The 124,428-nt window shown below is 34.2% G+C and overlaps 10 protein-coding genes and 2 long non-coding RNA genes across 14 annotated transcripts; 6 read left to right on the top strand and 6 right to left on the bottom strand.

The window, feature by feature from the left end:
• The first annotated feature begins 17,253 nt into the window (after positions 1-17,253).
• LOC126699427 (uncharacterized) lies at positions 17,254-20,046 on the top strand. Its single transcript, XM_050397257.1, has 3 exons — positions 17,254-17,517; positions 18,607-18,829; positions 19,287-20,046. The coding sequence occupies exons 1-3, from the start codon at positions 17,350-17,352 to the stop codon at positions 19,691-19,693; spliced, it is 798 nt and encodes a 265-aa protein (XP_050253214.1). The 5' UTR covers positions 17,254-17,349; the 3' UTR covers positions 19,694-20,046.
• A 3,033-nt stretch (positions 20,047-23,079) lies between these two features.
• LOC126699786 (patatin-like protein 2) lies at positions 23,080-27,053 on the top strand. Its single transcript, XM_050397757.1, has 7 exons — positions 23,080-23,217; positions 24,058-24,242; positions 24,438-24,621; positions 24,749-24,910; positions 24,995-25,276; positions 25,448-25,636; positions 26,931-27,053. Exons 1-7 carry the CDS (start codon positions 23,080-23,082, stop codon positions 27,051-27,053), a joined length of 1,263 nt encoding a protein of 420 aa, XP_050253714.1.
• A 3,726-nt stretch (positions 27,054-30,779) lies between these two features.
• Positions 30,780-38,837, bottom strand: LOC126698947 (uncharacterized). Its single transcript, XM_050396466.1, has 13 exons — positions 38,504-38,837; positions 37,402-37,536; positions 37,199-37,225; positions 36,338-36,428; positions 36,065-36,108; positions 35,660-35,758; positions 35,129-35,186; positions 34,960-35,012; positions 34,546-34,647; positions 33,722-33,787; positions 32,868-32,989; positions 32,310-32,481; positions 30,780-31,242 (listed from the first exon to the last, which is right to left on the bottom strand). Exons 1-13 carry the CDS (start codon positions 38,630-38,632, stop codon positions 31,174-31,176), a joined length of 1,167 nt encoding a protein of 388 aa, XP_050252423.1. The 5' UTR covers positions 38,633-38,837; the 3' UTR covers positions 30,780-31,173.
• Positions 38,838-40,781: 1,944 nt separating this feature from the next.
• LOC126699579 (pentatricopeptide repeat-containing protein At1g71490) lies at positions 40,782-44,535 on the top strand. Its single transcript, XM_050397479.1, has one exon. The coding sequence runs from the start codon at positions 41,922-41,924 to the stop codon at positions 44,130-44,132; it is 2,211 nt and encodes a 736-aa protein (XP_050253436.1). The 5' UTR covers positions 40,782-41,921; the 3' UTR covers positions 44,133-44,535.
• A 2,361-nt stretch (positions 44,536-46,896) lies between these two features.
• LOC126699605 (uncharacterized) lies at positions 46,897-52,694 on the bottom strand. 2 transcript variants are annotated; one of them, XM_050397528.1, is made up of 5 exons: positions 52,216-52,693; positions 49,923-50,037; positions 49,729-49,810; positions 47,631-47,682; positions 46,897-47,134 (listed from the first exon to the last, which is right to left on the bottom strand). In XM_050397528.1, exons 1-5 carry the CDS (start codon positions 52,588-52,590, stop codon positions 47,072-47,074), a joined length of 687 nt encoding a protein of 228 aa, XP_050253485.1. In that variant the 5' UTR covers positions 52,591-52,693; the 3' UTR covers positions 46,897-47,071. The 2 variants fall into 2 exon arrangements, with proteins under 2 accessions (XP_050253485.1, XP_050253486.1); XM_050397529.1 differs by lacking the exon at positions 47,631-47,682 and having other exon boundaries at positions 52,216-52,694.
• Positions 52,695-53,516: 822 nt separating this feature from the next.
• On the top strand, positions 53,517-55,939 carry LOC126699373 (pentatricopeptide repeat-containing protein At1g71460, chloroplastic). Its single transcript, XM_050397131.1, has one exon. It carries the CDS (start codon positions 53,615-53,617, stop codon positions 55,706-55,708), a length of 2,094 nt encoding a protein of 697 aa, XP_050253088.1. The 5' UTR covers positions 53,517-53,614; the 3' UTR covers positions 55,709-55,939.
• A 12,456-nt stretch (positions 55,940-68,395) lies between these two features.
• On the top strand, positions 68,396-69,591 carry LOC126698141 (ethylene-responsive transcription factor ERF021-like). Its single transcript, XM_050395163.1, has one exon. The coding sequence runs from the start codon at positions 68,442-68,444 to the stop codon at positions 68,988-68,990; it is 549 nt and encodes a 182-aa protein (XP_050251120.1). The 5' UTR covers positions 68,396-68,441; the 3' UTR covers positions 68,991-69,591.
• Positions 69,592-74,830: 5,239 nt separating this feature from the next.
• Positions 74,831-76,029, bottom strand: LOC126698147 (uncharacterized). Its single transcript, XR_007646399.1, has 2 exons — positions 75,739-76,029; positions 74,831-75,062 (listed from the first exon to the last, which is right to left on the bottom strand). It is a non-coding gene; the product is annotated as an uncharacterized LOC126698147 (long non-coding RNA).
• Positions 76,030-76,326: 297 nt separating this feature from the next.
• LOC126698143 (uncharacterized) lies at positions 76,327-122,045 on the bottom strand. The gene is made up of 2 exons (XM_050395165.1): positions 121,948-122,045; positions 76,327-76,988 (listed from the first exon to the last, which is right to left on the bottom strand). The coding sequence occupies exon 2, from the start codon at positions 76,899-76,901 to the stop codon at positions 76,452-76,454; it is 450 nt and encodes a 149-aa protein (XP_050251122.1). The 5' UTR covers positions 76,902-76,988; positions 121,948-122,045; the 3' UTR covers positions 76,327-76,451.
• Positions 88,980-90,563, bottom strand: LOC126698140 (uncharacterized). 2 transcript variants are annotated; one of them, XM_050395162.1, is made up of 3 exons: positions 90,252-90,563; positions 89,781-90,178; positions 88,980-89,699 (listed from the first exon to the last, which is right to left on the bottom strand). In XM_050395162.1, exons 2-3 carry the CDS (start codon positions 90,174-90,176, stop codon positions 89,166-89,168), a joined length of 930 nt encoding a protein of 309 aa, XP_050251119.1. In that variant the 5' UTR covers positions 90,177-90,178; positions 90,252-90,563; the 3' UTR covers positions 88,980-89,165. The 2 variants fall into 2 exon arrangements, with proteins under 2 accessions (XP_050251119.1, XP_050251118.1); XM_050395161.1 differs by having other exon boundaries at positions 89,781-90,563.
• LOC126698144 (uncharacterized) lies at positions 93,123-94,112 on the bottom strand. Its single transcript, XR_007646396.1, has 3 exons — positions 93,997-94,112; positions 93,648-93,777; positions 93,123-93,471 (listed from the first exon to the last, which is right to left on the bottom strand). It is a non-coding gene; the product is annotated as an uncharacterized LOC126698144 (long non-coding RNA).
• Positions 113,221-114,431, top strand: LOC126698142 (ethylene-responsive transcription factor ERF021-like). The gene has a single exon (XM_050395164.1). The coding sequence runs from the start codon at positions 113,287-113,289 to the stop codon at positions 113,833-113,835; it is 549 nt and encodes a 182-aa protein (XP_050251121.1). The 5' UTR covers positions 113,221-113,286; the 3' UTR covers positions 113,836-114,431.
• Positions 122,046-124,428: the final 2,383 nt, after the last annotated feature.

Genomic DNA, 124,428 nt, shown 5'->3' with positions numbered 1-124,428 from the left:
TGTTTATATGTTTTAATAAATTTGCAAGCTTTGCTCGGCACAGTAGTATAGCATTTGAACCAATGACAACTAAGGCCAAAATACTCGTTAATAACAAAATGCCATAATAACTTTAACAAAATTATTATTCGACATAACAATCCGACCAGTGAGGAACGAGACTTACCTTAAAATTAGTCGAGATGGGGACTAAGTGTTCGATAAGGCGTAAGAAGTAGTTATCCGAGGACATATCATCCGTAAAACGAACAGTTTCCGTAGGCTATTGAATAGGGGTTCATTTTGCCATCTCAACATACTGGCCTTAACGTTTCACAATATTTGAGCCGAGAAACTTCTCCATCCGAGTAGTTGGTCTCCCAAGAGGCCTGAGTCCGAGGACTTCGCACAGCCTGGGCTTTGTTTAGGGCTTATACTTTTTATTTTAAGTGCTGGGTTTCCCCATAGGCTTGAGTCTGAGGACCATGCAAGTCCTAGGTTCTGTCCAAGACTTATGAGATATGTTTTTTTTTTATATTCCTGGTTTCCCTCTAGGCTTGAGTCCGAGGACCATGCAAGTCCTAGGTTCTGTCCAAGACTTATAAGATATCTTTTTTGTACTTGGTTTCTCCATAGGCTTGGGTCCGAGGACCATGCAAGTCCTAGGTTCTGTCCAAGACTCATAAGATATCTTTTTTGTACTTGGTTTCCCCACAGGCTTGGGTCCGAGGACGATGCGAGTCCTAGGTTCTGTCCAAGACTCTTTGAGTTCAGATTCTCCCTTTCATCAGGCATTTCCCAAGGCGCCGAGCAGGGGTTGTCCTCGGTAATCGGCCATTTCTCGGCGTGGGCCACAGCACCTGGGCCTTCACGCAAAGCAGGCCTGGGCCGCGAATTCAATTTCCCCACGAATTAAGAGATATTTCTGCATCCTCTGGCCATGCAGTACTCTCTGACGTCCCAATGATCGAGGTGCGCCTTTACGAGGCTTCTTTAATCTTGTGGTTGCAGTTGGCGTTGGAAGTTGAGCCAGAACCACTTTGTCTGTAGCGTTCCTTGGAACGCTGCGTGAGTTGACTGCCACCACCTTGTCTTTTCAACTAAATGGGAGGGAGAGAGAGTTGCTTTATATACGCACCAGTCCTTCAGTTTTCTCCTATATCACGAATCCCACATCTGGTGCTATCCTCCCTTAGCACAGCATGTTTAAGGCGTGGGTTGGGAAGAAAGAACCCTCTCCGCCGCAGAAGTACCGTGTCCTCATGAGACTCCAAATGGTAAGGTATGGGCACAGGAAGCATAAGTTCAGGAGAATACTCCATTTCGACCGAAGGGGAAGGGTGTCTCTCCCTCTTTTAGTCAAAATCCGAAGCAGGTTCTGTTCATGCCAGAATTTTGGTATGTTAGAAGAAAGATTTTCCGCCATCAGCGCCTCTGCTTTGCAGCAGGCGAATATTTAGAGAAAACCCCTCAACTTCCCACTCCCTGCACCTTTCCTTCAGCGGTGTCAGGCCCAAGTTGGGTCTCTTTTGCTGTTTGAGTTGTGGGCATGCGAAAGCATTGAGGAAGAACAAGATCTTGGAGCTGTAGCCAACCTCTCCTCTGATCTACTTCCTCAGCTTTATTTTATTCTCTTGTATCTTCCTTTCTTTTTGGTTATGTAGTGAGCTTTGGCACAAACTGATTCCAGTTTTTTCGTTGTACGCTGTACTATTTCTTTGTTTTAATAAAAATGGAACCTTCTTTACTTGTTTTGAATACTGTTCCTTTGACAACGCTACTTCGTGAATGGGTGTGCCCTATGTGTGTGTTTCTTCAAGAGTATTTAAGACAAAATAGCTTGAAACATAATCTAACTAACTCCAATTTACCAATACTACTAGGCATTATATCGATAACTCATAGTAAATCAAACTTAGGAAACTAACCGGGATAACATTTGAATACTCTGTGATAAGCGCGTGAATACTATCCGAGACTGGTAATCTCCAAATAATCCATCCGAGCAGTCGACTGGGAAGCAGGGAACTCCGATTGTGCTTCTGTGTACTTGGTTTCCCCATAGGCTTGGGTCCGAGGACCATGCAAGGCCTTGGTTCTGTCCAAAACTTGTAAGAGTTCTTGTTTGTACTTGGTTTCCCCATAGGCTTGGGTCCGAGGACCATGCAAGGCCTTGGTTCTGTCCAAAACTTGTAAGAGTTCTTTTTTGTACTTGGTTTCCCCACAGGCTTGGGTCCGAGGACCATGCAAGGCCTTGGTTCTGTCCAAAACTTGTAAGAGTTCTTTTTTGTACTTGGTTTCCCCACAGGCTTGGGTCCGAGGACCATGCAAGGCCTTGGTTCTGTCCAAAACTTGTAAGAGTTCTTTTTTTTGTACTTGGTTTCCCCATAGGCTTGGGTCCGAGGACCATGCAAGGCCTTGGTTCTGTCCAAAACTTGTAAGAGTTCTTTTTTGTACTTGGTTTCCCCACAGGCTTGGGTCCGAGGACCATGCAAGGCCTTGGTTCTGTCCAAAACTTGTAAGAGTTCTTTTTTGTACTTGGTTTCCCCATAGGCTTGGGTCCGAGGACCATGCAAGGCCTTGGTTCTGTCCAAAACTTGTAAGATTCCTTTTTTTATACTTATTTATTTTTCGAAGGTCAGCCCCTAGGCCAGGGAGGGGAGAGTTGGCTTGAGGCCGGAAGCCCCTAGAGCTGCCCGCGCCGTTAGCAGTGCAAGGCGTAGCCCCTAGCAGAAGCTTATGGCGGAGCAACAACTGCACGTCGCCGGAGATGGGAAAAACTCGTGAATCTCTGCTTTCTAGAGAGCTGACTCATGCGCCACCCGTGCCAACGCGTAAGCCTTTCCCACAGACGGCGCCAATTGTAGGGACACGATTCTCAAGCGGCCCAACGATGACGTTGGGCTCGCGCGTGATGGATCCCTCAAAATAAAATTTGTAGAGAGTGGGTGTGAAAGGCTGGCGTTGGGTCACGGGGCGTTAGTACAGGCCGGACCTTAGATAAACCTAGACTAGAAGAGGCTTTATCCCGGATATCCAAGCCCAATAGCTTTATAACTTGAGGGATTGGGCTCCTCGGATCATGTCCGAGGAGCACTAGTGTTTTTCTCCGGTTGCCCGTCGATGGGTTTTTCATGGTGGAGTGCATATATTATCCGGGCATTCTCATTCCTAGAGTTATTTTTCAGGAAGTGAGATAGGGATCCTTCACTTCGTTACCTAACGTTTTCTTTTATACTCGCCTACGTTTGTTGTCCCTCGTCCACGTGTAGGGTCGACCTTTCCAGGACAGATATCTGTCCCATCAATCTAATCCTGAAATTGTTGGAGATGATCAATAAAGCCTAAGAATCCGGCTCTGTTAGGTGCAGTGTCATATCAGTGGAGGGTATTAAGGACAACTTCCCCAAGATATTTTGTGATCTTTCCAGTTAGCTTGTATTCCACTCTGATCCATGAGACTTTGGGTCTGCCGAGGACTAAGCTGTCCTCGGCCGTATCTTCGGGCCACTTTGGGCTTCCTATTTTTGGACTTGGGCCCTGGCCTCCTTTAGTTTGGGGCTTGTGGACTCCCCATAAGCGAGCGAGTCGGGTTCCTAAACTACTGGGCCCCACAATAGCCAAAACAATGTCTCATTGCAAAATATGGGAATACTAAGCTACATGAAGGAGGTGTTGAGCACTTAAGCTGGTCCTCCACAAAACTTCCAACACAAATAAAAATCTATTTTAATTTTATAGGAGAACTAATGAAATTTGAGTAGATTGATGATAACACATACAAAAACTTAATATTAATTAGTTTTATGTCTTCAAAAAAATATATTATTTATCTATGTATATTTTCCTTTAAGAGCAATTTTATAGATGCTCCCATAAAAAAAAAAAAAAACACAGTACTATATGAACAAATTCTTTTAATATTCCCTCTGCTAATTAAGTGCATCCTCATTCTTTTTGGTGTGTCTCAAAATGATGCCCATACTCCACATTTCCCTTGCCTGCAAAATATATATTTAAGAGTACATAAAGATAAATTAGATAATTATGGAACAACTACTTTGGGATGAAGGGAGTACCTAATAAAATTGCAGAGTCAAACCCAACTTTTTCGCTACAAGAGAGTGAAGCCTGACTGCACTGAGCCTTTTAAACAATTTTTTTTTAAGCCACAAGACCCCTAAATTAATAAAAATGGTTTAAGTTAAGTTTGATGTTAGTTAGCAATAAATATTTGGAAATTAAGGATAAAAAAATATTGAGAGTAAAGGTGAACCATTTTTGGTAAATAATATATATTTTTTAAATTATTTATCAAAAGAGCAATGTTTGAAAGCAATTTGGCAAATAACCTTTGAAAATATGGTACTCGTCTTTGCAAAAATCGCTTTTGACTTAGACATAATTCCTGTCTCCACAATGGACAAGATACCAAAAAGACTATCCTACGAGAAAACCTTTAAACTTACTATTTTGACATGCAAGCCTCAATCTCATTTTACTGTTGTACTAATATCCAAGTAATACCTGTCTATTCATGACCACCATTGCAAAGTTGTAGCTTTCATTGTTATACGATCAAGATCATCGCATTGTTACTTTCATGGTGTGCCAATATAGTCTTTTAAGCATTCACACCCGAGTTTGTATAAAAATGTATATTTTACCTGTTGGGTCCCAAATAATATTATTACAAATATTAGCAATCCAAAATAGTAATCACATATATTTACGTAAAAAATCTTTTCTCTTTAAAGGAAAAAATTACAGGACAAATTCCGAATAATTTCACTATTATTAAATCAATTACAATAATTTTTTGTGAATGTCTCACGGCTAAAGAAAAATCTTTTTTGTTTTTTTTGTTTTTTTTTTTGCTCTCACACACACACTAATTATCTCTCTCAAAGGTAGCAATCATTTTTCTCTATTCAATATGCGGCTCCCTGTTTCTTTTTTCTTTTTTCCCTGTGTGGCACACCAAAAACAATCACATATAATCCTTACCTAAATAACCCTAGCCGCCACACCATACTTGTATTACACAAATACAAAATCCACTCGAACTAGGAATACTAGTTGGCCATGGAATAAAAATACAAACCCATATGTGGGTTTTTACTGTGTGGGCTGGACCATGTGCTTTATGCACCCAACATTACCATTTAAAAGTTTATTTTATTTATTATATCATTTTACTTTACAATACATCACATTTCAATCTTTATTTTTTCACCACTTTATTTAAATATTTTTTTTTATTTACTATTTACTTGAGAGAAACAGAGTATGAAGAGAGAGAAAAAAATGATAAAAAGGATAATAATTATTTATCAGAAGATAGAGACAATAAAATAAAATATATTAGTTTTACCATCTAATTACAGTAATTTGTATATATACACATTATTCATAGTTGTTAAATTTTTTTAATAATACATACTCAGGAAAAACACAATTTGAGCAAGTGTATTGCTAAAATATCAATTTGGGGCCAATCCTAATGCTTAACCAATTTTATCTTCAAATCTCACTTTTGGAGAGAATGTCATTGTTAGTGGGCCTTGGAGGAGAATTTTAAATCATGTTGTCCCTTTCCTTTTTTTTTATTTTCTCATTTACTAACCAAACAATTAAAAAGAAAAAGACAGGTAGATTTTTTTTCTCTTGCTTTTTCCCTCCGTGTGGTGGTAAACCAATGATACAAAAGAAACACTTTGGATATTCTATTTTGATTCTCAGGGCAGCTTAGGATATTCTCTCTGGTTATCAATGCAGTGATGACTATATTTATAAGGTACCACCACTACTCCCAAGGTTATCCAGAAAAGTGTTTCCTGGAGTTTAAAATGATTGCAACTTGTAAGAAAATAGCTCCAAAATGGGAGTGGGAGACTTTCTTTTTGGTCTCAATGGCGAAAAGAAGAATTAAAACGTGGAACATGCACAGATTAAATTTATAAAGTGGAAAGAAGCACATGCCAATTAGGTTTTTACAAGTGATCGAAAAGAAAGGAATTACTCCTTTTGAAGAAAGTGCTTAGTGATCGATGCATTTTTGTTTTCCATTAGTTTGCCATGTGATTAGTGATTACTCGATATTCCTCAAATATAACAAATAAGAGCTCTCTGAGAGTCTGAGTCACATGTATGATTCTAATTGAAGGAGATCCACCAGACTACCAGATTTATTATAAATTCCTCTTGCGTAAGAAACTTCTTGTTTTGGGCAAATAGATGATACCATTTGAGTATATACATTTGTGATTAAAAGTTTTAACTACAAAGATAAAGAAATTGAGTAATTAATTTAACATAGTTAGACCCAAAACTATATACTTATTGTGGGGTCAAAGAATTTGGCAACTCCGGCCCACTTTATACTAAACCCAAGAGCCACGCCGAGGAGGAAGAAATGCCCGAGGATGAACGAAGAAAGCCCAAACTGCCAAGAAATATCGCCGAGGACAATCCTGTTCTCAGCCAACCGAGATCATAGAAGGGAAGAGTGGCACGCCATCGAAGCCAACCTCCCAGAGTATCCTAGGAAAAAGGACAAGTACAATGGGTCAGCCATGGGAGCATAGTGGAGGAGCAATTCAAAGAGAAACTGTCACTTCCGTATTAAATGCCCACAACTAACGTTCTGGCCACATTAATGAGGAAATGACCCCTAAACAGTGCTGCCTTGGTTGCTGCAACACACAGAAGGTTTGGAAATGCGACTGATGAGACAAGCACTCAAGTAGTGACCTGCATGACCAATAGATGGAGGGCCAAGATTAACTGGGAGGGGATATATAACGTGAGAAATCCTCCAGGAAAAGGGGGATCGGGAATTAGAAATAGAGAATACGGGAGCAATTTGTATGATCTTTGAAACCTTTGTAACCAAGCATTGAAGAAATAATAAGAATAACAAGCTCCTCAGATGAGGGCTGAGGATAGAATTTCACACTTTAGTCCACATCCTTGTTATTCAACCCACTCATAACCATGTTTAGTTGTTACAACCCTTACTAAGGCCTAGTTCTTAAACCCATTCTCTATAAATTTATTGTATTGGGCTAGTTGGGCCTGAGTCCACTCATCTAATAGAAGAAATGCTCAAACCTAGTCCCTACACTTTTATTTTTTTTAACTAAATGGTGTTCCTATATATTATATTAAAACTTCAAAGTTGTTTCCAAGAAGTATATTCTAACTAACTTGGTAAATTCTACCCAAAATTTCGTTGCAAATGTATTTTCTAATATTTATGCATGGTAAAATATCCTATCCGATTGTATATTATATATATGTGTGTATGTGTGTGTGTTTTTTTTTACCATCTCAAAACATTTTGTCTTTTTATATCAATACTATTACTACCGCTCCTCTCCTTTCTCATTTATGAGTAGTTGGAACCACTGATCATTAGAAATTTAGAGATGACTAAATGCTTTCACAGTTTCACTCTATCCACTTTAACCTACCCTGCGATGGTTTTCTAACCTAAAAGTTCGTAGGTTTTCTAACCTAAAAGAAGGATCGAGACCATGATTTGATCTTAGTCTAGTGCATTGTCATTCCTACTTATCACATCAAGTTGATTAAGCACAAAAATAAAAAATTAAAAAGCTAAGTTCCTATTTGATTGCGATTAAGGTCTCCATATTTAGTTGTGAAAATAGAGTGGTTAAGAAAGTGTTTGGGAGGTTGCTTAAATTTATATAATTTTAGGATATAAAAGTATTTTATGCTTTAAATTATTATTTATAAATTTCAAAATCATTTAATCTATTTAAAAAATAAAATCTACTTTTTAGTTACAGTAAATATTATAACGTCTTATAGTGTTATACAGTTTTTTTAATAAAATATGAATAAAGAAAATCAAGTTTTAATATATTCAACAATATTGTAGGCAAACATAAATATTATACAACAAAATAAGTATAATATGTAGATCTTAATATACATAAAAATGATTTTAAATAAAATTATAAAGTAGACCACACATCATGCGGGACATCATCTAATTTAATCTAATTAGACCCAAAACCATAGACTTGTATTTTTTTTTTTTTTTTAATTAAGTGGAGTTCCTATATATTATATTAAAACTTCAAAGTCTTTTCAAGAAGTATATTCCAACTAACAAGGTAAATTCTACTCAAAATGTCATAGTAAATGTATTTTCTTATATTTATGTATGGTAAAATATCCCATACTGTTTGTATTTTTTATTATATATATATATATATATATATATATATATATATATATACTTTTACTATTTCAAAACATTTTATCTTTTACTATCAATACTATTACTACCGCTTCTCTCCTTTCTCATTTATGAGTGTTGGAACCACTGATCGTTAGAAATTTAGAGATGACTAAATGCTTTCACTCTACCTCACTTCAACCTACCCTACCAAGGTTTTCTAATCTAAAAGAAGGAGCGAGAGATATCGATGATTCAATCTTACTCCAGAGCATTTCTTTTTTTGATGGAATACTCCAGAGCATTTCATTCCTACTTATCACATCAAGTTGATTAAGCACAAATTAAAATAACAAATTAAAAAGCTAAGTTCCTATTAATAAAAGAAGGAGCGAGAGATACTGATGATTCAATCTTAAACCAAGGGCATTTCATTCCTACTTATCACATCAAGTTGATTAAGCACAAAAATAACAAATTAAAAAGCTAAGTTCCTATTAATAAATCTATTATTGTCAATTATATGAAAAATATCTGTTCCTAACCCTCACTTTCACTAGAGTTAGATAGTTTGGGGAAAAAAAAAAAACTATAAAGACAAAAAAAGAAGGGGGGGGGGGGGGGGGGGGGGGGAGAAGTGGGCCCGGGCCCCCGGCCCAAAGAAAAAAAAAAGAATTTTTTTTAATGATTATACATATATATATATATATATATACATATATATATATATATATATATATATATATATATATTCTAGAGTTGTGCCTTCCTCTTCCAAAAACTTAGACTCCTTTCTTTTAATTAGCTTAACTCAATTAGTAACTACCCAACTAAAAAAAAAAAAAAATAATAATAAATAAATAAATAACAAAAACAAAATTTTAAAATTAAAAAAAAAAAAATCCTAGTCAGCTCAGTATTAGAATACTAGCTTGGTCAAAAAAAGTATTAAAGTACTAGCATTAGGTGTTCTAAATGGTAAATATTTAGTATTTAGAACACCGAATACCAAAACATTATTGTACAAGACATTTCAAATGCTATATTAAAGTAGCAAAAGTAAGTTTTGGTTTATGATTTTTTTTTTTTTTTTGAGTAACAATTGATGCTCTTCAGAAACAATATTATTTTGTATTTGTTAGTAAATGATTGTATTTTAATGTATTAAGAAACAATAATTTTGTGTATTAATCTTAGCTGATAGTTTATTGGATACCTATTTGATTTTTTTTTTTCTTCTTATACTTCGACCTTCCTTAGCTAGCTTGAAATCCTAGGTACCCCTCTACCATGACTTGCCTGAAAATTGACATCTAATATTCAAATATTTTGTAAGGTAACAAGTGAAAAGAAAAGTCAGGCTCGTTTTTGGGAAATTATAGTGTGTTATTAAGTCATAATGAATATGATAGATTGAGACACACCACAGTAAAGGTTAGGCAGGGTTAGGCATGAAGCTGATTTATTTAAAAAATATTATACATTTTAGTATTGTATGTTATCCTTTTGTCTTACTTTATTAGCTGGTTTCCATCCGTTTGAATTATCTCTAAAATTAATGTACGTCCAGTAGGCAATCTTACCAACCTTCTAAAACCCTTTTTATAAGCTTTGATTTTTATGATTGAAAATGGCCGTACAAAAAATTTATACATTTTTACATGTTCGTCACTTTTTGATGCTAGCATTTTTGTAAGCTTCCATTTGTTGACATTGTATTTGAAATGTGCTTATCAGTATATAGATTGAAAAAAGATGCCATATGAATGAAATCAAAATTAGAAGATCAATAATCAATTATTGCAATCCAAGCCAATGGACCTAATTTATACCTAATTAATTTGATCATAAAAAGAAGTTAACTCGAATTAAGCACAAGTTAGACTCAAGTTGAAGTTAGAGCTAGAAAAGGCAATAGGAAGATAAAAGGTACTTAGGGACTTTGACAAATTAGGGGAGACAGATATGGAGGTTGTAATTAAGTCTAAACTATCTAGAATTTGGAGTGAAGACCAATTTTGTCATCCCTTATGTTTTTTGAACTTATTTCTTTTTTAAAATTACTTGGTTTTGTTCGCTCAGAATTGCTGAATAGGTTAAAGTTGGGTATTGAAAATTATATATATATATATATATATATATATATATAGAGCAAGGATAGGAGTTATTTATCTTACCTGCTTAAGGATAGAGATGGAGAATCAACCTGTCTGTCTCTGCGACATTTGCTAGTCCTACTCCTACACATAATATATATATATATATATATATATATATTTGAGAAGAAGACTGTAGTATTAAAAAAGAACATATATATATATATATATATTTGAGAAGAAGACTGTAGTATTAAAAAAGAACAGCCGCATTGGTTAAAACTACATTATGGAGGTATGGAGGAATATCTTTCATCCACGTTAAAGCCTTGCTAACATGTCTAGTAATATTATGAGCAACAGAATTATACCTGCCATCTAATATAGAGAAACTCAACAGCAACAAAAATTTTTTGCTAAGGACTTCGCCTCTTCTACCAAGTGGCTATAGGCAGCAAGAGAGGGACCTTTGCTGTTCAGCACGTTGATAATTACTCCTACACATAATATTGATTCTTACAGCTCATTTAAGAACAGTTTATTTAGCTTAAATTGAATTTTTTTTACTGAAAGTATTGTAAAAATAGTTAAAAAGTAGTTGAAATAGTAAAGTGAGACTCATGAATAGTATAAAAAATAACTTGAATGGTAGCAAAAATAAACTAAATAGTAAAAAAAAACTGGTTTTTAATCCAATGCCAAATGCAACCTTAGTTGACAAAATTCTTCATTTTAGATTATATATCCAAGTTACAATCATACCGTTATTCCCCTTAAAAATTATTTAGGTAATCAATTGCAAGGCTATCTTTTAAATCCTTCATTGTATCCCGACCACATCAATATAATTGGAATGTGATACAAGAATATTTTTTATTTTTTATTTGATGTTAATAGATTTTAGCTATTAAGCTAACTAAAATTCATAGATAAAAGAATTCATTTCGATTTTTTTAATATATTTTTTACATATGCATTTTAATTGAAACAATGAAGTAGAGTAAGTACAAACAGTAAAAGGTATTCTTCCCTCTTTTTAATTTCTGCCTTTTAATTAAACAAACCTAAAGTATCCAGTTAAAGAAGAAGAAAAAGAAATATAATATATATACCAAGAACTTTGCAGTTTTTTATCCATTTCGTCCATTTGACAGTTCAAATTTTATTTAATAAATTTAATAGTGTTTTTTTTAGAGAGTTTCAACTTATGACATTTACTTTTGATAATAGTTCTTTATTATCAGATCAAGACACCAAACTGTTTGGTGTAGGCGGAGATTGAACCCCAGATCTCTTATACAACCATCACAGACTTTATCAGTTGAGCTAACACTGGAACCCACAAATTTAATAGTGTATAGAATATTGACTATATCCAACAATCTAGTTTGGACTATGAAATAAATGAAACGGACAATATTTGCAATGAAGAGGATTCTTAAAGGAAGGCCAATTCTTTTAAGATATAATATTTGGCCAATAAGGTTGATGGTGATTGGTCAAATAATTAAAACCAAGGTTAATTAAATAATTAGTTCCAAGAGAATATGTAATCAAATATTAAAAAAAATAAATGAGTTTTAATTAGCTCAACTGATAAAATCTCTGATGATTGAATAAGAAATCTGAGATTTAATCTCTGTATACACCAAAAATCGATTGGTTTTTTATCTGATGATAAAGAGTTATGATAAAAAACGAACACTATAGGTTAATATCCTCACAAAAAAATATTATAAAAAATTAAAACAAAAAAGTTCTTTTTGAATAAATAAAAATAAATAAATTGGGCTCGTAAACAGCTCGACTGAATTAAAGACATCACCCTTTTTTTCTTTTTCTTCTTTTTTCAGTAAGGACATCCTTTTAGCTCCATTTACTGACTTAGTACTTTTTAATATTTATCTTCATGATTAAATAAAGGGAGCCTGCTTGTGTTGTCATTTTAATGATGGGGCCATGGAGGAGTATAATTCACAGCATACGTTTTAGGAAAGATTTGAGGTAGGTCTCACTTTCTTTTTCCTTTTCTTTTTTTGAGAAGAGTAGGTCTCACTTTCAAATTCACCACATTATAATAAACCCATATATGGGCAGATTTTTTTGTTAAGTAATTCTTTTTTTTTAAGACATCTTAAATTTCAAGAATAGAGACTAATTCTGTCGTTTTATTAAATTTAAAAAAGAATAGGCTACAATATGATCTTTACCTGGATAAGATTTCATAGTTTTTTCTTATTAAAAAAAAAAAGATTTCATAGTTTCATTTTATGTTACACAAATTATAGTATGTCATACATCTTTATTTTTTTAATAAAATAATTAAAATAGAAAAAATAAATAAAATCAAAACACCCCTCATATGTCGTGGAACATAAAGCATTATCTTTGCCTGCTTACCTTATTATCTTTCACTTCCAAGGGTTTTTTTTCCTTCTTGGTTTTGGATAATACACTTCTTATTATTAAGAGGGATAAGCTATATATGACAACAAGAATTTACTATATTAACATTTTTTCCCTTCTCTAGTCAAACTTGCAACCGAAGAAATACCTATTTCACTCATCCCTCAATTCCTTGAAAACAAATTTCTTCTTGTCATTGTTGGCTTTTTGCAAGAGGATTACAAGATAATGATAAATTTCTCATAACTAAAATGGAGATTTATCAATGAGACTATGAGAGCATATAATTCACAGCATAAATTTTAGGTAATTCAAAAGCAGGATATATTTGAGGTAGGTCTCACTTTCAAATTCACCGCATTATAATAGACATATATGGGCTGAATTGTTTTTTAAGTAATTATTTTATTTTTTAAGACAACTTTTTTTATTTGATACAACAACTTTTTTAATTTTTTGAAAACATTTGATACAACAACTTACAGCCGGCTTGGTAGGGCATTTCTAACCCACTTTTGAGCATTTTAAACACATTTACACACATTTTCACACACACTTATATCAAAAACACTCAAACAATATTACTCATACCCGAAAAATACCTGACCCGAACCCATTTTTTGACCCGAAACAAAAATGGGTTGACCCGTGACCCAATCCAATTTTTTTGCGGGTTAACCCGACCTAACCCATTAAAAAAATTTGCTAAAAAAATATTTAAACTACGTCATAATACTAAGTGCATAAAGCACAAAGTATCAAAACTAATAGTCAATATATTATAGATATAAAATTATAAAGACATGAAAGAATGACTATTTGAATTTTTTTTTATTTTAATTGTAGACTATTTCATCACAACCAATAAGAGCTCACAATCACGGACATGAGTGACATAAGAGACAAGACAACACAAGGCTCAAGGCTACCAAGACAACCATTAAAAAAAAAAAAAAATCTCATTCAATAGAATCAATACTAGTTGTAGTCGGTGATAAGTCTTGTCCAGGGTAAAAAAATGGTAATAAATTACAGGGATTAGCTCCTTCCTTTTTAGCAGATGCTTTAAATGTTCTGTTGACTTGGCTTAGGTGGGTGCATGGTATTCGTGCACCATGCCAAGCTTTTATAGTATAGACAATTAGTTAACTTTAGATTTTTTTTTTTCTAAAAAAAGAAAAAGAAAGCTAACTTTGGATTTACTTCGGTATAATAATTGCAAGGCATTATTGTCAAAATGTGAATCATGTTGTGAATCAATTTTTTATTTTTTTTGCATCGTATATAATAAGAATCACAAACTCTTAATAAAAAGTAGCATCATCATACAAGCTCCGCATGTACGATGAGATTTTTTTTTTGAGTTTAAAGTAATTATTCAATTCGAATTTATCTATTGTTAGTGAATTTACACATGAAGAAATTTTTAAGAAACTAAAATTTAGAATTTGAAATGGAGTAAACTACTGGTTTAGCGTTTGCTACTTATCAAACGTATGTGAGATATATTTATAGAGAGTGTGCTAATTTTTAGAAAAAAAAGTTTCTCTGGTAGTTTTTTTGGTTTTTGAATTTTGTTTAATTACAATTTTAACCCCATTTTTTATTTTTTAAGAATAAGGATTGTCTAATTAGATTAGAGGTATTTTTGACATTTTTTGAAGTCATAACTAACCTTTTGAATTGTCTTAATATATAGAGATTAAAATATATATATATATATACACACATATATAGGTATACATATTCAAAGGGTATATTCATTATAAATTTTGAATATATTCAACTAATGACTAATTTATTCATCACTTATATAATAATATTTAACTAGCTAACTAAATAAATTAAATTAGCATGTGTTTATGAGTTATAACATACACATTCAAATTGACTAAACTTAGTGGTTAGCTCAATTGGTAAAATTTATGATGATTGAATAAGTGATTTAGGTTTCTTAGAAGCCAATGAATAGTGGCCAATACGAATTATAAAGAATTTCTCCATTTGTCCATAAAAAAATCTGGCTTCACCTGCACACTAAGCTGCAAAAAACTTTGTTCCTTTTTTTTATTTTTTTTTAATTTGTGCTCCTCCTTTGCTCACAATCTATCACCCCCAAAAGATCCAAATCTTAATAATAAAATAAAAGAATTTCATGCTTCAAAAAACCATAAAAACATCCAAAAGAAAGAATATTAACAAGTTGTTACTTTCCTGGCTTACTTGTTTTGTTTGTTTTAAGATATATCTCTTTTTGAAGATGTAAACTTGTAAATATATGCATTTTGATAGTGAACTATTAACATTGAAGACTTTTTCCATTATGAGTTTATGACTATAAATAATTTTTGTCATGCTCAAAACTATCAAAATTGGAAGGATATTAACAAGTGGCATTAAGTGCAATTCATTTACTTAATTGATTTTATTCATTCTCTCTAAACAGGTTGTCATTGATTTATTTTTGTAATTAAAAAAAAATTTTGAAAAATACGGGTCAACCCGACTTGTAACCTGATTGACTCATTTAAAAATAATCTGTTTTGACTCGCGACCCGTTGGACTTACCGACTTGACCCGGCCCGCCCAGCCCGTTTAGCCACTTATACTCAAACTCGTGTATCAAACACCCCCAAAAATATCAAGAATAGACTACTTGTGCGATTTTGTCTCTGTTTCATTTTATGTGACACTAATTACTATCTATTGCATATTTTTATTTTCCTTATAAAATAATTAAAATTAAAAAAAAAAAAATCAAACACATGATGTGATGGGGTGGAACACGAAGACCAAGGGTAAAGGATTTGTATCTGTTTACCTGCTTACCTAATTATCTTTCACTTTCAAGTGTTTTTCCTTCTACGCTTTGGATAAATATAATACACATCTTCTTTTTAAGAGTCTATTTAGTATCCGTTTATTTTGTTAAAATTAAAAATTTTTTGTTGAAAATATTATAAATAAAGGTAAAAATTAGTTGTAATAGTATCGTGGGACTCATGAATAGTATCAAAAAGTGTAGTAGGACCCATAAATAATAACAAAAATAAACTGAATATTAAATAAGTTGACAAAAATAATTTTTTCCAAACAACACTAGAGAAATTGGATAAGCTTTGACACAAGAATTTACCATATTAAGATTTTTTTTCTTCTCTAGTCAAACTTGCAGCTGAAGAAAGATCAGGTTCACTCTCCCCTCAATTCCTTGAAAACACATTACTTCTTGTCATTATTGGCTTTTTGCAATTTAGAAAGCTCAATACTTCCCCCCCCCCCCCCCCCCCCCCCCCCAATTTCCTCAAAAGACATAGGATTACAAGATAGTGATAAAATTTCTCATAACTAATGGAGATTTTATCAATGCCAGCATATAATACTAATGGTGGTTTTATTATAAACTAAACGAGTGATCGTTGCAATAATTATAATTTATATTTTTATTGAAACACTATTTTATTATAAACTAAACAAGTGATATTATAATTGTGGGGGTGAAAGGCCAGGGAGCCCATATCTATGTATATGTTGGGTTAAGGGCTCAATCCGAGTAAGAACCCCTCCTCGACTAGGCACGGCCGATGGCAAAGGGAATGATTTGCCATTAAGAGCGACACTCCGGACCACTCCATGGAAGAGGATAATTATTAAGAAAAAAAAGGACAAATGAAGGCATGGAAATATCTAAAAAAAAGTTGCTACTATCGTATTAAATACTCTGCAACTAACTGAACTGTGCTTTTCAGCCTTTACAACCACTCCCAAAGACTTTAGGGAGGGGCTGATGGAACAAGTATCAGTACTATCAATCTAAATCTACACGTGAATGGTGGAAATGAAGGGAAGATAGTTTAAAATAGAGGAGAAGGGAAAAAAGGAGAGCCTGGAGCAACTTGGGTGCCAAACTTGTAACAAAGTCTTAAGAGCAATATTTAAGAATCAACCTCCTCGGATGTATTCAAGGACATCTTTCCCGAATAAAATTTTGTTATATTTCTTTCTTTATTATCAAAACTTATTGGTCAATCATCTAATTCACAAAAGTCCAGGTTTCCAACCTATTTTCTACAAATTTTTTGTTTAGAATTTTTTTGGGCCTAAGTCGGTATCTCTATTATGTTAGAAGCCCAAAACTATGACCTTACAACAATAATTACAACTTTTTATTTTATTGAAATCTTATAAACTGTACATATCATTATCAACTTTCAAAAAAAAATTCACAAATTTGTATATATTTTTGACGTGGCATCAACCATGTTTATCCATCAAGTTGTACGTAAACCTGGTAAAATTCACAATAATTATCTTTACAATTTTTCTAAATTAAACAATTAGTAACTTACTATAAAAGGCCATTTCATATGTATATGTAATTTTTTTTTTTTTTTTTTTGGCACAAAATTCTGCACTTCTCGACAATAGTCCAAACTCCAAAAGCCTCCAGGCTCCAATAATAGCATACTAACAATTCTAGAACTCACAATATTTTTCTCATTTCTGACGTGGCAAACCCTATATATACTCCCTCACCTCATTCTCAATTTTCTTTCAAGAGCACTTTCGTCACGCACCTACCATTTTTTTTCCCTCTCTCTCTCTCTCTCTCTCTCTCTCCTTCTTGAAGGGAAGGCTTTTGTAGAAAGTATTCAGGGCATGGACGGCCTCGAGGAGAAAGTTTCTGAGTTTTTTGGCGAAGATGGTAACGACTCAAACAAAACTTTGGAAGACCAACATGATGGATATGGATTCGATGGCAATGACTCCCATGATGACCCAGTTGAGAGAAACTTGTACTGGGAAACACAAGAGGTTTTGCTCCAGGTACATATCATTAATTAACATAATCTTTCATATTACATATATATTCTTCTCTTTCACAAAAGCATAAGAGAAAAGTTGGAGGTTCCTTTTGTTGTTTCGTTTTGGTGTTTCATAATATTTTGATATAAAGAAAAATAAATTTTTTTTTTTAAAAAAAAATTGGTGATTTTTTCTTCTTTCTGAAATTATGTTCTTGTGTTTGTGTAGCACAGCCTAACTAGAATGAAAAATAGGAAAAAAAAATGATATTTTCCTGCTTATTGTCCTCGATCGACCTTTTATATTTATGCACAAAAGCAAAGTTGAATTATTTCCATTTTAAAAAATGAAATTGAAACTTTAGATTGGTGCAAACAAAATAGGAAGTAATTGAAAGCTGATATGTTTATGCGGTAATTAAAACATGGGCTGCAGCTTGCTGATTCAAGGCTCTAGCACCGACATTAATTAATTGAAAGAAAACCAAAAAACAAAAAAAGTGTGTATGGTACTATATTTTTTTTTTTTTTTTTTGAGAAAGAATGATATTGATATTTCCTGTTTGATTAATTATAAGTGATATTTTGGTTTAATTTTTTTTTTTCTTTTTCCGGGAAAGTAACAGTTGGAATAATAGTTATTTTGTTATTTCAGAATTGTCAGGTTCAAGTGTCTGGACAACACTCATTTGTTTGTGGTTAATTTGGCACGACGTAGAGATATTATTGTTTGTGACAATAATTGGCTATGTTCATAACACTTGTCTTATTGCATTGCCACATCTTTTTTGTCTTTTTTAAATCACCATCATTATTGTCCCTCAAAAAAAAAAAATCACCATCATTTTTAAATCCAAATATATTTATGTTAAAATGTCTGGAAAATTTAGCTTTAGGGCATCAATTATTTTCAGCCACATAACTAGATTATTATTTTTATCAGTAAACAAATTGATTAAAAAGAAAAAAAAAAGAATCAATAAAAAAATTAATAGAAAAAAAAAAGGAGGTGATTATAATTTGTTTATTTTTTATGGAACAAATGGGTTGTCAAGTTTCTATCAAATTCCTTGGGCTAAAAATGATTGTGTTTTTATGTTATATTTTTCAGGAGATTTTGGAGAACTATAGTTTAACAGCATCTAGGTTGAGACAAGAGCTTAGCCGAATCATAGAGCTTGCCAAAGAGTCGGACTATTGCAAGTGCTCAAAGCCAAGCTCCGATGGTTGCATCCACTGCCTTAGACGTGGAGTTGTCACTTTGCTTTGTGAAAAAGGGTTCAGGGCCACTCTCTGTACCTCAAGATGGAGACACACCAAAAAGTTTCCAGGAGGTAAAACCTCTATTTTAATTTCTCTTAAAATATGAATCATCCATGGTTTAATTTATGCTCAATTTGCAGAATCTTACTTGATATTTTAGTAGAAACATCATGATAGACATTTATTTCCTTTGCCTCAATGTTTGTGCTTTAAAATTATGACAAAGCTTAGATACGGGCCTTTAAATATTATATTTTAGGTTATCAATCACATGGTTGTATTGATTAATGTAGTAAAAAATAGTGTTATTTTTTTTAAGAACAATTAAATTTAAGGATTTGATTTATTGCTCAATACAATCAAACTTAAAGTACACTACTTAGTGATAGTTACCTAAGTTTTATCTGTTTTATTACGAAAGTAATAAAGAATAGTTGAATACAATCCTAGCAATAATAACCTTTGACATGGTAACTATTGCAAATTTTCAAAATCTTATATTGATTGTTTTTTTTTCTTGGAATATAGGTTCACATGAGTATATAGAAGTGATAGCAAGCACAGCCTCTCGAAAGAAGCAAATAGCATTCCTGATTGAGTTGGAGTTCCGTGACCAATTCAAGATTGCAAAAGCATGTGATGAGTACCACAAACTTACAAGCCAGTTACCAGAATATTTCATAGGGAAACCTGACTACCTCAATGCCATTGTTCGAGTTCTGTGTGATGCAGCCAAGAAGTCGATGAAGGAAAAGAAAATCCATATGGGTCCTTGGAGAAAGAGAAGCTTCATGCAAATGAAATGGTCAGGTTCAAGTGAGAGGTCGTCTAGTCCTGATGATGAATTCATAAACAAACTTCCAACCTTGTCGTTTAGGCAAGCCAGTGAATCATGCTTACATGTTAATGCTTCTCCTGCTGTAGTAGTCACCTAAGGTTTTTGCTGGACCTCAACACGTTTTTGCCTTCCACAATTTTGATACTCTACTTAGGTTGGTACCATATATATGTTAGTAGTATTATTGTCTGTGCGTGCCATATATTGGTGAATGAGTTTTGTTACAAAATTTACTGCGGCTGATGAGGCTCAAGCTAGGAAGACCCCAGTGCGAAGCTGATTCTCTTTTGAAGCACTAATATTGTAACTTGTGTGTCATTTGAGTATCAATTCTAGTGTCATAGCTCATAATACAAGAGCTTGCAGTGTGTTAGTATATGTACAATCTGCCTATCGAAGGCAGTTAATTCCTATCTTTTATATATATACACATAATTCCAATCTTTCCCATATTATGTTATTATATATGTAGATTTGAGGTGACACTGTATCATTAATATATGTTTCAAATTGAGGTCTTGGTTTTGATACAAAAAGCGAACGTCTTGGTTTTGAAACGAAAAATGAACATCTTGGGCTATGGTTAAGAGATTTCTCTTTGTAATTAACTGGTGAGTGTGGACTAAAAATAACACACCTAAAAGAACGATCAATTGGTAGAAGAGCTCTAAACTGACTAAACACCCTCATTAGTAAAAGAATTTATTCCACAAATAATTGGTGGCAAGATCAGAGAAAGTAACTTGTCTATTTATTGTACTAAGTCATGCATTCATGTAATGGCGCAGTGAATAAATACCATATGATATAGTTTTATACTTTTTGCAAAAATTGGTCCTACCAACTTTTTATGCGGTATTCACTCATTAAGTTCTTACAAGAGAGACTTTCTTGCATGATTGAAGGTTTTTACCGACCCTTTAGAATGTATGCCAATATCAAAGGGAAAAAATGCCTTACACATTGGTTTCATCCACATATAAGAAGACTAGTCATCCATTGGAGTGACATGTTCAATAGAGTTGGTGTAATGTAAAAAAATGCAGTGGTCCCAACTTGAAGATGAAAGCTACCTACTAACCCCTTCTTCCATTAAAAAAAAAGCGCTACCTACTAATAACTAAAATTGAAAAAAAAAATGTTAAACATGATATCACAATCTATCACGTAATTTTTATATATATATATATATATATATATATATATAAAATGAAGTAACTAGTTGAATTGGTTTGTTTAGGTGCATGGAACTTTAATACTTTGCCTAAAAATGTTAGTCTCTTTTGTAACTAGGGTGACCTTGAGAGATCGGTCATCATCTTATATTGTGAATGACAAATTTGATTATAAATTAGAAATTCAGGCTCTTCAACACTCCCTCTCCTACATTGGAATTCCTCAACCCTTTTAAATTACAGTATGTAAATAGATATAGACTATAGTCAGTATTAAAAAAAATACCTAGCTATAAGGTTATTTGACATATAAGAATATTGAGTTTATTTAGTTAAAACTGAAAACTTTTTACCGAAAATGTAGAAAAAAAAAGTTAAAAACTAGCTAAATAGTATAATAGGATTCATAAATAATACCAAAAAGAAAAGTTAAAAACTCAAATAAACTAAAACTTGCATCACATCCCAAATGGGCTCTAACTTATTAAAGAAATAAATATATATTTTTATATATATACACACACAACTATGACAAAGATAGACATATATTTAAAATGTCAACACAAATATAAGTAGAAATAATTAATACGACAAAAATATAATGAAAAAAAAATATAAAAAAAAAAAACCTAATACTTTATATAAATTAAGAGATACATTTTAGAAATAATTATTGTAGTTGCACGATTTTCCTGGCCCAAACTCTTTTGATCAGGCCTTGGCCCAAAGCGCAACACACAATAAATGTTTGTAGAGGATGGGTGAAAGAACTTAACCTCAGTGAACCTGGTCGGCCTTAGGTATGGAGAATGTTGTTGCAGGGATAAAAACACCAGAATGGATACTCCCCAGAAGATTTTATTTCTTGAGTGATGAATACAGTTTTTTCCGTCCATTTCTTTGAGGGACTCTATTACATTATATAGCTCTATTATTCCTATCCGAACCTTACACTTGTTGATCATCTAAGCCCCCACTTGAGCACCTGTCCTATCAGACACCTTTATCATCCCCTTGTGAGTTGCAGTGGCCAAGGCAGTACTGTTCAGGGGTCTTTTCCTCATTAATGCGGCCAAGAGGGTGGTTGTGGCACATTTAATGTGGCGGTAGCAGCTTTCCATGAGATATTTTGGGTTTTATTCTTTTTATATGCTTGGAGGATGAGCTGCAGTGGTAGGGGCGAGCTCTTGGCCTGGATTTCGTAGCGTCCGAGGAGATGTTACTCTTCGGACAGGTTTCTTTTACCGTAGTTGGGCTTGAATAACGTTTTGGCTATGACTTCTCCTCGGACATGATGCTTTTCGGACGGGCCTGTGTTTAGGTAGCCCATTGTTTTGGGCCGGGCCCCACAATTATTATTAATAAATCATCAAAGATATTGCATTTGTTTATATTTTTCTTTAATATTGAAAATTTCTTTTTCCAAAAAACCAAAATGTCAAACTATTTATAAATTTTAAATTTAAAAATTATATAAATAAATTATTTGAATTACTTGAGAAAATCTGAACATTTTTGAGAATCCATCTAAAGGAGTTCTAAAGAATTCATTGGATTTGACTTGATAATATGCTTAAATGGTCCAGTTAAAAACCCGGACCAATTTAAGTACCAAATTATCAATTCATCAATCCAATCGTTTTGGTCGGTCTAGATTTAATAACTATAATCTTAATTAGCTCAATACTCCTCATGCTCAATGATATTAAATTTGAAAACGCATGAATGATTGTCTAACTAGATGGGTGATGCGAATTTGTCCAATTTGATTGCCATCCATATTTGCCTGATTGTCACGACCGAGAATTCACATTGGGCCATGGGTGAGTTGGGCTTCAGGATTGAAAGTGGGCCTGTTGGGATGCCACTGCCTTATGGGTCAGGCTTTCCAATTAAATATAGGAATCCTTTTAAAGCTAGAAAACACACAAAATTATAAACCAAGTTTTTCTTTTCTAGGTTAATTAACAAACAGTACGTTGTAATGCATATCTCTTTTCATCACTCTCTTTTTTCTACCTTAATATTCAATAGCTTTTTTTTTTTTTTCAGATAAGCATGACAACATTACAATATGTTGTAACATTGATATCCATGTGACAATATTACAAGAAGTTGTAATAATGTCATACGCATAGCTAAAAATTTATTACCGACGTACAATTATTACTAGTATATATAGGAGGACCTTCAAGCACACAGTTACATTATTAAGTATTCTTTACAGTCTATTCTCATACGTACACAGCCTTTGATACCTCTCATACACATAACGTTTAATACCCGATATTTTCATTGTATTGTTGCAATGGATCAAACACAACCCCTTTTTGAAATTAATCCTGAAGAATATGGAGATCTAATCACCATTCTTAGCATTGATGGAGGAGGAATAAGAGGGATAATTCCAAGCATTATGATTGAGTTCCTAGAATCCGAAATTCAGGTAATTTATATCTCTTTTAATTATATAATAGTTTAACTAATCAAACTTAAAATTTTGAGACTAAGTTAGACTTGGTTTAAAAAAAAAAATAGACCAATGACTTTCTTTGTAATGATTTCAGAGAATTAAATAGATTATTAAAGTGGTTTCGATTTGATACAAGCTTAATCAATCATGATACTTTAACTAAATAGTTGTGAAAAAGATTGTAAAAAATTATGTAACCTACAATTATTGTTTTAGAAAACTCAAATCTGTTCTACCCTATCAAATTTTAAACTGTTACCCCAAACTTTTTAAAAAAACTCAAAGTTGGTCTACTAGGATTTAGATGGGTTAGATAATTAACTCGTCAATATGTCAACTGTCTTCCCTCAGTTCCTAGTATTTATTTGGTACAATTTTTAGTGGTTATGGTAGACAATAGTATAGGGTGTTGTAAAAGTTCAATTGATTCATTTTTTTTTTCTTTGCTTTTTGGTGTGTGAATAAAGTTCAATTTACCCCTTACCGAATATACCTATAAGTCAAAATCATCTCTCTCTATATATATGTCACTTTTTTTTTTTAACTATCTCTTTTGTGTTTAACTTAACCTGTTTATATTCTCTCTCTCTCTCTCTCTCTCTCTCTCTCTCAAGAAAAAAAAAAAAAAAAAAAAAAAAAAAAAAAAAAAAAAAAAACTTAACCTGTTTTTAAATACCAAAGTTCAGTCCCTAAGAAATTGATCGGCATTATAGACTAAAGAAGGCTTCTTAAAGTAGGCTATTTTTAATGTTTTCTTCTTTTTGTTAAAAAAAAAAAAAAAAAAATTCAATTGCTTATGTAACTTATGTTCAGAAACTGGATGGGCCGGAAGCAAGAATTGCTGACTATTTTGATATAATTGCTGGGACTAGCACTGGTGGACTTGTGACTTGCATGCTAACTGCCCCAAATGAAAACAATCGCCCTTTGTTTGCTGCAAAAGATATCAAGAACTTCTATCTTGATCACTGCCCTAAAATCTTCCCTCAACATAACAGGTAAATCTTGATGATAAAATATCAACCATCAACACCTATGCCACTAATGTTATGGGGTTTGCTTGTTTTGTCTTTCTTTTTTTTTTTTTTATAGAAAATAATGTTAATTAAGTTATATTTTTTTTATTATTTTTTCTCTCACACACACATATAAAGTTATTAATCTAATCTTCTATATATTTCCTTGTGTAATAGGGTAATTACTGAAGCCATAGAGATGGTCAAAATTTTGACTGGTCCAGAATATGACGGTCAATATTTACATAAAATCCTCAAAGAAAAGTTAGGAGATACCCATTTACACCAGACATTAACAAATGTAGTGATTCCAACCTATGATATCAAGCTAAGACAAACTACTATCTTCTCTAGTTACAAAGTTAGTCTATATCATTAAAATTTTAATTTTTTTTATTACAATTATTATTGTTCTTTTCATGTTTAATTTGAATGTAATGTCTTTTAACAATGTCTATATTAACAATGTCTTTTTTCATGGTTATAAGGTGAAGAAGAATCCTAGCATGGATGCCTTGCTCTCAGATATATGCATAGGAACTTCAGCTGCTCCAACATTTCTTCCAGCTTACTATTTTGAAACCAATGATCCCAAAATGGGAGTGAGGGAATTTAATCTAATTGATGGTGGTGTTGGTGATGACAATCCGGTAATTTGAAAGATTTAATTTTAATTTTTGAGTTTTCAAAACTAGCAATAAAAATATTTATTCATTTGTATTTGTTCTTTGCAGACAAAGCTTGCTATTGGAGAAGCAAAAAAAGAAATCATTCCTAGCAAAGTAATCACCAATGTTCGTTTTCTAGTTGTTTCCTTAGGAACTGGTTCACAAAAAATAGAAAATACCTATGATGCCAATGAAGTGGCTAAGTGGGCTTTGCAGCAATGGTTGACCCATAAGGGTGAAAGTCCATTAGAGGATACACTTATGGAAGCTAAGAAAGACATAATGGACCTTGATATTTGGACTGACCTTCAAATCTTTCAGTCTCAACAATATTATCTTCGAATTCAGGTATTTACTAATCATTCATTTGTCATATAGCCACAAATTATGTCAAAAGAGGGAAAAAAAAAAAGATTTTAAAAGCTTGAGAAATTTAATTTTATCTATATATATATATATATATATTTATTTATTTATTTATTTATCTACATTCTAACCTACCACATAAAACAAGTGCAGGATGATACATTAAACAGAACAATTTCTTCTGTGGATATTGCCACCAAAGAAAACTTGGATAATCTTGTGAAAGTTGGAGAGGAATTATTAGATAAACCAGTTTCGAGGGTGAATTTGGATACTGGAATTCTTGAGCCTACTAATCAAGGTACAAATAGAGAGGCTCTCAGCAGGTATGTCACTATTCTCGTAGTATTTGAATCTTCAGAAACTTAGCATCATATCATATGTGCTGATTTTGCATGTTTCTACTTATCTATGCAGTGCAGCTAAAGTTTTATCCATGCATAAAAGGCTTGCTGAAGCAGGATCACAACACGGAAAATAAAGAATGGCTACCTCCAGATGACATAATTTTCAGAAAAAGAAGTTTCTATGACTATTAGTATCAATAAAGTTGAAATGCAAATTATTTATGTTGTTATTAGCATGCAAGTGTCTCACATTGGATTTAAAATTTACTTATATGGAAAAGAAAGTTATTGCTATCTCTATGATATTGATGCTTATGTCAATGGTATGAGCCAAATTGATTGAAGGATAAGTCCGATATGTGATCGATGTCATAATGACACAGCTATTCTGAGGCAATATTTAAAGGGCAACTAATGGTTTTGCTCAAATGGTCGTGGCCTTCAAAGTTTGATTTTAGAGAAGAGTGCTGGGTTTCACAGTATTCTTGTGATGCTCAGGCTTCAAATTGGTCCCAAGTTTGGTATAATCAAATTCTAGCCTATCACAAGCGCAAATTTGAGCATGTTTTCTAAACTTCCTCAGCTCTATGGAATATCTACCGCTAGTTTAAACTTCTAAAGCTACCAAGTGTCAATGTGGTTCTTTCTACTTTTACGTATGATATACTGACTTGGGCCATTTCTTTTGGAACATGTTAGTATGTTACATACTGAAACCAACTAGGAAATTCTGCTTGCTTTACCCCTAATTAGTAAGCTAAAGCCAAGTCTCACCTGGAATTGGATATAGATATCCATCAAGCATTTATAATTCGAGAAGGACAACAGCAAAATTGCTGTGCAGCCCCTCATACAATTGCTGGTAATTAAAGATCACTTGCAAAGACCAATAAGAGTGTAATATACGCTTCATCACTACAGATAAATTTGTTTCTCCATTCAATTTGATTGCTTGATTCTCATTCTCCCTCTTATAAAAAAAAAAAGAAAAAAAAAGGAGGTATTTCTCTCAAATTCTACTAAAACTGCTCTATTTGAGCTCAATACATAATTTTAGATTTGAAAAGGGAAACTAGCAAGGGCAAGAAAACTCTAACATAAATACTAGTTAAAACACAACAAATTCATAGAGAAAATACATGCACAATTCAAAATTATGAATTTATATGCAGCTAGTGATTATGAACCTTCGGGAGTAGTTACCATTGATGCCATGTCCAATTCTTCATCAGAATCATTCACATCTACATAGTCATAGTTGGAATTCACCTACATCCATTAAAAAATAGTCACCAAAAAGAAAAAGAAAAAAGAGTAGATCTGATATGGTCATAACTTGCATAAAACAAACTAACAAATATGAAAGTTATCTATTACATGATTGTTTTCACAACCCCTCTAATGAAATGTAACTACTAGTCTGATTCACATGCTTTATAAAATAAAAAAGTCAGTAACCAATGCACATAGTTCTCAATCTATGAAAGGTCATTGATAGGGAGGTGTGCGTGTGTGTGTGTCAGAGAGAGAGAGAGAGAACTAAGGCAAGGCATTATTTGGTGTATGAAATGATTTATAATATTTATTTTTACTAAATTGCTCTTTACATTGACTGGGTTTATCTTTTATTTCCTTGTCATGGCAATCACTTCAGTTGGGCTTATACCGCTTACCATGGTTAGCTTGCAGTTAGTATATGTACAATGTGACTAAAGAAGGCAGTTAATTCATAGATTATATATATACATAATTTCAAGCTTTCCCATATCATTAATATATGTTTATAATAGAGGTCCTAAATTTGAAACCAAAAAGAGCATATTTGAACCACCGTCAAAGATTTCAGCCTATAATTACTTGTTATGTATGAACCGAGAATAACACACACCGATGAAAATAGTCAGGTGTTCGAAGAGTTCTAGATACCCTCGTTAGTAATATATATATATATATATATATATATATATATATATATATATATATATATATATTCATAAAATAATTGTTGACACGATTAGAGAAAGTATCTTCAATTTAACTATTACAATAAGTCATGCATCCATATCATGATCCAATTTCGTCAACTTTTTAAGTAGTATTCACTCATTAAGTCTTACAAGAGTTGCCTTCTGACATGATTGGAGGTTGTGGGGTTGTCCATGAGTTGGGTTTGTGCCCAAGAATTGAACCCGTAGATAATCGGGGAGAGGAATCGGTTTGGGTGAGTCGGGTCTCCTCGAGTAGCGGTGGGTTATCAGTTGGAGTTGAGGAAGAGAGATTAAATAGAAAATAGATTGCAAATATCTCATCTACTCAATTGCAGTCCATTATTGTTAAGTCTACCAAGTTTTGGAGTCTTTATATTGCGACATTCATCAACATCTATGACAAAGATAGACACATATATTAAAAATGTCAACATAAATATAAGTAGAAATAATTAATACGACAAAAATATAATATAAAAAAAAGATAATAAAAAAATCCTAATACTTTATATAAATTAAGAGATACATTTTAGAAATAATTATTATTAATAAATCATCAAAGATATTGCATTTGTTTATATTTTTCTTTAATATATATATATATAGATTTTTTTTTTCCAAAAAATCAAAATGTCAAACTATATATAAATTTTAAATTTAAAAATGATATAAATAAATTATTTGAAGTACTTGAGAAAATCTAAACATTTCAAAAAATACCTTTCTTCAGAAAATTTCAGCTTCTTCACAAAGATTAGACTTGAAGAGAGTGCAAACCAAAAAGGAGGAAAGAAAGAGAGAGCAAGATTAGAGACACAGAGAGGGTGCGGAAGTGAAAGGAGAGACCAAAAAAGCCCTAAATTGGTGCTGTGAGTGAGAAGGTGAGACTAAGCTGAGAGTGAACGAGGGAGGGAGAGACAAAATAAGAGGACTGGACCGGACTTCTGTTTTAATTATTATTATTATCAGCCATTAAGAATAATTACATTATTACAATCTCCAAAAAATAGGTTAGCTTTTATTTGGCATAAGGATTTATTTTTAAAATAAATGGTTTTATTTTTAATAAGTGGAAGGATTATTCAAAACACTCCCTTTTCGCTTATTTTATTAACAAAATTAATCAATTTAAGAGCAAGTTTTACTTAATTAATGGCCCATCATCATTTTTTTCAAAATCCTCCCTCTAACTTATTTTTAATAACAATTTTTTTTTTCTTTTTTGAATAAATATGATAGAATTTCAGCCTATAACGATAAGAAACTTCATCAATTAAGCTAACTATAACTCATAAAAGCTTTTTTTTTTTTAAGTTAATCTAAATTTTACTTAATGGACCCTTTATGTGCAAACACCTATTATTCAATTAAAAAAAAAAATGATTAGTGAGTGCTGAGGGTACAATTGCAACTATTGAATTTATTAAAAAGAAAATTACAACATAATTCTTACTATCCATATTCTTTGCTTTTATGTTTTATTATATTAAATAAACTAATCTCATTTTTAATCAAACTTTGATTTTCCATATATAAAGATTTTTCTATAACTTGGATGATTTTACTACGAAAATATTTATGTTGCAATCAAACATGAAAGGTCCGGTTTGTGTCCAGTGAAAGTTTTCATTGGACACATTGGATTGCTGACACGTGTTCACTCTTGGACACGTGTCTGAATCCTGCCATGTCCAGTGAAAATTTTCACTGGACACAAGCCTTTCCCAAACATGAATTCTTTAAGACACATATATACACACACACATAAACATGTAAATGAGCTGAATTATGTATTAAAAGTTCAAAATTATTCATTTAATATTTGTTTTAACACTGGCTAAACTTGAGCTTATCACTTAATAGTTTAGAAATATATATATATATATTTCTAAACTATTAAGTTTAACCGTCAATTGTCAAAGGCCTGTAATTGAATTGACACATTCCCATGTTGTAATTATCTCTTAAAAAAAAGGTTTAACCATCAACTTATTATTATTTAATAGATTATCTTCTTCTTCTTCTTCTTCTTCTTCTTCTTCTTATTTTTTTTTTTTTTTTTTTTTTTTCTTATAGTTCAACTAGTTAGCACCTTTTGTTATTTCTCATGGAGACATTCAAGTTTAAATCCCCTTCTTCTATTGTTACTATGGAATTATATATAAATTTGTTTAAATCCCCTTCTTCTATTGTTACTATGGAATTATATATAAATTTTTTTTAATAAGTGTTTCAATTATAGAGGGAAAAAAAAATACTTAAAACAAATCTTAAGGAGGGAGTTGCAAGACAAGTTAAACTCAAGATTTAAACCAATTTAAAGTATTAAAACTTAAAAGGGTTACAATTTCATGCATATATGTTTACTTCAAGATAAAGATTTAAAGTTAAGGGCCTTCATACATACAAATTTAAAAATGCTCACAATGTCATATAATTTTAGTTGGAGCTGAATTAACATTTCTCTATATACAAAGTGTTTGTAGGTCTAGGGAGAAAAAAGTTCGGGGTTAGGCATTTGAAAATACACAAACTGCACTCAACATTTTCATTTGATACAACGATTAGAGTGAAATAACTAAAATAAGTACCATGATGGGTTCTTCAAAGGTATTTATGTCGTAGCAGCAAACAAAGGGCTCCCCGATAGATGGGAACAAAAAAGATATCTAACATTAATACGCAAGTGATTTCTTCATAAATTATAAGTTACATGGCTCCCAGATACACTTCAAATGGAGCTTGAAAAAGCTCCATCTAAAGTTAATATCTTATGTGTGCAGCAAGGACAATTTTTCTTTTATGATGTCAAGGAACAATAGCCTACCCAACTTGGACATTACCATCATTTCGGAATCCAGTAGAGAACATAAAAGAAGAAATATTCACTTATAAGAATTTGTTGGTGCAAATTTAAAAGTTTCTGTACAAAATGAATTGAGAATGTTAAATATTATCACCTTTCAATTTGATAAATTTGTCCATGGACTATCACGGTCATGTTGGGCTATAAGCCATTAAAGCCGAACAGTGAATAGAAAACTTTAAAATGAACTTTTAATTTGAAAACATTGCCACCGTTTGTTGCAAGGTGTCCATAATTTAAGGAAAGTGCTATGAATATATATATATATAATGACCATAATCAAGGAATTATAAAAGCTCTTCTATTTCTTTCTTCTTTTCCTCTAAAAACATATAGCATTCTTCACAGGTCATCTGCTTTACCTTCTTTTGCAATCACTACTGTGTAGACTAACCACAGTGCCATATACAGAAAAGATAGATAGATAAATAGATCATTATAAATTGCTAATACAGTTGGAAAGATGATGAGAAAAACGGGTGGAGGACTAAAAGGCTAAGGAAAAAGAAAAGAAAAGGAAAAACAAAGAATGAAAAGAGATACACAAAATTGTTATAATACAGTAGATACATACGATCATCTGATAACCTCCTGCTGGAAAAGGAATATATGTGACAGATGCTTGTGTTTGAAGGACAACTAACTCTGAACTGAAAGTGAAAATAACCTTGAGATCCCTTAGGTTTTTATTCCCTTGAAAGAAGATGAAAGAATCCTAAAGAGCCCATCTGGGTTATCCGCTTGTACCTGTTAAAATAAGGCATTTGAAAATGTAATCCATACTTCAAAAAAGAAAAGGAAATGTAGTCCATTACTTAAGCCCGTACACAAACTGCACTCAACATTTCCATTTGATACAATGCTTAGAGTTGGTGATATTTTTCATGTATCTCACACTGACACAAGCCTGCAAAGTAGCAGGTTGAGTTCTTGTGTGCTAGTGTAAATATTAAACTAACCTCTAAGCTAAAATTACACATCTTTAACATTTGAGAAGAAGCTAAAATGACCACCACTTGTTGGTTACCACCCCATTCTTAAGGGGAGGAGGTGCTTGTAGTCTTGTCATCTATTTGTTTATGACATAGCAGCAAATAAATATATAATTGAACGGTGATTTGATTTTTATTTTCTGTTTGTTTTACATCACTGGGTGTAAAGTTGATGTGCACCAAAAACTGGCATATGACCACTGGAAAGAGATGGGAACAAAAAAGATACCTATCTAAAATTAATATGCAAGTGATTTTTTTCATAAATTTTAAGTTACATGGCTCCAAGAATACATGTCAAATGCCGCCTTTTCAAGCCCCATCTAAAGTTAATCTTATGCATGCAGCAAGGACAATTTTTCTTTATGCTGTCAAGGAACAATAGCCTGCCCAACTTGGACATTACCATCATATCAAAATCCAATGAAGAACATATAAAGAGAAATATTTGCTTAAGAGAATTTAAAAGTTTCTGTCCAAAATAAATTGAGAACATTAAATATTATCACTTTTTCACCCTAGTTGATAAGGTTGTTTATGGACTAACACTGTCATGTTGGCCTATGTCATTGAAGCCAACCTGCGACTAGGAAACATTAAAAGAACTTTCAATTTTAACACGTTGCCATCATTTGTTGTAAGGTGTGTCCTTAATTTTAAGGAAGCTGCAATGGAATATATAATGACCCCAATCATGGAATTTATAAAAAGAAATTCTAGTTCTTTCTTCTTTTCCTCCAAAACATTAATAATGGATATCAATTGTTCCCACCAGGGCATACTGTGCGTATCACCAGATAAAAGTACATGATAACAACATACCCAATGGCCAGCATCTTCAAGGACATGCATTTCAACTCCAGCTCCCTCTTCAGCAGCAATTTCCTCAGCAGCATGAATTCTCTGGAGATCTTCAAGAGCCCACCTGTGCAGGCTCCTTTCAGCTTTCAAAAAATTAACATGCACACCTTGAGGCACATCTTCAACGATTTTCCTAAAATTATTCAGAGAAGATGAGAAGGCTTATTTTAGGATCAACTATTTACATTTTTCCCAAAAAGTGAAACCATAAGTTTGTCTTCTGCCTTTACTATTTTAAACTAAATTGTTAAAGAAAAGGATTAAAAAAATTTTAGAGTTCAGTGTATCTAACAACTATATGTCCGTTGAGATTGACAACATATTTTTATATTCATGGCAAAGTTCCTGCACATCCCATACTCCCCCAAAGAAGTCAATGGCATGGATATAACTTAAACAAATGAGAAGGATAGGTGCATTTGTATCTAAGAGACTCATTGGGGAAAAAAATGTATCAAGAGGGCCAACTCAAAATTTGATATAATCCGTGCTACTAAGAAAGTAACAAGAGATTAATACCATAGATTTGTTTCTTCATAGGATTGATACATTTCAGCTATTCCCTTGAGGTCAAACACCCATGAGAAGCTTGATGATGATGAACCAGGAGAACCATTTGTTCGAAGGTTAGTTACCACCCACTGCACAAGAGAAAAGATGTAAGGAATTAATTTATCGAGGCATCAAAAGTAAATCTAAGGGCAAAAAAAAAAGCAGGAAGCAAATAAAGGAAAAAGATGCAACTGTTCTTTATTTTTAGTATTTTATATAGGTACTATTACAAAGCTTGTTATACACCAACTCCCTCATATTCATATTGTCACAATTAAATACAATTTCAAAATAAACTTGCATTATAGATGTTAGACTTATGGTTAAGTGATTAAATTCACCATTTCCTAACAGTTTAAGCTTTTGGGAGAATTGGTAATTTAGCATGGTATCAGAGCTGGAGATCTTGAGTTCGATTCTTGACTTTACTCTACCTCCCATTTAAAATGTTAAATTCCCACTTGTTGGGCCCCCACTTATTAAGGGGAAGTTTAGGCCCACAAGTGAGGGGGATGTTAGACTTATGGTTAAGTGATTAAATTCACCATTTCCTAACAACTTAAGCTTTTGGGATAATCGGTAATTTAACAATAGAGAAACTAAATGTGATTGGCCAGAAAAAAATCTCAACGTAAAAAGGCTGTATTGTTAGAAATGGACAGAATTGCAAGATCACAAGACTTTTAATTAAGCATTAACCAAAACTGTCAACCATTATACGGAAAGAGATTCTATCTATGAACAAGGCCCCATTTGTCCAGCTTCATATTAATTTACTTCAGATACGAGTTTTAAGGCCAGAATTGATGTTTCATAAATACCTGTGCCACATCTTTCGAAAATCCTTGTTGAATGAGAGCATTTACAACATCCCGCTTTGAGGAGACCTTCATTAAAGGAAAGATATAGCATAATTAATATCATTCTTACAAAAGGAAAGGAAAAGGAGGTACTCTCCTTAAAGTAATCCGTATAGTAAGCATAAAATGCCAGACTTTTGTTCTTGGCAACAACAGAATATGTTTGAGGATAATATGGCTGGCCATACTCTAAATCTTTTACTTTAGTAACTTCATTAGTAGTTAGTAGGGTAACTTTCCTCAATTTTTCCCCTCATCTGGTGACCTCTTTTACTTTTCTAATGAATACTTACTCTTTATCTCCTTGATCTCCTTCATTGAGAACTTCAACTTTCAGGTAACCGCATTATTGTCTATATATATATATATAACAAATGCAAGAAATATTATTTGCTTGGTGCCATGATGTGGTAAAATGGCTCAAGTTGCGTGTAGCAGGATATAAAGAGATGTTTGTGACAAGGTTAGAAACATTAGTGTGGTGAAAAACCTAGCTAAACCCCACCCCCCCACCCCCCCCCCCCCCCTCTTCTTCTCTCCCTCCTTACTTCATCTTTCTTGAAAAGTAAAAGTTTTAACTAAAGAAAGGAAGTGGAGGACTATAGCTTAGATTGATCCCTCAAGTTACTAACCTCTTTTACTTTTCCAATGAATACTTACCCTGTTGATTTACTTCTTCAAGTCAAACATAATATAAGCAATGATAAAATTGCATGGTCCCTGTCTCAAGGCAGGATACATGATGCATCCAAAAGAGAATTTTGAACAATTGACTAAATACTGACCTCCTTTGGCAATGTACTTAAAAATGCTATTAGTTCTTCTGGATGATCCTCTCCATCTCCACCAGATCGAAGCTTTCCAGGAGTAGCATCTAGAGACCAAACCTATATAAATAAATTGTAAACAGAAAAGGAAGATGATGTAAACTAGAAAACCAAAAAGAGAAATAAGCACAAGCATATCATTACTTTGGCAGTCAAGGTCCACTAAAGTTTAGCCAAGAGTCATGGTTCAAATGTCAATAATGATTTCAAGTTTCAAATAGCCCCAATTACCTTCAAAGAAAAAGTTCTAATAAATTCTCTGCATGATCCAAAACCTACCGAAAAACGTACTTGGAACTTTCTTAGTTCCAGTAATTTTTCTTGTCCAAATTATTAAAGTCCCTTAACAAATTCAGTGAACAGAGAGCTTACTTTGACTGGTCGTGCAAGAGGTTTTGCAGCTTGCTCTACCATGCTCAATGCAACTGCATAAAAAGTTAGAGAGCATACTAAGCACCATCATCTGAAATATTTGTAACTACACTACCACGTATATTTCTCTCAAATTAAGGTATATTCCATGTTAGTATAATTAAAGTACCTTTCCCTCCAAAACTATGGCCAACTAGAACTCGAGGTGTCATTCTTAGCTGTCCAACCTAGCCAAAAGATGAAGAATAAAAATCAAAAAGAAAAGTTTAAATACCTAACCTAATAAGTTGCTTGTCTACATTTTATAGAAGATCAAAAAAGAATACACGTCCTGGTAGAAAATATGGAAAGATGAGATGTATACAACTGTATACATAATCCAGAAAATCACGCATGTTCCCACACATATGTATTAGCAATTGAACTTGGCTTGTGGAACCTTAAAACAATTAAAATAGGGGGGGGGGGAGGGGGGGGGGGTGTTATTAAGCTATCGACTATGTTGAATGCAATTTTGATGCACCATAGCACCCAAAAGAAAAACTGATACACCCAACTGCCTGAACTGTAGTAATTAGTGCAACAGCAATGAATTGCAATGCCAATAGTGAGGACATATCAGACTCTGTTTTAGCTGATTTAAAATATGGAAGAAGGTGTCTTTCATAATAAACATAGCCAAAACTCAGAATATACTTACTAGCTTTAAGACATCAAGAGCAGTGGAAGCAACAGTATGGGGACCCCTCTTCTTTATCGATGCTGAATCACCGTGGCAACGCAAGTCTACTAAAAGAAACTGTCCAAAGAAATATGAGAAACAAATAAGATTGACTTGAAATCATTAAGTCCCAAGTTGTTCTAGCAGAACCATGGCAAAGGGGCCATAACAGGAAAAAAGGTGCTTAGATGGGTAAAAACTATGATACATTCACAACTTTAGAAATAAGTGGCATTGGAACAGAACACAACTGGCGTTCGACATTCTACAATGCACGAGTAGTAACTTCAACAAAAAGATTTTGTGGAAGGGAACCTATCCATATTTTGCAAAATGTAAAAGGGACTCTATTTATGTCAACCAAGCACAATTTCAGAAAAGCACCTGCCATGTTGGAAATTCCTTGGCCAATCTCCGTGCAAAGGTACCTGAAATATTAGCCATTATGCGACTCATTAATTTCTTTTTTTATGATAAGTACAACTCATTAATTTCTACAGGAACTTAACAAACAGTTGCCAAATATCATATCAAGTTGTTGGCCACCAATCAAGATGTCAAATGAAAAATCTTTCCTTTTGTTCCTCTCTGCTTGGGAACAAATTTAGGTGGACCAATGAAATTATCTATAGCAGATGTAAAGTACAAAGTACCCACCCCAGTTCTTCCTGCTACCTAGAATGCCATGCAGAAAAACAGCTGTTGGTGGGTCAGGAAATGACTTGTCCATTATAGAACTCCATCTTACCTGCAAACCAATAACATCATAATAAAAAATTACAATTTTTGAAAAATACCTAAGAAAATTTATCAAATACATGATATTTTCTGGAAGCATAAAAGATACACTTAAAAGCTTTTCTCACTTCTTATAAATGCAAAACTTGGATCTTTCTGATCAGGGACCATTTGAAAAGTCTCAGTTTCTAACTAACAAATTATTTACATGCTGATACTTGTCTGAACCTAATTATTGTCCATAATATTTCCAGTTAATCAACCATTCTATGAAAAGATTACCAAAAATAGCACAAAGAAAACACAACAACACCATAGATGATAGTGGTTGATTAATGCATTTTAATGAAACACATCAAATGCCCAATCAATGAAACGATAATGTTGTATGCGAACGCAAGATTGAAACAATGTAACCTATTGAGGAATAACATAATTACAGATCCATGTTAAAAATTCTCAAAGCAAGTATTTATTAGTTTAAGGTCCCTCACAATGATACATTAAGAAAAACATAACCTATGTATATAATAAATAAATAAAAGAAGATAAATTAAGAAAACTACCAGCCGACCATATTGAGGCAACCAAGTATGAAGGAAGTATCATAAGTTAGGAACTAATCAGAGCAATATGGTAATTGTAGGTGCTAATGTATAACAACTGAAAAAAAACATAATAGAATCAACAGCTTTTGTGCCACCCACCCTTTTTTTAATGAGTTGAAGCAACAGCTCAATAAAGGCAACTATTTATGAAAGTAATCATATGAAGACTTACAAGTGCTCCTTGAATAAGATCATAAGCCTGCAAAGAAAATCATTGAAATGCCAAATGAGTTGAAATGACACAAACAGTAATCTTAAAATTATTGACTGTATATTACACAACAACATCAGCAGTAAGCATCAAGCTTCTGGATGACTTGCACCTTATAAATCATTGTAAACTAATATTGCAAGTCCAAAAGTTAGTTCAGTTACCAAGATTTCAGAAGTCTTCCCCACATTTCCCCTACGAGCAAGCCTCTCATCTACTATTGCCATACGTACAGTTAAATCTTTAGTTGCCCTGCTGGATTGACGAAGAGCTAAACGAGAGACGAGGAACTTGTCATTCTACAATAAGGAAATGTTAAGTAATAAGTCAGTCAGTCATCCAAGAGTAAAAAAAAAAAACTACTATTAATGACATGGTTACATTACCAATGGCCACATTGGAACTAGTGTAGCATAATTGTATCATTCTTACATATTGCTAAAAATTGAAACTTTATATTTTAGTGTGTTTTTTTATGACGTAGGGAAACTTTACTTAGATTAGTTGCACGTCACAGAGCATATTATACAACAATCCTCATTGTTAATCAAACTCTTATAGGCAACAAACCCCACCCGCCATAACCAATTATTGGGTAATCCAGGGGCTTTTCACCCTTGACGGGCTAAGCATATCTTAGTGTTTGCAAGTTCTAAACATAATGAACAAGAATAAACAAACGTTTGCCTCATTCTCACAATACTCCGGAACTACTACACTTTCAAGTCATATATTACCTTCATTTCGAGTAAATTATTTAAGGATTCATAGTTTTTAATTTTAATTTTTTAAATAGCAAACTCAATGATGACGGTAGTAATAAAACGCTTCTTTCCTATTTCTCATAGGACTTCCAAGACTTAACCTTACATAATTTAGATCATAATTACAGTAGAACTAAAATAAGACAATTCAAAGCTGTAAATTCCATTGCAAGTTTATGGCACAAACTACATTCAAAAGAGGCCGTGCCCATTTGACGTAAAACCCCCACGACTCTGGAAAATTCATCAAGTTCGATGCTTTTTCGGTAACAGACAAAAAACCGAACAAATTAAAAATATTCAGAGTCTTAATCAATTTGACTTGAAACTATACTAGGTCACAATCACTAACAAAGTAAAAGATATATTGTTGATCCTTATGAACATAGTGTGAAAAAAAAAAATTACTGAATTATGAGCTATAACGCACATTTTCTCAACAAATCAATGGCTCACAAAGCATAAATTCACTGTGATTTTGCGTAATTCTAGAAATTAGTACCTCAAAAGGCCTCCGAATCAAAGCCATATTGGGCCGGAACTTCGACTCTGCCGCCGTCGCCGTCGCGGAAAAACTAACCGATCTCCCTCCGGCGTAACAGGACGGCGCGAAATTCGAAACCGCCGACATTTCCAGAGCAAAACGACGGCGCTTTCCTCTTTGTTTGGAGCCGTAACGATCTTTTCACTTTTTTCAGAGAAAGAAACGGATTTGAAAAAAAAAAAAATATATATATATATATATATATATAATAATGAAGTATTAATATACAAAAATAAAAAAGGAGGCGGAGACACCGAGGGAGTGAATCGGTGTATGTGCCTCCTTTTTTTGTTCAACTGTGCTTAAGTAACGAGCTCCGAAGATTTTTATTTTTGTGGTCGGTGGAGGTGTTACATGTGAGTTGAAATGTCGAGAATGCCCCCCTAATGCCAACGGTCCTTGTACTAGGTCCTAGATACGCGGCTCGGCCGTGTCGTGTGGTCTGTAATCGCGTGTTTGGGTTGTTAAAAGACTCTGGTGCACTACTATACTATACACCCACAACCTTCTCTTTTTCTTTTTCTTTTTTTTTCTTTTTTTTTTTTTTTTTTTTGACTATTATACACCCACAACTACTAATAAATGAGAGGTTGTGAATAGTTATAGTCAGCTTAACTGGCAAAGTTTTTGGTTTAGAGTTCGAATCAATTGGTGTTTTGACTTAGAGTAGGGATGTGCATGGGGTTGAGTTGGGGATTTTTTCAATTTGAACCCAACCAAACTCACGTGGATTAGATTAAACTTACGATTGATCAATTTTTAATTAAAAAAAGTTAAGCATTAGAACAAAGAATTTACAAGATTATCAAATATAAATAACAACAGATTTATAATCTCACCAAACCAATACGAACTATTTTGTTACTGCATCAAACCATATAATAATTAAATAATACAATTATATAATATATATATATATATATATATATATATATTTTAAGGGTAGTGTTAACAGGTTTTGACCAATTTTATAGAGTGTAGAGCCAATAAAGTCAACCTTTTGAATTTCACTTGTCACTTCAGTACTATTTTCATTCATTTTATCAATTTATACAAATTTTTTATTAGGTGGACCTCACAATATATCATCCTTAACAAACACCTTGCAGTACTCATTAACATGTCTCATATTTTAAATATATGTTAAATGTAAGTGTGATGGATTAGGCTAGGCAAATTTGTGAATCTGCTGACTTACACCGACTCAACAAGTTGTAAAAAAAAATTTGGTAACTTAACCCAACCTATCAACTCTTAAAAGTTCACATAACCCATTAGGTTCACTAGCGGCTCCACATTAGAGCCAAGGTGGTCACAGGACCACCATGACCTGGAAAAAAAATTATTATTATATATAAAATTTTAAAATATAATGATTTTTTTACCCTAAAAAAAAGTGTGACAACCCTAAATTTTTTTAAGCCTAATATAATTAAACTTTGGACAAAGTTTAGTAACAAATTAACTTGGTTGTAGACTAATGCAACAACTCTACTCAATAATTTTTTTTTTCTTATATCATCTATGCTTGCAAAACTTCAAGAAAATCAAAGATCAATAGCCTATGTTATCAATCAAATATTTAAATTTTGAGTTAATCTAAAATTATACGCAAAAAGTAAGTTTATAGATCAAATAGTAAATAACATCCGATTGATATGAAATTTGACATGTGTTTTAAGAACATAAAGAACATACAATTCAACGGTTAGATTTTCAAAATATGTAGCCATGATAACTTGTTTAGTGAAAGTTGTAGTCTTACGCTGCAACTAAGTTTGTAGTCAAATTTTGTTTCTCTTAACAATATATTGAGCCCTTACAAACAAAAAGAAAAATCCAAGAAAATTTTTATTTAACTAAAATTTTGAAAAAGATGTAACTTGCAACATTGATAATGAGATTATCATGCAACGAATTCAAAATTAAAAAATTCATAGAAGGAAATTGTAAGACTTTATGTATTTAGTTTTTTTTTTTTTTTTGATGAACGGATTAGGTTAATTTTATTGGATCGTTGGGTTGGCTGCTTAAATTTGAAATTATAAGGTGTCTATATATAAATTAATAATAATGAGACTGAGTTTCTCAAAAAAAAAAAATAATAATAATAATAATGAGACTGAGAGGTTTGCTGTTTGCTACAAGTCGTTTAACTTTCACAAAAAAAAAAAAAAAAAAATGAAGCTGAGGTCGTTTGAAACCCCTTGTTTTTGTTTTGGTTTTTTGAAACCCTTTTTGGCTAGCTGTAAAACCTCAGAAGTTCACAAAACCCTTTCTTGTCACTGATAAGCCGAGAAACCTCGCTGATACAAGGTTTCTGTCTGGTTCCCAAGAAACAGCAGGAAAACTAAGGAAGAAAGGATACAGGAAACTAAGGTTTCTGTCTGGTTGCTTTTGGTGTTTTCTCTTCTGGGTTTTGTTGCTTTTGGCTTACTTTGTAATGGGTTTGATTTGATTTTTGTTTTTTTTTTTTCATTGAGGTTTTGTTATGTGGGAAATGGGAATTTTTTTAGTTTTCGTTATGATGGGTTTTCACTGTTGGTGTACTTTTTGTAAGGTTAAGCTAGAGATTCCTATTTCATGTTTGTGTTATTGCCTCCTTTCTAATTCTGAAAGGGAAACTTTTTTTTTATCTTCCTAATATTCTATATTATCTGGGAAAGAAATTTAGTTTTTGTTGGATGCTAGGAATCTTATTCTATTTGATTTTCAGAAAAGGACTAAGCTATGAAATGGGGTCTTATTTCACAGTCATTGTTGGCTCCTTCTGAATTGCTTCCAACTATGTATATTTCTTTCCTAAGTTGATTTCATTTGTAACTCTTGCTCAGAAAACTTAGCATTGAAGTAAAATTAATTTAGGCATTTGTGTTTTCTGTCATTCTGGTCCCCGAGAAGAAGAAAAAGAGGTCAAAAGATTAGATTGACTAAGGCAAGTAGTTGTATTAGTGTAGTGTGAAGTAGTGAGTTTTGCATAACCAGTTCACAAAAAAATAAATTTGAGTTTTTTTTTTTTTTTTTAAAGGTTTTACCTCCCAAACCAACATCATTTTCTTATCTACCCAAATGGGTAACACTTTGTATAGAATAGGGGGTTGCTATGGTATGTTTTTGGGCATATGTGGGAATTAGTGTGAAGAGTGCTTTCTCTAACACTCTAATGATTAATTCATAGCTTACGTTATCTCTGATTTTGTAGGGGAAATATTGCCTTCAGTCCATGATTGAATGAAGTAGTCTTTGATGTTAATAAGCAAAAATTGGGTCAGCTGAGAGCGGATTTTTCCAAGCCACATGTTGCGAATGTGGGTGAAGCCATGCGGTCAGTTCTCACTGACCATGCTATCATCGCACACACATACATTTATAGTGTATGCCGCCTACTCCATCTCGGTTTATCCCAAGGGGTATCTCTATATCTCAAATCCAGAAATACATTCCTAGAAAATGGAGACAAGGTATAGAACAATACAATAAGCCGTCCACATCATGCAAATCAAATGATTCTGTCCCGGAAACAAACAGAAGCAGTGATGAATCTATGATTAATTCCCTTTTTACATCTCTCAAGGACTTTGCAAGCCGAGGCCACCTATCAAAAGCATTCAAATCCTTCTCTCTTATCCAGCTCCATGCCTCTTCTTCTTCTTCTTATGACCTTATCTTACATCCCATCTCTTTTCTTCTTCTATCTTGCACTAACCTTAAATCACTCCCACGAGGTCAACAGCTTCATGCTCAGATTATCTCCTTGGGTCTCGAAAAACACCCGATTTTGGTGCCCAAGCTTGTTACTTTTTACTCAAGTTTTGACCTCCTTGCTGAAGCCCGTACTATTACTGCGAATTCAAGTATTTTGCACCCTTTGCCTTGGAATTTGCTTATCTCTGCTTATGTTAGGAATAGGATTTTTGGGGAGGCTCTCTCTGCCTATAAAGAAATGGTGGATAAGGGGATTAGACCAGATAACTTTACTTACCCATCTGTTCTCAAGGCTTGTGGTGAAAAATTGGATTTGGGTTTTGGTAGGGAGGTTCATAATTCTATTAATGCTAGCTCTGCTGGGTGGAACTTGTTTGTACATAATGCCTTGGTCTCGATGTATGGGAGGATTGGGGAACTTGATGTTGCTCGAAGCTTGTTTGACAAAATGCCAGAAAAGGATGCTGTTTCTTGGAACACAATCATATCTGCTTATGCCTCCAGGGGAATGTGGGGGGAAGCATTTCAGCTTTTTGAAAGCATGAGAATTACAACTAATGAAGTGAATATCATAACTTGGAATACAATAGCTGGTGGGTGCTTGCGAACTGGAAACTTTAAGGGAGCACTTGACTTGCTTTCTCAGATGCGAACTTCTGGTGTTCTTTTGGATTCTGTGGCAATGCTTATTGGTTTGGGTGCATGTTCCCACATTGGGGCCATTAAACTGGGAAAAGAAATTCATGGTTCTGCAATTCGTAGCTGTTGTGATGAGTTTGATACTGTCAAGAATGCACTAATTACTATGTATTCTAGGTGCAAAGACCTAAGGCGTGCCTATATTTTGTTCCAATTGGTAGAAAATAAGAGCATAATTACTTGGAATTCCATGCTTTCTGGCTACAGCCACATGGATCAATCAGAGGAAGCATCATTCCTATTTAGAGAGATGTTGCTTTCTGGAATTGAACCAAGTTATGTGACAATTGCGAGTATTCTTCCCCTCTGCGCTCGAGTGGCAAATCTGCAACATGGGAAGGAGTTCCACTGCTACATTACAAAGCGTGAAGAGTTCAAGGACTATTTGCTTTTGTGGAATGCTCTTGTAGACATGTATGCAAGGTCAGGCAAAGTTTTAGAAGCCAAAAGAGTGTTTGATTCATTAAGCAAAAGGGATGAGGTGACTTATACTTCCTTGATTGCTGGATATGGAATACAGGGAGAGGGACAAGCTGCACTAAAAGTATTTGAAGAGATGGAAAGGTTCCAGATCAAACCAGACCATATAACCATGGTTGCGGTTCTATCAGCTTGTAGCCATTCTGGTCTTGTAATCCAAGGCCAGAGGCTGTTTGAAAAGATGCCTAGTGTTTATGGTTTAAGTCCTCAACTGGAGCATTACGCTTGCATGGTTGATCTATTTGGCAGGGCTGGTTTGTTGCACAAAGCAAAAGAAATTATCAAAACAATGCCTTACAGGCCAACTCCTGCCATGTGGGCTACTCTAATAGGAGCCTGTCGGATTTATGGAAATACAGAATTAGGGGAGTGGGCAGCTGAGAAACTGTTAGAAATGAGGCCTGAAAATTCAGGTTACTACGTCTTGATTGCTAATATGTATGCTGCTGATGGTCGTTGGAACATGCTAGCTGAGGTTAGGACTTCCATGAGGGATTTGGGTGTGAGGAAGGCTCCTGGCTGTGCTTGGATCGATGTGGGCTTGGGATTTTTGCCCTTTATGGTGGGCGACACATCAAACCCCCATGCAGAACAAATTTACACTCTATTGGATGGATTAAATGAGCTAATGAAAGATGTGGGATATGTAGCAAGTGCGGATTTTGGTTCAGAAGCAAATTTTGTGGAATATGATGAACAATAGAATTTATACTAAACAAAGGACTGCTAACATGTTTCAAATGGATTTAGATTGCCATTTAAAGAAGTACAGAAAGAACCACAATTGTTGAACTTATTTGAAGTGAAGATATTCTTTGTAGAAGGGGTTTACAAGGAGAATGTATGCTAAAGCAGCTAAACTCAGGAATCATAAACATTGGGGCTCAAAATTTGAGACCTTGGTTGCCCATGGCACTCTTTGAGAGTGACTTCTACCTTCTTTAGTTTGCTATATTAATTTTGCAGCAGATTTTGAGTTCATTGCTTCAGCGGCCTGTATTTTTATGGTTTCCAATTTTACCAAATTCCATTGCCCTTATTTGGGCAGAATTGATTAATGAAAACAGGTATGCATCTCTGAATTAATACAGCAGCATTTTTTGTTAGTGACCAAACTGATGGTACATTCATAATGTATCAGTATTGAATGGAGGATTCACATTTCTCATTGTAATTTTTTAAAACATACTTGAGTATAGACTTCACTTATCCAAAAAAATGTTTCTTCTTTGAGCTAAATTATAAATTTTTGTGATCAATACTGAAACGTCATCATTTAAATGTTGATGATACTTGTCCTTTTTTCCCCCACACTTAAATGCAAAGGAATCAGTTGACTAATTTGGACTAATTTATGCCTTTGGCATGTCTTCATGCAATCATTAGCATTTTAACACATAGAAGAGATTCTTGTCTGTGTGTGAAAAATCCTGTACAATTCTCCCTTAAATTCAAATAAGAGCATTTGAAGTAACTATCAAATGGCTCTAGTTGACTAAATCCTTGTACACATTTTCCCCCTTTTTTTCCACCATGCAAGTGTATTGTTCTGATAAACATCTTTCAAACAAAGAAATTGAAATAATTTTTCCATGTGTAAAGGTTGATGTAAACTTTGACTGTTTTTTTTTTTCTCTCCCATTATAATGAAAAATATTTTATTTTTGGCTTGACAGGATTTATGTCTTATAGGTCGCATTAAAGAATTTTCCAACAGAAAAACTAGGTTCTAAATTGGTTAGAAGGGTAATGATGAGAAGAGAAATGTAGTTTATAATAATACCTTCTCGTGTTTTGTAACAAAAGGAAGAATTTGCAAAATGAGTTTCAATTTAAAAGGATGTAGAAGAATGCCTCTGGATCAAAATCATCCACTTTGCCATTTCAAACATAATAGTAGTGAATTTCTAGTCATGAACTTTTGGTTTCAGACTTTCAGCCAAGGTTTTGGTTAGTCTCAATGAGAAAGTCGGGGGGAATTTGCAGACTAATAGTGTGAAGGGGTTGTATATAGTAAGTTAACTATTGTTTGAAAGGATTATGGAAAATAGCATCTCGAGTTTCTAAAACTTGAGATCGATGACGAAAATTGACGCTTTCAAACTCAAGTTTTACTGCTGCCGTGTGCCGATTTAGCCACATAGATCTCGAGTCTATAAGACTTGAGTTCTAAAAACCAAAACCGAGTCTTACAAACTCGATTTTTGTCGGACTTGAAGAAAAACAAAACCTGAAGAACGCAGCGCCGAAGAAGACGATCTGGTTGGAGAAGAAGGAAGAAGAACAGAGCGATCTGGGTGGGCGATCTGGTGCTGGTGGACAATTTGATCTTCAACGACTGGGTGGATGATCTGATCTTCGGCGACTGGGTGGACGAATAGACGAAGAACAGAGCAAGAACGCTGGAGCTCCGATTGGACGCAATCTGGTGCTGGTGTTCTTCTTCTTTGTGTTTTCTTCTTCTGTTTTTTCTTTTTCTCCGTGGATCTGTTCGTCTTAATGTACGAGTATCCACTGGAACTCAAGTCTCTGAGACTCGAGTTCCATGTGGAATTTTCGTCTACATCGTTAAGTCAGAAGTCTGGAACTCGAGTTTTAAAAAGTCGAGATGCTAGTTTTCCACTTTCTTTCTCGGCTGGTCAATTAACAAAATTCTTCTAATAATAAAGTTAAATGGAAAAAAAATTTGAGAAAGTCATTTTGTTATCATCAAAGTGGTGAAGTTTGGAATTGTCCAAAATCTTCTTTGTGACTTTGAGCATCGTGGTAATTTTAGCTTTCTCTTTGCCCATTCATGGCTATGGCGCTGATGACAACTCTGTGAGATAGCTCATGTGACGTTATAGAAAGAGTTATTACTGCGAGATTTTTTTGGTCATTTCGGCTTTCTCTTGCATGAGCAACCTGATCTGGCATAAATGAAGATTCATGTAAGGTGTATCCTATTCTTTTTGATATTTTGAACCTTTTAACTCTCAGTCAAAATGGATTTATGGCACAAATGAAGCAGCTGGTTTGGCCAAAATAGCTTCAAAAGCCAACATGAACATGAGCTGGTCGAACTGTCAATGGCTCTAAGGTCCTTCTGTAAACTGATGGATGAGTCTGTATCTTTTTAAAATTTTCTCTTGTTATCTACTATTAAAACTAAAATAAAATTTTGAAAAAATGAAGAAAAAAAAAAAAAAAACTATAAGTTTTCACTATGTTCTATTCTACAGGCATCTTCTACCATGGCATCCATGTTTATTTATTTTTGCTGAATGTAAGTAGGGGATTTGACCCCAAGTTTTTGAACCCACAGAAGAGGCCCAATGGCATTAATCAAGTTATTTAGCTATGATCTTATTCTTGGTGTTTAATGTGTTCTATGTAAGAAAAACATTGTGGCTTTAAAATACAGCATGTGACCACAAAGTGCATAGCTCACCAGAAATATTTTACTGTAATGATATAATTGAAGAAACTGATCACCAAATATGTTGTTGCATATTAAATTAACAGCGTAGTAAAGAATACAGTGTGGTTGGGGGCAGATTTAACTATACATTTGAACCTAAAATTTAAATCTTTTTATCAAATTTAAATAACCCTATAATCATTTCTATTAAAGATGAAAAAATAATTGCTTGATAGCTGCTATCATAGCCGGTCTGCCAGCTGAGGAAATTGCTGCAGAAGCCAAGTTACACCTCTGATAATCACCTGCACACATACAGTAATTTGATTAGAAGGACAAAATGTATGCATAAGCATAATAACTGAATCAATACAATTTTAAATTTTTATCCATCAATGCAAAATTTATTTTTTTTATCAATTGGTTCCTAGGAAGACCATCAGAAAATTGAAATATATGGGTTATCAGGGAAAAAAATTAGTGTATCAGAGGTGAGATACAATAAGTTTCTTTCCAAATTCATGCAATCTCAACACCAACTTAGTGGATTTAAGCAAGGGCTGAAACAGACCAATGCATACTCAAGTTCAACCAAAATAATTTTTAGATTTTAGGGGTAATATGAGGATATGAAGGAAAGCATTCACGCATGCGTGTGCACCAAGACAGAGTAGTATTCTGACATTTTATTTTTATCTCTCTTCTAATTTTTTTCCTTGTTTTCCAGTCTATCTCTGGACATGTGTATTATTTCCTGACATCTAAAGGGCAAAAAATGTGTGTGATGGCTAATTTACATACCAAAGCTGCTTCCCCAGGTTTGATTGCAGGTTCTACAACATCTCGTCCATAACTGTATTTTGAAAAAAGCAAGATTAGTCTCCCAACACAATCTATGCAATCTTTGCAGTGCATGGTGCAAATATGTTATAAGCATCTTATGAACTAAATAAACACGAATTCTTTTAGATGAGGTTTTATAGAGTACGTTAGCAGTTTCTGATTGAAACAAGTTTCCTAGTAGAGAATTGCTCCATATATAATAAGCAGTTTGTTGGAGAATTTTATATTACCAACAAAAAATCGGGATATAATCTTCGTAATTAACCATAAATCTACCTCTTATTGTCTATCCTTTACATTTTGCTTCCTCATGGTAAGCACTAAAAGTCTAAAGTAATGATTAATGAAGGAACAACAAGAGGGAATTGTCAGTGGGCTGGCAGAGCTAACCTGATCCTGTTTTCAATTTCTCATTCAAATGAAAGATTTGCACCCTTGAAATTAAAGTGGAAAATCACAGCAAGACCATATCGGGTAAGAAGTATGTAAAGCATGGCTTCAAATGGCCAAGAGAGACTATATGATTAAAATAACCAGTTGTACAATATGATTAAAGGACAAAGTTTAGCTATAAAATTAGTTGTAGCCTAAGGTTACAACCTTAATAAAATAAACATTACTACATATTTTGAAAATATAACCGTTGAATTGTATGTTTTTTACGCTTTTAATATACATGTCAAATTTTGTGTCAATTGGATATTATTTATTATATGATCTATAAGCTTATATTTTATGCATAATTTTAAATTACAAAAACTTGCAATTTAAATAATTTATTGAGATCTTTAATTTTTAAGAAATTTTGCAAGCATGGAGAATATAAGAAGAAGATATAATCCAATGGTGGACTTGTCAAAATTCACCCTCAATAAAAAGATATTGAGTAAAATTGTAGCCTAAAGTTACAACCAATTTTGTAACTAAACTTTGTCTATAATTAAAAAACATATCTTAAGGCATACACCGTTTAACTTTAAGCAGTTGTGGTTAATCAGTGATTTTTCCCAATAGAAAGTCCTATTTATTTATTACTGAATGGACCATAGACTAACTCCCTTTTATTTGGGAGTATTGAATCCCTCCATAAATATGTAAGTTATCATCTTAATTTACTATTTAAGTATTGAAGAAAAGGGCCTCATTGTATGATTGGCATCTTGGATGACAAGGTATTGCATTTCAAGGGTTTCTTCTCTTTAAAATCTTTGGCCTTTCAGGAAGGAACAGGAGCAGCAAGGCTTAACATAATGGAGATTCTTATCATTGATTTGGTGGCACCATGGAGTCCAACATACTAAAGTTATACCAAAAAGGACATGAGCAATGGACCCTATGTTGGCTAAGGGTGAGAAGGTGCTCCTTTTGCTAGGTTGGAGCTGGTGAGGTTAAAGCAGAACCTCTAGTCTGAGGTTGTCCAATCATTATTTCTCAGGTAGGTTAACTCAATGCCATATTCTGCAAATTTGTCCAAAACTAATAGTACAATCATCATGAATATAAAGAATCTATCATGTTGAAATGGTAGTTATAAAAATATGTTCAATTGGGTTTTCAAAAAGAATTAGCCAAGTAATCTAATGATTACCACATCCAAATAAAGAAATCAGGGTGGAATGGAATTTTTATCTAATTTAGATAAAAATAAATAAATTATAGGACAAGTATTACCTTTTGGACTGAGATTAAACATGCCAACTTGTAAGGTCAGGCACTAGGCTGCTAGCACATGATGCAAGTTCTTTTATTCTTAAATTGAAAATTTATTTGTATTTACATCAGGATTAAGCAAGTTTTGATGTTTTGATAGCTCCCATTTGCATCATCTCAAAGATATATACAAAGTGAAGAAACATTGGACTCTCACAATCAATTATGTTTCAACCCAGAATTCAAATTATTTTCTTTTTGTGGAACCAAAATTGTGATTGCAAACAATACCCTTATTTAAGGGTTAACGAAATTCTCTTAAGGCAGATTCTTTCAACTAGGGTTAGATAATCCATTGCAGATAGTATATAGTGTACTACATACTCAACATTAAAATATCACTTACATTATTTGTCTCTTTTTATTCACGACCTCCAATCGATAAAAGCTGCATCCTTTGCTAAAAGGAAAAGGCCTCTTCCTCCAATCTGAAGTTATTTCCCACATTAATCAGGTTGAAAATAAAAAAAAATCTAAAGAGGTAACTGATACTTACTGGGATGAAAGAAGGTAAAAAGCATAGGATATTTTTCAACATACCTAAATGCCATGTCACTCCAACTGCTGAGGAATCCTCAGTAGACAAATCATCAATAACAAATTGGAGGTCTATGGAGGTGGAATCAGTGAATTTTTTGAAGAACTGCAGGATTTCCTACATATTGAATCAAACTATGTTTAGAGAAGGGAAGAGATACATAAATGAAACAGAGGGATGTTTTTACCACTTTTTTTTTTTTTTTTTTTTTTTTTTTTCATATAGTCATATTCATGCTGTATCAAGTTGCTGAGGTTTTCAATGATTCAAATTGGTCTAAAGATTGTATCTTTAGGTTGATAAATCAGATTAGAAATTTTTATGAGTGATTCCTTTGAAAAATGTCCAATTTAAAATCCTGCAATAAGAAACCCAGGAGAGAGGAGGTGTTTCTCTTTTGCCCTATCTCATTAACTGTTACCACCAAACAAAATCTATTGAAGAAAACATCTTCCCTGCTGTTACTTTATTCCCCTCCACCATGTGAACAAACACTAGTAATTCTCAGAGACATCATTGACTTTTAATATGCTTCCTTATCAACAAACTCAAATCCACTTCATGAAATTCAAAGGGTGCTAAAGTCACATGAATCTATATTATAAAAAAAATAAAGGGAGTGATGAAACAATATGAGAATGTCAGTTTAATAAGCTCCTGAAAGACATTCTTATACTTCATTGAAAGTCATGAATTCTAAAATATTTAAATTATACATGAGGATATTATCATAGATCGTGGTTTTCTAGAATACCATGGACTACCATAATTTTGTATACCAAGGGCTACCATGTCTTTAGTGTTACCATACTAAAGTTAATGTACATTAGATCCATTGTAACACATATTCAGTATAGCTGCTTACATTCGGCTGTGGAGATGAACCATTAGGCCAAACCATGTTAATTATCTTACTTCTTTCTCTCTATACATCATTCACACAGTTGCCTGCAATGAGTTCTTCCACGGAGACCAAATCGTGGACATTGATTCCCTTGTAGAAGTTCCTCACAATATATGCAGCAGACTGTATGACATCCTCATCATCATCACCATGTGTTGTAGTTATTGTTCTTGGTGATGAGACCCTATTAAAAGTCAGTGACACCCTCCTTCTTCTACTTCTTGTGTTAGGAGAAGTACTACAAGGAGTAATGAAACTGGGAGTGGCTTTGTTATAGAAGATATACGAGATGAAGCAGGTTCATCTGCATGGTTGATAGATATGGCGAATTTAAGTACCTCAAATAGACACAGAAACTGCCTATTTAGGATATTGGAGAACAAAATGTAGGATTGGTATTTTGGATATATAGAAGCAAAAGTCAAAGAAAGCATTATCAGTATGATAGGAACTAGGAAGAATTCTTGAATTATATTGTTCATTCTTTCTTGGAAAAAATAGGCGCATTTTACCATAAAGGACTAGAAAAGGATATGTGACTCAATTATCATGGACCAGTTAGTGTTCAGTTTGCTTATCCTAATAGCTCCTAATCATATTAGAATTGGGATAGATCCATCTTTCACAATAGGACAATCAACATGACTCAAAAAAAAAAACAGAGAGTGGAGAATCAATACTCAAAACTAAAGTGATGACTTTAGACCTGGAAACATTCCGTCTAAATTATTATATTTTGGACACCAAGTTGAAGTCCAAGTTGGGGTGGACTAAGGTTTGGCCTGATTTTCCCCTGATCATAAAACACCATACCAATATACATTTTGTTCTAACATGATTTAATACTTAAAATCATTTTTCTTCATATATGTATGCTCGTTTGGTTACACTTGTCCTCAGTTTTTTTGACTTTTTTTGACTAGATACAACTTTTTTACGAGAATTACATACAGCCTTTTCAATTGTTTAAAGACAAGGTTTTGTTAACTGAGTATCCTAAAAATATGGATTAAGAAAAGATTAAATGTTCAAAATCATGAATTACAATTTAAGGGGAAGAGGGTGGATCCATTAACAAAAAGGGAGATTTCGGCAAATTTTAGATACAATTTCCTAGTAGCTTACCTTGAGTTTTTCAATTAAATTTAACCATTTGATTGTTTTGATCAATAAATCACATATTTACTATTTGTACTACTTTAAGCAATACAGCACCTAAAGAATTTTATTGTATCATTTTTGCTGAGAGTATAATAGTCATTGTATTGTATCTAAGTTTTGCCTATACGTGTACATATACTAACGTAAAATATCCATATACAATTATACATACGCATGTGTGGCAGTGTGTGTGACATTTGAAGAAAAATAGGTTGAGAAATGTGGTGTACCTTGCGACCAACAAAAGGAGTTGCAAAGATAAGGTCCTCGTACACGCAGTTACTGGCAATGAGGTCCTCCACGGAGGCCAAGTCGCGGCCATTGATTCCATCATAGAATTTTCTCACAACTTCCTCGGCAGATTCTACAACAACATCCTCGGCATCATCAACAACATTTACCTTCGTTGTTGTTGTTGTTGGGATTGATGCAATAGCAACCTTTGTTTCATCTGAGGATGAGACTCTTGTAACAGTTCGTGGTACCCATCTTCCTCTACTGCCTCTTGTGTTAGAAGAAGTACTTGGAATGATGAAATTTTGAAGAGTGGCTTTGTTAGTGGTGAAGTGAAGGAGAGGAGGTGAAGGAGAAATGAGAGAAAGCATTGTTTTGGTGGGGTTTGTTGTTTAAGGCTTTAAGTTTAAGCACTTCTGACACTTCTCAGCCAGACACATATACTACCTGCCTAGATTATTGGGGAACATAGTCTTGGATTTGATTTGGTATATTCGTGTGGAAGATTAAGTGAGTGAAACATTGTCCACTTACTTTTTAAAGCTTTTAATTTTCAAGGTTATAAACAACAAATCTCATAAATTTTTCATAATTTGTTGAGTTGAGCATATTATAAATTTATAATTAGTGTATCATCAATTTTTACATATCATTTTTATTGTAAATCAATCACAATTTATAAATCTTAAGTGTTTGTTTAATGGTTGACCTTTATTCTCCTCGTTACAAAGGCTTGAGTTTGAGTCACTAATAGCACTTGAGAACATAGGTCCATACGTGTGACAAGTTTATCTTACTAGGTAAGAAGGGACTAATCTCAGAATCCTATCTTATATACATAAGAATTTGTCGTTATCAAATTGTGAAATTTTTTATACAATTAAAATTTTGATAAGATTTAAAGTTATGATTTCATGGCAACAAGCAGAGCTAAATAAACCTTGAAAGTGATTAAAAAAAAAAAAAAAAACTGCCCAAATTCCATTCTCTCCCATAGTCAAGCCCCATTATCATCTTTAAAAAGCTTCTATAAAATTCATTCATTCTTCTAAATGATTGCATAGATGTTTTAGAATTCTTATCACCTTCTGTAAGCCACAAATTCGCACAATTTCAGTTTTTCAAATCAATTCTTCACCTTAGAGCTCTTGAATTTTACTCATGAGGTCTTTCACTTTGGAATCGACAAAATCCAAAGCTTTATTAATTTAGTTTAAAAACTAGGATTTTATTCGTTGAAAAGTAAAAACTATATCCAAATAAAATATTTGGCTTGAAGCACCTTTAGCCACTTAAGGCGAGTGCTGAACTAGATAAAGAAACAAGCAACCAAACCCAATTCTTTCTGTCTAGTCCAAGCCAAACAAACTGTGTGTTTTTGTGCACCCCAAACCCATGGAAGTTACACTTCCATGGACTCTACATCTCCACCCAAATCCCTTCACTAACTACACCCACAACAGAAACTCCCACTTCTTCAAAACCAAAGCCTCAACAAAATCCCCTGTACCAATCCAAACCCATAACCCAAAACCACCACCATCAAACACCCACCAACAACAACGCAAAAAAACATCAAAATTTCCATCCAAAAAGCCACCACCATTTTCACAAAAAGATGCATTCCCAGAATCTTTACCACTCCACACCAAAAACCCATATGCCATTTACAAAGACATCCAAAGATTTGCTAAGGAAAACAAGCTCAAACAAGCATTTGCCATATTGGACTACTTGGACCAACAAGGTATACCTGTTAACCCCACCACTTTTTCTTCTCTTATTACTGCTTGTGTTCGAACCAAATCCTTAACCGAAGGGAAACAAGTTCACACTCATATAAGGATTAACGGGCTTGAAAATAACGAGTTTTTACGTACAAAACTTGTGAATATGTACACTGCTTGTGGGTCGATTGAAGATGCACACCAATTGTTTGATGAATGTTCTAGTAGGAATGTGTATTCGTGGAATGCCTTGCTTAGAGGGAGTGTGATATCGGGTAGGCGGCGATATCGTGATGTGCTTTCGACTTATACTGAAATGAGGGAATTAGGGGTCGGATTGAATGTTTATTCTTTTTCTAATGTCATCAAGAGTTTCGCCGGTGCATCTGCGCTTTGGCAAGGTTTAAAGACTCATGCCCTTTTGATAAAGAATGGTTTTTTTGATAGTTCAATTCTTGGGACGAGTTTGGTTGATATGTACTTTAAATGTGGAAAGATTAAGCTTGCGCGTCGTGTTTTTGAAGAGATTGGTGAGAGGGATGTTGTGGTGTGGGGAGCGATGATTGCGGGTTTTGCACACAATAGGTTGCAAAAGGAAGCTTTGGAGTATGTGAGGAGAATGGTAGAAGAAGGGATAAGGCCAAACTCGGTTATACTGACTACAATACTTCCTGTTATTGGAGAAGTTTGGGCACATAAATTAGGCCGAGAAGTTCATGCTTATGTGTTGAAAACGAAGAGTTACTCGAGGCAGATTTTCATTCAGTCTGCCTTGATTGACATGTATTGTAAGTGTGGGGACATGGGATCAGGGAGGCAGGTGTTTTATGCATCAATGGAGAGGAATACTATTTGTTGGACTGCTTTGATGTCAGGTTATGCCTCAAATGGGAGGCTTGAGCAGGCTTTGAGATCAATAATTTGGATGCAGCAGGAAGGGTTTAGGCCTGATATTGTCACAGTTGCCACTGTTCTTCCAGTTTGTGCAGAGTTGAGGGCTCTGACTCAAGGGAAGGAGATTCATGCTTATGCTTTGAAGAATTGGTTCCTACCTAATGTATCTATTGTTTCCTCTTTGATAATAATGTACTCAAAGTGTGGCCTGTTGAAGTATTCTTTAAAATTGTTTGATGGTATGGAACAGAGGAATGTGATCTTGTGGACAGCCATGATTGATTCATATGTAGAACATGGGCATCTAAATGAAGCACTTGGTGTGTTTAGGTCAATGCAGTTGTCAAAACACAGGCCAGATTCAGTTACGATAGCTAGGATATTGAGTGTTTGTGGTGAACTAAAAAGTTTGAAGCTTGGGAAGGAGGTGCATGGACAAGTCTTGAAGAAGAATTTTGAGTGTACCCATTTTGTCTCTGCTGCAGTTGTGAAGTTGTATGGGAGTTGTGGAGCAATTGGTCATGCAAAGTCAGTTTTTGATGCAATCCCCATTAAGGGAGTAATGACATGGACCGCAATTATTGAGGCATATGGATATAATAACCAGTGTCAAGATGCAATTGCTCAGTTTGATCAGATGAGATCGGGTGGTTTTACTCCAAACCATTTCACTTTCAAAGTGGTTCTATCTATTTGTGATCATGCTGGATTTGTGGATGATGCTTGCAGGATATTTAATATAATGCGTCATAGATATAAAATAAAGGCATCTGAAGATCATTACTCTATAATCATTGGACTTCTCAACCGTTTTGGTCGCATTGAGGAAGCTCAAAGATTTGTACAGATGAGTTCTTCCTCATCATAACAAAGAGGCAATGAAATCTTTACTCTTCTTCTGTAGGTTCATTAAGTTCGTTGATGAAACATGCTCATGAATAGCCAATAACTCAGTAATGTGGAAATGTATAGACCTGTTATAACTTAATGCATCTCATTAAAACTATCTGTAAGGATTTGTATATTTTGATGGCAAATGAGAAAGGTTGACAGTGAAATTCCTGAACTTATATTTGAATATAAGAACTTTATTTGTTTCCTAGTCATGGTGACAGTGGCATGTATTAATAGTTTTATATGTTTGTATAGATCATAGGCTGTGGAGTGTGGATGCTTATTTAGGAGCCCAGTTTACAGATATGGGAACTCTTCTTGAACCAAATACTCTTGTGCTCACAGTAGTTGGAGTTTGGATTTGTTGATTAGCTTTTACTAATAAGCTACCAGAAACCTTTCTTTTTTGGATGAAAGAACTACCAGAAACCTTATTATGAACTGAAGCAAGATATCACACGATATGTTGTTGAAAATATATCATGGTTTTTTCTTTTCTTTTCCTACACACTGATTGTGCCAGGACTTGTTTTTTACTTCTTTACGTCTAAGGCTGAATGCAATTTTAAATTTTTTAGTGTGTCGGTTAATTCAGCTAGAAAAATCTGTGTTGTATCAGAGAGCTAAATGTCTCCCTAAAAACTAATTCTAAAAGACCTGAGAACATTTTTTTTTTTTTTGGGTTGCTTTAGTCATTGAAACAAACACATATTACAAAGGGAGATCCCAAGAAACCAGCGAAACCTCCCTGCTGCAGTTACCAAAATACAAAACTAACTATAAAACCAATGCAAGCCAAAACAAATGGGCAAAGCAAAACACACTAACAACTAAACAAAACATCCATAAGATATCCAAACTAGCACCTTCAGCACAGTAACACATAGACAATACAATAGCACTTTGGCAAAAGCACAGCATCACAGGATTTCTAGAATCAAATTAAAATACTACTTGTATCAACCCCCCAATTACAACAAATGGTAGCATTTAAAACTGACTTCTTGAACTTGGTTTCAAACTCCAACCTAGCTTTGACATCCTTTTTAAAAAAAAAAAAAAAAAAAAATATATATATATATATATATACATATATATAAAAGATAGAAATTCTATTTTAGTCTAATCTAAGTGTATATGTGTGTGAAACTCCATCATGGAGACTTGAACCCTATTTCTTACCCCCCATAAACACTTATACTTGTGGAGTGACTATCACGCCAAAGATATGTAGTGGTGCTTTGTGACATCCTTAATAATGCTTCTCTTTAGTCCAAATTCTTTCTTCATGAACTATGACATTCCTTGGAAGTCAAATGTGGTAGACAACCACAAATCATGAAAGATTTTAAATGTAATATCTGATTTTTTTTTAATGTGCCTCAGAACCAATCATTTTCCACATGTAGCTTGCCTTGACTCAATCCCAACAGAGTCACGCTGTCCTAGAAACAGTGATGAGAATGCGGCCCAAACCTGCCCCATGGTTCTGTTTTATGCATGGATTTTTCCATTACTTGCCCAATAGGGTGGGTTTGGGTTGATGTCAGTGGGCCAGTTACTTGTATATCTTGATCCACGAAGTACATGCACTAAATATGTGAGTGAGTGAGCAAATATGAACTTTGTTTTCAGCCCAAACCAAAAAAACACTTCAAACCATCATTATTTGGTGACTGAGTGAGCAAATATGAACTTTGTTATCAGCCCAAACCAAAAAAAAAAAACACTTCAAACCATCATTATTTGGTAGAAAAATATTAAGGAAAATTCCATTTTAAACACTGTCGTTTAAGGGCTAATAACAAATTAAACCCTAATATGAACTTTGTTATCAGCCCTAACAAAAAAAAAAGCACTTCAAACCATCAGTATTTGGTAGAAATATATTAAGGAAAATTCCATTTTAGACTTTATAATGTAAGGGCTAATAACAAATTAAACCCAGATATAATTTGGAAAGACTCGAGGAAAGTGATAGTCACATCTACACTTATACCCCAAAAGGGCTAGTTAAATTGCAATTGGGGCTCCTCACAATCATATATAAACCCAAGTTCCATTTACGCTCCATTTATTTCAAAAATAATGTTTTCTAGAAAATGAGTCATTTTCCAAAAAACATTTTCTATAAAACTATCTTATTTTCCAATGTTTGGTAGTAACTTTAAATGAGTTGAAAAACAACTCCCTAACTTTCATTATTTAGCTTATTGTGAGATAGAGTTGTTTTCCAAAAAAAATTAATGGAAAATAATTTCTAAAAATAAGCCATACTTTTTATATTGACCAAAGATAGTTTTGCTTTGACTAATCTTTTTTTATGCTACTAAACGCTGAAAAACAAAGAAAACTATCTTTACATAAGGGTTTCCATCGAAGCAAACGGAGTGTTAGTAAATATTTAATGTGAGACTCAACACATGCCTGCACAACATACATTCAAATAATCCAATCCAATTGGTTTTGCACAATTTGGTATATCATAGTTGGTCTAGTGGTTCTTAAGGCCTAATGAAATTCATGGAGTCTTGAGTTCAAAATTCCTAGTTATCATCTTGGGGTCACTTTAAGGAATTCCCCTCTCAATTATCTAGTGTGTGATGGATAGGGAGACAATATACACTTGGAATAATAGTCAAGCTCTTTAAAAGCTTTGGACATCTTATAAGGATGGCAATAAGGGAGGTAAGGTTGGACCAGGTGTCTTGCCATTGTGGTGAATGTATTTTGCCATTAGTAATGAAGTTTTTTTTTTACACTGATGAGCATGGTTGTTAAAATCCCAATCTGGATCCTACGATCTTACAATTCTACTTGCCCAAAATAATCCGGATCTTTCAAGGCTCTTAGCGATCGTTTAGGATAATACAATTTTGACGATTCCAAACAAACTTGATTTTTTGTAATCTTCTTTAACTTGACAGAAGGTTTAGTTGGATTCAAATAAAAAATAACATCCCAATAGACCAAATTTTGTTATTTTGATGTAAAGAGATAGAAAGTTAGTTAAACCAAATGAAAAATAATATCCCAATAGAGTGTCACATTTTGAGATTTTTTGCATTTTTAAATGATGCTTATAAATGGATGTCATGTAATGATGTATGGTAATTATATTAAATGAATGCAAATTTTTGGTTTTTATGAATGTATAATTTATGTAATTATTTAACATACCAATTTATTTTTTCTTAAATAATGTAGGGTTTTACGATTCACGATCTGATCTTACGATCTACGATCCCACCTACCTCCCATGATCTTACGTAAGATTCCGATTTTGACAACTTTACTGATGAGAGTAAGAGAGGGATAAAGAAATTGAATGGTTGGTAGGCTAGTGGAGAGGGAGGTGAATGTTTTGGATGTGAGTAATATATATATATATATATATTCGTGTCAGAACAAGATAGGATGAGAAGATAGGATGAGACGAGGCATGATGGTCTAAACAGAATTTAATCATGTCATATCAAAAAATTATGTGGGGACAAAATAGTGCTGATTGGACCGGAAATTTTGCAATCCCTCAAAACACTTACAAGGAAAATTTCACTTCTTTGTCCTAACATGGGTAGGTGAGAAAAAAGAACCTTATTATTAACCGACCTAGCTATATTGTCTTCCCCAAAGTTTGCGTATTAGGTCAATCTTTGTCGGACCGCGGTCAAAGAGTGAAACCTTAATGGCACCGGCATTCTAGCATCATTACCCCACAAAACCCAGGGAATTGCACTCATATATGGACACTTTTCAATTGGATCATTTGCCACTTAATTTTGGTCAAAAGCAAAATAATGTCTTTATTTGCAATATTAAAACTAAGCTAATTTACTACTTTGTTAGTCAATATGAAAATCTATGTGAAACCCCTTTTTGTATGTGTTGCAGCTGTTTCCCTCTCTCTTAAGCTAATGTTTATCGCTTTATTAGTACAATATTCTAATCAAATCAAGGTTTTAATGCAATAATTTGACACAACATTAGACCCCTTATCCCCTTTCCTATGAAGCTGGATGGATGGTTCTTTAATCCTAAGCCCCTTGATTCTAAAACCCAGTTTCTAGTTTTATCATTGGTATCTTTGATACTTATTAAAGAAAAGATTGTCGGTGAACACACAGGTTTTTTCTGTGTTCCGTGAATGATGACTGGATAAACTGACTTGTAAACCATGTGATTAAGAAAAACTAAAGTCTTGTAATAGTATTACTTGATAGGAGTGTTAGGTAGTTGTGTGTCGGCCCACATTAAGTGCACTTGAACAGAGTCGATGCTCTATTTCTTTGATAATCATAAGCATCAAGGCAACAATTAATGCTCAACCATGTCCTAGTTTTATTTATATATGTATTCTATTCAATTGATTTAGTGGATTAGTACTTTGTTAATAAAGATATTTGAGGCAAGAAATGCCTGATCAAGTAAGTGGAGTAGGTCAAATTATATGTCCCTCAAATATTTGGATAAATTTACTATATTGGGCTAAGGAAATATGTAAAATAATTTGTCATTGTTATAAACACAAGATGGTTAAGCAAATATTTGGTATTTTGAATCTTAGAAAGTGGAATAAAAGGTTTGGAAATTTGTATTCTGTTGTGTAAAACTTTTTATTTTTCCTCATTTTCTCCTACCTTTATTTTGGGAACATAGTGTGATAAGAATTAATAAAAAATTGACCTCTCTCTTTTTCTAATGGTGGTGATTGTGATTATTTTGTTTATTTTTCGAAGTACGTATAATTTCTTAAAGCTTTACATATTGTATTTTTGCACGATTTATTTTGGTAAAGTTACAATTTAAACCTTGTATAGTTTAGGAGTGTAATAGATTAAGTTCTATGGTTTCAAAAGTAATAAATTAATCCCAAATATTTCAAAATAACAACTTGAACGATATAATTTCAAAAGTAACTGGTTGAACCATATAATTAAACCCTAAAGTACTAAATATCGGATTCAAAGTGTAATCTACTCATTTGGTTTTTAAGCAAAACAAATTAATGGAAATAAGTTTATTCAATTTAACTAGTGACCAATTTGGTCCATTTATTTTACAAACTCACTTTATTTAGTAATTAGATTTTTATATTTTTGATAATTCAATATTTATAATGGGGGAGAGGAGGAGTTTTATACTTTGAATATCTCTCTTGAAAATATAAGAAGGTGTCAACCAGTCGAGTTATAAGATTTTTGGGTATTTAGTAATTATTTAATTGAAAGAAGCGGATAAAAAGTCTTATAATCATGACTCTCAAACTCACATAAAAAGGGGTACTTCAATTGGAAAAGTTGATAATAGTATATGGAATCTTGTATAGAAATTGTATGGACACAAAAAGAAGTATACGTTAGCAAGTTTTATTTCATCTGATACGCAATTTAATTATTGCACCAATTTTCTATCTGTATGAAAGCTTGAAAAGGCTGCAGAAATTGTGTTAAACATCACCCCCTCCAAAAAATAAAATAAAATAATAAAAAATAACAAATGAAAAACACATGTCTCATAATGAAAATTTCTCTCGACAAAACTTTTTTTTTTCTTGACCAAAGAAAACGATTTGAACTTTGAAGACACCATGGATGATGAATAGGTCAAACATTGTGCAACGCGGAGATAGAGTGTGTCTATGTATATAAGGTTTGGCATTTCAAATCAATACAAGTTTTGACAAAAAAGATTGATGGTGATGTTGATTGTAAGCACTAGTTGTTATATTACTTTTTTCTTGAATATGGTTGAACCTTAGCTTATAGACTAGTTTCATTTTTTTTATTTTATTATAGTGACATATAGTTGAAGCTTAGCATGATCCAGCTGTTTCCAAACTCACTTAGCAGCCAAAAAGTTCTTCTAGCTTGAAAGACCCACTCTAACCAAAAATATCATGCGTGGGTTTGTTGGAAATAAAAGTCTCAATAAAATTTGGGACACAATAATTTATAATTCACAACAATTTTATAATATTTTCTATCTTACGTATGGGCCTTCCTTGATAAGAAAGAGTCTGTAGACACTTTCTATGCCAAACTTTTTTCATAATCCAGACATATGCGGCTGTAAATGATAGATAAAAAATTATAGGTTTATAGAAAAGTGATAGATCACCAATTATAATCATATATATTATCAATTTATGGCGTAAGTTTTGGCAAAGTATTAGGACCCTAGAATAACTTTTTCAATATCAAGGTGATAAGTTATTGATAGGTAAAAAGTAACGTTAGTCTCAAGTTCAAATGAGAACTAGTAAAAATTAACCAACTCAATTGTTAAGAAAATTATTGTGTTTGTAGGATTGCTTGTAATTTTTTTCAATGGACATGTATGAGGCAATTAGCTAATTTAAGAATATTGTGAAATTATTAAGAATTTGTGTTGTGTCCCTAGATGGATTATCTCGTTTTGAACATTTTACTTTATATTTCATCCATCATAATTTGTAATATTTCAATTTTTTTTAAATAAAATAATCAAAGTTAAAATTAAAAAAAAAAAAAAAAAAAAAAAAAACCCTTACGCGTGATGCAGTGTAATTTGTGAAGCGCATCAAGTGGAATATTACGAATAAGACAGGATTTTTATTCGGTTGTTGGGTGATATATGCTCCTGAGTTGGTGCCCTCAAAAGTGTAGATATTGACGTGAAGGAAGGGTTTTATTTGTGTCCAAGCCAATAACAACAAAGAGTTGCTTAAACCTATTAGCCAATTATAACATCTTCAACCTTGGTGTATGCTTAATTGTTACCCACTCAAAAATGGAAGCTAGCTACATAATGGATTTTTGTGACTTCAGGTGTTTTATGAACCAATGCAATGAAGATCGAATTTTCTAGTATAGTTTATTCAAGAAAGGTATAATTGTAGTGTCAATTCAAGATCATCCCTACAATTATTTGATATATTTATATAATATTAATCTTGAACTTTAGTGATGTTTTTATTTTCAAATAAAGGAGGGTTATAGTTCTATTTTTCTTATAATTGTGGGATTTGTGAGATTGAGAATGATTCGGTGATGATTTTGCAAAAGAAAAAATAATGAGTATTCTATAATCTGTATATGTGAAGTAGATGGCTACTATTCTAATACAATAAAGATTGAATAATAACTTCCTACTTCTGGTGTTTCTACAAAATTTTTGAAAGGTACTAAAAACAAATCAAATCCCATAATTTTAAAGCAACAAATTAAATGAATAAAAATTATTACAGGCAAAAATTATGTATAATTTCTTAGTTATTTTACTTGGGTTTTCCAATTAAATTTAATTGCTTAATTTTGAACAACAATTAGATTCAACTATATAATTCATTAGTCAATGCAATCGCTTGATTGAATTTGATCAACGACCTAATATACAAACACCCAAGGAAATGCACATAAATTTTACCCTTATTTATTTATAAATTAAATTATTATCATGCATACTTTAATAAGCTTCATATATGGGGTTTATTCTTTTTTTTTTTTTTTTTTTTTTGAGGTTCATATGGGGTTTATTCAAGTGACAACTTTATGGTAATGATATCTTTTATGATATCTTATATCCGTGGTTCAAGTTCAAACCCCAACTTGCCCTCCCCACTGTCTTTCATTCTACCCACAAAAACAAATAAGCTTTAGAAACTATCATATGCATCATTTCTAATTTGTCAAGGGAACATTTCGATATTTCAGGAGGAGAATTTCATCTCCAATCTTTCGTAATTTAGCCAGGAAACAAAATGTTTGTTCTGCAAATCATGTATCGATAAGAAACTTTCTACTTTGTTTTTATAAGTAGTCCTAATTTGTTTCATTCCTCGGTGGTACTAGTACTAACATCTTTAAGTACTAGTTACTTGTCATGATTGAGTTTGGTTTATCAACCTTCACTTCAAAAATTTTCTTTCTATGGTAAGTTTTATCAATCATCACCTAATGCAACAAACCAAGGGAATTTTTTTTTTCTCGTCTTAAACAACAAACAAACATGATTTTTATTGGGAAGGTATGGCAAATGATGTACCACGAAACTGTTATCAAAGTCATATCAGTTGTAGAAATAATAATAGGATAATAAGGTTTAGAATTCAGTCCTCAAACATTAAGAAATCATGTTTCTTTATTATTTAACATGTGAGAAAATAAAAAAAAAAAAAAATGAGCATAATAAAAAATTGGCTAAACTATGAAATACACCTCTAATTTCTTTCACTTGTTTCCAATTCAATCTCTTAATTAATTTATTGTTTTTGTTTTTTCCAATTCAATCTTTTTATTTATATAATTTTCAACATTATTCTTTCAACAATTCCTCATTGTTATGTCCACCAAAATGACGTCGTCTTAAAAAATGAAAAATACAAAAACTAATGAAGGAGAGCAATGATTTGAAATATGACTGGTTTTTTACAGTTATGCACTGTATTTTATTAAGAGAAAAGTTAAATAAACAAAATTAAAACTTTTACAAAAATGTATATTGAAATTTTTTTTCAAAGCCAAAAACTAAAATCATTGAATCAGGCACCACAAGGGGAATGGTTTTTTCTTTTTTAGATTTTAAAAGCTAAAAATTAGTTTTCAAAATGTGCTACCAAGCAGCCTAATGTAATGTCTAGAAGGTTAATTATTTATATAAAAAGTGATATTTGTAAAAAAAAAAAAAAATCATGTGCTATATAATCTACTATTTCTCTTTTACTAAATAGGAACAAAAAGAAAGCTTTCGGTGAATGAGTTATCTTAGTTGCTATCAATTGTTTTTTCTTAGTGGGACTTTAAAACTTTTGACTTGAGAGATCCTTTGCTAGAAAGGAATGGTTATGTTTTTTTAGTTTTGCTTTTGTTTTATGCATTTTTAGGTTATGAAAAGAAATGTGTTTCTTCAATCACCACGGGCCGGGGTAGGGCCTTGGCCTTTTGGATTGTTTTGAAGGGTTTGGTTAAATGGTCCATGTGTAAGCATTAGAAACCAATCAAAAGGGATAAGAAGCGGTACATAATGTTTAAGATTTTGGAGGTGTTGTATGGCAGAAATGAATCTCAAATCAAGTATATTCTGAAATGATATGGGTTATATAAATAATTCTTTAAAACTTTAGTTATGATTAGAATCTTTGAGATATAATGCAAATGTGATTATTATTATTTTTTTCATATTGCGACAAATGTAGACAAAATTTCAAGAATGGAAATGATGATATGTTAGAAGTCTCATTTTGGCATTGGTTATAACTTATAATACTACTACAACAACAGTAATAATAATAATTAGATATATTTATTATTATTCTTTGGATATTAAAGTAATATATTTTTGTTATTGCAATGTTAATTAATTGCATCACTTGTGTAAGATTTGTAAGTTTGTTGATTCTATACTTTTGTCTGAAGATTAAAACTTTAGTTTTTTTTATTTTTATTCAATATTTGTTAAAGTTTTGTCACATTATATTATCAAATTTATCATATGACCGTCAACTATTGTTGTTTAGTAAGGCATTGTGTGAATGAACAAATCATATTTATGTATTTAATTAGTTATATACTATATATACTATATAATTGAAATATTGATTTTTATTTTGAAGAAATTATAATAAAAAAAATTATCCAATATTAGGAATAGCGTTAAAGGAGATTCCTAATGAATATTAACATTCTTTAATAAATTAAATAATATACTTATTTAATTAGGTTTTTTTTTTTGGTTGAGAAGGAACTTATTTAATTAGTTAATATTTAGTTTGGCCCCCTAAAGTGAAATTCTAAATCTGCCAATGGAACTAAGGATCAAATTAAATAAATCTACCCATCAAATTGAACAAATTCTAGAAAAGATACAAATAATCTCTCTCTTTTTTTTTTGGGGTAGAAAAAAAAAGCTCTAGTATTGGCTTATTGCTAGATTAATACATTTCAATACACTAAAACTTGCATGTGAAATACAAGGGAATTTATGTAATATCTTTATGCACATCTTTAAAGTGAAAGTTGTTGTGGAATTAAGCATGATGATTGAATAATGAGCGGAAGCATGAATCTAATTATGTAAGGTTTATATATTAGAAAATACTTGATCCTAAGCTAACTATAAATTGTCATAAAATTAATATGCTCGTGTACATAAGTCTACAATTGGTTTGGACCACCTTATAATATATCCAACAAAGGAAATTTCAGGAATTGTTGTTTGAAAATCATGATCAATATTAAAGTAGATCACTTTATATGTGATTTTCTCAAAGGGAATATCTCTAATTACCCTTCTCCCAACGCTTAAGAGCATTGGTCTTCACTTTGTGGTTGTAGCCTTGTAGGTCATGTGAATTAGCTCCGTTTGATTTTGCAATGTTTTGGAAAGAAGAAGTTTTGTCAAACACTTTTTACTTTTTAGAAAACAGCTTTTTGAGTTCATTTAAAAATAAAAATAAAAATTAAATTACTTTCTGCATTTTGACAAACCTAAAAAATCACTTTTCAATTAAAAAAAAATATTTTACTACCTCAATAATCTCTACCATACCATACGAGTACAATGTCCTTGATCTATTTTAAAGGACTGTTATTGTAAAAGCTAGAATTGTTGTTGACAAAAAAAAAATTCAAACCCATAAATCATTACCCCTTTTCACAGTTTAGGAACTTTCAAGCACAATTGACTTTGTGAGTTCCGAGGCAAAAATATGAGACCTCTAGTGGGGACAATTTTTTAGCTTTGGCGATATTAGCTGGATCCCATGATTCCCCCATCCCATGCACAATCGTGTGTGAGGATAATATTTCATATAAATTTATATACCCGATATATAAAATACATTTTTCTTTACTCACACTTGTACCTTATTGGATTAGTTGTATGGTCCGTTAATGTTACTCCACACAAAATAATCATATTAGCAAAGCCAATTTCTTTTTTCAAGGGGTACCAAAATTATATATAGTGATATAAAAATTTGAATTAAGATTTAAGAACTTATCTAAATAATAATCTATCTTGAGAATTCATGCTCTAGTGCTCCACTAACAACACATTAAAAATTACAAGTTCATTAATTCTACGTATTCTTACAAATGTGAATTAATATATATGCTAATTTAATATATGTAGCTCACCAAGTAGTGATCTACCATTAACTTACACAAATCTCAATACCAATACACTTACATAAAATATAAATACCAATGTTATAATATTCCAATTACAAGTTTTTAAGAAATCCAATTTTACATTTGGTGATATCTATAATTAGAAAAAAAAAAACACTAAATCGTAAAAAGGGAGTTAGTTAAGTAGTTCTATTCTATATCTATAATGACATAAATAAATAACTATTAATTTTGAAAGAGATTAAAGTAGATGATTTAAAAAGAAAATTAGCTATACAATATCAATATAAAATATAGGATATTATTAAATATTCAAGGGGCAAAAAATTATTGTGATATTTTAATTTAAAAATGATATGAAGGAATAATTACACCATAAATGCTATAAATAGTATTAAATACTACTTCAACAACGTAATTATTAAATACTGAATTACTTTTTTACGATTAGATATATTCTCATGTGTAAAATTTTTAATATTTCTAACATATTAGCTTCATTGTCCCTCACATAAATACATTATAACCAACTCTTTAACACTCTTAGTTATATAATATATTATAAACCTATTTAAAAAATTCTATATACTACTTTCGTGTTTATGTGTTCTAATAAGTAATATTGTTTCCTAAAAAAAAAAAAAAGGGGGATGTTTATCCCATATTGGTTGTGTGTGTTAGAATTTCAGTTTTTATAATCTCAGACTATTACTACAAAAGTTAAAAGTTTTTGTAGTGATACTCTTACTTTTGCATCTGTATGTTTTAATAAGTATTATTGTTTCCTTAAAAAAAAAAAAAAAAAAAAAACTCTTTTCACAATCCATTAATTATTATAGAACGTTATCTAGGACTTTATTCTATTTGACCTTTTGTGATTCTTTGTCCAACTCCTTTTTTATTTGTCATTTATCAGATCCTGTCTATAATTTACTCAATTCTTCTTTTTTTTTTTTGTCATTCAGGAGATTCTGTTCATGATCTCATAAATCTATAATGACAATGTCATTTTCATATTCTTCTTGCTTTGATTTTATGCCCAAGAAAAATGGTCCTTTTCTAAAAGAAAACTGTACAACGCTCTTTATCTCTATCCTGATCTAAGATTCAGCTCCAAATGTGGGATTAGTGGGTCCAAACTTTTTAGTGCCACCTGCAGAGAAACCGCGTTCTAAATAGGAAACACTATGTCCCTCAATTTTTACCTAATTGGTCCTGCTACAAATTCCATACGACTTTAATTCTTCAATAACCAAATAAATATTCAATATGAATTAACTCGGCATGCTCTGACTGGTCCTTTGTAGAAATTTTTGGTTCCTTCAAATACTTTTATCTTTTTTTATTATTTTGTTTTCTTTTTTAGGTTTTAAGCAAATTAACATGAAGAAAATTGTGACCATGCACATATTCACATCATTTTCAATGGTGCAACTACGTGGAAGCTCACCTCAATCCATGTTAATTCACCACGTTTCAGTCAAATCGCATAATTCCACATCTATAAATACTTATAACCGGATTACACTATCATTCACCAGTGCATTTACTTGAACTAAACAATAATATAGCTTTCTAGCAACTTGAGTTGAGTGGATGGAAGAAGAGCCAAATAGTAGCGGTAACACAAGCAGTACTAGCCATGGTGCTGCATCGTCTAGCTACAGAGGAGTCCGGAAGAGAAAATGGGGCAAATGGGTGTCTGAGATTCGTGAGCCAGGCAAGAAAACAAGAATTTGGTTAGGGAGCTTTGAGACACCTGAAATGGCTGCTGCTGCTTATGATGTTGCTGCGTTACACTTTAGAGGACATGAGGCACGTCTCAACTTTCCTGAATTGGTTCACAGCCTCCCTCGCCCTGCTAGCTCTAATTCTGAACACATACGCATGGCGGCTCATGAAGCGGCCTTAAGGCTTCGAGGCTCTCAAGGAGTGGCTGAGGTTGGAGCAGGGTCTAGCTCGAACATGGCACCGGTCACGGTGAGGCTCTCTCCTAGCCAGATTGAGGCCATTAATGAGTTCCCTCTTGACTCACCCAGCAAGATGTGGATGCAAATGTCAATGGAAGAGTCTATGACGTTCTCCAATGACATTGAAGAAAATGAATGGGAAGATATGCAAAATGATTCTCTTTGGGACCCTTAGGTAACTTTCAAATTATATAACAATATTTTTTAGTACATAGGATAACATAACCCTCTATATTAAATTGTTATATGCATTAATTTGATTTCCTATAGTTTTTCTATAGCCTCTATGACTAGGAGGGATATAATTTGACTTACAAAAAGTCATAAAAGTATAGTAAGAGAAGATTGTAATTAAAAAAGAACATGCTGGGCTTGATTATTATTTAGTTCAAGCACTAAAACTTGAATCTGAGAAATAGAGAGGGCTTCTAGGCTTCTAAGGCATTGGATTTTGTAGCAGAGTATACAAGGATTCACTGTTTCATGGAATAGTACCTGAAGGCCATTGTGTTTTTGAGGGAAAGCCACCTGTATTCTCAGAATGGGTTTTGGCGGGTCCCAATTGACATCAAAGGAGTTGATTATTTTGGTATTTTAGGAAGTATTTTAGTGGATGAAATTAGGATATAGTGATTGGGCCATATTGGCTACTTTTTTTTGTTATTGGCTACTTGTTTGGAAGGGTGTGGTGTGATTTATATTTTATTATTAATGGTTTGATGTAATAGAATTGGATTGTTATTTAAATGAATAAGTTCCTTATTTGATTTGTTATCCACTTCTTTTTCATTATTCTATGTATATATTTCATTTTGGAGGGACTATTAATCTTCCATCTTCAAGGAAATGATTTTTCTATTCTTGTACCACCCACGTGGCAAGACTTAAATCCACGCGGCATAAGATAGTTTTTAACCAATATTTTACCTTTCTCAATGTGATGTGGCATTATACAAAGTGCTGTAAAAGGCTTTCTTTTTCTAGCTAGTTTGAGTTTCTATGGAAAACATAGTTACAATGGGCAATCCTCATTCAATTTAAATCCTTTGAAATAGATAGAGAAAAGTGCCAATGTCTTGTTGATCAAAGATGGGTTCATATGGGAGAACTTATTAAGGACTGTAATCAATAGAAAGAGTAATGAGGTATTGACTTATGCCTCTGGTAAAAATATAAGATTGTTTTGGTTTGAATGAGGGCGTTAATTTACATAACTTTAGCTGTTATATATAGTGCATGATATCAAACCCGACCAACTCTAGAGTTTGTTTAGGTTTTCCAGGGGAGTCACAATATCGTATGGAAATCATTTCAGACCAATTCTGACTCATTTTGGACAATACCATGTTAATGATGACAATAAGAACGAATCTTTTTGCTTTTCGCGAAACATTTGGATAAAAAGAATGGATTTGAAATTGAAGCATGAACAACGGTGGTAAAGATGGATTTTCTGATGTACCCTTTTTCTGATCATTGTGATGCATGCATGAAGGACTTTAGAGGTAGGATTTAGGGTGTGTTAGCATATTTTTGTGTCTAAATAAGTGCTAACACCGTTATATTCAAAATAGCTGAGTTAGGCATTGAGAGTCAAGAAATAAAGTTTCATAAGATTGTTGGAGCAACTTCATTCTCTCCCTTGAGCGAACTCAAAAAAAGAGTTTGCTTAACCCTTAGTCGACTGAAATTAGGGTAAATAATAAACCAATCTTGCCAAATTGACATTTTAACTTAGTTTTCACTAATATAATTTGTAACTAAATCCTCTCTTCGCCCGGAATTAGAGAGTCGGTGTTGAATTACTTTGTGAAGCTTTACAGTATAGACTTTGAAGGCTCATTCATATACATTCTATACTTGCACTCTACAAATAAACTTAGGCATGATATTGCTGATGTCCTCTCCGCATGAATACCTCTAAGGGAAAATAGTATGTTATTAAAATCGATCTTATATCCAGTTGGAATGGAGCTTCATTGGTCATAGTTTATCCTTTTTTGGTTTTCCTTTTCCTCGGATAAAGCTTATCGTGCCTCATGTGCCATCCTCTAGTCTTGGTATTTTAGTGAATGGTAAAAGATGGAATATATTCCTTCCAATTTTCTCGAGGAATCTGACAAGGCAGCCCACTCTTCCCAGATATATTCATCATTTGCATGGAGTACTTGGTTTGGTTAATCTAGAGGTGAGTGGCCAATAAGAATTGGGTGGGCATAAGATCTTTTAGGGGGTCCAATTTTTACTCACCTCTTCTTTACAAATGACCTTGTCCTATTTACAGAAGCCATGGTGAAGAATTCTCAAGCAAATAAAAGGGTTCTAAATGAATTTTGTAAAATCATGGGGAGAAAAAAATCAGCAAATTTAAATTTTATTTCTCCTCAATATTTATTAAAAAAAAAAAAGGTTCCTCACTAGTCTTGAGTTTTGAAAATAGATAAAATTTACACACACCTTACCTCATACAACCGTACACATATTTTTTGCACTAAAATTGTGACTTAACCCAACTTAATTTGAAAATTTCTTGGTGTTCCTATTGTTAATGATAGCATAAATAGGAATGCCTATGATTTTGTGTTAAAAAAAAAAAAAAAATCAGGAATAAACCTTCGAAATTGACAAATTAAAGACATTTTTTTTTGGGGACATACACTGAGGAAAAAAAAAAAGAAAAAAAAACCTTAACGAAACTTAGTTGGGTAGGACACAACTACCTAAACCAAAGATATAAGGAGGGCTAGGTGTTAAGCGAGCCTCATATTGCAACAAGGCCCTTCTTGCTAAAAGAACCTGGGTCGTATGAGGAGATTTGGGCATCAACACTCAAGAGCAAGAAATGTCTCTTGAACTATCACACCACAAAACGGAAGTCTATCATTTGATTTGGGCTTAGCTTATGTGAAACAAAGGAGATATGTAGTAAGGACTCGGCCTAGATAATAAAAAAATGGCATGTCTATTAACTTACTGAATGACCATTGGACAAGCTTGGGAACCACTAGGCAGGGAGGAAATGGACCTCAGACTTGTAAGTATTTGGGATACACGAGAATTGGAATCTTGATACAATTTTTTAGGTACAAGCACTTAGCCATTACACCAAAAACTATACTTTATGGTAAGGTTGCAACTTTATTCCCTTAAAAGATGGTAGTCCAATGCCAACATATTGATTGAGATTTGACCCAACCTTACCTTTGCCTCTATAGGATGCTTGACTCGGCCCACTAAGCCTCCCCCAACATAATCTATCACTTTGTTTCAATAGATCTTAATAATCATTAGGGCTTTGGCAAAGCCCTCCTTTTCCAATCAAGTTGACTCTTTAACTTATGCTCCTTAGAATAGATTTTTTTAGACAACCTTGAGTTAACCTACCAAATCACTCTTGACGTGGCATTCCCTCATCCCAGACTTCCCTCTTGAAATGGATTGGAAAATCAACTCCATACCTTAGATTGACTTACCATGAGAGATTCAGAAATATCATCTTAGATGGCACTTGTTATAATACCCCCAAGACCCTAGGCACATTTTTAAGGATTGTCTCTCTATAAGTCAAATTTAGGAACTAATTGGGAATATATTTATTTTCTCTGCCTATGAAAGAATGTGTCAAATTCCTTTATATACTTTAATTCACCAATTTCAATTAATTTGGATTCTTGATGGAGACTTGTTTTCCCCCACAACCTTTTGGCAAATCTGCAATGCCCGAAATAAGAATGTCTTCAAGGACTAAGCTTTTGAAACAATGATAATTTTTCATAGAACTAGAACTCTATCCACTGATTCTCTACTTCTCACACTATGAGCAATTTCGTGGTGACTAGCTAATAGCCATATGAAGCACCGCGTTAATTTTTTTTTCTTCGGATGCCATTTACTACAAGCTTTATATAAAATAAATAAATGAAGTTACTACAAGTTTTACTGTATGAATTTTTTTTTTTTTTTTGAGAGAGAACTATATGAATATTTGAATTGCATTACACATCAATTTTGAGTTCAATTAATGTAATAAGATTGGTAGTACTCCTAGTAATTAAAAATTGACTTTTTTGGATCATGCAGACACACGCGCTGTTGGGGGGGGGGGGGGGGGGTGGGGGGTATGAGTTTCTCCAAGTCTCCTCATACAAAATAATAATCATTGTTGAGTTTTTTTGCAAAGCTCATAATAGGTGTAAATGAAAATTTTAAAAACGGTAAATACATATTGTTTTTATTTTTTATTTTTAGTGAACATAAAATTTTCATTAGGTGAGAAAGAAAACAATATGGTATTGTTTATTTTAGTATAACTTGCCCTGGTTGGTTTTGGAAAGGGTTAAATTAATAGTTTAATACACTTAAAGATTAAATATTTTCATGATATTTGTAATAGATGAATAATTTTAATATATGATAATACAAATATTTTAGAAAATAAATTATATATTATATTGCATTACAAAATATTACATACATCACACGGGCTGTAACTATTACTTATCAATGCCTCATCCCAGCCTCAAGCCTCATGGTTTGTTTATAAGATCATCTACAATTAAAGACTCCTTTGCAAATCCAGATTATCATTTGGGTTGGCTTTAAATCCCTGGACCCATGGAATCCGAAGACCCTCCCACATATCAATGCTATTAGTATCACCTACATATCATGCACTTATTATAGCTTTTTCAAAACCTCTCCATATCAATAGTCCTTTCCCTTCAACCACCTTTGCCACTTCTTGCTTTATGTCCATACTTGCCTCTTATCACTTGAAACAAAGGATGTCTGGGTTAAAAGCAATCGCATCCAACTTAGTTTGGCAATTATGGTTTGATTAAATTGTCTGAACTTTCTGAAACCCAGTTCCCCACTTTTGCTTAGGTTGCCGAATCAAATCCCATGTTTTCCAACCAACAGACCTGCCATATTCATCAAAATTTTCTGACATCAGCTCCCCTTTTTTTCACACTGCAAATTGAAAGAAGCCAGAGTGTATGTAGAGATAGATTGTGTTACACAGCTGCTGTATCATATATTAATTAATTAATTTGATATGAATTCTTATGCTGCAAATGAAACGGTGTATGCAAGCTAGGGGAACTTCAGTTGTTTTACAACTGGCATTCAAAATTCACTGAGCTCTATTTATACTATTTCTTTTAGTAATTAGAAACGATTTTATCAGACTAGTCGAAGCTTTTGTTTGCCAAATTAGTAGAATTTAATTTTAAATTAGATTCATGTTAACTTTATCTAATATTGAAAGGTGTATTGGTACCTTCTCAAATGATATGGCTATATTTTTTAGTGTACTTGAACTGCTGCAGCTCACAATCATTTTAGAAGTGTACATACCATTCAATCTACGCAATGCTGACTGCTCACATATAGAAGTCCCGTCTGTCACAGCTCCTAAATATGTGCTTCATTACAAGTCAAGATTTAAATCATTATTCACATTCCATAATATGCTCCAAGACTGACATTAGCTTCTATATGTTGTCAGCAGATTCCTTTAGCAACGTCAGCTTCTACATTGGCCTGATATGCTGATTTAATTTGAAGAAAGATATTAACAATATAGTGGTTTGGCCATAACTATCAACTAGACAAATCCCTGAAAAAAAAATCAAAGAAGATTACATTAACTATCAACTTGTTCGAAGCTTCCAACAGTGTTTGTTGACTTTTTAATTGCAAGGATATATTCTAGAATGAAGACTGCATTAATACTTAGCTAATTGTACAGCGTGATTGATAAAAAGTAATAGCTTCTAAACGTCTATAAAATTCACAACTCATGCTTTCATAGACATTAAATCAAAAACACTACACAAGAGAATTGTGCAAAGTTAACTGAAAGTATAACTTGTATACCATCCAATAACAGTAGGCTCAATTGAACGTCATCCACCTGTAGAAATCATTATAATTGGTATAGACTAAAACCCCTTTAAAAAAGAAAGGAAAAGACCATATTCTATAGTCATTATGAAACAAGATTCAAGGATATGTCACTTGAATACGTTTCCAAATCATTATAACTGAAACCATTTACAAATTCAATACAACATACAAGGATTTTCAACTAAAAAAAAAGTCATATCGACAGAAATGCTTATGCACATCTAGTAGCAATAGCCTCAACTGAAATTCAAGCTAAGAAAATCTTCACTATTTAGTAGCCAGTCAAAGTATAAGTAAGACATGAGTGTCATCTTCTAGAGACCTAAATTGTTATCACCTACGTATATGTGAAAACTTGAGTTAGTATGGTACTATAATTAATAATAATACTAATAATATTTAGGGCAAATTACAACTTACTCACTCGTGATTTGGCTGAAATCTAAATTGCTTACATGTGGTTTAAAATTTGACACTTTACTCACCTAAGGTTAGCTTAGTTAAAGTTTCATAACCCACTTCTATTAAAAATATAGCTAAATATGTAATTTCAATTCAATTTTATGTCTCTATCCTCAAAAAACACAAAAAAAAAAAAATATATATATATATATAAATACAGGATCAAATAAGATTAAAAAGAATCCAACGAAACACTTGCATTATGGAATTTCAAAACACAAGTAAGCAATTTAATTTTGGTCAAACTTTCGGTGGGAAAAATGTTAAATTTCAAACCACATGTAGGCAACTTAAATTTCGGTTAAGGTAAATTGTAATTTAACCCAATATTTAACTCGTGAATAATCAGTATAATTGGAGTTCCTCGCCCTTTTTGGAAGGCATAGCACTAATGATTATATGAAGTATAGACATGGTAGAGAAGGAAGTACTATAGTAACTATACAGTCTCTAGTTTTCATGTTTCAAAAATTTATGATGAAAATTTCTCTTGCTTTTGCCAGCACTACACAAGGTGAATATGAAAATTAGCATAATACTTGGACACTTACAAATGGGATGCCATAATAGGATTGAACCATCTACCTTATAAAAATTCATAAAATTTATAACGTTCATCCTCATCATCATCCTTATCATCACCACCAACTGCATATATGTGTAAACCTCAGTTAGTATGATAATAATAATAATAATTCACTCATTACTAATGAGTGTAATTGGAGTTTGCTTCCTACAGGTTTTGTTAGGCATGACACCAATGATTACAAAGAATATACATGGTAAGGAAGGAAATACTATGCAGTCTCTAGCTTTTACATTTCAAAAATTTATCATGAAAAGTTGTAGTGCATTTGCCAGCACAGATTGATAATGTAAAATAGCATAATATCTGATAGTTACAAATAGGATGCCAAATTAGGATTGAAAGATCTACATTAACAAAATCCATAGAGAAATGTGATGGGTGAAGCTTGAGAATGTATTTCCTATCTAGATCATATTCTTGTAAGTAATGATGATATAGAGGCTTAGACAATTGGCAATAAACTCGTGTGGCAAAATTTAAGTTTAATTTTCAAGAACTCAGAAAGTACAGGTTGATTGGAATTGCTTGCGCATGGTGAGTCAAAAGAAAAAAAAAGAAAAGAAAAATGACGAGACTTACTTGCCAATGACAAAACCAGATGTATAGTTAGACAGAAAATAAGATAGAAAAGGATTGGATATTAATGGGAAGGATGGTTGAGATGGTCATTACCAGTTAATTTATAGAGGGTACTTTCCCAAAGCTCGCAATCAAACATTGTGCATTTGTTTGGTTGAACTCGTCCACATCTTGCTTGTATACCAAACTGACCCCAAATTCTGTTCCCTTCTCATACAGCTTACCGCCCTCAAATGTAACCTTAATCTGACTGCATTCACCATTCCCAACAGTAGCAAACCACTCATCATGAGACAAACAGAATAGGTAATAATTGAAGTGCAATTCAGCATTGACCGTAACATTTCTCTGGGTAGTAAGAAGTTCAAAGGCACAATGATTTTGAGGCATTTTACCAACGGCTACCTTACGAGTTCTAATACCATAGTTTGACCATGTATCTAGTGATGCCCAGAGAGCTAATCCCATCCATTTACTATTATACCAATTTGAAGGCAGCTCTATGCTTATTGAATTCTCCACTATTTCAGGTAAACATGACGGCATAATTATTTGAAACTCAGTTATAGATCCATCCTCTTTCCCTTTGGAAGAAGTTCCATAAACGGTTTTACGACAAAGGATTCCCTGTACCTGTACCCAAGACACGACTATTATTAACTGTTATTATTTAACAATGAGAGAGAGAGAGAGAGAGAGAGAGAGAGAGAGAGAAGATATTACCTGTAGGAAATAGAACAATATTGTAAATTCCTTTTAACTGTACCTCTCATCATACGGAAGCCATTGGGAGAGAGATTGTGACTAGATACTGAGTTTGACCCGTGTTGGTAACCATTTTAGGGAATAGCAACCCTCCATGTGTATAAATCTTACCATTGATGGAAGCCTTGGCAACGATTTTAGTTTTGTGCAATAGTCAAGATAGAGTGTTTGAAGAGACCTCAAATTATCCATGTTGCTTGGAAGACATTCAAGATTTGTGCCTCTTAGATCTAAGAAAGTAAGGGTAGTCAAACACTGGATCGATGAGGGTGGTACTTTCTTAATAGCAGTCCCACTCAAATTGAGTTTCGATAGGCTTTTCATAATTCCCGTAAATTTTGGAAACGAACTGATTTTTGAGCAAGATGCAAGTTCAAGCTCCGTAAGTGACTGCATTGCAGCAGACATACAGGGAAGATCGGTAAGAGATTCGCAGCCTTTCAAAAGTAAATACCTGAGCTTGTTGAGTTGTCCAGTAGATGGGTCAATCTGTACCAAGCTATCGCAGCAAGAAAGGTATAGTCCCTCAAGCATTGGAACACCTGAAAAGTCAGGTGTCCTGATAAGGTTTTCGGACCAACTAAGATTAATGAACTTTAAGTTGACTGAACGCTGTTACCAAAAAAATAAAAAAGAGTTTTCGTTAAACGTAGAAATTAGTATTTGTAGCTACCCTTAAAAAAAGAGAGATACTAAAAAGCAATAGAAATGCAGTTAAAAAGAAAAAAACTACCATTGCTCCTTCCCAAAGATATTCAATTTTGCTACGATACAAGTGAAGTTGAACAAGCTCCTTTAGTTAGGAACTGGATGACAAACATTTCAAATCACAGCTCATGGAAACCACTTGAAAATTGCATTTTCACACTGCAATTTTTCATATTAACAATACTTTTTAAGCTGTTTTACCAAATACATATTTTCATTCTAAAAAACTCATTTTCAAAACATGAATTTTCAAAAAACTAACCCAAACAAATGCTCAGAGTCCCATTAGTAACTAATAGATCATCATTTATTAATAGTTAAATGTACAACACATTAGGAAATCGCAACATCACTTTTAAAGTGATGGGAAAAATTCAGCAAAAAAGAAAAAGGTCACGGAAAAGGGAATAAAGCCTACAGAATGTTTTTTCTTTTTTTATATTAAAAAAATGTGAAGATTACCTTTTGTTCTAGGTAGAAACCCAGAGATGAATGATTAGTTCATTACATCAAGATAATTTAATTTAATTTTATAAACAATTACAAAGAGATATTAATATACTTAGGTAACCACTTACCTATTGGGATTTTTTTTTACTAGACTAATTTATTGAACAAAACTATGTTACTATACCTACTCAATTTAAATTATAGCTTTTTCATTTTTCTTACCATATCGATCTCCAATACATGAAGCAAATCCTTGATAAGCCACAACCTTCTTTGCTTTCCAATCTCTCCACCTGATTCAAGATGAATAATTTTTTGACCCATTTTTGTTAGTAGATCATGCATCTCCAAACATCCGAAGACATCCATGGTTAAAAGAGATCTTTCTATAAGAACACTTATACCAATTCTTGCTTCAAAACCACAATTCTCTAATACTTGTTGTGGGGGCCGATTAATTAATAATTATTAAAACCATGTTAATTGGGCCTATGGCCCATTCGAGGACGTAAAACTTTCCGAGGAGACCCATATCAGGTTATAAGAGTAATCAAATGAAAAGAAGAGTAGATATCACGTGAGATGAGTTCAGTATTCGTCCGAGGACAAAGCCTTCCTCGGCAATATGTGTCCGAAGACGACTTGAACGCCATATTGTTACAAACGCACTTTAGAGCTACCTTATCACTAAAGGTGGGACATGGGACCGGGGGTAGGAAAGAGAAGGTAAACAAATATCTTTAACAACAGCTGCCTCCACATTAATTGCCTCTCAACCAACTCTCTGACCGCATTAATGTGGAGGTGATGCCTAAATAGTGATGAAGCAGCCTTACAGCTACTGGTTTGAGGTTCTAAAAGGTGGTAGATGGGACAGAAAGGGATCCCCCGAACCCAACCTACAAATGTGTGGTGGAGATGATATCAAGAGGGCAGTATATAACAGGAAAGAATGCATTGAGAAAGTAGATTGGAATTTCTAAACAAGGAGGACCAAAGAGAAAACCCTATGAAATAAAGAACTGAACTTGTCTCAAGGAGAAATTGATCATTATATTAGTGCTAATCCATCCACAAACGTGAAGTACAATAGTTTTTCTTTTGGAGTTTACCTAGTTCTTTGATACCCACGCTCTACAAATTTATTATTTGGACCTTTAACGTATGAACCCAATACGAATTTGGGATCGTTACAATTTGAGTCCTTACATCAGAGATGCTTGGTGGTACACTACTCCCTTTGCTTTACAGCTTATAAGGCAGAAAATGGGGGGGTTTTCCTTCGATGTGGGACGCCTAGGTTGTAAGCATGCCAAGGTCGGCCGAGGATGTTGCTAAGCATGCCGAGGACGGCCAAGGACATTGCCAAGCATGCCTTAGGTACCCACAATAAAAGGGCCACATTTAAGGAAACCCCCCCCCCCCCCCCCCACTTTCTGCCTTATAAGCTGTGAAGTAAAGGGAGTAGTGTACCACCAAGCATCTCTGATCATGAGAGAGAGGCTTGGTGGTACATTACTCCCCTTGCTTCACAGCTTATAAGGCAGAAAGTGAGGGGGTTTTCCTTCGATGTGGGACGCCTAGGTTGTAAGCATGCCAAGGTCGGCCAAGGATGTTGCCAAGCATGCCGAAGACGTTGCTAAGCATGCCGAGGACGTTTCAAGGCATGCCAAGGACGGCCAAGGACATTGCAAGCATGCTTAGGACGTTGCCAAGCATGCCTTAGGTACCCACACTTGTATTACTTCATTTTTATTCCACCCCCTAAAGAATTAAACATGCAATATATAAGAATATCTTCTTCTCCATTTCTTCTAGTCCATCATAACTTATTTTAAGAATATCAAATATTTTTCCTTTTAGATTTTTTCAAAAATTTTCCAATGCGCTTTTCCATTCATCTATATTTCTTCCAGCCAAAAAGGAACCCAAAGTAACAAGAGCTAATGGAAGGCCACTAGCATATCCCACAACTTTCTGGGAGAGCTGCATATAACCTTCTTTAGGTTGCACCTTTTTAAAGGCTTTTGAACAAAAAAGTTTTGAAGCATCATCATCATCTAATCCATTAGGCTTATATATTTTAAGCACTCCATTATTGACCAAAACATGTTCATCTCTAGTTGTTATGATGATCCAACTACCTAATCCAAACTAGTCATGCTCTCCAGCCAATTTTTCTAATTGGTCCTTGTCATTAACATCATCTAGGACAAGTAGAACTTTTTTATGACGTAACCCACTACTCTTGATTTTTTTTTAACTCCTACTTGAACATTGTAGATCTTTGTATTACTTCCCTCCAAAATTTCATCAAGCAATGTTGTTGTAATTCATGCAGTTCATCTTTTTTTGATCTTTCCCTAACATTGGCAATAAAACTAGAACCTTCAAAGAGATCAGAATACTCGTAATATATAGCACTAGCAAGAGTTGTTTTTCCTAGACCCCCCATACCACAAATCCCCATCATGTAAATATCATTCCCAAAACCTAAATACGATGGGATCAATTCTGCCACCGTAGGTTTTATTCCTATCAATTTTTTATCAATGCTTGAGGATTTAGAACTCAATTTCTCCATAATTACTTTCACAATGTCTTGGATAATTTCGGACTCAAGCCTGCAAAGAAGATAGAAAATAATTACATGATGGTCCAAACCAATTGTTAAACTTCAGGGAAGAAAGAAAAATATAAGGCAAGGATACTCCTTGGGAGATATCTTTTCATGAATTAGTCCACTAATTTTCTTAGGTTGGCAATGATATTGGATCCACTAAATCCAAAATCTATTTCGTTAAGAGATACATTGATTGAGCAAAAAATTAAGCTTCTCATTTCATGCTTGATTGCTAAGAGAAACTTCATTGGAATATTTTAAGTTGAACATGCTAAATATAAATTTTTAAGACCCTTTGAGGTTGCTTGAGTACAAAATATTAATAACAATGGCAATACTCAAAATTTTCAAAGTAGACAATTGAAAAATCTTTGTATACTAGGTAAATGAGTGAAGAGGAGGTATTGGTTTCTATTAATTAAAAATAAAATTTAATGATTTATACCTTTGTGCCAACACAAACCCAAGCTTTTAGTTCTTTAGTTGAGGCCCAAATGTATGTTATGTTTCTGTTTGAATAAAATCATTCAAAAGCAACCTAATATCAATGATAAACTCCTCAAAGCTATACTTCTTCCAATTAAATTATGTAAACAATTGGTTTGGGAATGGGAATAAAATGGATAAATTGGTTTGATAATTTTTTTTAACTGAAATAATGAATGAGCCAAAATTAAATCTTTATGAAATTGGCATGCCTACCTTGAATCCAAAATATAACTTGCCAAAAGATAATTTTGGATGGTTGCATCATGTTGAGTTATAAAAGTGTTATAATTCTCCAAAATTTCACTTTGAATGACTTTAATTCTTAAGGGGCCAAAGAAGAATTTATAAAAGTTTTCCTATGAAATGAATGGTCCATTTGTTTTGACTGAAAATATTTGTCAAAAAATTGACTCATTGTCACGTATTTGGTTGCAAATATTGAAAATGAGCTAATTAAACATTTTGTATGTTTTTGGTCATTTGGGAGTCTCAAGTGTTAATATTGACCCTAAAGTCTGAATTTATTCGAAAATTTACAATTAAAAAAAAAAAAAAAAGATATTTGGGAAAAAATCCACAGAGAGTCAATACTGGTCAACTGCCAATTAATGACGGTCAATAGTCAAACCGTGATGAGAGAGGAATTGTCTTTGGAGTTTCGAGAGTTTTTAATGTTGCAAAGCTTATTTGTAATGATTTGTTAACTAAAATGTTTTTGGAAACCTTTTTATGTTCTGTTGGACGGCTTTTCAACCAATAAGAAAACTTTATCCACCTAAATAAGAGGAAACAAAAGACCTAGCCAATATAAAGCTTGATGGGCCTATCTTAATGGGCCTGACGGATCGGAACTGGTGGGCCTGTATAAAGATGATCCCCTGTGCTTCGAAGGCCCATTGCTGACAGACATAGTAAGGGCCCATGATCCGAAGTCCATATCGCCTAGAAAAGCCTTAAGATCCAAAAATGGAAATCCTTGCTCACCACGCTCAGAGGAATTTGTATTAGAGTCCCACATGGGAAAGATTTGGAAACCAAGAAGAAAAGTCAACCCTTTGTCACTATAAAAGGCCTACCACCCTCAGAAATCGAGGTACGCTTTAATTGACCCTCTCTAACGCTCTAAGTAAAACAGAAGAATTCTAACTTGACCGTCGGAGAGCTTTTGGCCGGCACCACACCGGTGCTCTCTGAAGGACTTCTTTCGATTGCTTCTGTCGTGCAGGTTCGTTTCGAGTCGCGAGTACGGTGTGACCCATTGGTGACAATTTTCGACGTCATCAGTTGGCGCCGTCTGTGGGAAAGGATCGTCGTAGCACATTATCACTTCCTAGACAAAAGAGTTACATGGTACTCACACGCTCGATGGCAACCACTAACGACGCTCAAGAAGAGGAAGCCCCTACGACTGCCCTTGAGAGACAGGTCAGGATGCTCGCCGCAGCCGTGGAGCGCCTCACCAAACAAAACCACGACCTAGAAGAGCAGCTGAACCAAAAGAGTGCGGCGGTCAATAACCAAGGAGCGGATCAAGAAGGAACCAGCGCTGAAAGGAGGAATCATGACGGACCATAGGAGAGTAACGCCCCGAGCAAACAAGTGCGACGGGACGCTAGCATCCCTTCAGTGACGGATACAGCTCCACAACCCATCATCGCGGAGATGCAGGCGATGAAGGAACAGATGGAAGTACTGATGAACGCTCTCAAGGGGCGAGTGTCCAATGATCTTGACGACCTTGTCAACCGGACTGACTCGCCATTTACGGCAACCGTCAATTCCTTCCCCCTGCCGAGTAAATTCCGCATGCCAAGTATGGATAGTTATGACGGAATCAAGGACCCCCTCAATCACCTAGAGACCTTCAAGACCCTGATGCACCTTCAGGGAGTGGCAGACGCAATTATGTGCAGGGCGTTCCCTACAACCCTAAAGGGCGCAGCAAGGATTTGGTTCAGCCGGTTAGCACCAAACTCCATCGGCACCTTTAAGGAGCTGAGCGCTCAATTCACTACGCACTTCATCGGAGGACATCGGTATAAGAAATCCACGGCTTGTTTAATGAATATCAAGCAGAGAGAGGAGGAGACGTTACGGGCCTACATATCACGCTTCAATAAAGAAGCGCTCTCGATCGACGAAGCCGACGACAAGATACTAGTGGCAGCATTCACGAACGGGCTGAAGGGGGGTAAGTTTTTGTTCTCCCTATACAAAAACGACCCAAAGACCATGTCGGAGGTGCTTTACAGGGCCACCAAGTATATGAACGCTGAAGACGCACTATTAGCCCGAGAAGATAGACCCAGGAAAAGAGACAGACAAGAGGATCCCCGACAGGACCAGGGGCGGAAAAAAGGAAGGATGGGAGATCGAAGGGAGGAGAGACGTCCAAAACCCATGGGCGCAAGGTTCACAAGTTTCACCCCGTTGACCGCTCCGATAGACCAAGTCCTAATGCAGATTAAGGACGAAGGATCCCTGACGTTTCCGGGAAAGCTGAAGAGTGATCCCAACAAAAGGTCTAGAGACAAATATTGTCGCTTCCATCGCGACCATGGTCACGACACGGCCGATTGCTACGACTTGAAGCAACAAATCGAAGCCCTTATCCGACAAGGGAAACTGAAGAAGTTCATCAGTAAGGAGAGAACGGATCAACCCACACAAGAACAACACCCCCGTCGAGAAAACGAGCGACCAAGACCCCCATTAGGGGACATAAGGATGATAATTGGAGGAACATTCGCGGCCGGATCGTCGAAAAAGGCTCGCAAAACATACCTTCGGATGGTACAGAATGTCCAGTTGGCAGGTACAGTGCCAAAGATGGCAAGAAGGGAAGGCCCCATTATCGGGTTCTCGGAAGAGGATGCAAGACGCCTACACCATCCACACGACGATGTCCTCGTCGTCAGCTTGCGGGCAGGCGACTACAATATGCACCGAGTGTTGGTCGACAACGGTAGTTCAGTCGACATCTTGTACTATCCGGCTTTCCAACAAATGAGGATTGACAGGGAGCAGCTAATACCGACAAACGCCCCGCTCGTTGGTTTCGGAGGGAGTAGAATATTCCCTTTGGGCGCAGTCACGTTATCGGTGACAGTAGGAGATTACCCCCAACAAGTCACCAAGGACGTAACGTTCTTGGTGGTCGATTGCTCGTCAGCCTACAATGCTATTATTGGACGACCCACGCTCAACTCGTGGAAGGCGGCAACATCAACTTACCACCTAATGATCAAGTTCCCAACGGAGTATGGGGTAGGAGAGCTACACGGAAATCAAATTGCCGCACGAGAATGCTACGTAGCTATGATGGAGGTGGAAGACCAGATCCAGGCCTTGAACATAGAAGAACACCGAACGACGGCAGAACCTACAGAGAAGCTAGAGGAGATAACTCTCGACAGTTCCAATCCAGACCGAACCACCAAGATCGGAACGCTTGCCAAACCCGCAATCCGTCAAGAGCTCGTAGCTTTCTTGAGAAGCAATAAGGATGTGTTCACCTGGAGCCATGACGATATGCCAGGAATCGATCCCTCGGTCATGGTACATAAGTTGAATGTGTTGCCCTCGTTTCCACTCGTCCGACAAAAGAAGAGAGTATTCGCCCCGGAACGAGACCAAGCAATAGCGGAAAAGGTCCGCAAACTCCAAGAGGCAAGCTTCATCAGGGAAGTCTACTACCCCGATTGGCTGGCGAATGTGGTAATGGTGAAGAAAACGAGCGGCAAATGGCGGATGTGCGTGGACTTCACCGATCTTAACAAAGCATGCCCCAAAGATAGCTATCCCCTTCCAAGGGTCGACATCCTAGTAGACTCGACGGCTCAACACCAATTGCTAAGCTTCATGGATGCTTTCTCGGGTTATAACCAGATCCGCATGCACGAGGACGATCAGGAGAAGACTTCGTTTGTAACCAGTCAAGGACTCTTCTGTTACAAAGTAATGCCATTCGGCCTGAAGAATGCAGGGGTAACATACCAGAGACTAATGAACAAGATGTTCGCACAGCAAATCGGGAGGAATGTCCAAGTCTATGTCGACGACATGCTGGTGAAGAGCCGGAAGGAGGAAGACCACTTGGAAGATCTCAAGGAAACATTCGGCACGCTTCGATCCTACAACATGAAACTCAATCCGGGAAAGTGCGCATTCGGTGTAACGGCAGGCAAATTCCTAGGATTCATGGTATCTCAAAGGGGGATTGAAGCTAACCCGGACAAAATCCGAGCCATAATGGAGATGGCCCCCCCGAGAAATGTGAAGGAAGTACAGAGCCTTAACGGCAAGGTAGCGGCATTGAATAGATTCGTGTCGAGAGCGACGGACAAGTGTTTACCCTTCTTTCGAACATTGAAAAAGTCATTCGAGTGGACGGACGAGTGTCAGCGAGCCTTCGAGGAGTTAAAAACCTATCTATCTTCACCACCTCTACTAAGCCCCTCGCAACCAGGTGAAGAACTCTTCCTCTATTTGGCTGTCTCCCCGGTGGCCGTCAGCGCGGCCTTAATCAGAGAGGAGGACAGGGCACAGAAGCCCGTGTACTACGCCAGCAGGGCGCTCCGCGGTGCCGAGGAAAGATACCAACCTATGGAGAAACTCGCTTTTGCGTTGGTCACGGCGGCTCGCAAGCTCAAGCCCTACTTTCAAGCCCATACCGTGAACGTAATGACCGACAAGCCCTTGCGAAGGGCACTGAGTAATCCTGAAGCCGCGGGTCGACTGACGCTGTGGGCAATAGAATTGAGTGAGTTTGACATCAAGTACCGTCCACGTGTGGCCATTAAAGGACAAGCTGTAGCCGACTTCATAGCAGAGTTTACGCGTGACGAGGACAAGGGGCAGAAGAACCCCCCCAGTGGAACATCTACACCGACGGATCATCCAATAAGCGAGTTGGAGGAGCCGGCATAGTATTGCTGTCACCTGAAGGAGACAAGATTGAATGTATGGTCCGTCTCGACTTCCCCATTACCAACAATGAAGCAGAATACGAAGCGGTGGCAGCAAGACTCGACCTAGCCAAAGCCGCCGGAGCTGAAAGTGTGGTCGTGTATTGCGACTCTCAAGTCGTGACCAATCAAGTAAACGGAGATTATGAATGCAAAGGGGAAAGGTTGAAGAGATATCTTGATCAAGTAAGGGCGAGAGTCGACGGGCTAAAAGCAATGTTCGTCCAGATCCCCAGGGGAGAAAATGAGCTCGCCGATCGGCTAGCCAAAGCCGCTTCAGCAGAACATATGATGACACCGGGTAATGTACTTTCCTTTGTTCAAATCTTTCCACTAATAGACCCCGACAACATGCAGGAGATACGCTCCGAAAGAAACTGGACTACGCAGATAACTTCATACTTAAAGGACGGGATATTGCCAGAAGAGAAGGAGGCAGCGAGAAAGCTAAAAGTCCAAGCGGCAAGGTTCGTCTTGATAAAAGACATTCTTTACAAGAGAGGTTTCTCCCGTCCTTATCTAAGATGTCTCGGGGTTGAAGAGGCAAATTACGTAATGAGGGAAGTACACGAAGGAATATGCGGGAACCATTCCGGATCGCGCTCGTTAGTGCACAAACTGGTACGAGCTGGGTATTACTGGCCAACCATGCAGAAGGATGCCGAGTTTTACGTTAAAAGCTGCGACAAATGCCAAAGGTTCAACAATTTCATCGGACAACCAGCTGAGGAGCTAACCCCTATAACGGCTCCATGGTCGTTCGCTCAGTGGGGACTAGATATCATGGGACCTTTCCCAACGGCGGTAAGGCAGCTGAAGTTCTTGGTAGTGGGTATTGACTACTTCACAAAATGGGTAGAGGCGGAAGCCTTGGCCACCATTACAGAAAAAAACATTAGAAGTTTTGTCTGGCGGTGCATCGTATGCAGGTTCGGTATTCCAAGAGTTCTTGTCTCAGATAACGGGAGGCAGTTCGACAACGGCCACTTCCGGGATTTCTGCACTCAGCTAGGAATAAAAAACCACTACTCATCACCCGCCCATCCTCAAGCTAATGGCCAGGTTGAAGTCATGAACCGATCCCTGTTAAAGATTATCAAGACTCGGCTCGAGGGGGCAAAGGGCATATGGCCCGAAGAATTGCCGAGCATACTATGGGCATACAGGACAACGGCGAGGACTCCGACAAGAGAGACGCCATTTCGACTGACATACGGGAGCGAGGCGGTCATCCCAGCAGAAGTTGGACTCACAAGTTACATGGTTCACAACCATGACGAATGCAGGAATGACGAATCCCTGAGGCTACAGCTGGACCTGATAGATGAGGTTAGGTCGGTGGCGGAGCAAAGGATCGCTAGGTACAAGGATCGCATGTCCAGACATTACAACACCCGGGTCCGACACAGAAACTTCCAAGTTGGAGACCTCGTACTCAGGAAGGTCATGGGTGCAACTAAAGACCCTGCACAGGGAAAACTCGGCCCCAACTGGGAAGGACCTTATAGAGTTACGTCATGGAAAAGGAAAGGAACGTACCACCTGGAGACAACAGATGGAGAGAAGCTGCCACATCCATGGAATGCCGAGCATTTGAGGAAATACTACCAGTAGTAGTGAAACGGCAACCAGTTTTTGTTTGAGCTTTTTATAAGTTTCTCTTTTAACTGTCTTTTTGCTACAATTTTGTTGTGCCCTTTTTAAGCCCAAAGGGGGCAGGCACTTTTTCCTTTACGCATTTCTATAATCAGATATTACTTTGATCTTCTACTTGGATGTCATTATAATTGTCTACAAAATTAACGGAAACTAAATAAAGTCCACAAGATGGACGGATACAAATGCAGTCCACAAGATGGACGGATCATTCTACGGGGATGATAAGATACCACAGGAATAATCATTCAAGTCCACAAGATGGACGGATATAAATGCAGTCCACAAGATGGACGGATCGCCCTACAAGGACGATCGCCCTCAATCCACAAAATTGACGGACACAAAATGTCCACAAGATGGACGGATCACCCTACAAGGACGGTCACTGTCAGTCCATAAAATGGACAGACCCAAAATAAAGTCCACAAGATGGACGGATCATCCTACAAGGATAGTAGCCAAAATCCACAAGATGGACGGACCATCCCACAGGGATGATGACTCAAGTCCACAAGGTGGACGGATACAATCGAAAGTCCACAAGACGGACGGATCATCCTACAAGGACGATCACTGTGAGTCCTTAAATGGACGGACATAAAATAAAGTCCACAAGGCCGACGGGCCATCCCACAGGGATGATGACATCCTACAGGGATGATAACTCAAGTCCACAAGGTGGACGAAAATAATGGAAGAACATGCAAGCGAAGTGGACGGACCACTGACTACGTTATAATTTTTTACAAGTCCATTAAATAGGCATTACATTTAAAAAGTGATGTACAACGCCACAAAGTGGACGGGTCCTCATAATGAACCTCTAAAAATAGACGGAAAAGGAAAATCCTCACGGATGTAAATGCTCAATCAACACAAGATAACAAGTCTGCAATGTGGACGGAGTATCACAGATAAACAAATATTCTCACAAAAATCCTTCCTCAAGAAGGAGGACGGACCTTTAAACAAAGTACCAAACAATGATAGAAAGCATATATGAACATTAAGCCAAAAGCCCCAAAGGCAAGTGTTTAATACAATTAAAGAGGACGGATTGTTCTGAAATGTAAATAAAAAAAAAAAAAAAAAAAAAAAAAAAAAAAAAAAAAAGAGGACGGATTGTTCTCAAAATAAATTACATAGACATTAATCTTTCTTTTGTTCAGCGACTTGGACATCCTTCGACGGGACGGACTCTCCATCTCCTTGAGCAGTGTCTTCGCCAAAGAGGTCCTCCGTATTTTCGGAGGCGACGGGGAGGGCAGAAGTCTGGGCTTGGTCCTCAAGTTTGACCATTGACAAATCCAGCTCTGGATAGGCCTTCTTGACCTGACGGAGAGAATCATCGAAGCCTTGAAGGAAAGAATCTGACAGCTCGCCCAAGCAGGACTCTGAGCTTCGGTACTCCTCGACGGCTACCTCTTTCACATGACGGATCTCTTCCTTGAGTTCTTTGATCTCCGCCTCCTTTTTCTCTATGACCGTCAACGCAGAGACCGTCTTCTCCTCCAGCTCCTTCCTTGTCTTCTCAGAAAGCTCTAGCTTCTTCTCCATCTTGGACTTCCATTTATGGAGTTGTCCGAGCTCTTCCTCCGTCTGCTCCGCCTTCGCGCGCACCCGATCCAAGGTACTCTCACGGTTGAGACACCGGTCCAGTAGTCCCTTCATCATGACCAAGGACTGCGAATAGAAAAGAGCCCGTCACATAATGTAAATAACAAAGAAAAAGGAAAACAAACTTATTTGACGGACATAACCAACCTGAGCAACGGCAAAGAGGCCCGTCTCCCCCATAGCCTCCGTCGAGTGGTTTCCAAGATCTTCATAGTCTTCCGCCGTGATGATGGACGACAGCTTCTCCAATGCATACTTGGAGTCGTCGCGGAGAAGGGAAGGAGGTCTCTCTTGCTTACCGTCTGGGGCCGTCATCAATCCTTTACCCGTCCCCTGCTTAGCTGGGGTAACGGTCTTGTTACCCTCAGCCATTAAACCAACCACAGGTTCAAGAGAGACCTTTGGTTGCTTAAATGGACGGTCGAATTTTGATGTCGGTTTCCTCTTAGGGGCTGAAGCCGACACCTTAGGTACCACCTCGCCGGATTCCCTCTTCTTGACGGCTTGGGATTTGATCAAAGCTCTCCTTTTTGCGTCTTCCATCTCTGCAAATTATGACGGATGAAATTAAAACTAAGTGAATTCAGTTAAATGGCAAAGTAAAGTTGACGGGCTTACGTCTGTGAACTCGCTCGTCGTATCTAATCGCCTCTTGGGTGGGCTCAGGACCGTCGCAGTACCAATGTATGGTCCTCGGGTTCACTAACTTAGCCCAAGTCCTTTCCTCCGGCGTAGTTTTTCTGCAAATCTTTTCAAGGAAACTAAATTCCTCAAGGCTGACTTGTGAGCGCCGTCGACCTGCAGAGAAAGACGGTCAAGATATACACATAAAGATGGACGGATACGAAAAGCATTACAAAATTAAGACGGATGCATACACGATTGATTTATCACTGCCCAGGTTGTGTTGACAGGCATGTACTCCGTCTCCCCTGGACGGCTCATCCATCTGTCACCCTCCAGGAAGAAATAGCGACTCTTCCAGTCTCTATTTGAGTCTGGGGTCTCAAAGATCACCTTCAACAAGGGGCTCCGACTAACAAAACTATACATCCCCCTTGATCCAGAAATCTCGTCTAGACGGTAACAGTGAAGAAATTCACGGACCGTCAGTTTCCTTTCCCTATCCGACATTGCACCGTAAAGAATCTCCATGGCTATGAAGACCCTCCAGGCGTTAGGGGATATCTGGGTGACGGACAACCCCAGATAATGCAAAAGTTCCCTATGAAGTGTAGAAAGCGGGAATCGAAGTCCAGCTTTCAATGCCTGCTCGTACACTCCGACACCGTCTACCCCTTCATAGTAATACTTCTCCGACGCATATGGCAGACGGATAGAAACGTAATCCGGGATTTGGAAGTTGGTTCTGAAAGTGCTGAAATGTTTCTCCCGGATGACGGATGTAAACCTATGCACCGTCCACTCTGGCAACATGATGAACTGCCTTAGTCCATCAGCACCTACAACGGACTCCAGTGCTTGATCCCCGTCGTCCTCAGAACCCTCTATTTCAACTATCTCCACATCCTCTTTTGTTGAGGATGAAGAAGAGGCAGACGGACTCCTATCTTCGCCGGAGCTCTCTTGGTCTTTATGACCGGACGGGTATACATCCTCGTATTCCGTCCCATCACGAACCACCGACTGGTTACTTGACGCACTAGACATTTCCTACAATTGACGATAAAACCTAAGACCGACGGGTTTGAAAGTATTGACGGGTATGGAAAGCCTAACAACAATGCATGGACGGAAATGTAACTTAATTATAGTATATTAGAAGTACTTACCACACTTAGCAGAGGAGAGGTGACGGTTGGGTTAATCAGTAGATGCTCGTCCTCGACGGATTGCTCTGACAAGGTTGACGGCTTCGCTCTGACAAACGATTTCTGATTGAAAATTGAAAAATGAGAGAGTGAGGCGCCTTATATATATAGGAGATGCACGGAAGACGAAGCGACGCTTCGATCCTATACAACGGCCATTCGGAGTGTGACACGTGGCATGCTTAATAAATGCTGACAACCTGTCAGTATGCACCAACAGATTTGTACCCATCATGTAACCGTCAACTTGATGAATCTTCCTCTGACGGGTTGATCCATCTGGAGCCGTCATCCTATCTTGCATGAATCCGTTATAAAATGCCCGTCATACTCATACGTAAGGATCGTCACCCCATTGATCCTCTGACCTAAAAGGTGACGGACCATTGGGGTGAAGGGGGCAACTGAAGATGATAAAATATAAAGCTTGATGGGCCTATCTTAATGGGCCTGACGGATTGGAACTGGTGGGCCTGTATAAAGATGATCCCCTGCGCTTCGAAGGCCCATTGCTGACAGACATAGTAAGGGCCCATGATCCGAAGTCCATATCGCCTAGAAAAGCCTTAAGATCCAAAAATGGAAATCCTTGCTCACCACGCTCAGAGGAATTTGTATTAGAGTCCCACATGGGAAAGATTTGGAAACCAAGAAGAAAAGTCAACCCTTTGTCACTATAAAAGGCCTACCACCCTCAGAAATCGAGGTACGCTTTAATTGACCCTCTCTAACGCTCTAAGTAAAACAAAAGAATTCTAACTTGACCGTCGGAGAGCTTTTGGCCGGCACCACACCGGTGCTCTCTGAAGGACTTCTTTCGATTGCTTCTGTCGTGCAGGTTCGTTTCGAGTCGCGAGTACGGTGTGACCCATTGGTGACAATTTTCGACGTCATCAAATATTGACCCTAAAGTCTGAATTTATTCGAAAATTTACAATTAAAAAAAAAAAAAAGATATTTGGGAAAAAATCCACAGAGAGTCAATACTGGTCAACTGCCAATTAATGACGGTCAATAGTCAAACCGTGATGAGAGAGGAATTGTCTTTGGAGTTTCGAGAGTTTTTAATGTTGCAAAGCTTATTTGTAATGATTTGTTAACTAAAATGTTTTTGGAAACCTTTTTATGTTCTGTTGGACGGCTTTTCAACCAATAAGAAAACTTTATCCACCTAAATAAGAGGAAACAAAAGACCTAGCCATAGCCCATCTCCATATCGAGGATTATATTATATTCAAAAAAGAATATAACAAAAAAAAAAAAAAAAATTAATGTCAGCAGATTTGATTCTAAAAAAAAAAAATGTCAGCAAAAGTGAGATATATATATATATATATATTCATGAATCAGGTAATTCCATTTTGATATTTTCATAGAGCTTCCCTAAGCCTCCACAACCACTTCTACTGTTCCTAAAAATTTAACAGAATTTTAACTAGCATACCATGATGTAGTTCAATCCAAGTATATTATGATATATTCTCTTAGTTAATTATATGCTTCATGGTTAATAAAAGAATCTTATCATTTGAAATTCATGGAAATTACCTATTTTGTAGATTCAGATCCCAACCGGAGCTTAATGCGTTTCCGGTGATTAGTAAAGGCTTTTTTTAAAAGTTTCTATTTGTTTTCGTACAACAATGGGCTCACATCATAAAAAAACTGGCAAAACTTTTAGTCCCATTTCATCCTTACATTTGATAATCTTGGCAAGCTTATCCTAGCAACACGTAAAAGATGCATATTTTTTTTGAGAGAACGATGATAGCGAACTTTGATTCTTCAATTGCTTTGAAGAGCTTAGATATATGTTCTCCTTTCTTGAGTTCTTCTTCATCCCTAAAAGTAATAATCCCCTTTCATTTCAAAGCAAACATATAGATGGTCAGTAAAATTAGTATGGGTATCCTCACCCCTAGAACTAAGAAATGCATCGTATTTTGGCTGACGTGTTGAAGAAGAAGATGGTGACGGTGATGACTCTCTTTTACGCTTCACTAAAGCTGTTGGAAATTCAGATAAAAGAAGTTCAACCAATTAAAAATGAAGAAAAATATATAATTAAATTAGGGAAGAAGAAAACGATGCGAAGTGGGATTTTAATTTCAGGCAGGGAGTGAAAGAATAATAATAATAAAAAGAGAGGATTTTGCGTTAAAACTTAAAAGTGAGAACTTACCCATTTGTGAGAAGGAATTACAGCAGCGATGGCCTCCAAAACCAAATCCTCCTGAAAACACTCCTGTTTTTGCCTCTTCTTTTTTTCTTTTTCTTTTTTCGCAAAGAAGAGACGGCTGAAAATTATTTAACTACAGGAAACGAGACAAAGATAAATTAATAGATTAAAAAAATTGCTAGGGAATTTAAGAACTCTTATAAAAACTCTAATCTTAGAAAGCGAACTTTTGTTTGTTGCTTACTCATTCATTTCATAGGTAACGAGAAGAAGAAAGCAATTTGACATGGATATTTCATTTCAAGAAAGAAAAAATGAAAGGGATGAGTATGTGTGAAAATGGACAACTTACAGATTTGGAAATTGAAATTAGAGTAGAGTAGTAGTGATTGATTGTAATGCTCGAAACCCAGTTGAAACAAAGGCTGTTTAATAAAGGAATGGAATCTGTTCTTTATTTCTCCGTGTGCGACCACAACTTCAATATCCCCGGTTTTAAGTCAAGTCAAGTCAACACTCTTCCTCGGCCAGCCTCATATGCCATTTCCCGCTACTATTTTTTTTTTTTTTCCTTTGCGCGTGTCTTTTGGCGTGGCACAAAAGTATTTGATTTGATTTTTTTTTTTTGGTTAAACAACGCAGACTATTAAAAAGCTAAGGAACAATAAATCTGTTACAAACGTAGCTAGCTTTGTCCATTGCTAGCGGATCAACCATCACAGGCAGTGGATTATACAAAAAATGATAGTATAGAGGTCAGCCCCATCTTTAGCACAAAAGTATTTGATTACATCACTTTCTTACTCCTTCACTTTATTGCTTTTTTTTTTTTTTTTTTTAATAATCATTTGTTAAATCGATAAAAAAAGTGATAGTACATAGATACAGTATTTTCATGGTAACCAGTTATTAGTTAACTATGAAGTCCTGTTTAAATTTCCTTGAATTCAATTAGATGTGGTGAGCGATTACCGCATATGAGAAATTTCCATATCTACAAGAAAGTTTCTTCCTTAGTCTCCTCGATCAGAGAATTGAAGAAGAAAAAAATAAAAATAAAAACTTTTTATTTAGCTAAAATTTTATGGTAAAATATAAAAATTATCATCAAATTTCGTCATACTATTAAAATTCTCAGTACAAAGGTCACATAAAGCCATTTGAAAATTTATTTGCTCTTGCTTTCATCCCCATCTCTTTTATTTATTTATCAAAAACTTCATTTTTCATTTCTAATTGTTATTTATTTATTTAAAAAAATTTAATTGTAATTTGTCTATTATGGCTTATTCATACACTTTATATATATATATATATATATATATATATATATATATATATATATATATTTATTTATTTATATAAATATATTGAGTAGATACGTGATTTCACATTAAATGATAATGAAAATAGTGAATGATTATTATAATATAATTTGATCTTGTTTTGTTTTGTTTTTTTTTTTTTTTTTTGGGAAAAGGATCTTGTTTTGTTTTGAAAGTGTAATAGAAATTCCATTAATGAATACGAGCAAAGTCAAAATACAAAGCACCTAACTTAGGTTTTTAAATTAAATGGTGTACAGTGTACTTTATATTATATTTCATACTTAATGAATCTATTTTTTCTCCTATTTGTGTGTGGTTTCTCAATTTTACAGCTACCTTTCAATTAAGTCAACCGCATTTTTACTTCTTTAGTTTAGTCAAGCACTTTTTTTCAATCCCCCAGTTTCTTACTCATTTGCTTTATTATTATTATTATTATTTAAATCTACAGAGGAAGAAAAAGTACAAACCAATAAAGTTGATGATTTTTAGACCCCTTAAAATATAATTGGATTAACATAGTTAATTAGCCAAGTTGTTACTGAGTCCAATTTAACAAATCTAGGTTATCACAATAATAACAATCATATCATGCATAACAACGGAAAATAAATAACACAAAGATATGATCACCTAGAAAATCAAACCGGTAAAAACCTAGGGAGGATTTAACCTAGCTATCTTCAAGGTAAACCTGAATCCACTATCTTGAAAGAATCGAAGTTCATACAATATGACTTACAAGTCCCCACGCTTGACTTCTTATTGTTACCCACCAGTAGAACTTACTGACACAACCACGTGCAAACTCTGAATCCACGGACTCTTTTTTTTTTTGATTCACCACCAGATACAAGCACACCTGCTTGTGTTTCTTTAAGCTTCAGTGGTAGCAACTGAGTTAATCATCAAGGTGTAGATAATATCTCATTCTTGAAAACCCTAAGTTTGTGTAAAGGAAAACTTTTCTAGATCTCACAAGAGATTTACACAAATAGCAATATGAGCAACACTAAAATGTGGCTAGGGTTTGTCTTTTATACTTAGGACAAATTAGAAAATTCTAAACGTTTTTAAACAAACTAGGGCTAAGTTGGAATTCTGCAGAAAAATGCACTCTGCCTGAGATTTGATCGATCGAGCCTGAGTTTCGATCGATCGAGGCAGGCTGAAATGCATAGTAACTTCTGCATCAGCTCGATTCCAACTTTACATAAAAGATACAACTTTGAGCAAGTCTAAACACTACTAAACATATTGTTTTGATAATGGTTTGCTAACAATATACATTAGAGTTCTAAATACATAAAAACCTAAGTCTTTAGAACCTAACAAACTCCCCATTTGGCAATCCGTGACAAAACACAACTAGAAGCTCAAAGTTTACAAAGAAAAGCCCTTTACAGAACAAATGCTCATAAACCAAACTCAATCCTAACTATTATCCATCAGTTGCAAGTGTAAACAGCAGCTCAATTGAATCAACCTGTATATTTCCTGAAACACTAAACAAAATGCATAACCGCATGTGTGGAAAATACAAGTAAACAAATTTAATTCTTGATTTCAAACAATACACAATAAAGACATATATCAATGAATAACTCATAAATATAAATCAATAAGTAGTTGAAAACAAGAAACATATAAAGCAATAAAAGTAACTCCCCCTAACAAGCATATCCCAACAAAAGTACGGCAAGAATTAAAAAGGATAAAATACAATGTGAAGAACTTAGATACAATCTAAACTTCACAAGCTTCAACCAACAAAAATACTCTCCCCCTGAAGACAAAACTCTACAAGAGCTCAAATCAAATCAAATATGTACTCCCCCTTTTTGTGACGGAATGCCAAAGGGCAATCAAAATCCATCATCAAAAGGGAGGTGGCGGTGAAGATCGTCTGAACTGTGCCAACTCTGCACGCAAAGCACGGATCTCATCGGGCACGTCCACCAAAATCTGTTCATGAGCCGCCTAAACGGTCAAGATATGATCCAACGTACGTCAAATGTCCGAATCATCCGAAGTAGTCGATGGAGGAACATCAGCATCAGCAACAGCATCAGCACCTATAGAAAAGGGAGGAAGGGGAACAGCACCAGATGACGCACCTCTAGGACGCGAAGGATCAACTCTCAAGTGAGCAACCATCTGCCTAAGAAAGGTGGCACCTATGGGAGCAACAACATGAACAGGCTCACCGGAAGGAAAACCATCTAGACCAAGAAACAACAAAATCCTATGAATGAAAATAGGATGGATAAGCGCATGCCCTACGACAGAACTCCTATGAACCTCATTCAAAGAACGAAGGAACAGATGAGGGAAACTAATAGACACACCAGAAACAAAAGCATACAAAAACACACATCGCTCTGGAGGGATGGTGTGGAGATGAGAAATAGGCCACAAAGAATGACACGCTATCCTAAAGAAAATATAGGTAGTCTCGGTAAGCTCAGCAGACGTGATCTGAGGATCAGAACCCCACTGGATAGAAGACCCAGTGATGTATAACATGACAACATTTAAGGGTAGAGACTCATCATAGGGATAGTCTGGCTTTCGAACAACCGAAACTCGAAGAGCTTCAGTCACTATTCGAGAAGTAATGGTGAACTCAACACCTCGTATCCAACTCCTAACAAGAGTGTTGGAATCATAGACGTGGCAAGAGAGATTCGAGAAGAACTCTATAATCAAGGTGGTCGGGAGTGAATGATCTATCTCTAAGAGGGACAACCAACCTCTAGACTCAGCCCTAATGGCCGGATCAATCTCATCTAAAATCATAGAACGCTTAGCCCAAATCTTACGGTTACTATTCAATTTCTCAAAGGCCTTTCTGCTTTTGTCATCCCTAAACACCTCACTCCTAGAGGGGGACCTAGAAGAAGTGGAAGGGGTCCTATGGGCTCTAGTTTTCCTAGGCACAGCGCTAGGATAAGGACCAAGACACAAAGCAAAAGAAAACAAAAAAACCAAGGGCAGACTGCAAGTTATCACAAAAAAAAATATTGAGCAAAAATCTATATGATGCATGAACAAATTAAATGTAGTGATGCATGACCTAATGCAGTGCAATTAAGTTCAAAATTAGTTCAAGTTCACAAATTTGGCTTGAGCATAGAGTATCTAACAAAAATACCAAAATTTTGAAAAACCACTTGATCAATTTGTAAGAAATTGATGAATTGATCATCATCATACAAGATAGATTTCAGAAAATAATGACCAATTACATCAATTCAACAAGCCAATTTCATCAATTGAACCAATTTGAACAAAAAGCCCCAATTCGGATTCAAAACAAACCCTAGAATTTTTCATCAAATTAGATCGTGAATATATCATTGTAGCACCAAAAGCCATTGATCAAATTCATAAAACAAGGCTTGATGAATCAAAAATCCCAAATAGAGCATAGTTCAAAAATTACCCAAAAACCATGAGATTTATGCATGAAAATGTGAAAAACAATGCAAAAGGAACGGTAAAATAGACATACTAGCTTAGGGAGAGAGAATCCTTGCAAAAAGAATGGACGAAAACGACAAAAATTTGTGATTTAGCCTTGACCAAGTCGTATGGAGAGAGAAAAAGTAAAGAACTTTTTGAAAAAGTGTTTGACTGAACTGAAAATCAGATTTTAAAAAACTTCCCATACGATTTTTGATTAATCAAAGTATTAGGTTCAATCGATTGAAACAAACAAAGGCTCATGAAAATTTTTAAAACCAGTTTCGATTGATCGAAAAACAGACTCGATCAATCGAAACAGACAGAGACACACAAAATTTTGAGAAATAAACACAGTTTTTGAAAAAGTTTTAGAAACATCCCAAAGCATTGAAATTAAGGAACAAAATGCATGAGTATGTGATGATATGATTTTCAAAAACAAGAATCAGAGCCCAATTTTCCCAAATTAAAAATTTCTTACATTCTTCAAAAATTTTCAAGCATCAAATCAGTTTTGCACAGAACTCAAAGTATTTGCAAACTTGGTTGGTCAGATCAAAAACACACACAATAACATGTACAATGTTTAGCAAAGAGTAACTCGTGTAGAGTGTGCAGCTAGCAAAAATTTAAGATACATGTGAGGTGATATGTAAGTAGCAATCAATCACAAAATCTACAAAATTCATCATATAGAATTTAAAAGAGACTATCACCTAAAGAGTTATATCATATAACTCCCACATCTCCTAGAACATAAGCTTGCAATCATGTAAGTTTCTTGAATTTTGCCTCATAATATACATACCAATTTTAATTTATTCAGAAACTTATTAAAAAGCCAGGATAATGTACACACCAATTTTAATTATGTGATTTGGCATCAAGCCTAATAGTACACACCAATTTTAAGCATTAAGCAATTAAACCGAGGCTACACCTTATGTTCTTTTTGTGCATGTGCTACACTTTCTTGAGCACAAAATCTTACGATATGCATTAAGGTGTTCACGATTGGCTAGTGAACAGTGGTAAGCTGGTTATTTATACCTTTCTCTAAAAGATCAAGTTTGACAGTCAAAAAACATGTGACTTCAAGATCAAGACAAAGTGATCAAAACCATAAACATCTTTCCTACACAACATGCACTACAAAGTTTCAACTAGTAAAGTGCAATAAGTAAGCTTATCAAGGCTAAAAAAGGTACACAATACATGTTATGTGAAAATAAATTGACCAACCTTGTTCTCAAAAACCAAGAAACTAGCGCAAAACACAATTTACTTCCTTTTTCATCCCCCCCCCCCCCCCTTTTTTTTTTAATTAAAAAAAATTAGAATGAAATGCATGAATGTGATGCAATACAAAACCTAGAAACCAAAAAAAAAAAAAACACAAAACACAAAACCAAAAAACAATGGTCACAAAGGGTAGAGTAATGAAGCACAAGAACCACGTCAGAAAGACTCAATTAGTTCGAGTCTTTTGCATCTAAAACCTTTTAGATGCACCATGAGCATTGGAGTTCTTATTCACATGGGAATGATTACCAACTCCAGGATTGGAATAGAGGTTTAAAACCTTTACTAATTCACCAATGAGTACCATTGGATCTTGTGCTTGAGGCACAGGTACTTTTGGTTTGTTTGCTCTCTTTGCAGCTTACAGCTTGTAAAAGTTTGGACAAATGTGTCTAGACTTTCCACAAAAATGACAAACTCATGTAGGTTTATCATGTGACTTATCCTTAGACAGGGTAGGCTTCTTAGGTTTAGATTCTTTTAGATCAACCCTAATCTTCCTAGATGATGAAACTTCTATGGGTTTGACAACCTCACTCACAGGGGGTTTGACAGTTTCACACACAATCTCGCTTACAGAAGGTTCAGAAGAAGATGAAGGGACAAAGTTTGTGGAATGGGGAGTAGACACAGAGATGCTTTCAACAAAACCTAATCCAGATTTGTCAAAAGGAGACTTTTGAACACTCAACATTTGATCAAGTTTAGAACTAGCAGATCTAGCAATAGATAAATCAAGTTCCAAAGATTTAACTTTATCAAGCAATAGCATATTCTCAGTTTTCACATTGTTCAAAAGTTCATTTGCATCAAACAATTTTACAAGCAAATTCTTCTTATCAAGCTCAAGAGATTCAATTTTCTTCTGGCCAAGTTCAACATTCATAGCATCCTTTGCAGCAATTTTGCAAAGTTTATTGTAGGCCTCTTGAAGATCTGTATCCTCAGAGAGTTCCCCATTAAAAGGGTTCTCTTCAGCAAATATGCTCTCATTTACTACAATAGTAGCAGTGAAAGCAATGAAATTTCTATTCTCGTCACAATTAGACTCATCATCAAAAACTTCACCATCACAAAAGGTTACAACCATAACCTTATCTTTAGACTTCAAATAGGTAGGACATTCAGATTTCATGTGACCATACCCTTGACATCCAAAACACTGAGAACCCATAGAATTATTTGAAAATTGACCTACTTTTTCTCTAGATTTATCATTATTGTTAACCTTAGTGGGATCATTCTTCCTAAAATTTCTAGGTTCAGCAGTGTTCATACCTCTTGCCTTTCTGTTACTATTTTTGAGAAAGTTTCTAAAGTTCTTGGTAAGGTAAGCAATCTCTATAGCAGAGAGCTCATCATCAAATCCACCAACCTCAACATCATCAACTGACTTAAGAGCCATTGATTTGGATTTGTTTGTTTTGGGTAAGTCCAACTCATAAGATTGAAGTGATCCTACAAGTTCATCAACAAGGATGGAGTACACATACTTGCTTTCAATGATGGCGGTCACCTTGGGTCTAAAGTCTTCAGCTAACGATCTAAGAATCTTCCTAACAATTTTAAGTTGATCATAGATTTCACCCAAGTTAAAAGCAGAATTAACAATATCATTGAGTCTAGCATAGAATTCATTAAAAGATTCATCATTAGGCATCCTAATGCTTTCAAATTTAGAAGTTAACTGTTGCAATTCGTTGATTTTGACAGCTTTTGTGCCTTTATGCACAGTCTGAAGGATATTCCAAGCAGTATGAGCAACCTCAACATTAGAGATTCTCTTAAATTCCTCCATAGAAACAGCGTTAAAGATAGCATTCATAGCCTTGCTATTGAACGCGGCTGCTTCTTTTTGAGAAGTTTGCCACTCACTAACAGGAGTAGTGGGCTTCTCCCATCCGTATTCAACGGAGTTCCAGACTCTCTCATCAATCGATTTCAGGAATGCTTTTATCCTTACTTTCCAATAAGCATAATTATTCCCATCAAAGTGAGGAGGAATAATAAGAGAGTGTCCGTGTTCCATGACAACAGGGGTCAAGGATCAGCTCAGTGATCAAAAGATCAACAACAAGAAAGCAACCTGCTCTGATACCACTTAATGGTTTTTAGACCCCTTAAAACATAATTGGATTAACCTAGTTAATTAGCCAAGTTGTTACTTAGTCCAATTTAACAAATCTAGGTTATCACAATCACAACAATCATATCATGCATAGCAGCGGAAAATAAATAATACAAAGATATGATCACCCAGGAAACCAAACTGGTAAAAACCTGGGGATGATTTAACCTAGCTATCCTCAAGGTAAACCTGAATCCACTATCTTGAAATAATCAAAGTTCATACAATAAGACTTACAAGCCCCCACACTCGACTTCTTATTGCTACCTACTAGTAAAACTTACTAACACGACCACGTGCAAACTCCGAATCTACGTACTCCTTCTTTCTTGGATTCACCACTAGATACAAGCACACCTGCTTGTGTTTCTTTAAACTTAAATAGCAGCAACTGAGTTGATCATCAAGGTGTAGATAATATCTCATCCTTGAAAACCCTAAGTTTGTGTAAAGGAAAGCTCATCTAGATCTCACAAGAGATTTACACAATAGCAATATGAGCAATACTAAAACGTGGTTAGGGTTTGCCTTTTATACTTATGACAAATTAGAAAACCCTAAACGTTTTTAAACAAACTAGGGCTGAGTTGGAATTCTGCAGAAAAACGCATTCTGCCCGAGATTCGATCGATCGAGCCTAAGCTTCGATCGATCGAGCCAGGCCGAAATGCATAGTAACTTCTGCATCAGCTCGATTCCAACTTTACATAAAAGATATAACTTTGAGTAAGTCTAAACACTACTAAACATATTGTTTTGATCATAGTTTGCCAACAATACACATTAGAGTTCTAAATACATAAAAATCTAAGTCTTTAGAACCTAAAAAAAGTGTTCCTCTTGTGATATCTTTTTAAAGAAAAACAGAGATTCTGGTGTGGATGCATCCATTCCACATCACGTGATGGTAAGAGTAATATCACATGTACTATTTGGGTGAAGCTATCATAGTGGGAATAACATATTTGTTGAAATGCCACTGCTCGAATTGTCTTGAAATTTGGATTTATTGTTAGATACTATCAAATTTTTAAAAAAATTCAATTTCCTTTATAGGCATAAACAAACATCATTTAATACAATTTGAAAATTCTATTGCTCTTCCTTCTCCATCTTAAACAGTTATTTTTCTATCACTAGCTACTAGATATTCTTTCATGCATATAATTGGCATAACACAATTTGATTCCTTCTACATTGCAAATTTTTGGTTTTTATGAATATATAATTTATGTGATTATTTAACATACCAATTTTTTTCTCAAATAATGTATGATCTTACGATTCACGATCCAATCCTATAGTCCACGATCTCACCTACCTTCCACGATCTTATGTAGGATCCCGATTTTGATAACTTTGTTGATGAGAGAAAGAGAGGGATAAAGAAATTGAATGGTTGATAGGCTAGTGGAGAGGGAGGTGAATGTTTTGGAAATTGGATGTGAGTAATATATATATTAATATATATATATATATATATATATATATATGCATATATTCGTGTCAGAACAAGATAGGACGAGACAGGCAAGATGGTGTAAACAGAATTTACTCATGTCATATCAAAAAATTATGTGGGGGCAAAATAGTGCTGATTGGACCGGAAATTTTGCAATCCCTCAAAACACTTAACAAGAAAATTTCACTTCTACAAGGGTAGGTGAGAAAAAAGAACCTTATTATTAACCGACCTAGCTATATTGTCTTCCCTAAAGTTTGCGTATTAGGTCAATCTTTGTCGGACCGCAGTCAAAGAGTGAAACCTTAATGGCACCGGCATTCTAGCATCATTACCCCACAAAACCCAGGGAATTGCACTCATATATGGACACTTTTCAATTGGATTATTTGCCACTTAATTTTGGTCAAAAGCAAAATTATGTCTTTATTTGCAATATTAAAACTAAGCTAATTTACTCCTTTGTTAGTCAATAAGAAAATCTATGTGAAACCTCTTTTTGTATATGTTGCAGCTGTTTACCTCTCTCTTAAGCTAATGTTTGTCGCTTTATTAGTACAATATTCTAATCAAATCAAGGTTTTAATACAATAATTTGACACAACATTAGACCCCTCATCCCCTGTCCCATGAAGCTGGATGGATGGTTCTTTAATCCTAAGCCCCTAGATTCTAAAACCCAGTTTCTAGTTTTATCATTAGTATCTTTGATACTTATTAAAGAAAAGATTGTCGGTGAACACACAGATTTTTTCTGTGTTCAGTGAATGATGACTGGATAAACTGACTTGTAAACCATGTGATTTAGAAAAACTAAAGTCTTGTAATAGTATTACTTGATAGGAGTGTTAGGTAGTTGTGTGTCGGCCCACATTAAGTGCACTTGAACAGAGGTGTTGCTCTATTCCTTTGATAATCATAAGCTTCAAGGCAACAATTAATGCTCAACCATGTCCTACTTTTATTTATATATGTATTCTATTCAATTGATTTAGTGGATTAGTACTTTGTTAATAAAGATATTTGAGGCAAGAAATGCCTGATCAAGTAAGTGGAGTAGGTCAGATGATAATATGTCCCTCACATATTTGGATAAATATGCTATTGGGCTAAGGAAATATGTAAAATAATTTGTCATTTTTTATAAACACATGATGGGTAAGCAAATATTTGGTATTTTGAATCTTAGAAAGTGGAATAAAAGGTTTGGAAATTTGTATTCTGTTGTGTAAAACTTTTTATTTTTCCTCATTTTCTCCTACCTTTATTTTGGGAACACAGTGTGATAAGAATTAATAAAAAATTGACCTCTCTCTCTTTTCTAATGATGGTGATTGTGATTATTTTGTTTATTTTTCGAAGTACGTATAAGAGCATCCACAGCAGTAGAGCTAAAAATTTAGCTTTTTAACTCCACTAAAAGTTACTTTATTTATTTTACTTACATACATACTGCAGCGGTGAATCTATTTTAATTTTCAATACAATAAAATAATACAAACATCACAATAAAATAATATAACCACTACAATAAAATAATATAACCACTACAATAAAATAATATATTCCACTACCCAAAAAAACATCCACAGCACCAACCACACACTCTACCATCAGCCACAGCCACAACTACAGCGACAACCACCACCACCACCACTACCACCACCAGTCCATAGCAAAAAAAAAAAAAAACCCATAGCACCACAAAACATGGCACAACCACCGCCAACACAGCAGTACAAAACAAACCCACAGCACACCACAAAATAAACCCACAACCACAAATCACAAATCGGACCCACAAATCACAAATCGAACCCACGCCGATACGACCCACCACCACCACCATCTTCACCGTGACCCCTAAAATACAGCAACCCAAACGCCGAAACCCACCAAACCCCAATCCAACTACCCAAATGTCGAAACCACACACCGATCTCAACCCCGATACCAACGCACACCGGAGCACAACCACTACCCAGCGACAGAGTGGAGGTGAGGGAAGCCACTTCGATCCACAAGGCTAGAGGCGATCAGTGGAGTGGGTCTGAGGCGGATGGCAGCGTGGGTCTGAGGCAATCGGTGTTGGGCAGGGGCTTAGGTCTGCGGCGAGTGGAGGAAGGAGGAGAAAGAAAAAAAAAATAGTGAAGGAGGAGAGGAGCAAAGGGTAGAAATGGGGAAGGAGGAGAAAGAAAAAAAAATTCTAATCATAGTGTGAACACAAAATAAAATTATATATATATATATATATTTTATACCTTTGAGCTACAGTGCACATCTATCTTTAGATATGCACTATAGTTGAGAAGCAAAAAATTTTGCTTATAGCTCCACTGTTGTGCTCTTCTTTTGTGATCAGTGGTGCTAAAAAATAGCAATATAGTCATTTAGCACCACTACTGTGAGTGCTCTAATTTCTTAAAACTTTACGTATTGTATTTTTGCACAATTTATTTTGGTAAAGTTACAATTTAAACCTTGTATAGTTTAGGAGTGTTATAGATTAAGTTCTATGGTTTCAAAAGTAATAAATTAATCCCTAATATTTCAAGATAACAACTTGAACAATATAATTTCAAAAGTAACTGGTTGAATTAACCATATAATTAAACCCTAAAGTACTAAATATCAGATTCAAAATGTAATCTACTCATTTGGTTTTTAAGCAAAACAAATTAATGAAAATAAGTTTATTCAATTAAACTAGTGACCAATTTGGTCCATTTATTTTATAAACTCACTTTATTTAGTAATTAGTTTTTTTATATTTTTGATAATTTGATATTTATAATGGGGGAGAGGAGGAGTTTTAAACTTTGAATGTCTCTCTTGAAAATATAAGAAGGTGTAAACCAATTGAATTATAAGATTTTTGGCTATTTAGTAATTATTTAATTGAAAGAAGTGGATAAAAAGTCTTATAATCATGACTCTCAAACTCACATAAAAAGGAGTACTTCAAATGGAAAAGTTGATAATAGTATATGGAATCTTGTATAGAAATGGTATGGACACAAAAAGAAGTATACGTTAACAAGTTTTATTTCATCTTATACGCAATTTAATTATTGCTCCAATTTTCTATCTGTATGAAAGCTCAAAAAGACTGCAGAAATTGTGTTAAACATCACCCCCTCCAAAAAAAAAAAAAAAATAATAAAAAATAACAAATGAAAAACACATGTCTCATAATGAAAATTTCTCCCGACAAAATTTTTTTTTTTTCTTGACCAAAGAAAACAATTTGAACTTTGAAGACACCATGGATGATGAATAGGTCAAACATTGTGCAACGCGGAGATAGTGTGTCTCTATGTATAAGGTTTGGCATTTCAAATCAATACAAGTTTTGACAAAAAACATTGATGGTGATATTGATTGTAAGCACTAGTTGTTATATTACTTTTTTCTTGAATATGGTTGAACCTTAGCTTATAGACTAGTTTCATTTTTTTTTTAATTATAGTGACATATAGTTGAAGCTTAGCATGATCCAGCTGTTTCCAAACTCACTTAGCAGCCAAAAAGTTCTTCTAGCTTGAAAGACCCACTCTAACCAAAAATATCATGCGTGTGCTTGTTAGAAATAAAAGTCTCAATAAAATTTGGGACACAATGATTGATAATTCACAACAATTTTACAATATTTTCACATTTGTATACTATCTTATTTGTGAGCCTACTTCAATAAGAAAAAGTCTATGGACACCTTCTGTGCCAAACTTTTTTCATATTTCAAACATATGCAGCTGTAAATTATAGAGAAAAAAAATTATAAGTTTATATAAAAGTGATATTTCGAAATATAGTCACACATATTATCAAATAATGGCAAAAGTTTTGGCAAACTATAGGAGTCTTAAAATAACTTAATCAATATCAAGGTGACAAGTTATTAGTACGTACGTAAAAAGTGATATTAGTAACGAGTTTAACTAAAAATCAGTAAAAACTAACCAACACAAACGTTAAAAAATTATTGTGTTCGTAACATCACGCATAATTTTTTTTAATGAACATGTATGAGGTAATTGACTAATTTAAGAATATTCTCAAATTATTGAAAATTTGTGTTATGCTCCTAGTTGGATTATCTCGTTTTGAGCATTCCACTTTATATTTCATCCATCACAATTTGTAGTTTTTAATTTTTTTTAATAAAATAATCAAAGTTTATAATTTCAAAGGAAAAAAAATTCTTACGCGTGGTGCAGTGTAATTTGTGAAGCAACAAGTGGAATATTACGAATAAGACAAGATTTTTATTCGGTTGTTGGGTGATATATGCTCCTGAGTTGGTGCCCTCAAAAGTGTAGATATTGACGAGAATGAAGGGTTTTATTTGTGTCCAAGCCAATAACAACAAAGAGTTGCTTAAACCTATTAGCCAATAACATCTTCAACCATGGTGTATGCTTAATTGTTACCCACTCAAAAATGGAAGCTAACTACATAATGGGTTTTTGTGACTTCAGGTGTTTTATGAACCAATGCAATGAAGATCGAATTTTCTAGTATAGTTTATTCAGAAAAGGTATAATTGTAATGTCAATTCAAGATCATTCCTACAATTATTTGATATATTTATATGATATTAATCTTGAACTTTAGTGATGTTTTTATTTTCAAATAAAGGAGGGTTATAGTTCTATTTTTCTCATAATTGTGGGATTTGTGAGATTGAGAATGATTCGATGATTTTGCAAAAGAAAAAAATAAGGAGTATTTTATAATCTATATATGTGAAGTAGATGGCTACTATTCTAATACAATAAAGATTGAATAATAACTTCCTTCTTTTGGTGTTTCTACAAAAATTTTGAAAGGTACTAAAAACAAATCAAATCCTATAATTTTAAAAGCAACAAATTAAATGTAGAAAAATTATTACGAGCAAAAATTATGTATAATTTCTTAGTTATTGTACTTGGGTTTTCCAATTAAATTTAATTGCTTAATTTTGAACAACAATTAAATTCAACAATATGATTCATTGGTCAATGCAATCACATGATTGAATTTGATCAAGGACCTAATATACAAACACCCAAGGAAATGCACATAAATTTTACCCTTATCTATTTATAAATTAAATTATTATCATGCATACTTTAATAAGCTTCATATGGGGTTTATTCAAGTGACAACTTTATGGTAATGATATCTTTTATGATATCTCATATCCGTGGTTCAAGTTCAAACCGCAACTTGCCCCCCTCCACTATCTATCATTCTACCGACAAAAACAAATAAGCTTTAGAAACTATCATATGCATCATTTCTAATTTGTCAAGGGAACATTTCGATATTTCAAGAGGAGAATTGCATCTCCAATCTTTTGTTATTTAGCAAGGAAACAAAATGTTTGTTCTGCAAATCATGTATCGATAAGAAACTGTAGTCCTAATTTGTTTCATTCCTCGGTGGTTCTAGTACTAACATCTTTAAGTACTAGTTACTTGTCATGATTGAGTTTGGTTTATCAACCTTCACTTCAAAAATTTTCCTTCTATGGTAAGTTTTATCAATCATCACCTAATGCAACAAACCAGGGTTTTTTTTTTTTTTTTTTTTTTTTTTTTTTTTTTTTTTTTTTTTAAGATTTTAAAAGCTAAAAATTAGTTTTCAAAATGTGCTACCAAGCAGCCTAATGTAATTTCTAGAAGGTTAGTTATTTATGTAAAAAGTGATATTTGTAAAAAAAAAAATCATGTGTTATATAATCTACTATTTCTCTTTTACTAAATATGAACAAAAAGAAAGCTTTCGGGGAATGAGATATCTTAGTTGCTATCAATTGTTTTTTCATAGTGGGATTTTAAAACTTTTGACTTGAGAGATCCTTTGCTAGAAAGGAATGGTTATGTTTTTTAGTTTTGCTTTTGTTTTATGCATTTTTAGGTTATGAAAAGAAATGTTTTTCTTCAATCACCACGGGCTGGGGTAGGGCCTTGTCCTTTTGGATTGTTTTGAAGGGTTTGGTTAAATGGTCCATGTGTAAGCGTTAGAAACCAATCAAATGCGATAAGAAGTGGTACATACTGTTTAAGATTTTGGAGGTGTTGTATGGCATAAAATGAATCTCAAATCAAGTATATTCTGGAATGATTTGGGTTATATAAATAATTCTTTAAAAATTTAGTTATGATTAAAATTTTTGAGATATAGGGAAAATGTGATTATTATTATTATTTTTTATATTGCGACAAATGTAGACAAAATTTCAAAAATGAAAATGATGATATACTAGAAGTCTCATTTTGGCATTGGTTATAACTTATAATACTACAACAACAACAACAACAATAATAACAATTTGATATATTTTAACAATTTGATATATTTTTACTATTCTTTGGATATTATGTAATATATTTTTGTTATTGTAATGGTAATTAATTGCATCACTTGTGTACGATTTGTAAGTTTGTTGATTTTACACTTTTTTCCGAAGATTAAAATTTTAGTTTTGTTATTTTTATTCAATATTTGTTAAAGTTATCACAATATATTATCAAATTTATCATATGACCTTCAACTGTTGTTGTTTAGTAAGGCATTGTGTGAATGAGCAAATCATATTTATGTATTTAATTAGTTATATACTATATAATTGAAATATTGATTTTTATTTTGAAGAAATTATAAAAAAAATTTGTCCAATATTAGGAATAGCGTTAAAGGGGATTCCTAATGAAAATTAACATTCTTTAATAAATTAAATAATTTACTTATTTAATTAGTTTTTTTTTTTTTTTTGAGAAGAAACTTATTTAATTAGTTAATATTTAGTTTGGCCTCCTAAAGTGAAATTCTAAATCTGCCAATGGAACTAAGGATCAAATTAAATAAATCTACCCATCAAATTGAACAAATTCTAGAGCTCGTGAATTCCGTTAAAATGAAGTTGAACGTGAATTTAATAATTTTCAAGAGTCTTTTGGGTAAGTGGTATTTTGTAATTCTCATGTAAAGGACTAAAGGAGAATTTGAGGTTTTATTAAATCTCTCTCCCCGTTTGCTGTAAAGGAAAAAAAGAAACCAATAATCTCTCTTTTTTTTGGGTAGAAAAAAAAATTCTATAGTATTGGCTTAAGTTATTCTTATTATTCTTATTTTAAGCATATGCTGTAGAGAATCAAGAGGTATTACTTGCTAGGCTAATACATTTCAGTACACTAACTTGCATGTGAAATACAAGGGAATTTATATAATATCTTTATGCACACCTTTAAAGTGAAAAGTTGTTGTGGGATTAGGTGTGATGATTGAATAATTAGCGGAAGCATGAATCTAATTATGTAAGATTTATATATTAGAAAATACTTGATCTTGAGCTAGCTATAAACTACCATAAAATTAATATACTCAATCTATAAGTACATAAGTCTACAATTAATTTAGACCACCATAGTTATAATATATCCAACAAAAGAAATTTCAAGAATTGATGTTTGAAAATCAAGATCAATATTAAAGTAGATCACTTTATATGTGATGTTCTCAAAGGGAATATCTCTAATTACCCTTCTCCCAACACTTAAGAGCATTGGTCTTCACTTTGTGGTTGTAGCCTTGTAGGTCATGTGAATTAGGTCCGTTTGATTTTGCAATGTTTTGGAAAGAAAAAGTTATGCCAAACACTTTTTCTTTTTTAGAAAACAGCTTTTTGAGTTCTTTAAAAAAAAAAAAAAATTAAATCACTTTCTGAATTTTGACAAACCCAAAAAATCACTTTTTCAAATAAAAAAAATATTTTACTACCTCAATAATCTCTACCATACCATACGAGTACACTGTCCTTGATCTATTTTAAAGGACTGTTATTGTAAAAGCTAGAATTGTTGTTGACAAAAAATAAAAATTCAAACCCATAAATCATTACCCTCTTTTTTCACAGTTTAGGAACTTTCAAGCACAATTGACTTTGTGAGTTCCGAGGCAATAATATGAGACCTCTTGTGGGGACAATTTTTTAGCTTTGGCGATATCAGCTGGATCCCATGATTCCGATCCCATGCACAATCGTGTGTGAGGATAATATTTCATATAAATTTATATACCCGATATATAAAATACATTTTTCTTTACTCACACTTGTACCTTATTGGATTAGTTGTATGGTCCATTAATGTTACTCCACACAAAATAATCATATTAGCAAAGCCAATTTCTTTTTTCAAGGGGTACCAAAATTATATATAGTGATACGGAGTATAAAAATTTGAGTTAAGATTTAAGTACTTATCTAAATAATAATCTATCTTGAGAATTCATGCTTTAGTGCTCCACTAACAACACATCAAAAATTACAAGTTCATTAATTCTACGTATTCATACAAATGTGAACTAATATACTAATTTAATATATGTAGCTCGCCAAGTAGTGATCTACCATTAACTTACACAAGATATCAATACTAATACACTTACATAAAATATAAATACCAATATTATAATATTTCAATTACAAGTTTTTAAGAAACCCAATTTCACACTTGGTGATATCTATAATAAAACAATAAATTGTAAAAAGGGAGTTGTGTAAGATATATGAATATGATATTATTAGCTGTAGCACATTAGTTAAGTAGTTCTATATCTATAATGACATAAATAAATAACTATTACTTTTGAAAGAGATTAAAGTAGATGAGTTAAAAAGAAAATTAGCTATACAATATCAATATAAAATATAGGATATTATTAAATATTCAAGGGGCAAAAACATATTGAGATATTTTAATTTAAAAATGATATGAAGGAAGAATTACACCATAAATGCTATAAATTGTATTAAATACTACTTCAACAACATAATTATTAAATATTGAATTACTCTTTTACGATTAGATATGTTCTCATCATGTATAAAATTTTTAAAATTTCTAACATATTAGCTTCATTTTGTCCCTTAGACAAATATATTATAACCAACTCTTTAACAATCTTGGTTATGTAATATATTATAAGTCTGTTTAAAAAACTCTATACACTACTTCCTTATTTGTGTATTCTAATAAGTATTATTGTTTTTTAAAAAAAATAAAAAATAGAGATGGTTATCCTATATTGGTTGTGTGTGTTAGAATTTCAGTTCTTATAACTTCATATTTGTGTGTTTTAATAAATATTACTGTTTCCTTCAAAAAAAACATTTTTTAACAATCCATTAATTATTATAGAACGTTATCTAGGACTTTATTCAATTTGTACTTTTGTGATTCCTTGTCCAACTCCTTTTTTATTTGTCATTTATCAGATCCTGTATATAATTTATTCAATTCTTTTTTATTTTGTTTTTATTTTATTTTTTGTCATTCAGGAGATTCTGTTCATGATCTCATAAATCTCTTATGATAACGTCATTTTCATATTATACGTGCTTTGATTTTATGCCCAAGAAAAATGGACCTTTTCTAAAAGAAAACTGTACAACAATCTTTATCTCTAGCCTGATCTAAGATTCAGCTCCAAATGTGGGATTAGTGGGTCCAAACTTTTTAATGCCACCTGCAGAGAAACCGCGTTCTAAATAGGAAACACTATGTCCCTCAATTTTTATCTTATTGGTCCTGCTACAAATTCCATACAACTTTAATTCTTCAATCACCAAATAAATATTCAAAATGAATTAACTCGGCATGCTATGACTGGTCCTTCAGAGAAATTTTTGGTTCCTTCAAATACTTTTATCTTTTTTTATTATTTTGTTTTCTTTTTTGGGTTTAAGCAAATTAACATGAAGAAAGTTGTGACCATGCACATATTCACTTCATTTTCAATGGTGCAACTACGTGGAAGCTCACCTCAATCCATGTTAATTCACCACGTTTCAGTCAAATCGCATAATTCCACATCTATAAATACTTATAACTGGATTACACTATCATTCACCAGTGCATTTACTTGAACTAAACAATAATATAGCTTTCTAGCAAACTTGAGTGCATGGAAGAAGAGCCAAATAGTAGCGGTAACACAAGCAGTACTAGCCATGGTGCTGCGTCGTCTAGCTACAGAGGAGTCCGGAAGAGAAAATGGGGCAAGTGGGTGTCTGAGATTCGTGAGCCAGGCAAGAAAACAAGAATTTGGTTGGGGAGCTTTGAGACACCTGAAATGGCTGCTGCTGCTTATGATGTTGCTGCGTTACACTTTAGGGGACATGAGGCACGTCTCAACTTTCCTGAATTGGTTCACAGCCTCCCTCGCCCTGCTAGCTCTAATTCTGAACACATACGCATGGCGGCTCATGAAGCGGCCTTAAGGCTTCGAGGCTCTCAAGGAGTGGCTGAGGTTGGAGGAGGGTCTAGCTCGAACATGGCACCGGTCACGGTGAGGCTCTCTCCTAGCCAGATTGAGGCCATTAATGAGTTCCCTCTTGACTCACCCAGCAAGATGTGGATGCAAATGTCAATGGAAGAGTCTATGACGTTCTCCAATGACATTGAAGAAAATGAATGGGAAGATATGCAAAATGATTCTCTTTGGGACCCTTAGGTAACTTTCAAATTATATAACAATATTTTTTAGTACATAGGATAACATAACCCTCTATATTAAATTGTTATATGCATTAATTTGATTTCCTATAGTTTTTCTATAGCCTCTATGACTAGGAGGGTTATAATTTGACTTACAAAAGGTCATAAAAGTATAGTAAGAGAAGATTGTAATTAAAAAGGAACATGCTGGGCTTGCTTATTATTTAGTTCAAGCACTAAAACTTGAATCTGGGAAATAGAGAGGGCTTCTAGGCTTCTAAGGCATTGGATTTTGTAGCAGAGTATACAAGGATTCACTGTTTCATGGAATAGTACCTGAAGGCCATTGTGTTTTTGAGGGAAAGCCACCTGTATTCTCAGAATGGGTTTTGGCGGGTCCCAATTGACATCAAAGGAGTTGATTATTTCGGTATTTTAGGAAGTATTTTAGTGGATGAAATTAGTATACAGTGATTGGGCCATATTGGCTACTTTTTTTTTTTTGTTATTGGCTACTTGTTTGGAAGGGTGTGGTGTGATTTATATTTTATTATTAATGGTTTGATGTAATAGAGTTGGATTGTTATTTAAATGAATAAGTTCCTTATTTGATTTGTTATCCACTTCTTTTACATTATTCTATGTATATATTTCATTTTGGAGGTACTATTAATCTTCCATCTTCAAGGAAATGATTTTTCTATTCTTGTACCACCCACGTGGCAAGACTTAAATCCACGCTGCATAAGATAATTTTTAACCAATTTACCTTTCTCAATGTGATGTGGCATTATACAAAGTGCTGTAAAAGGCTTTCTTTTTCTAGCTAGTTTGAGTTTCTACGGAAAACATAGTTACAATGGGCAATCCTCATTCAATTTAAATCCTTTGAAATAGATAGAGAAAAGTGCCAATGTCTTGTTGATCAAAGATGAGTTCGTATGGGAGAACTTATTATGGACTGTAATCAATAGAAAGAGTAATGAGGTATTGACTTATGCCTCTGGTAACAATATAAGATTGTTTTGGTTTGAATGAGGGCGTAAATTTACATAACTTTAGCTGTTATAGTGCATGATATCAAACCCGACCAACTCTAGATTTTGTTCAGGTTTTCCAGGAGAGTCACAATATCGTATGGAAATCATTTTAGACCAATTCTGACTCATTTTGGACAATACCATGTTAATGATGACAATAAGAACGAATCTTTTTGCTTTTCGCGAAACATTTGGATAAAAAGAATGGATTTGAAATTGAAGCATGAACAATGTTGGTAAAGATGGATTTTCTGACGTACCCTTTTTCTGATCATTGTGATGCATGCATGAAGGACTTTAGAGGTAGGATTTAGGGTGTGTTAGCATATTTTTGTGTCTAAATAAGTGCTAACACCGTTATATTCAAAATAGCTGAGTTAGGCATTGAGAGTCAAGAAATAAAGTTTCATAAGATTGTTGGAGAACCTTCATTCTCTCCCTTGAGCGAACTCAAAAAAAGAGTTTGCTTAACCCTTAGTCGACTAAAATTAGGGTAAACAATAAACCAATCTTGCTAAATTGACATTTTAACTTAGCTTTCACTAATATAATTTGTAACTAAACCCTCTCTTCGCCCGGAATTAGAGAGTCGGTGTTGAATTACTTTGTGAAGCTTTACAGTATAGACTTTGAAGGCTCATTCATATACATTCTATACTTGCACTCTACAAATAAACTTAGGCACGATATTGTTGATGTCCTCTCCGCATGAATACCTCTAAGGCAAAATAGTATGTTATTAAAAATCGATCTTATATTCAATTGGAATGGAGCTTCATTTGTCATAGTTTATCCTTTTTTGGTTTTCCTTTGCCTCGGATAAAGCTTATCGTGCCTCGTGTGTCATCCTCAAGTCTTGGTATTTTAGTGAACGGTAAAAGATGGAATTCCTTCTAATTTTCTCGAGGAATCTGACAAGGCAGCCCACTCTTCCCAGATATATTCATCATTTGCATGGAGTACTTGGTTTGGTTAATCTAGAGGTGAGTAGCCAATAAGAATTGGGTGGGCATAAGATCTTTTAGGGGGTCCAATTTTTACTCACCTCTTCTTTACAAATGACCTTGTCCTATTTACAGAAGCCATGGTGAAGAATTCTCAAGAAACTAAAAGGGTTCTAAATGAATTTTGTAAAATCATGGGGGGAAAAAATCAGCAAATTTAAATTTTATTTCTCCTCAAGATTGATTAAAAAAAAAAAATTCCTTGCTAGTCTTGAGTTTTGAAAATAGATAAAATTTACATACACCTTATCTCATATACAACTGCACACCTATTTTTTGCACTAAAATCGTGACTTAACCCAACTTAATTTGAAAATTTCTTGGTATTCCTATTGTTAATGATAGCATAAATAGGAATGCCTATGATTTTGTGTTAAAAAAAAAAAATCAGGAATAAACCTTTGAAATTGACAAATTAAAGACATTTTTTTTTTGTGGGGGCATACACTAAGGAAAAAAAAAAAAAAAAAAAAGACCTTAACTAAACTTAGTTGGGTAGGACACAACTACCCAAACCAAAGATATAAGGAGGGTTAGGTGTTAAGCGAGCCCCATACTGCAACAAGGCCCTTCTTGCTAAAAGAAACTAGGCCGTATGAGGAGATTTGGGTATCAACACTCAAGAACAGGAAATGTCTCTTGAATTATCACACCACAAAACGGAAGTCTATCATTTCATTTGGGCTTAGCTTATGTGAAACAAAGGAGATATGTAGTAAGGACTCGGCCCAGATAATAAAAAAATGGCATGTCTATTAACTTACTGAATGACCATTGGACAGGCTTGAGAACCACTAGGTAGGGAGGAAATGGATCTCAGACTTGTAAGTATTTGGGATACACAAGAGAATTGGAATCTTGATAAAAAATTTTAGGTACAAGCACTTAGCCATTACACCAAAAACTATACTTTATGGTAAGGTCGCAACTTTATTCCCTTAAAAGATGGTAGTCTAGCACCAACAGATTGACTGAGATTTGACCCAACCTTACCTCCGCCTCTATAAGATGCTTGACTCGGCCTGTAAAGCCTCCCCCAAAACAATCTATCACTTTGTTTCAATAGATCTTAATAATCATTAGGGCTTTGGCAAAGCCCTCATTTTCCAATCAAGTTGACTCTTTAACTTATGCTCCTTAGAAAAGATTTTTTTAGACAACCTTGAGTCGACCTACCAAATCACTCTTGACGTGGCATTCCCTCATCCTAGACTTCCCTCTTGAAATGGATTTGGAAAATCAACTCCATACCTTAGGTTGACTTACCATGAGAGATTCAGAAATATCATCTTAGATGGCACTTGTTATAATACCCCCAAGACCCTTGGCACATTTTAAAGGATTATCTCTCTATAAGTCAAATTTAGGAACTAATCGGGAATATATTTATTTTCTCTGCCTATGAAAGAATGTGTCAAATTCCTTTATATACTTTAATTCACCAATTTCAATTAATTTGGATTCTTGATGGAGACTTGTTTTCCCCCACAACATTTTGGCAAATCTGCAATGCCCGAAATAAGAATGTCTTCAAGGACCAAGCTTTTAAAACAATGATAATTTTTCATAGAACTAGAACTCTATCCACTGATTCTCTACTTCTCACACTATGAGTAATTTCGTGGTGACCAACTAATAGCAATATGAAGCACCACGTTATTTTTTTTTTCTTCGGATGCCATTTACTACAAGCTTTATATAAAATAAATAAATAAATGAAGTTACTACAAGTTTTACTGTATGATTTTTTTTTTTTTTTTTTTTGAGAGAGAACTATATGAATATTTGAATTGCATTACACATCAATTTTGAGTTCAATTAACGTAATAAGATTGGTAGTACTCCTAGTAATTAAAAATTGACTTTTTTGGATCATGCAGATACACGTGCCGCTCGCCCGCCGGGGGGGGGGGGGGGGGGAGTCTCCTCATACAAAATAATAATCATTGTTGAGTTTTTTTTTGCAAAGCTCATAATAGGTGTAAATGAAAATTTTAAAAACGGTAAATAAATATAGTTTTTTTTTTTTAGTGAACATAAAATTTTCATTAGGTGAGAAAGAAAACAACATGGTATTGTTTATTTTAGTATAAAAAAACTTACCCTGGTTGGTTTTGGAAAGGGTTAAATTAATAGTTTAATACACTTAAAGATTAAATATTTTCATGAGAAGATATTTATAATAGATGAATAATTTTAATATATGATACTACAAATATTTTAGAAAATAAATTATATATTATATTGCATTACAAAATATTACATACATCACATGGGCCCGTAACTATTACTTATCAATGCCTCATCCCAACCTCAAGCCTCATGGTTTGTTTATAAGATCATCTACAATTAAAGAGTACTCCTTTGCAAATCCAGATTATCATTTGGGTTGGCTTTAAATCCCTGGACCCATGGAATCCGAAGACCCTCCCACAAATCAATTCTATTAGTATCACCTACATATCACGCACTTATAATAGCTTTTTCAAAACCTCTCCATATCAATAGTCCTTTCCCTTCAACCACCTTTGCCACTTCTTGCTATATGTCCGTACTTGCCCCTTATCACTTGAAACAAAGGATGTCTGGGTCAAAAGCAATCGCATCCAACTTAGTTTGGCAATTATGGTTTGATTAAATTGTTTGACCTTTCCGAAACCCAGTTCCCCCACTTTTGCTTAGGCTGCCGAATCAAATCCCATGTTTTCCAACCAACAGACCTGCCATATTCATCAAAATTTTCTGACATCAGCTCCCCTTTTTTTCACACTGCAAATTGAAAGAAGCTAGAGTGTAAGTAGAGATAGATTGTGTTACACAACTGCTGTATCATATATTAATTAATTTGATATGAATTCTTATGCTGCAAATGAAACCGTGTATGCAAGCCAGGGGAACTTCAGTTGTTTTACAACTGGCATTCAAAATTCACAGAGCTCTATTTATACTATTTCTTTTCGTAATTAGAAACGATTTGATCAGACTAGTCGAAGTTTTTGTTTGCCAAATTAGTTGAATTTAATTTTAAATTAGATTCATGTTAACTTAATCTAATATTGAAAGGTGTATTGGTACCTTCTCAAATGATATGGCTTTATTTTTTAATGTACTTGAACTGCTGCAGCTCACAATCATTTTAGAAGTGTACATACCATTCAATCAACGCAATGCTGACTGCTCACATATAGAAGTCCCTTCTGTCACAACTCCTAAATATGTGCTTCATTACAAGTCAAGATTTGAATCATTATTCACATTCCATAATATGCTCCAAGATTGACATTAGCTTCTATATGTTGTCAGCAGATTCCTTTAGCAACGTCAGCTTCTACATTGGCATGATGTGCTGATTTAATTTGAAGAAAGATATTAACAATATAGTGGTTTGGCCATAACTATCAACTAGACAAATCCCTGAAAAAAATCATAGAAGATTACATTAACTATCAACTTGTTCGAAGCTTCCAACAGTGTTTGTTGACTTTTTAATTGCAAGGATATATTCTAGAATGAAGACTGCATTAATACTTAGCTAATTGTACAGCGTGATTGATAAAAAGCAATAGCTTCTAAACGTCTATAAAATTCACAACTCTTGCTTTCATAGACATTAAATCAAAAACACTACACAAGAGAATTGTGCAAAGTTAACTGAAAGTATAACTTGTATACCATCCAATAACAGTAGGCTCAATTGAACGTCATCCACCTATAGAAATCATTATAATTGGTACAGACTAAAACCCCCTTAAAAAAGAAAGGAAAAGACCATATTCTATAGTCATTATGAAACAAGATACAAGGATATGTCACTTGAATACATTTCCAAATCATTATAACCGAAACCATTTACAAATTCAAGACAACATACAAGGATTTTCAACTAAAAAAAACAGTCATATTGACAGAAATGCTTATGCACATCCAGTAGCAATAGCCTCAACTGAAATTCAAGCTAAGAAAATCTTCACTATTTAGTAGCCAATCAAAGTATAAGTAAGACATGAGCGTCATCTTCTAGAGACCTAAATTGTTATCACCTACGTATATGTGAAAACTTGAGTTAGTATGGTACTATAATTAATAATAATACTAATAATATTTATGGCAAATTACAATTTACCCACTTATGATTTGACCGAAATTTAAATTGCTTACTTGTGATTTGAAATTTGACATTTTACTCACTTAAGATTAGCTTAGTTAGAGTTTCATAACCCGCTTCTATTAAAAATATAGCTAAATATGTAATTTCACTTCAATTTTATGTCTCTATCCTCAAAAAACACAAATATATATATATATATATATATATATATATATATATATATATATATATATATATATATATATATATTTATATATATATAAATACAAGATCAAATAAGATAAAAAAGAATCCAACGAAACACTTGCATCATAGAATTTCAAATCACAAGTAGGCAATTTAATTTTGGTCAAACTTTAGGTCGGTAAAGTGTCAAATTTCAAACCACATGTAGGCAACTTAAATTTCGGTTAAAGTAAATTGTAATTTAACCTAATATTTAACTCGTGAATAATCAGTATAATTGGAGTTCCTCCTTACCCTTTTTGGAAGGCATAGCACTAATGATTATATGAAGTATAGACATGGTAGAGAAGGAAGTACTATAGTAACTATACAGTCTCTAGTTTTCACGTTTCAAAAATTTATGATGAAACTTTCTCTTGCTTTTGCCAGCACTACACAAGGTGAATATGAAAATTAGCATAATACTTGAACACTTACAAATGGGATGCCATAATAGGACTGAACCATCTACCTTATAAAAATTCATAAAATTTATAATGTTCATCCTCATCATCACCACCAACTGCATATATGTGTAAACCTGAGTTAGTATGATAATAATAATAATAATTCACTTATTACTAATGAGTGTAATTGGAGTTTGCTTCCTTCAGGTTTTGTTAGGCATGACACCAATGATTACAAAGAATATACATGGTAAGGAAGGAAATACCATACAGTCTCTAGCTTTTACATTTCAAAAATTTATCAGGAAAAGTTGTATTGCATTTGCCAGCACAAATTGATAATGTAAAATAGCATAATATCTGATAGTTACAAATAGGATGCCAAATTAGGATTGAAAGATCTACATTAACAAAATCCATAGAGAAATGTGATGGGTGAAGCTTGAGAATGTATTTCCTATCTAGATCATATTCTTGTAAGTGATGATGATATAGAGGCTTAGACAATTGGCAATAAACTCGTGTGGCAAAATTTAAGTTTAATTTTCAGGAACTCAGAAAGTACAGGGTGATTGGAATTGCTTGCACATGGTGAGCAAAAGGAAAAAAAAAAAAAAAAAAATGACGAGACTTACTTGCCAATGACAAAACCAGATGTATAGTTAGACAGAAAATAAGATAGAAAAGGATTGGACATTAATGCGAAGGATGGTTGAGATGGTCATTACCAGTTAATTTATAGATGGGTACTTTCCCAAAGCTCGCAATTAAACGTTGTGCATTTGTTTGGTTGAACTCATCCACATCTTGCTTGTATACAAAACTGACCCCAAATTCCGTTCCCTTCTCGTACAGCTTACTGCCCTCAAATGTAACCTTAATCTGACTGCATTCACCATTCCCAACAGTAGCAAACCACTCATCATGAGACAAACAGAATAGGTAATTATTGAAGTGCAATTCAGCATTGACCGTAACATTTCTCTGGGTAGTAAGAAGTTCAAAGGCACAATGATTTTGAGGCATTTTACCAACAGCTACCTTACGAGTTCTAATACCATATTTTGACCATGTATCTAGTGATGTCCAGAGAGCTAATCCTATCCATTTACTATTATACCAATTTGAAGGCAGCCCTATGCTTATTGAATTCTCCATTATTTCAGGTAAACATGACGGCATAATTATTTGAAACTCAGTTATAGATCCATCCTCTTTCCTTTGGAAGAAGTTCCATAAATGGTTTTACGACAAAGGAGTCCCTGTACCTATACCCAAAACACAACTATTATTAACTGTCATTATTTAACAATTCGAGAGAGAGAGAGAGAGAGAAGATATTACCTGTAGGAAATGGAACAATATTGTAAATTCCTTTTGACTGTGCCTCTCATCATACGGAAGCCATTGGGAGAGAGATTGTGACCAGATACTCAGCTTCTTCTTTCTTCTTTTTTTTTTTTTCCTTCTCTTTCTTTTTTCCTTTGATGGAGCTCTATAATTTCCTCTTTTTCACTGAATAGTGAATACAACTGCTATGTGTTTCTCTTTCTTTCTTTCTTTAGACTTTTGTTTTTTTACTCCTTTTGAATTCCTAAGTCCCTCACGTGCTAACATTGGAAATGAAAAAAGGTTTTAATTTTTTAATAAAAGAAAAAAAAATTCAGCCATTAGATTTAGATCATTTTTTCAGCTGCCCAACATGATGTGATATGCATTGATAGGCGCACTAAATCTTTTAAGTATGGGTTCGGTTAATGTGTGTCCACATTAAACTTTCTATGTTTAGAAACATTTTCTCGAAAATTGAAAAAGTTGTCATTACTTTTTCAACAGAGTCCAAGTGCTGTGCTAGTTAGTGTGCTGTCGAAGAAGAATGAAGACTTCAAGTGTATCATCACATCAATTCACAACTAATGTCTAATGGGCTATTTATGTTGGACCTAAAGAACCTAACAATTACAACAACTTCGGTTTTCTTTTAAGTAAAATTACAAGGCCCAATGTTTCTTTGTTTAGCCCAAAAAGCATTTTCATTACATGTGCAAAATATGAAATTGCTAAAAGTATGTTGAGAACTTTTGAGTGAGTTAAACCAATTTGATTCGAGCTGATTAGGAAAAAATATCCAAGATATAATAACAGGTTAAAATGAAAAAAATATCATAACTTAACTGAGAGGTATGATATAATAACTTAAGTTACATATTAAGTTACATAAAAACTTAAGTATGGTTTTGTAACGGTTATGATATGAAAAAATACATTTGAAAGATAGATTTCTATATTTAATTGGGTCATTTAATTTAATTTTTCTATTTATACTAATTTAATATATTTATTTATATTTAAATAATTATTAAATTAATTATGACATCATCACGGTTCGACCCCAGTTCAACCTCGGTTCGACATTAAAATCCTTGAACCTCTTCCTTTTACGGTTCAATGAATGGTCCGGGTCTGAAAATCTTGATTAGGAATAGCAAGATGTCCTTGGCCAAAGAAGCAGTAGTCCCTCTTATCAGTTGTCATCAATCTAAGATTAGACATATTTGATAACACTTCAGGAAATTCTTCACAGTTAAAATCATTTTCCTTGTAACGAAGGACTATGGCTTGAATTGCTTCTGTTGCCTAAGATTTTGAAAGCAAAAGCTTGGTGATTTGCAGTTTTGCGCAATCAATTGACAAGAATACTAAAATTATTCAAGTTTTATACTGTTTTTAAAGCTGTAAAACAGATAAAAAAATATCTACTCCCTAAGTTTTCCATATATAAAACTCTCTAAAATATATATTTCTTTTTATTCCTCCTCCCCTTAAAGCCCATTCCATATGGTGAGTCCAACCCCAAATGTATTACTTAAAAATAGTAAAATGTACTTCAAATTATATACCATTTGGCATTGCGATTTTGTGGAGAAAAAGAGGAATTTAAATGAAAATGCAATAAGATTGGTGTTTGGCTTTGCGTTTTAAAAAAAATTACATTTTTACAATAGAAGAAAAGTTGCGTTTTCAAATCACAACTCATGGAAATCACTTGAAAACTGCATATTCACACTGCAATTTTTCATATTAACAATACTTTTTAAGCTATTTTACCAAATACATATTTTCATTCTAAAAAACACATTTTCAAAACATGAATTTTCAAAAAACTAACCCAAACAAATGCTAAGAGTCCCATTAGTAACTAATAGATCATCATTTATTAATAGTTAAATGTACAACACATTAGGAAATCGCAACATCACTTTTAAAGTGATGGAAAAATTCAGCAAAAAAGAAAAAGGTCACGGAAAAGGGAGTAAAGCCTACAGAATGATTTTTTCTTTTTTTCTTTTAAAAAAATGTGAAGATTGCCTTTTGTTCTAGGTAGAAACCCAGAGATGAATGATTAGTTCATTACATCAAGATAATTTAATTTAATTTTATAAACAATTACAAAGAGATATTAATATACTTACGTAACCACTTACCTATTGGGATTTTTTTTTTTACTAGACTAATTTATTGAACAAAACTATGTTACTATACCTACTCAATCTTATTCACTGAAATAAAATTATAGCTTTTTCATTTTTCTTACCATATCGATCTCCAATACATGAAGCAAATCCTTGATAAGCCACAACCTTCTTTGCTTTCCAATCTCTCCACCTGATTCAAGATGAATAATTTTTTGACCCATTTTTGTTAGTAGATCATGCATCTCCAAACATCCGAAGACATCCATGGTTAAAAGAGATCTTTCTATAAGAACACTTATACCAATTCTTGCTTCAAAACCACAATTCTCTAATACCTGTATTACTTCAC

Source organism: Quercus robur, chromosome 9 (assembly GCF_932294415.1).
Source record: "Quercus robur chromosome 9, dhQueRobu3.1, whole genome shotgun sequence".
Taxonomy (NCBI): domain Eukaryota; kingdom Viridiplantae; phylum Streptophyta; class Magnoliopsida; order Fagales; family Fagaceae; genus Quercus; species Quercus robur.
The sequence above is the reverse complement of the archived record's forward strand: the minus strand, read 5'-3'. Positions and strand labels throughout refer to the sequence as shown.

Coding starts and splice junctions, on each gene's coding strand:
- LOC126699427 (XM_050397257.1), top strand. CDS start 17,350: ATGGACGGCCTCGAGGAGAAAGTTTCTGAGTTTTTTGGCGAAGATGGT. Junction 17,518..18,606: donor CACAAGAGGTTTTGCTCCAG/GTACATATCATT, acceptor TATATTTTTCAG/GAGATTTTGGAGAACTATAG. Junction 18,830..19,286: donor CACCAAAAAGTTTCCAGGAG/GTAAAACCTCTA, acceptor CTTGGAATATAG/GTTCACATGAGTATATAGAA.
- LOC126699786 (XM_050397757.1), top strand. CDS start 23,080: ATGGATCAAACACAACCCCTTTTTGAAATTAATCCTGAAGAATATGGA. Junction 24,622..24,748: donor CTATCTTCTCTAGTTACAAA/GTTAGTCTATAT, acceptor CATGGTTATAAG/GTGAAGAAGAATCCTAGCAT. Junction 24,911..24,994: donor GTGTTGGTGATGACAATCCG/GTAATTTGAAAG, acceptor TGTTCTTTGCAG/ACAAAGCTTGCTATTGGAGA.
- LOC126698947 (XM_050396466.1), bottom strand. CDS start 38,632: ATGTCGGCGGTTTCGAATTTCGCGCCGTCCTGTTACGCCGGAGGGAGA. Junction 37,226..37,401: donor GGAAGACTTCTGAAATCTTG/GTAACTGAACTA, acceptor TTTTCTTTGCAG/GCTTATGATCTTATTCAAGG. Junction 36,109..36,337: donor AGGTAGCAGGAAGAACTGGG/GTGGGTACTTTG, acceptor CTAATATTTCAG/GTACCTTTGCACGGAGATTG.
- LOC126699579 (XM_050397479.1), top strand. CDS start 41,922: ATGCCGCCTACTCCATCTCGGTTTATCCCAAGGGGTATCTCTATATCT.
- LOC126699605 (XM_050397528.1), bottom strand. CDS start 52,590: ATGCTTTCTCTCATTTCTCCTTCACCTCCTCTCCTTCACTTCACCACT. Junction 50,038..52,215: donor CTCCTTTTGTTGGTCGCAAG/GTACACCACATT, acceptor TTCAATATGTAG/GAAATCCTGCAGTTCTTCAA. Junction 47,683..49,728: donor AATAAAAAGAGACAAATAAT/GTAAGTGATATT, acceptor TTCAAAATACAG/TTATGGACGAGATGTTGTAG.
- LOC126699373 (XM_050397131.1), top strand. CDS start 53,615: ATGGAAGTTACACTTCCATGGACTCTACATCTCCACCCAAATCCCTTC.
- LOC126698141 (XM_050395163.1), top strand. CDS start 68,442: ATGGAAGAAGAGCCAAATAGTAGCGGTAACACAAGCAGTACTAGCCAT.
- LOC126698143 (XM_050395165.1), bottom strand. CDS start 76,901: ATGCCGTCATGTTTACCTGAAATAGTGGAGAATTCAATAAGCATAGAG.
- LOC126698140 (XM_050395161.1), bottom strand. CDS start 90,176: ATGGAAGACGCAAAAAGGAGAGCTTTGATCAAATCCCAAGCCGTCAAG. Junction 89,700..89,780: donor GCCTCTTTGCCGTTGCTCAG/GTTGGTTATGTC, acceptor TTCTATTCGCAG/TCCTTGGTCATGATGAAGGG.
- LOC126698142 (XM_050395164.1), top strand. CDS start 113,287: ATGGAAGAAGAGCCAAATAGTAGCGGTAACACAAGCAGTACTAGCCAT.